The 144,179-nt window shown below is 46.6% G+C and overlaps 1 protein-coding gene and 1 long non-coding RNA gene across 2 annotated transcripts; one reads left to right on the forward strand and one right to left on the reverse strand.

Annotated features, from left to right (window-relative positions):
- Nucleotides 1–572: 572 nt before the first annotated feature.
- Nucleotides 573–69,913, reverse strand: ABCF3 (ATP binding cassette subfamily F member 3). Its single transcript, XM_073589259.1, has 21 exons — nt 69,781–69,913; nt 66,167–66,314; nt 64,089–64,162; nt 60,249–60,301; nt 52,997–53,094; nt 52,329–52,451; nt 32,903–33,169; nt 31,887–31,967; nt 31,749–31,808; nt 31,341–31,397; nt 30,971–30,993; nt 30,831–30,886; nt 30,551–30,751; nt 30,370–30,446; nt 30,244–30,288; nt 30,024–30,156; nt 27,384–27,472; nt 27,021–27,112; nt 2,183–2,315; nt 1,998–2,085; nt 573–1,561 (listed from the first exon to the last, which is right to left on the reverse strand). The coding sequence occupies exons 1-21, from the start codon at nt 69,851–69,853 to the stop codon at nt 1,403–1,405; spliced, it is 2,130 nt and encodes a 709-aa protein (XP_073445360.1). The 5' UTR covers nt 69,854–69,913; the 3' UTR covers nt 573–1,402.
- An 8-nt stretch (nt 69,914–69,921) lies between these two features.
- LOC141100647 (uncharacterized) lies at nt 69,922–74,466 on the forward strand. The gene is made up of 2 exons (XR_012234731.1): nt 69,922–70,044; nt 73,799–74,466. It is a non-coding gene; the product is annotated as an uncharacterized lncRNA (long non-coding RNA).
- Nucleotides 74,467–144,179: the final 69,713 nt, after the last annotated feature.

The following is a 144,179-nucleotide window of genomic DNA, read 5'->3' on the forward strand; positions in this document are numbered from 1 at the left end:
ATGATGTAGGGACAGAGACTCTGATTCCAGCAATCTGTCATGCACTGCTGTCATTTTGATGCAATCAGCTCACACCACTGATTGGCAGTTTTCTATGTATACTGTACATTGCTAGAAATCAGATTATCAGTGGTGGCAGGTTACACAAAGCAGTTGACTAGGAGGCACGACATTCCTAGTCCTGCAGTGATAGCATCCAGCTTATAAACTGATTTTATTGACACCCGCAGCCCAATAAGTGACACATTGCTGGAATCAGGCTCTCTGCCCTACATCATGCTGCTTTCAGATTACATTGCAAAGTCCTGCTGTCATATTCTCTTTAAAATGGTTGTGCAGCATATCTGCATTGGGCCTTGACAAACAATGCTCCATGCTGGACAGGAAAGTCATCAAGGCACCTGTCAGGTATTAAGCATGAGACCAATTCTTCCTAAGGAGGAAATGTGAGGTGAGGCACAGTGCTAATAATAATTAGAGTAATAAATGCAATTTATTAATCTTTGGGACTATTCTCTGGTGGAAAGTAAGTAACTCCAAGCAATAAAAGTTAGATAAGAAGACATGAGAAGTAGGATTCTGCTCTTTATTTACATCCGGTTAGTCTCCATCTCTTGGCACCGCTAATAACTTAACAGGAAGCAAGAGATGGTGGTTTACATTGAGCAACATGCCGACTGCACACTACTATGGAGCAAGAGCTGCCCATCAACTGCATCATGACCTCCCGGATAAAACAGGGCTACTGCAGAAGGGGAGAAGAATAAAAACCTGTGGAAAGGAGATCATTCTGCCAATACAGAGGACAGGCAATATCGGTACATAACTGACTCACAGGAAGATAATCCTTGGCTGCCGTCTTAAGATCAGCATATTGTGTGATGAAGACGTTACTATAACTTATCAAGCACTAGAGAGTCTTATACATCATATACTTCCACCATTATATTACACCATATATCGATCCATGACTAATGGGGGGTGATCGCGTACTGCAGGAACAAGACATTGTGACGTTAAAATACAAACATTTCTGCAATACAATAAAAATCATTGGCTGTCTGCAGTGTTACATGAGCATCAAATCTGATATACACTTGAAATAAATAATGGCAGAGAATCGTATGTGAGCTTGGACCTACTGTAGGACAAGGGGATAGTAGAAAAATGTTATGCACAGGAATTACACAGCAATGTGCAGCAGAGCATGCAACAACATAAACTGCCATCTCTGCCCAGTCTTTACTGGTGGAGTAATAAATATCTTCCCATGGCTAGAACAGTCTCATTGGCTGTAGTGTCCTAGGGCCCATCTTTGTAGAACATCTGGAACTTTGCTCCAATGTGAGACTATCAGTATGTACAGGACACCAAGAGCATCGGCAAACTCTGGTAGAGTTCGCTATAGGAAGCCCTCCTTGCGGAACTGCTCGTGCAAGATATCCCGGTATTCATCAAAACCTCCCTCGATTCGAGTCACGCCACCATTCTCACAGACCCATAGCTCGTGACAAACAAGGCGGATGAATCGCTCATCGTGGGAAACCAGGATTACGCCTCCCTAGAGAAAGGATATAACAAATGGAACCTGAATACTAGGCTAAACACACTAAGAAATGAAACAGAAAAGAAAATGTACTTACAACGCCTGGGCTATACTGGGACTTTCTGCAGCACCTCTGATAGATTATTAACTATTTTGCTAGAGCTGCAATCCAAAGCAATACATTAAGTAGTATGCAGTTGGATTGACTGTAACTGCCACTTAATAGTTAAAATCAATCAGTAATGCTACAATAAGTCACAGTGTAGCCCAGGCCTAGGAGAAAGCTTTATACTTTGTTTTAATGGAATTCTTTTTTTAACAGCTACACGGTAAGGCTCAACAGCTCTCATCAAGTAGAGCAGAACTAGGGTTAGGGACAACAAAATATATACATACACATAATTGACTGGTGTATATGCAGAAAGTAGGAGGAAAGGGTTAAAGAACTAACCCGGAATTTGTTCAGCGCTCTTCCCAAAGCTTCAATCGTCTCCATATCAAGGTGATTGGTCGGCTCATCCAGAATGTAAAAGTTTGGACTGACGAGAAAAAAAGTTCATATGTAATAACCATTTTCCCTTCTAAAGAAAGATTGAATGTCCACTATAAAAAGAAGCAGAAGTCACGGTAACTTACTAAAGCATTGTCATTTGTGCAAATGCTACACGACTCTTTTGGCCGCCAGACAAACTAGCTACAGGCCGTACTGCAAGTTCACCAGATATCCCATAACTGCCAAGCTGATGGCGATATTCCTCCTCTACTTTACCTGGAAAAAGATGGAAACAATGCAGCAGATTAAGGAACATAATCTGTTGTTCATATACTGACTCTAGTACATCAGGGTGGTACCTGGAAATTCAGAATTGGGTGCAACACAAATGCTAAAAAATTCTGAACTACTTCATTCTGCAGGTGTGAGACATATTCCCATGCCCTATTGTGCTTAACCAGTTCAAGATCAGATAATTTTCCCTCCATTCATTATCAGACACATTTTTAATTTTTTGTACAAGTGAGTAACTAAGTAAAATTTCACAGTGCTTGTAAAAACCACCACCTTTGTAATTTACCTTTTATTGAAAATTCTCTTGGTTCAAAAGAATGGAGGGATTTTTAATTCTTTAGTTTACTGCCCACCTCTGCAGTCTATTATTCGTTTTCCAGGCATGTAGCATGCACTTACAAGCTCTTTGCTATAGAACTTCCAAGTGCTGCACTGAAGTGCTGAACAAAGCACTGGAGTGTTGGCTTTCAATTTGCCAGCTTCATTATCCCCGAGTGCTCCTCCGATGCTTCAGAGGCAAAGCGGTCTCTGCTTGTAGCATGGGAAATGTACAGTTCCGACCAGAGGAGCAACCTAACACTGGACTGTCAATCTTCAGGAGCACACTGCCTAGAGTGGCAAGAGGCAAATTAGCGGTATGCCACTGAAGAAAGAAGAGGGAAAAACTCCTTTAATAGTATGAAGTGCCAAATTATTTTGAATAAATTTTCCCTTCCCATTACATTTATTTTACCATATGGGATAGTTATAATTGGGGTGAGGCTAAAAACTACAGTGGATATGGGAAAGTATTCAGACCCCTTTAAATTTTTCACTCTTTGTTTGATTGCAGCCATTTCGTAAATTCAAAAAAGTTCATTTTTTCCTCATTAATGTACACTCTGCACCCCATCTTGACTGAAAAAAACAGAAATGTAGAAATTTTTGCTAATTTATTAAAAATTAAAAACTGAAAAATCACATGGTCATAAGTATTCAGACCCTTTGCTCAGACACTCATATTTAAGCCACATGCTGTTCATTTCCTTGTAATCCTCTTTGAGATGGTTCTACTCCTTCATTGGAGTCCAGCTGTGTTTAATTGACTTGACTTGATTTGAAAAGGCACACACCTGTCTAGATAAGACCTCACAGCTCACAGTGCATGTCAGGCCAAATGAGAATCATGAGGTCAAAAGGATCTGCCCAAGGAGCTCAGAGACAGAATTGTGGCAAGGCACAGATCTGGCCAAGGTTACAAAAGCATTTCTGCAGTACTCAAGGTTCCTAAGAGCACAGTGGCCTCCATAATCCTTAAATTGAAGAAGTTTGGAACCACCAGAAGTCTTCCTAGACCTGGCCATCCAGCCAAACTGAGCAATCGTGGGACAAGAGCCTTGGTGAGAGAGGTAAAGAAGAACACCCAAGATCACTATGGCTGAGCTCAAGAGATGTGGTAGTGAGATTGGAGAAAGTTCCACAAAGTCAACTATCACTGCAGCCCTCCACCAGTCGTGCCTTTATGGCAGAGTGGCATGACAGAAGCCTCTCCTCAGTGCATGACATATGAAAGCCCAAATAGAGTTTGCTAAAAAACACATGATGGACACCCAGACTACGAGAAATAAGATTCTCTGGTCTGGTGAGACAAAGATAGAACTTTATGGTGATAATTCTAAGCGGTATGTGTGGCGAAAACCAGGCACTGCTCATCACCTGCCCAATACAATCCCAACAGTGAAACATGGTGTTGGCAGCATCATGCTATGGGGGTGTTTTCCAGCTGCAGGGACAGGACAACTGGTTGCAATTGAAGGAAACATGAATGCAGCCACGTACAGAGATATCCTGGATGAAAACCTCTTCCTTAGTGCTCTCCACCTTAGACTTGGCTGAAGGTTCACCCTCCAACAAGACAATGACCCTAAAGACACAGCTAAAATAACTCTGTGACCATTCTTGAGTGTCCCAGCCAGAGCCCTGACCTAAACCCAATTGAGCATCTCTGGAGAGACCTGAAAATGTCTGTCCACCAATGGTCACCATCCAACCTGACGGAACTGGAGAGGATCTGCAAGGAAGAATGGCAGAGGATCCCCAAATCCAGGTGTAAAAAAAAACAAAAAAAAAAAACTTGTTGCATCATTCCCAAGAAGACTTATGGCTGTACTAGCTCAAAAGGGTGCTTCTACTCAATACTGAGCAAAGGGTCTGAATACTTATGACCATGTGATATTTCAGTATCTTTATCGCTTCATTGGGGGACACAGGTTACCATGGGTGTATGCTGCTGTAGCTAGGAGGCTGACACAAGGCAAAAATAGGAAATAGCTCCTCCCCAGTAGTATACACCCACTGCCAGGAATCAAATACCTCAGTTTAAGTTTAGTGTCTGTAGGAAGTGGACTTGGATCTAACCCCAGATCTCTATTTTTTTCCTTTTCAGGTCTTGTTGTGTTTTATTAATCTTTTTCCTTTGTTTTTCAGATTCTTCATCTTCAGGGTAACAGGGTGTAAGTTCTCACCCTGTTTTCCCACACTTATGCGACAGAGTAGTGTGGTGTCACCCACATCGCCCACTCTCAGACCCGCAGGCAGGACCTTATCCCGTCGCCTTTTCGGGTGTTTCAGGGTGATTTCCGGTGGCCGGTCCTTTGCCTATTCCCCACCTCACCCGTCTCCTCGAAGAGGGCTGAGAGGAAGACAGCGGTCACCAGCAGTGGCCTCCCCCATTTTCATAAGGGGTTGATGCAGTCTTCTGCGCCTTCTGGAGTCGATGCGGGAAGGAGGATCCCTGTTCCCAGCGACCCTCTCCCACCAGTGCTCCTAAATGCGATCATCGGTGAAGAGGACCGTGTACACACTGGCAGGTCTGTGTATCACCTCCCATCCCCTCCCGCCCCCCCCTCCCAGATGCGCATGGCACCTTCCCTTAGAGGGGACGGGTTGGCTTGTTCCCCGTACAGCCCCGGCCACTGTCGGTCCCACAGGTTCCCCAGCAGATTAGACTCACCGGTCTCCCCGCCGCGCTTTTCCATTTCGTGCCTTTTTTCCCCGCTCTGTGGTGTATCGGCGGCCATAGCTTCTGATAGTTCTGTATTGCGGCGGCCATTTTCCTCTCCCCATGTATGCCGGGCCAAGCCTCCTCCCGACTTCCTCTGGCCGCTCATTACTGCGTTTTGAATCACGTGCCCTTTTTCTCAGCCAACAGAAGGGCTTCCCTTGGCTGCAGACCAATAGCCACACCCCCAGTTCAGCGTGCGTCTTTCCGGAGCGCTTTTTTGCTCCTATCCTGGAGCTTCCGCTCCCTGCCGGTACACGCCCTGGCGGCGAATCAGAGAGGTTCTTTGGCTTACCTCACCGGCCGGCTTTTGTAGACACGCCCACCGCGTCACTCTTGCCTGGGCTCAGTACAGCCGATGCTCCGTTACAGCATTGCGCTTCTGTGGACAAGATCGCTCGGAGCTCCCTGCCAGTGCACGCCCCTGGTACCCGCTGGCTTTTCAGGCATGCCCTCGGCAGTGCACCGTGTTTGCTGTGGCTCAGCACAGCAGATGCTCTGCTTTATAGCTTGTGTTCTGGCAGATAGTTTTTCCTCAGCTCTACCCATCGGAACTTCTCCATAACTGCTACAGAGGGACAGATGCAGCCGCTGGTCATCCGGATATGGGTAGGATATATTCTCTCTTTTACTTCTGTTGCCCTTCCCAGCAGACCTATGCCCAGCTAAGTTGACTATGATCCAGTACGCCTGTGCCCTCTGCAAAAGAAAGTAATCTTCAGGTCTGCTTTTCCTTTCCTGCGCAGTCCTTCACCACGTCTGCCCCACAGGAGCACTCTATCGCCCGGGATGAGAGCACACCCCTCCCTCCGGAGTGGGCTGTTGCCATGTCACAGTCGGTCTCTGACCTGACAAAATGTATCACAGTCCCTGGTCCTGGAATGTCTTTCACATCTGTCTGCCACCACCAGTGCTTCGAATGCCTCTGGTGGTTCGTGCGCACCTGACCATGACCTTCACAGGGACAGACCGGGCACAAAGCAAAGGAAGCGGGCTCTTTCCAGGTCCCCTTTAGGATGCCCTCCTCTCCCCAGGCCCCCTTCTCGGAGGTGGCCTTTGGGTCGGATGTGGATTCCCAGTCTGAGTCCAATTCAGACCAAGTCTCAAAGACACAGGGTATGGTCAATAGCCCTATCTTCGCAGTTATCAGAACCCTAAGTCTCATGAGAACGAGCCACCTGCTCAGGAGCACTCCTTTTCCCTCAAGTAGGTAAAACGTCCCTCCCGAACTTTATCCTGTGACAGGGAATTTGAAACTATCGTGGCTAAACTCTGGAAACGTCCTGAAGTCTTCAGTTCACCTTAGACACTCTGGCCCGTCTCGGTTAGATCATCAACAGAGAGAAGTTCTCCCTCACCCCAGCCCAGCATCTGGTGTTTCTGGGAATGAGGTTTGACATGGCACAAGTCTTGTCTTCTTTTCAAAGGTGAAGTTCTTATCCCTCTGTCGAGGAATCCGCACTCTAAACGACCAGCTTCTCTCTCCCTACAATACAGTATGAGAGTTCAGGGAAAGATAATTACTGCCATGGAGACATCTCTCTTTGCCCAGTTTCAGACCTGTTCTCTTCAGCTGGCCCCAATGACGGCTTGGGACAAGAGGACCGCTTCTCTGGACTGGCCCATTCTACTGCCTCTTACAGGTGAGGCAGTCCCTGATCTGGCAGACGTTATTAGCGTCAGTCCTTCAAGGGAGTTCCTTCCACCCTCCCTGATGGCAGGTCATCACTACTGACGCCAGTCTCCTCGGTTGGGGAGCATTTTTTTCTTCATCATTCAGCACAGGGTCACTGGAATTCCTAAGTATCCGCTCTCCCCTTCAATCTCCTGGAGATTAGAACAATTTTTTTCTTCTTGCCCTTCGCCTCTGACAGTCCTTACTAACAGGCCAGCAGGTCCGTATAAAATCAGACGACGTCACTGCCATGGCTTAAAACATCAAGGAGGGACTCGCAACAAACAGGTGTTGGCAGAGGTAACTAGGATTCTGCAACGGGCGGAGCGTCTTGTTCCTGTCATATCAGCCGTACCCACTCCTGAGGTGGAAACTTGGGCAGCCTAGTTTTCAGGGTCTCGCACCGGTCTTTCATTTCCGCCATTTTCAATCAAATATGCCAGAGATGGGGCTCACCAGATGTCATCCTCCTGGTGTCGCGGAAGAACCACAAGGTTCATTTGTTCGTAGCCAGGTCCCGGGATCTGCTTGTCATAGGATTTGATATGTACATTGTTGCTTTTTTATTTATTTTTTTTAATAAAACAAGGACTTTTTTTTGGATTGGCAGAATAATAAATGTTGTCAAAACTTTGTGTGATTATTTCATTATAAGAGTTTTTAATTAATGTGTGTGTCTTTTTAACCCTTTACTATTCTAGGGTTAATAATGGATAAGTGTCTTATTGACACCTCTCCATTATTAATCCCTCTCTAGGCTATTAATATCTGCCCTTACTCACTGGCTTTCCCTCTCTGTCGGAGAAAATTGTGCGTGAGCTCACGCAATTTTTTTCCACGATTATAGCCTTAAAATGAACCCCTAGAGTTCCAAATGTTTCCCAACACAAACTAATAAATTGATTAAACACTGAAATATATCATTCACTTTGATATGACATGGTTTACTATATGTAAACCATGTGTCATATCATGCCGGCAATTGATTTAGCGGCTATTATGCTATGTAGAACTCTACGAACTATAAATATACAGGGGTTGGACAAAATAATGGAAACGTTTTGGCATCATAATCTTCGAACATGTAATAAACATGCAAACCGTGACATAAGGTAATGTTTTTTAGTTGATTATTTGTGTTATGTGATATGTGTATGTAAATTAACTGTTTGTTTTGCAGAATTGTAAGAACATTGATGAAAACCTGATACCAATGGCAGACCTCTCGGATTTTCAAAGAGGCCAAATTGTTGGTGCTCGTATGGCAGGCGCTAGTGTAAAAGAAAGTGCCCGAATGCTTGGCCTGTCAAGAGGTACTGTCTCCAAAGTAATGACTGCGTTTGAAAGATAAGGAAAAACGTTTGCAGCAAAGCACAGGTCCGGCCGAAAGTCGAAGTTGACTGAGAGAGACCGTCGGACTCTAAAGCGAATTGTGAGAGAGGATCGCAAGACCACGGCTCCGAAAATCATTGCTGAGCTCAATGAACACCTACAGAACCCAGTTTCCAAGAAAAATGTTCGTCGGGAGCTGCACAAATCTGGATTCCACGGAAGAGCTGCAATTCGAAAACTGCTGCTCTCAATGACAAATGTTTCCAAGCGTTTAGAGTGGTGTAGAAACCTCCAGAATAGGTCCCTCGAGCAGTGGAAACATGTGATATTCTCAGACGAATCATCGTTTACCCTATTTCTGACCTCCGGCCGAGTGTACGTTTGGAGACAGCCGAAAGAAGCATTCCATCCAGACTGCCTTCTCCCAACCGTAAAACATGACGGAGGTTCTGTGATGATCTGGGGTGCTATTTCGTGGAGATCCGCCGGGCCAATGATATCCCTTCATGGAAGAATTAACAGCCGCGATTATTTAGGAATTTTGGGCGACCAAGTGCATCCTATGGTTCAAGCACTGTTCCCGGAGGTGAACGCCATCTTTCAGGATTATAATGCACCAATTCATACAGCTAGAATCATTAAAGCATGGCACGAGGAACATTGTAATGAAGTTGAGCATCTCATCTGGCCCTCACAATCCCCAGACCTTAACATTATTGATCATTTATGGCCGATTTTAGAGATTCAAGTTAGACGTCGGTTTCCGCTGCCATCGTCACTCAAAGAACTGGAGGGTGTTTTAACTGAATAATGGGTTACAATTCCTTTGGAAACAATTCACACCCTGTATGAATCCATACCTCGGATAATTGAGGCTCTAATCGCCGCAAAAGGTGGACCTACACCATATAAAATATATTATTTTGTTGATGTTTCCATTATTTTGTCCAACCCCTGTATGTCTCAATTATATATATATATATATATATATATATATATATATATATATATATATATATATATATATATATTCATTCTTTCTTTCTTTCTATGTGTATAGATCTATGCTTTCATTTGTGTTTTAACCTGTCAGGAGCATGCTCAGATTAAAAAAAAAAAAAAAAAAAAAAATGACGGATTGTGACTGATGGCAAAAAAACTGACGTGTGAAAGGGGCCTTAACAGATTGTTAGCAGCGACCTGGTCTTCATTGTACACTTTCACGGCGTTTTATAAGTTTCATACCCTTGTCTCGTCTGATGCAGACCTGGGAAGGAAGGTGTTTCAGGCGGCGGTTATGCATCGGCCGACCTAGGTTTCTCTTTCTTGGAGCCTTCATTGGGGGACACAGGTAACCATGGGTGTATGCTGCTGTCGCTAGGAGGCTGACACTATGCAAAAAAAGAAAAATAGCTCCTCCTCCGCAGTATACACCCACCGACAGGCACAAGGCAACTCAGTTGGTGCTAAAGCAGTAGTAGGAGCAATCCCCTCCTTGATTTCATCTGATCAAGTAGGATTTGTAGCAGGTCGGGAAGCGAAGGATGGAACACGCAGGATGATAAATTTAATCTGGATAGCGGAATTGAGTGGGGTCCCCAGTGTATGCCTGTTCCTAGATGCTGAAAAAGCGTTTGACAGGGCGCACTGGGGGTATCTTAAAAGTGTTCTACGAAAATTTGGTCTGACGGGCCCCATTTACTCTGCGATATGTGCTATGTACTCGAATCCCTCTGCCAAAGTTTTATCATCAGGGTTCCTTTCAGAGTCGTTTTGTATATGAAATGGTACAAGTCAAGGTTACCCATTGTCTCCTATTATTTTTGCTTTGTGCATGGAACCTTTGGCAGAAAAAATAAGGAGTGCCCAGGATACCACCATGGTTACTTACCGGTAGCCGGTTTTTCCGGAACCCATGACAGCACCACATGAGAGAGGGATCCGCCCCGCCAGGACAGGAACCTACTGAAACATAAGGGGCGGCACCTCTCCCCCGCTTCAGTTGGATTACAGAGCATTTGAGAGGACTCCCCGGTTAGTTACATTTTTATCCAACACCACATCACACAAATACACCCGACTATTGTGCACACCCAAACGGTGAAAAAGGGGGGGAATGTACGGGTGCTGTCATGGGTTCCGGAAAAACCGGCTACCGGTAAGTAACCATGGTGGTTTTCCCTTCACCCATGACAGCACCACATGAGAGATTCTGGAGACTTCGAACACCTTAGGGAGGGACCACCGCTTGCAGCACCCTTCTACCAAAGGTCAAGTCAGCAGAGGAGGACAGATTTAGTCTATAGTGTCTAAAGAAAGTTGAGGGTGAGGCCCAGGTAGCGGCCTTACAAATTTGCTCTATTGATACCTCTGCTTTCTCAGCCCAGGAGGTCGCCACGGCTCTGGTGGAATGAGCCTTGATGCCGTCAGGAACCGGGACGCCACTAGCTGAATAGGCTACACTAATGGCCTCCCTAATCCATCGGGCAATAGTCCCCTTTGACACTCCATAAACTTTCCTAGCACCCTGGAAGGCTACAAATAGGGACTGGGACCTCCTCCACTGGCTGGTTATAGACATATACTCTACTAGGGTTCTTTTAACATCTAGGCTATGAAACTTTTCCTCCCCTGGGTTTTTCGGATTCTCGCAAAAGAAAGGGAGGACAATCTCTTGGTTTCGGTGAAAGTTAGTTACTACTTTCGGCAAGTAAGCAGGGTCTGTTCTCATAACCACCCTATCCTGGTATATCTGGGTATATGGTGGGTTGACTGAAAGGGCCTGTAAGTCACTAACTCTACATGCCGACGTTAGAGCTACCAAAATGATGGTTTTTAGAGTGAGATTTTTAGTTGAAATCTGCTGTATGGGTTCAAACGGCTCTTTCGTGAGGGCTTCCAGCACCAGATTTAGATCCCATGGAGCTATTTTTGGTAAGGAAACTGGCCTAGATCTGTGACAAGATTTTATAAGCCTGGCTACCCATCTGTTTGCCGCTTTATTGCAATTGTATAATGCACCCAGCGCTGAAACCTGCACTTTGAGGGTATTAACCGCCAGGCCTAGCTGTAGGCCTGCCTGCAAGAACTCCAAGATGGACTCGATTGGGGGTTCTTGACCTAACGGTTTTCCCAGGAATTGTAGGAATTTTTTCCACGTTCTGCCATATATGTTGGTTGTTATTGGTTTCCTACTTTTCATTAGAGTAGTTACCAACCCCGGGGAAAACCCTTTATCTCTCAAAAGTGACCTCTCAAATTCCACGCCGTTAGATGGAGCCCTTTAACTTGTTTGTGGAATATCGGCCCCTGAGCTAACAAATCTGGAATCTCTGGCAGTACCCACGGGTCCGAGAGAGACATCATTTGTAGAAGAGAAAACCACGGTCTTTTCGGCCAGAACGGGGCTATGAGGATTACTCTGGCTTGCTCGTCTCTTATCTTTTTTACTACTGCCGGGATTAACGCTACTGGGGGAAAGGCATAGCTCAGCTTGAACAGCCACGGGATTTGTAGAGCGTCCACTGCCCACGGGTTTTCCCCTGGGTTTAATGAGCAGAACCTTCTCACTTGCCGGTTGCTTTTGGTGGCAAAGAGGTCGATTACTGGCTGTCCCCATAACTGTACTATCTTCTGGAATATTACACGATTCAAGGCCCACTCTCCCTGTTTTAACTTGTTGCGGCTTAAAAAGTCGGCTTGAACATTTTCTGTCCCTTTGATATGCAGGGCTGTCAGGGAGGCTAGGTGTTGTTCTGCTTTGAGGAAGATTCTTTTGGCTTCGTCCATTAGGGAGTTTGACCTTGTCCCTCCCTGGTGGTTGACATACGCCACTGCCACCCTGTTGTCTGACATAATTCGGACGTTTTGACCCTGTAACCTGGGAATGAATGCCTCTAGGGCCCTGTTTATCGCTCTCAACTCTCTTAAGTTGGAGGAAGCTTTCTGCTCTGTGTGACCCCAGGACCCTTGGGCCATATGTTCTCTCAGGTGTGCCCCCCATCCCGAGGAGCTTGCGTCCGTCAATATTACATCGGACACGGGCCTGTGCCACAAAATTCCCCCCGTTAAATTTGTGTCGTCTAGCCACCAAGTGAGAGAGTCTTTCACCCTTTCGGAAAGTTCCAGCTTCCCTTCTAAACGCCCTTTCAATCGTCTCTGGGCTGACAAGATTTCCGCCTGCAGTTGTCGGGTATGATACTGTGCCCAGTTGACCGCTGGGATACAGGCTGTTAGCGTGCCCAACAGGGACATTGCCCTTCTTAGGGTCATGTGAGGATGCTGTATTGCCGTAAGGGTCATTTCTCTCACCTTCTCTAGTTTTTTCTCTGGCAAGAGACAAACTTGACGGTCGGAGTCCAAGACGAAACCTAGAAACGTTTGTTTCCTTAGGGGTTGAAGTTTTGATTTTTTTAAGTTTACCATCCAACCCAGTCTTTGCAGGGTCTCTGTTATCTTCTCTACCTGATGTGCGCAGTGATGTTCTGAATTGCCAATGACCAGAAAATCGTCCAAGTAAGGCACCATAATCACATTGTGGATTCGAAGGAAAGCTGTCATTTCCGCTATTACTTTTGTAAAAATCTTTGGCGCTATGGAGATGCCAAACGGAAGAGCTGTGAATTGAAAATGCCTGAGGTCGCCCTGGATGTATAGGGCTACCCTCAGGTATTTTTGGTACTCTTGGTGTATCGGGATATGGTAATAGGCATCCTTCAAATCGATTATGGCCATGAAGCAGTTGTGGTGTAACAGCTTCATGGCCGAAGTCACTGATTCCATTTTGAATGTTTGGTTCTTGATCCATTGATTGAGGCGCCTGAGATTTATTATCGTTCTGAAGGAAAGGTCGGGTTTTTTTATTAGGAAGAGGGGAGAATAGAACCCCCTTCTTTCTTGATCTTCCGGGACCTCTACCAGAACTTGTTTCTCCAATAGCCCTAAGATTTCTGTTTCTAAGGCTGATTGCTCTCCTGGTTCCTTCCTGACGGGGGTCACCACAAATGAAGCTCTTGGATACTGGAAGAAGGGGATTTTTAGGCCATTCTTTATAATTTTTAGGATCCAATTGTTGGCCGATATTTTCTCCCATTCTTGGGAAAAGAGCCTCAATCTTCCCCCCACAGAAGGGCTGGTGTCATTGCGGGGATTTTTTGGCGGTTGAGGTATTTCCCCCAAACATAAACCCTGGTTCTTTCTTCCTCTTGTCGTCCCACCTTTTCCGTTCTCCCGGGGGACGGCCTCGATTGAACCTTCCCCTCCGAAAGGGCGGTCTCCTTTGATCACCCATGAACCTGGGGAAGCCCTTCTTTTTGTCACCGGCTTTTTCTAGGATGTCATCCAGGTCTTTTCCAAACAAGAACTGCCCATCACATGGTAATGAGCATAATTTTGCCTTAGATTGAATGTCCCCAGGGCAGCCTTTGAGACATAACGCCCGTCTTGCGGCGTTCGACAGCCCCGCTGCTCTTGCTGTTAACCTCATCGAGTCGGCGGAGGTGTCCGCCAAGAAGGCGGCAGCTCCGTGTAGTAGGTACATTTCACCTAAAATTTTCTCCCTTGGCATTTTGGAGACCAATTTTTCTTCCAGTTGTTGCAACCAGACCATTAATGACCGGGCTGTGCAGGTGCCGGCTATTGCTGGTTTCAGACCCCCTGCCGCTCCCTCCCAAGTGTGCCTTAGGTATGAGTCCGCTTTTTTATCCAAGGGATCTCTCAAAACCCCTGAATCCTCCAGGGGCAGGGCAGACTTCTTGGAAGACCTAGACACTGCGGCGTCAATCTTTGGGACTTTGTCCCAGATGTCCGTGTCCTTAGCCTCAAAGGGGTATCTTCGCTTTGAAGAGGAGGGAAGGCTACCTGACTTCTCCGGTTTCTTCCACTCTCTCTCGATTAGGGCCTGAATTTTGTCATTGACCGGGAAGGTACGCTTTTTCCTTTCTTGTAGGCCGCCAAACATCACATCCTCCAGTGATCTCTCTACTTTCTCCTCCTGTAGGCCCATAGTGGACCTGATGGCTTTAAGGAGGGCGTCCGTATCTTCCACGGGAAAGCAAGGTCTGCCCCCCGTATCACTGTCTGAGGATGAAGATGACCCGCGCTCAACTTGGTACTCCGAAGAGGAGGAGCCTGACGAGGAACTCGGGGAGGCTTTCCTACTCTTACTTTTCTTTTTTAATAATTTTTTAAATGAGCCCTGTACCTCCGACTTAATTATTGATCTGAGGTTTGTTGCCAGGCTCGGTGCCTCTTCAGCCATAGTCCGCTGGATACAGCTGACACAAGTCCTTTTGGTAGTCCTTTGCTAAAGAGCTGTGGCATATGGCACATACTTTATTTTTCTTTTTGCATGTAGCTTTTTTGCCTCCCTAAAAAAGGAAAAGACATAGGAAGCCCTATTACAACATTGTCTACTTTCACGGAGATTACTCACCACCCAGGAAAGACCGATACCGGGCTCTGGGGCTGCGAAGGAGCGTGCGTTCTGCGATCTTTTGACCTCGATGAATCTCTCGATCGGTGACTTGGACGGCTGCTGCTTTTGCCGCTAGAGCGGCTCTTGCGACCCGAAGCTTGTGAAGGGGGCAGAGACAATGGGGACGGTGAGCGATCCTCCTGAGACGCCATTGTCACCCCTGCAGCCGCTTCTGCTCCTTTAAAGTGAGTGCCCCTCATTACCCCTCCCCCCCGCGACCGCCAGCCGCTTCTCCTGGCCGGCGTCGCGCCCGGCGCCATGATCGTCGCGTCCCGATGACGTCAGCGGTCGCGCTCCCAGAATCCTCTGCGCCGCTGACGTCGGACGCCGATCTCCGCCCCCGGCTTCCCCTGCAAGCAGACGAAGGACGGGCGCGCGCGCAGGGGGAGGGCAGCACGTGGAGGAACCTCCGAAGGGAGGACATCAGGACGTGCCCGCACGAACCCGGGGCCCGGATCAGGCAACACCCCGGGGACTGCGCTACCAGCTGCCAACGGCCGGCGTCGCAGGTAAGTAAGCCCTGCAATTTAAACGCCGGGACGGCCCTGGGTCTTTCATCCTGACAGGCGCCGCCGCTGTCAGAGGGATTCCTTTCCAGGACAGGAACCCAACTGAAGCGGGGGAGAGGTGCCGCCCCTTATGTTTCAGTAGGTTCCTGTCCTGGCGGGGCGGATCCCTCTCTCATGTGGTGCTGTCATGGGTGAAGGGAAAATAGCAGGTATTAGAGTTGGACAGGATTATACGCAGACGATGTGATCATCTCTTGTACTAATGTAGAGTCCTCCTTCCGTGCTATTATCCTTGCTTTGGAGGAGTTTGCTAATGTCTCATATTATAAACTAAATGCTGCTAAGTCTTTGGTCTTTCCTGTATTGGTTTCACCCACAATTCAGGACTGTTTGGAGCAGGAGTATCCCTTTAAGTGGGTGAGTGATGAACGCCCATATTTAGGCATATTCCTCACTAATTCTACACAATTGGTGGAAAGGAATTTCTCAAAATTGATACTAGAATCTAGGAGGAGTCTGGACAAATTACGTACAGCTACTATGTCATGGATAGCAAGGATTAACATTTATAAGATGTTGGTACTTCCCAAGGTTTTATATTATTTTCGTTGCATCCCTGTCCAGATTCCTCTTAGGATAATTAAATCCCTTCAAAAAATAGCTAATGACTTCATTTGGGCATATAAAAAAACCAAGAGTGGCTGGTAGGTTACTATATTATCCTTATGAATTTGGGGGGGTGGGTGCCCCTAACTTACATGGTTATCATAAAGCGGCGGTATTAACGGGTATTAGAGACTGGTGGTTATTGGATAAGACACATAAATGGCTTCAGATTGAGTAATTTTATTCTAAATTGAACTCGACGCGGCGTACGCTGGAAATGGAAGCTATTAAATTTAGTAACTACACCCCGTGTCTACCTACCGCATCAACAGCAATACGTTATTGGAGGAAATTTGCTTCAAGCCTTCTAAATATTCTTTTAACAAATATTTCCTTAAAAGCTTTGGAAATGCATATCCCCTTTATTAACTTACGACGCTGGTCCACTGCAGGAGTTGAATCCCTCCAGGACCTGATAGATGGCTCTCTTGTCATCCCATTCGATCAACTGTTCCATATTCCCTAGTATTAGGAGTCTTTTTTTTTACAATACCTACAGATCAGACATCTGCTCCAAACTATGCCAGACTCCCTCTTCCTTAAACCCCCTGTGAATCACAAAGCCATTGGGATTCCTCCTATGACCCGAATCAGGCCCCAAAGGTGTTTCAATCCTCTATAGTGTATTAAATGATCCAGAGGTGGATGCTAAATTATCATATATGCTAAAATGGGAGGAAGAATTGGGAACAACGTGGTATCCAGAACAAGGGAGGGATAGTTTAAGAGAAATACGTAGAGTCACCTAGAACAGTTAAAGAAGATGCATCTTGTGTGTTATAGGTGTTCAAGACAACTGGTACATTATGGGCCAAACCAGACTTCGGCTTGCTGGAGAGGTTGCGGTGGTTTGGGATCGTTGAGCCACATATGGTGGTCCTGTCCGGTGGCGATCGGTTTTTGGAATACTATAAATATGTTGTTAGGGAGGTGACTGGGATTCAGGTAAACTTGACAGCATCAATGGGATTGTTACATATAGGGACAACTGATTTTCCTTTAAATATTAGGGGCATAGTGTCACATATTTTGATTGCGGCTAGGCTCACCTTTGCTGCTAAATGGAAGGGGATGTCTCTTCCCACCATGAGAGAAGTGGTGGACAAAATTAATATACATTGTCAATATGAACAAACTCTGGCGCACTCGTCAGTTACCAAGAAAAAGGTTGCTTGAATATGGGAACCGTGGTTACTTAGTCAGAGGTCTGCTCCTTTGCATTGAAGATATATATCTTTTCATATGATTTTTTTTTTATGCAGTGTCGATATGTTTTCTGTTTTATACATTATGTCAATCTATGAGTATGCGCATTTATGCTTATGCTTCCCTTGTTTAAACCACTACGTTGAGGGTGTTGTTACTTATATGTTTTCTGTTTCGAAAATATGCAATAAAAATTTATTGAAGTAAAGCAGTAGTAGGAGCAAACAAGAAAACTCAAACCTATGTACCAACCAAAAACAACGGAACATCGGCCAACACGGTACAACATTAAGGGAGGGTGCTGTGTCCCCCAATGAAGGCTCCAAGAAAGATTTTATGGTAAGTACCCAAATCCCTCTCTCTTTCTTGCTTCATTGGGGGACACAGGTAACCATGGGACGTCCAAAAGCAGTCCCAAGGGTGGGAAAAGGTATGTAGAGAGAAAAGAACTTAGGTCGGCCGGTGGGAAACCGCCGCCTTCAGTATCTTCCTATCCCAGGCCTGCATCTGCAGAGGCGTGAGTATTCTCCTTGTAGAACCTCACGAAAGTGTGTGGGGACGACCAGGTTGCAGCCTTACAGATTTGCAAGGCCAAAGCCTGGTGACGCATGGCCCAGGAAGCTCCCACAGGCCGGGTAGAGTGAGCCCCCACGGCCCGGGTAGAGTGAGCCCTCACTGTTGGCGGAGGCTGTTTGCCCTGAACGTGGTACGCTTCCAGAATCGCTGAACGAATCCAACGGGCAATGGTGGATTTAGAAGCTGGGAGCCCCTTTCGACGACCTTCATAGATGAAAACAGGAAATCGGAATCGGACTGGCGAAAAGAAGCAGTCCTAGAAAGGTAGACTCGAATAGTCCTGACCAAATCCAACTTGTGGAGGGACCTCTCCAAGGGATGAAATGGAGAAGGATACAGAGAAGGAAGGACGAAGTCCTCGATCTGGAAGGCAGAAACTACCTTGGGCAGAAAAGGAGGAACTGGCCGGAGGACTACCTTATCCTGGTGCTGGATCAGGAAAGGAGAACAGCAGGACAATGCTGCCAACTCGGAGACCCTCCTAACAGAGGTGATGGCGACCAGGAAGGCCACCTTCCATGAAAGGAGAGAGAAGGAAATATCGGCGCCCAGGACAAGATTGAGATCCCATGGATCATCCGGAGGATGGTAAGGAGGCGCTAGGTGAGCGACGTCCTGAAGAAAAGTCTTCACTTGGGAAAGGGAAGCCAGATCCCTCTGGAAGAGGATAGACAGAGCGGACACCTGACCCTTTAGGGTACTGAGCGAAAGGCCCGAGTCGAGGCCCGTTTGTAAAAAACCAAGGAAGGAGGGAAGGGAAGAAGATATCGGAAACAAACTGTTTTCCTCGTACTACCGGAAGAAGGCCTTCCAACATCTGTGGTTGTTGCGTGATGATGCCGGTTTTCTTGCCCTAATCATGGTCTGTATGACCTTGTGAGAAGAACCTGCATCCCTCAGAAATGCAGCCTCAACGGCCATGCTGTTAAACTCAGAGACTGAGAACTCGGATGGAAGAGGGGCCCTTGTAAGAGAAGATCCGGACGGTCTGGAAGCCTCTGGGGGACGTCCGAGAGCATGTTCACTAGCTCCGCATACCAGGCCCGTCTTGGCCAATCTGGAGCTATTAACAGAACGGGGACCTTTTCTGCCTTTTTCTTTTTCACAACTCTCGGGATCAAGGGAAAAGGCGGAAAAAGACAGGGCAGCTGAAACTGGGACCATGGGATCACTAAAGTGTCGCAAACGATGGCCAACGGGTCCCGGGACCTGGCTACCTACCAGGGAACCTTGTGGTTAGTTCGAGAAGCCATTAGGTCGACATCCGGAACGCCCCAACTCTGACAAATTTGGCTCAAGACGGCGGGGTTGAGAGACCACTCGCCTGACGCGAGCCTCTGACGACTCAGAAAATCGGCTTCCCAGTTGTCCACCCCTGGAATGTGAACAGCTGATATGGCGGGGACATGGCGTTCTGCCCAGCGCAGAATCCTTGCTATCTTTACCATAATCTGCTCGCTGCGAGTCCCACCTTGGTGGTTTATGTAAGGAGGGACTGCCAGCAGAGGAGGGCAAGAAGGATTGCCCTGATCTCCAAGAGATTGTTTGGGAGGAGGGCATCCCCTGAACGTTCCAGCGACCCTGTGCTGTGTGATGGAGGAACACCACCCCCCCAACCCTGGAGGCTGGCATCGGTGGTGATGACCTGCCATCAGAGAGGGAGAAATGACCTCCCGCGCAGGACAGAGACGGATAGCGTTCACCAAGTAAGACTGCCTCACATTGAGAGGTAGAAATATTGGACTGGACGATCCAGGGAAACTGTTCTCTTGTCCCTGGTAGACAGGAGGGCCAGCTGGAGGGAGCGAGTGTGGAACTGGGCATAAGGCACAGTTTCCATGGAGGCGATCATCTTCCCTAGGACTCTCATGCAGAACCGAAGGGGAAGAGGGACTGGGCGCTTTAGGGATTTCATTCCCAGGCGGAGAGAAGAGAACTTGTCCATTGGAAGGAAGACTCGAGCTTGGATCGTGTCGGTCAATGCCCAGGAACACCAGATGCTGAGTTGGGATAATAATAATAATCTTTATTTATATAGCGCCAACATATTCCGCAGCACTTTACAGTTTAACAGTTTCAAAACACAATTCATAAGTAACAACGCTAACAATACAATAATTAAAGCAAAATAAGACGACCCTGCTCGTGAGAGCTTACAATGAGGTGAGGGAGATACAAAGTACAGGTGTGTATTTACAATTGTGTATTTACAATGGAGGTCCAGCCATCTTGAGGGAGTGAAGGATGGATGGAGATAGTGAATGGGCTATACACGCACACTTACACATAGAATGACTTTGATTATTGAACGTGAAAGGTCGCTCTGAACAAGTGTGTTTTGAGGGAGCGCCTAAAACTATGCAAATTGTGGTTAGTCCTAATTTCTTGGGGTAGAGCATTCCAGAGGATAGGAGCAGCACGGGAGAAGTCTTGGAGTCGGGAGTGGGAGGTACGGATTAGTGCAGAGGTTAGTCGAAAGTCGTTTGCAGAGCGCAGCAATCGGCTAGGCCGATAGACAGAAATGAGGAAGGAGATGTAGGGGGGTGCCGCACTGTGGAGAGCTTTGTGGGTGAGAACAAGTACTTTGAATTGGATCCTATAATGAATGGGCAGCCAGTGTAATGACTGATGAAGAGCGGACACGTCCGAGTACCGATTAGCCAGATGGATGACCCTGGCTGCTGCATTAAGTATGGACTGGAGAGGGGATAGTCGAGTGACGGGGAGGCCCATTAATAGAGTGTTGCAGTAATCCAGGTGGGAGTGGATCAATGCTACAGTGAGGGTTTTTGTTGTTTCCATGGTAAGAAAAGGGCAGATTCTAGAGATATTCTTTAGGTGTAAGCGGCAAGAGCGGGCAAGAGATTGTATATGGGATGTGAAGGAGAGATTGGTGTCAAACATAACACCCAGGCAGCACGCCTGCTGCCGGGTGTTATTGTGGTACCACCCACGGAGAGGGAAATGTCAGATTTAGGGAGGTTAGTAGACGGTGGGAGCAAAAGTTGTTCAGTTTTGGAGAGGTTGAGTTTCAGATAGAGAGTGGACATGATATTGGAGACTGCGGACAGACAGTCACTGGCGTTCTGTAGTACAGCGGGGGGGGAGACGTATATAGCTGTGCGTCATCAGCATAAAGATGGTACCGGAAGCCAAATCTGCTGATGGTATGTCCAATTGGGGCCGTGTAGAGAGAGAAAAGAAGGGGGCCAAAGACTGAGCCCTGAGGTACCCCGTCAGCAAGAGGAAGAGGAGATGACGTGGAGCCAGAGAACAAAACACTGAAGGAGCGGTCAGAGATAGGAAGAGAACCAGGAGAGAGCAGTGTCCTTAATGCCTAGTGACTGGAGCCTAGGGAGTAGGAGATGGGGGTCAACAGTATCGAAAGCTGCAGATAGGTCAAGAAGAATGAGCAGAGTGGTCACCGTTACGTTTTGCTGTCAGAAGGTCATTGGTCACTTTGATGAGTGCAGTTTCAGTCGAATGTAGGGGGCGGAAGCCGGACTGTGAAGGGTCTCGAAGGAAGTGAGTGGAGAGGTAACGGGTAAGGCAGGAGTAAACTAGGCGCTCCAAAAGTTTAGAGATGAAGGGGAGATTGGAGACTGGTCTGTAGTTGTTTGTGCAGGATGGGTCGAGAGCGGGTTTCTTTAGTAATGGAGTACCAATGGCGTGTTTGAAAGAGGATGGGAAAATGCCCGAGAAGAGGGAGAGATTAATGATTGTAGTTAGGTGGATTGTGACGACTGGAGAGAGAGACTGGAGGAGATGTGAGGGAATGGGGTCGGTAGTGCATGTAGTCGGACGAGAAGAAGAGAGGAGTCTGGAGACTTCTTCTTCTGTGATGGGATCAAATGTGGAAAGTGAGGCATGGGAGATGCAGGAAGGGATGGGAGTCACAGCACTTGGTGGATGGGAGCAGATTTCCTGACGGATATTATCTATTTTTTCTGTAAAGTGGGAGGCCAGGTCATCAGCACAAATGTCTGATAGGGGCTTGTGCTTTTGGCCTGAGGAGGGAGTGAAAAGTGTCAAAAATTTCTTGGGGTTGTTGGCTAGTGAAGAGATCAGGGTGGTGAAGTAGGTCTGTTTGGCGAGGTGAAGGGCAGTGTTATAGGTTCTTAACATAAATTTGAAGTGGATGAAGTCTTCTAGTGTGCGGGTTTTTCTCCATAAGTGTTCAGCACTCCTAGAGCATCGCTGGAGAAGTTGAGTCTGCTATGTGAGCCAGGGCTGTTTTACTCTGTGCTTGGAGGTTCTGAGGGTGAGGGGAGCTACTTGGTCAAGGGTGGTTCTAAGAGTGTCATTGTAGCGATGAACAGCCAGATTAGGACAGGAAAAAGATGAGACTGGGGACAGTGATGAGTGTAGGGAATCTGAAAGTGCCTGAGGGTTAATGGCTTGTAGATTTCCGACTGTGTGGTAGGTAGGAGTGAGCTGGGGTGCGCGAGGATTTGTGAGCGTGAAGGAGAGTGTGTTGTGGTCAGAGAGTGGAAGCGGTGAGTTATTTAGGTTGGAGATTGAACAGAGCCGGCCGAAGACCAGATCAAGGGTGTTACCGTCCTTGTGTGTCTCAGAAGTTGAAAGCTGTGAGAGGCCTAGAGAGGTGGTTAGTGATAGAAGCTGGGACGCAGATGTGGAAGTGGGGCTGTTATTGGGGATGTTGAAGTCTCCCAGGATAAGAGTTGGAAGTTCTGAGGACATGAAGTGCGGCAGCCAGGTTGAACAGTGGTCAAGGAAGTGGGTGAGCCTGGGGGTCGGTATATGACCGCTACTCTGAGGGAGAGGGGGACGGAAGAGCCTGATGGTGTGGGCCTCAAAAGAAGGGAATAAGAGTGATGGAACTGGGGGGATGACCTGGAAAGTGCATTGTGGGGACAGGAGTATGCCGACTCCACCACCATGTCTGTTTGTGGGTCTCGGGGAGTGAGAGAATTGTAAGCCACAGTAGGAAATGGCAGCAGGAGACAATGTCAGAATCCTGAATCCAGGTTTCAGTGAGGGCCAACAGATTAAGAGAGTTGTTCAGAAAGTAATTGTGTAGGAAAGGAAGCTTGTTACAAGCAGACCGTGGATTCCAGAGGGCACAATTAAAAGATGGAGATGAGGGATTGCAAGTAATTAATAAGATTATTATGGTTTCGATATGAGGTAAGGTGGGGTTAAGGTTGGGGGATGGTGGACCAGGGTTGGGGGAGATGTCCCCTGAAATCAGTAGGAGTAGGAAGATAAAGAGCAAATAGTTGTTGGAATTGTAAGTAGTTTTATTCTGCGATGTGTTTGGGCAAGATGGGCTGAGGTTTCTCAGGAAGGTGATCAGGGAAGACTTCTCTTTGTTGATTATCCAGCGTGTCCAGAGTAATCTGAAGGCTCTAATCGCAGTCCCGGCGAGATGGGCCCTTGATCAGTAGATTGTCGAGATAAGGGATTATGAGAATCACCTTGGAAAGATGGATGGCCATGACAGCCGCCATGACCTTCGTGAAGACCCTGGGGGAGGATGCCAGGCCGAACGGCAGTGCCGTGAACTGGTAATGGAGTTCCTGGATCGCGAACCGAAGGAACCTCTGATGCCGCACACAAATAAGATTGTGCAGGTAAGCATCCTGAATGTCTACAGAGCAAAGAAGCTTCCCCAGTTCCATGGAGGCAATCACCGAGCGCAATGACTCCATTCTGAAGTGGCGAATCCGAAGGTGGCGATTCAACTGCTTGAGGTCCAAGATCAGGTGGAACGAACCGTCCTTTTTTGGGACTACGAACAGGTTGAAGTAGAACCCTGAAAACCGTTCGTGCCAAGAAACAGGTACGATTACTCCTGAGTTTAGAAGGAAAGAGACGGCCTGGAGAAGCCCTGGGGCTTGAGAAGTCCATTTTGGTGAGCGAGAAAGGAAGAAACGTCTTCCTGGGGTGAAGAAAATTCTATCTTGTAGCCAGATGTAACGATCTCTCTGACCCAAGCGTTGTCAACCACCGACAACCATGCCTCCCTGAAAAGAAGCCTGCCTCCTACCCTGGAAAGATTTCCAGGTGGGGGTGACCCGTCATTTAGAGGAGAATCTGCGACTGCAGGACCCAGAGGGCTTTGAGGTGCGGCCCTTAGGCCTACAGTGAGGGGTAGGTTTGAAGGAAGGTTTTCCTTCTTTCCCCTTGAGTGGAAGAACGGTCCTGCTGGGAGGAGCCGCCCAAGGAAGAGAAAGGTCGAAAGGAGCGAAAAGGCAGGGGTCCTATTTATTGAAGGGACGTCTTGGTCTGGATTGGGGCACAGAGGTGCTTTTCCCACTGGTGGCATCCAAAATGATCTGGTCCAGTTTGGCCCCAAAGAGCCTGGAGCCCTGGAACGGCAGGCTAGTGAGATTTTTTAGAGGCTGGGTCTGCGTTTAACGCCTTTAACCAAAGGACGTGGCGAATATCAATAATGTTGTTGTTTGCTCTTGCCAAACAGGCGGCAGCATATAAGGAGGCATTCAAAAGATATTTTCCACCATGAGCAATCTGGTCTGCTAAATCTGCTAGCTCTTCTGTAGAAGCCGCCACCATGATGCCCCGGCAAAGTATTTTGGCCCAGGCAGATATGGGTTTCGCCACCCAAGTGGAGGCAAAATTAGGGCAGAGAGAAGCGCCAGCCGCCTCAAAGGCAGATTTGGTTAAAGCCTCAATCTGTCTGTCCGTAGCATCCTTGAGAGACGCCACATCAGGAAAGGACAGGACTGTTTTTGAAGATAATCGTGAGACAGGCAGATCCACCTTAGGGGATTCGGACCATTTGCTGACAAGGTCTGGACTAAATGGGTATAGATTGTCCAGTTGCTTTCTTCGCGGAAAACGTTTACCGGGATGTTTCCAATGTCTAGAGGTAGTAGCCTCAAACTCCTTGTGATTGGGAAAGGTTCTGGAGGGACGTTTAACCCGTTTGAATGAAATGGAGTCATCCTGAACAGCCGCTTCTTCCTCTTTTAGTTCTCGAGGGTCTGAATAATAGCCGAGATAAAGCCATCTACCATGTCCTGCGTCCCAGAAACCTAATCTACATCCGAGTCAGACTTGGACTGAGAAGCCACATCCGACTCCTCCGCCGAGGAGGGGGAACGGATAGAGGGGGGCATTCTCACGGCTGCAGAGGGGCCCGGTGAACTAGATGAGGAGCTAGACAGAGTCCGCTTTCTGGATTTTCTTCCCGATCTGTCCCTGTGAAGGTCGTGGTCAGGTGCGTGCAAATCACCGTGGGAGGCGTTCGGAGCACTGGTGGCGGTAGATAGATGCGGCAGACGATTCATGACCGGTACCAGGGACTGGGATATTTTAGTCAGGTTTGAGACCGACTGAGACATGGCAACAGCCCACTCCGGAGGGGGGGGGGGTGTGCTCTCATCCCGGGCGCTAGAGTTCTCCTGAGGTGCAGACATGGTGGAAAGACTGCAGGACGGACAGAAGGGAGACGGCTGAACTGAAAGCCACTTTCTCTTACAGTGGGCGCAAGCGTAATGAATCACCGTAGGTTTGTAACCAGAGGCCCTTGCGGGGGGGGTTGGGCATAGGTAGAGAGCCTGTGCGAAACTGCTGCAGGATGCTATGAAGGCGATACTGCTGAGGGGTGCTATATACTAGTAAGGCGGCCAGGGAATTGGGAGAGGGCAGAGCGTACCAGATACCAGCGATTAAGCAGCCGCAGAGCGCAGGTTAGCTGTGTCCCCCGTGTTGTAGGCTGCAGAGAGGTGAGCACGCAGGTTCACTGAGGGCGCTGCAGGAGCTTGGCTTCCAAGATGGATGCTGTGTCCCCCGTGGCCACGCAACGCACTGATGCGAGCGTTGGGCGGGGATAAAGTGCAGGGCAGCCAGGGCTTTGTAAAAGGATCCCTGTGATAGGACGGTCGACCAGCACGCACAGAGAATGGGGCGTACTGGTTGAGTAAAATGAAAGCTGCTGCCTGATAGGCCCACACGCCGGAGGGGGCGTGTCCAACCCGAGAACAGCCCAAACACCGGGACTAAACGCACCAAATGCACATGTCGTGAGTAAACGCACCAAACGGGGGCGTGTCTGGCAGATGAGAGATGCGGGCTGATAGGAGACATGCCGGGGAAGGGGCGTGCCCCTGATGGGGAATGGCCAAAGGACAAGAAGAAAGCCTGCAAAATGTCGGGGACTGCGCGCTAGAGGAAAAAGGGCGCAAAATTTAAAAGCGAGTCCTATGAGGAAGGGGGAAGCTACAAGGGCCTTAATGGAGGGCGCACTGCAGGGAGACGGATGGGGGACATATATACCTGCTATGTGTGTCGGGCTCCTCTTCAGAGATGAGGATCGCATCAGGAGCCCTTAGGAGAGAGAGGGTCCTGGGAATGAAGATCCTCCTTCTCGCACCGTCTCCGGAAGGTGCAGAAGACGGCATCAACCCCTTACCAGAAGAGGGGAGGCCACCACAGGTGACCACAGTCTTCCTCTCAGCCCTCTATGAGGAGAGGGGTGAGGAGGGGAAAAGGCAAGGACTGGCCACCAAGAGTCACCCTGAAACACCCATAAGGGTGACAGGGGACAACGTTCTGCCTGCGGGTCAGAGAGTGGGCGATGTGGGTGACACCACATTGTTCTCTCGGTCGCATAATGTGGGAAAACAGGGTGAGAAGTTGCACCCTGTTACCCTAAGCGATGAACCTGAAAAACCTGTAAAAGAAAATAATGCGGATCTGGTGGTTAGATCCAGGTCCGCCTCTTACAGACACTAAGCAAAAACCGAGTTGCCTTGTGCCTGTCAGTGGGTGTATACTGCGGAGGAGAAGCCATTTTTTCCTTTTTTGAATAATGTCAGCCTTCTAGCGACAGCAGCATACACCCATTGTTACCTTTGTCCCCCAATGAAGCGAGAAAGAAGATTCCTTAGTGTCTGTATGCATACAAGTCCAGTGGGTGGTCCTATTCAATGACTTCTATGTATGACTACATGCAAAAATAGCTGTCATTCACAGTAGGACCACCCACTGGACTCATTCATACAAACAATAGGGATTTTAATGAATACAATACAAGTTTTATGGTTTAGCACAAAAAGTATGTTAAACTGATCAGCTCCTCCTGCTCTATAACATCCTTCCATTTAAAATGCTATGAGGATTTTAGGTGTTAATGTGCTAAAAATGTTTCCTATTCACTGGAGAAGAACTTATAAGGATCAGTTGACTGTTGATGCATCTTAGAAGTGAATGTCTGGTTTACCTGGGAACCGTTTTGCAAGTAGCTCCACTGAGTTGACGTTCAGATCCAGCTGATCCACGTGATGCTGACTGAAGTAACCGATCTTAAGATTCCTGGTGGTTTGGAAAATGAAAAGACATTTACTGTAGTAGAGTCCAGATTGTATGAAAGATAAATCTTTATGAACAACGGACTGATAATATCAAAATGGTGTGAAAAGAAGTAATGAAGAGAGCCTTTATTTTCTAACAAAATTAAAATGAAACTCTATACACAACACAAGATGGTGAATGTCTAGCCACAATTAATAACCTTCTAATACCCCTTACTACTCATTTTATTTTTGCACATACCCGACTACAGTTTGCGTCGATTTTCACTAACCTGTGTGCGTGTCGAATCCCCTGCACTGGAGACAATTCTCCCAGTAACAACTTCAACATTGTGGATTTTCCTGCTCCATTCTCTCCCACCTATAAAATGAAGCACGTTCCAACTGAAAACCAGCGCTATTTAGCAGACCAGTAAACAGCTGCATTCCTTACCGGCTCGGTCCACAGCACTTATTAGGCAACAGTTTTATCAGCGACTACAGTTCTCGCATGTCTCTTTCATGCCACTTGTACATATACACACACACACATTATATATATATATATATATATATATATATATATATATATATATATATATATATATATAGCCCCTCCTCCCGACTTCCCAGCCCTCCACCTCCAAAACCAACTTCTCCACCATTACAGGAGATCAACTCTCCACTCTACTCTCAAGATCACATCTCACCACTTGTGCACTTGACCCGATCCCTTCCCACTTCATCCCAAACCTCACCACAGTCTTCATCCCAACCCTAACCCATCTCTTCAACCTATCACTAACAACTGGTGTTTTACCCTCAAGCTTTAAACATGCCTCTATCACACCTATCCTCAAAAAGCCCTCTCTTGACTCATCCTCTGTATCTAGCTATCGCCCTATATCACTTCTCCCCTATGCCTCCAAGCTACTGGAACAACACGTCTACCTTGAACTGTCCTCCCATCTCTCTTCTTGCTCCCTCTTCGACCGCTTACAATCTGGCTTCCGGTCACACCACTCCACTGAAACTGCCCTTACTAAGGTCACCAATGACCTCTTAACCGCCAAGAGCAAGCGACACTACTCTGTCCTCCTCCTCCTGGACCTGTCGGCTGCCTTTGACACAGTGGACCATTCCCTATTATTACAGATCCTCTTATCCCTTGGCATCACAGACTTGGCCCTATCCTGGATCTCATCATACCTAACAGACCGGACATTCAGCGTCTCCCACTCACACACCACCTCCTCACCTCTCCCCCTATCTGTCGGAGTCCCACAAGGTTCAGTCCTAGGACCCCTGCTCTTCTCCATTTACACCTTTGGCCTGGGACAGCTCATAGAATCTCATGGCTTTCGGTATCATCTCTATGCTGTTGACACACAGATCTACATCTCTGGACCAGATATCACCTCCCTACTAACCAGAATCCCTCAATGTCTGTCCACTATTTCATCCTTCTTCTCTGCTAGATTTCTGAAACTTAACATGGACAAAACAGGATTCATCATCTTTCCCCCATCTCACGTGACCCCCCCCAACGAACCTATCCATTACAGTAAATGGCTGCCCACTCTCCCCAGTCCCACAAGCTCGCTGTCTCGGGGTAATCCTTGACGCTGATCTCTCCTTCAAACCACATATCCAAGCCCTTTCCACTTCCTGCCGACTTCAACTCAAAAATATTTCACGAATCCGTTCATTCCTCAACCAAAAATCTGCAAAAACCCTAGTCCATGCCCTCATAATCTCTCACCTTGACTACTGCAACCTCCTGCTCTGTGGCCTCCCCTCGAACACTCTCGCACCCCTCCAATCTATTCTAAACTCTGCTGCCCGACTAATCCACCTGTCCCCCGCTATTCCCCAGCTTCTCCCCTCTGCCAATCCCATCACTGGCTCCCCATTGCCCAGAGACTCCAGTACAAAACCCTAACCATGACATACAAAGCCATCCACAACCTGTCTCCTTCATACATCTGTGACCTCGTCTCCCGATACTTTCCTGCACGCAACCCCCGATCCTCACAAGATCTCCTTCTCTACTCCCCTCTTATCTCCTCTTCCCACAATCGCATACAAGATTTCTCTTGCGCATCACCCCTACTCTGGAACTCCCTACCACAACATATCAGACTCTCACCTACCATCGAAACCGTCAAAAAGAGCCTGAAGACCCACCTCTTCCGACAAGCCTATAACCTGCAGTAACCACCGATCGACCAAACCGCTGCATGACCAGCTCTACCCTCGTCTACTGTATTTTCACCCATCCCTTGTAGATTGTGAGCCTTCGCGGGCAGGGTCCTCTCTCCTCCTGTACCAGTTATGACTTGTATTGTTTAACATTATTGTACTTGTTTTTATTATGTATACCCCTCCTTACATGTAAAGCGCCATGGAATAAATGGCGCTATAACAATAAATAATAATAATAATAATAATAAATAATAATAATAATAATCATCATCATCAAGGCAGAAGAGTCCAGCAAGAGGAAACTTCAGTTAGTATAATAAAATCCAAGAATTTTTATTGCAACAACTGCCGCCTTCTTCATGGTCTGAGTTTTTTTGAGATCGTGAAGAAGGCGACAGTTGTTACCGCCGAAACTCGTAGTCTGTTCAGCATTATGTCTGCATCTTGTTACTGAACTCTGGATTTTTTTAAATTTTCTGCAATAAAAATTCTTGGATTTTATTATACCTCCTGAAGTTTCCGTTTGCTGGACTTTTCTGCCTTGATTCCTACTTTGTTGGACTTGTTCCCAGTCTTGGTCTGTGCAACACAGAGGAAACGGGTATTTACTATCCAGAGCTCGGAGGTTAGCTGGTCTATGTGTTGTTTTGAGAGAGAGAGAGAGATATATATATATATATATATATATATATATATATATATATATATAATAGTAGATGAGCTCTTACCACGCAGATTCGAGACTCCAGATCTGCAGAGACAGACAGATTCTTGAAGACTGGCTGACTTGAAGAGTACCAAAAGTCAACCTCATCCAACTGCAAAATTGGCGGAGAAAACTTTTCAAAGCCATCAGGAAACCTGTCAGTAGTAAAGAGGAATTATTTTATCCAGCAGCCGCTAAAACCTAATTTGAAGAGAAAGGTAATGGACAGATGCCGCGCCAACCTTAATATCACTTCAGAATCCTTGTCTACTGGCTTCAGTTCTGGCCTACAAGAGGTAACAAAGGACATAAATTGGTAACTGTGGCCTCCCATCGGATCCCCACCCTACCAAAAGACAAAAACTTACAGTTTTTCCAGAAGTTTAATCTTACTCTGCACTTGAGAAGCCCGGTTGGCATTATATCGAAATCGATCAATAAACACCTAGAAAGTAAAATGTGTAAATGCACAATAAATACATGGAAAGATTACACACATTCTATGCATTTCTTTTCATTGATTTCCTCAGAAAGGATTCATGTAATCACCTGTATATGTTCCCGATACTGCTGCTGTGCTTCATACTCTCTCTGTTGGTTCTTTAGCCGCTCTTCCTTGGTCTTCAAAAAGCTCTCAAAGTTGCCACGGTAGGCCTCCAAACGTTGACTATGCAGGTGCAAAATATCAGTCGCAACTGTATTCAGGAAATTTCGGTCATGGGAGACAACTAGAATTGTGGAAGGCCAGGTCTGCAAGAAAAACATCACATTACGTCCATTCTGTTCTCTAGATCTGAAGACTAACGGAAAACACATGATTATTATTAACCTGCAGATAGTTTTCCAGCCACAGGATAGCGCGAACATCTAACATGTTGGTAGGTTCTGGAGAAAAGTAACACAAAAGTCAAAAGATTATAACAAATAAATAAAACATTTAAAACTAAATTAATCTAGCAGAATATTTACCATCAAGCAGAAGCAGGTCAGGCCTAGATAAATAGAAAAAGATCATTTACACAAAGGCATTGCTAATAACATTCCCCTTTAAATTTTTCATTGCACACATAATAGGGATTTAATGGCTAAGCAGTGATCTGTATACAAATCTAGTCTCATGTCATCGTCTATCACCATCTAGTCACTGCAATGTCAATAGTTTTTTCTACAATGGCCTAAATACAGCAAAGAAACTGGAATTTGCAATTGAATCCCAATAATAAAACATGGTGAGTGTTTGTAGTGACTGAGCTGATCAGAGGTGAGAAAGGGTTAAACAATAATACAAGTGCAGAAAAGATACTAACTTTCTTTCGTAATTACGTCATACATATCGTACCTGGCAAACAGAGCCCGGGCCAATGCCAATCTCATACGCCATCCACCAGAAAACTCCCTGAAAGAGAAAAACATAGGTACAAGCTCCAATGAGGACTATAAAATCACTTTAAAATATATGATATTCAATTATCGTTAAGATACCGTATATTATGAGAAATAAAAAGAAATCTAATTTGTATATATGAATGCATATGAATGGACATATATTCATTCTGGTTTATATATATATATATATAAAATGAGTTACTGTATGGTAGAGAAGCCAATTAACTCTGCTTTACCCCCCGCCCCAAAAAAAAAAAAAAAAAAAGTGACCACCAGGGAAGAATGAAAAAAAACTTTCTTGCTAGCGAAAACAAAATATTCCAGACCAAGTATTAGGTATTAGAGGGTTAGTGGCACTCACTTGGTCATCTGCTGTTGCATATTGTGCTTAAATCCCAATCCAGCTAGGATCACAGAAGCTCTGAGGAAGGGGAAAAATGGTAAACATCAAGGGAACAAAACTTTGGAGGGAAAAAATGTAACAACTATGACGACGTACTTAGCAGGTGCTTTGTCTGCCTCTATTTCTTCCAGTTTGCCGTAGATCTCGGAGAGGCGAACGCTCTCTGAACCGTCTCCCCTGTGGACAACAAATAATAATATCCAGACATTACATTTACATTATACATATCTACATATTTCACTACAGATGGCTTTGATTGTCGCCTTCCAAAAAGAGTCAGACATTGTTTTAGTTTTGTGTATCCAAACTGTTGTAGGAAGGGACTTGGCAACTCAAGGCAAAATTCTGACACAAATAGGAGCAAATAAGGATTTCTGCAAAAAAAAAAAAAAAAAAAAAAAAAACTGCTGGTGTGGCTTCAGAAAAAGAGAACTGGAAAGAGAAAGCTTAAAAAGGGGATTTCTAATGTGGTCTCTGTAATTCTTCCAACTGTTCACTAAGGAAACAACAAACTTCTTTGTACGCTTCATTTTCTGTCCACATGGGCAATTATTTCCATAATGGCAAGACAAGGGGCGGACAACATTTATTAAAGCAAGAACACCAAAATCTTTTGCAATGACCCAAGTGCTTTTGTGTGATCTGCTATTAGTATTCTTCATCTAGCTATATTGCTATGATGCATGTTACAATGTATTAGAATTGGCTCTAGCCCTATTCATATAGCTCCTCGGTACTATTGTCGCGTGATTTTCTATGTCTCTGTTGTGTCATTTATTGCATCAGACGACGAACGTGTATAAAAAGATGGGACGATGTCCAAAAACAAATAAAGTGTAAAACGGCCGTCACTTTCCTATACCTCATGCGAGACTACTACTCATTATTATAATTGTCAAGTATTTTAAAAAGCCGCTGTTCGGGTGAGCGCCACTTTAGTCCATTTCTTTGAAAATTAATAAATAAAAAAAAAAAAAAAAAAAAAGGTATATCACAAGCAAACTGGAACCACAAATGAACACCACTCTGGTCAGTACACGAAGCAGAAGTTTTGGGACTCAAAGCCAAAGGATACTTTAGAGCTGCCCTCGCTAACCTTGATATTCACTTACTTTCCAGCACTGATTCGGGCATTAAGTTCTTTCTCCTCTTTCAGAAGATTCTCCCGTAATGTGTCACACTCTAGGACGCTTTGTAAGGCTTGGGTATCATCTCCTGCTACCTCTTGCTCCACGTGTAGAATGCTGATGTGTGAGGGAACTCGAAGACTGCGGCTTGCAAGCATCTTCAGCAACGTTGTCTTCCCCAAACCATTTCTGCCTACTAAACCATATCGCCGGCCAGCTGCCAAATGCAACTCAGCGCCTGTCAATAAGACCCTGATATAAAGGGAGAGAATGAATAAGGATACAATATACTGTACAAGCTTATGAGATCCAATAACTGTCCAATGTACCATGCGCTATAGGAACAGAATACTGCAAATAAAGTGATCAATCCATTTGCAATTCTTAAATGCTCGTATGCAGTCATTTAACTCTTTCACAGCCAGGGGGTTTCTCCCCATTTTGCTGCTCTGGTATTCAGGACAATTTTCACACTTTTGATATATACAAATAAAGTTGAAATTGCTAAATAACAAATTTACCAGCAATAGCTATATAATTCTGAAAGTAGATACCTGGCAGATTGCCAAAATGCTCTTTAGCACTTCATACACACAGGCGCACCTTCAAGAAATTTTGCATCAAACATTATTGCAAAATAAATGCCTAAAAATTGATCTTTGAGGATAAAAAGTGTGACCTAAAAAGAAAGTTGGATACACCATACTTCCTTCAAATAGACATTTAACATGTGCAGAATCCATGCATACCACTTAGGCCTCGGTCTACGTTTTATATACCGTATATCTTTCTAAAATCTTCAGAAATGGAGAGACCAAAATGAAGTTTTATGTTAGAAGATGGAGGGAGATGGAAGAGCACAGGCAGAATTGCAACTCACTGCCTGACGATTACGGAAGACAGTTGGACATCTGCTGCCCAGGTCATCGGCACAGAGAGCTGCCTGCTGATCATGGTAATAGATTGTGCCTTCCCAGCAGATGCAGAGCAGGATCGCTGGGTTATTGCTGACTCGTATCACAAATCGTTACCATTGTATTAGAGCAGCCCAGCGATCCTGCTCTGCATCTATATCTTACTTTACCTTTGTACAATGCAACATGAGAAAATGATGTAAGCAGAGCAGGGGAGCTTGGGAATTCCCCTGGAGGAGATTTCAGCTGAAGTTGGCTCATTTAAGTGATAGGCTCCTGCCACGACGAGAAGTTTTTCTCCATTTTGTTACATTCTACGTAAAAAATTTTTTTTCAAATCTTTAATGTTGTTTCACCTGCTTTTAAATTAAAGTTATAACATTTTTAGTGAAAAATTCTCTTTAGGGATGAGAGAACCTGAACTGAAAAGTGTATGGTACTGAACCCAGAAAACAAACTTCTTAATGGACATCTGTGTTACAGTTCGGGCTCTGCAGCCTAATAAAACTTATTGAACGGCTGTAGCGCAGCCAATCAACAAGCTTTAAGGCTGTGGGCACTTCCAGCCCCATTACAGCTATGTCAAGTAATGGCATGGCTGTGATTGGCCGGTATACCACGTGACCAGGCTTGACAGTGTAAAATAAATAAAAAAAAATACAAAAAAAAAAAAACAAAAAAAAAAAACACACGACATGATGCGCCCCCTTTTTTTTTTAATATAAATCAGCCAAGGGAAATCAGACAGCTGTGAGCTCGTCTTATTATGCAGGGAAGGGGCCAATATCCATGATCTTCCCAGCCTATTAGTATCAGCTCCTAGCTGTCTGCTTTGCCTTATCTGTTTTTTAAAAATAGGGGGAACCACACGTCTTTTTTTTTTTTTTCATTTTTTTAACAAGTACAGTAAAATATACATACAAGGCACTGTGCCACTCCTCCACTTGGACCTCCGCATCCTCGTTCAAGATTATTTTTTTTTATTCTAAGTAATTTTTCTATCCACATTTCATTGTAGCACAATTGCATTATCCTGTGTTATGAATGGGTCACCGAGGAGAAAAAAGCAAAACAAGCTAAGTCACAGAAAACCAGAGAGGTTGGTAACTATGCAGATTGCAGATCCCTGATCCTACCACACAATTAGCAGCAGCCGTGGAGCGTACCTACGATGTTCCTAGACGCTTCGTCACAGCCGGAGGACTAAATAAGCCTGAAGCATGAAAAGGGGAAAACTAACTGCCCCACAGCAGACCCCAAAGGAATAGATAGACCCCACACATGTACTGACGGTGAAACAAGATGAAGGCACAAACACAGGCAGGAAAAATGGCTGAGCAAACGATGGGGCTCAAACTAACTAGAAAGGAAAGGAAAGACACTGTCTGCAACCTGCAAAAAACCCTACAAAAATAATGTCCAACACTTCTGATAGCAAAATTAACCCTGAAGTCACTAGACTTCTCCCACTATATCAGCACTCTGAAATATTCTGAGGCAGAGCAAAAAGAGACCAAACTAGTAAGGGACAAAAAGCAAATTGGCTAAATACTGATAAATAAGAGTGGAAATTCAGCACAGTCCCCAGCCGGGGCTGGCTGAACCAACAAAAAACTGAATAGACCAACAAAATCAAGTGTGAACATTAGCAGAAAAACTTAGCTTTAGATGACTGGAACAGAGCTGAAAACCAAGAGCTGACAAGCCAGAAGGAATCACCAGCAACTGAAAAGGGCGTCGGCTGTCTTAAATCCAATTTGAGACTCCTGAGGTCCAATCGTCATCCTCATTCTCAGTTGGCAGATCTCCACCGATCAAATCCGCCTCACTACCTCCTGTTACCACCAGAGGGAGTCTGGAAGGAGAACTCTCACAACTGGAGAACCAGATAATGAACTCACACCAGTACCCCCCCCCCCTTGAGGAGGGGCCACCGAACCCTCATCCACGCCACCAGGCCGATCAGGATGGGCCCGATGAAAAGCACGAACCAATCTATTGGCATGAATATCGGAGGCAGAGACCCAAGAATTATCCTTCTGACCATAACCCTTCCATTTGACCAAATACTGGAGTCTCCGTCTAACCAAACGAGAAACCAATATTTTCTCTACCTCATATTCCACATTGCCTTCAACCAACACAGGGTCAGGAGGTGCTGCCATAGGAACCACTGGCTCAACAAACCTCTTCAACAGAGATTTGTGAAATACGTTATGGATCTTGAACATAACTGGAAGAGCCAATCGAAACGAAACAGGATTAAGAATTTCCAAAATCTTATAAGGACCAATAAATCTTGGCTTAAATTTAGAAGATGCAACCTTCATAGGAATATTCTTAGACGACAACCAAACCATATCACCCACTTTAAACCAGGGCTGTGGAGTCGGTAAGCCACAGTTGCGACTCGGACTCCTGGATTTTATCAGGCTCCGGCTCAGACTCCGGCTCCTTCATAAATGGCCAATTCATAACAACAAATTTACTGTTGTAAAATATTAAACATCGTGCTTATTCAGTTTCTCACCATTATATAAGTAATCAGACCACTTAGAGCAAAAACTACATTTATTAGAATACAATTAGAATATAGCAAATAACTTTTATAAACTTTTCTAAACTGTAAGTAAATATGCAATAAACACTTTAATGCAGTTAATAAGAAGAAATCTATAAATTTGTCCTCAGAAAAAGTATTGCCTCGGTCAGATCCTCCTTCATGGATGCCATCAAATCTGATCTAATTATTTTGAGAGCAGAGAACAACCTCTCTACACTAACTTGTGTTGGTGGCAAAGCAGTAACCACTCGGGCAACATCTCTGACAATGTCAGGATACAGAGGAATCGCTTGTTGCACTGTTATTTTTGATGAACGGTCAAATTTCTCAATTTCTTTTAGTGCACATGAAAAATTCTGCTGAAATGTACTGGCTGTGTTCCTTGATGGGGATGACTCTTCTTCTATGCGGGAACGCTTTGCACGGTCCTTGTGATCCAAATATTGTTTTAAATTAAATTCTTCATCAGTTGATGATGAGGGTGAAGATGTGGCAGGACGACCAAATTCTTCTTGTTCCTCCTGGCTGTTCTGCAACCCTTTCATCCTTACTGCTATTTCAAACAGAGCTTCTTTTCCTTTACTTAGCTGTTGATCATCTAGAAGAATCCGATGCATTGGGTCTACATAAACAGCTGCCAAAAGAATGTTATTTTGTAATAGTAGCTCCTCTCTCCGTTTCATTGATGTAGCAATGCCACTTGCAATTAACCCTCCTCTTTGGGACAGGTGAAACATCAGGTTCTTCCACTCCTTTAAGAAAATACCTGGAGTTAAGTCCTCTGCTTGTAATTTTTTAGTCACTGCAATTTTTCCAGCTCAGTCACCTGATTCCACTGACTTTCATTTAGCGTCAGTTGAGGGTTAGCCATGTCTACAAGAAAGGTTTTCAGTTCAACCAAGCGCTGAATCATTAAGTAAGTACTGCCCCATCGTGTGGCTTGATCAATAATTGCCCCTTTTCCAGCACGTCTCTTCAAAATTGAGTCAACTTTAGGGGTTCTGGAAACAGTAGCCAATTTTTTCACCTTGCCAATCAGTGCAGCAGCATGTTCTTCTTGCAGACTGTCTCTTATAGCCAGCTGTAGCGTATGCACAACACAGCGCATGTGATGAAAGAAAGAACATATTGACACAGTTTCAACAAGATCATCTAAACTATCATGTTGCTGTTCATCTGAAGCAACTTCAGTTTGCTCCTCAGTTACAATACTGTGTTCCTCTATTTCAAACATTTCTGTGTCTGTGGACCCAGAATGTTCTTCTAGCTGCTGGTCACCATCATTACTCTCATTCATTAGCTTAATAGTACTTATCATATTTGAAGCATTGTCAGTTACGACAGAAAGAACTTGCTCTTTTTTAAAGTTCATAGTCTTGCAGAACCTTTTCCACCAAGACCTGGAGAAACTCACTGGTGTGATGAGCTTTGGTGTCTTTTACTGCCAATGTCTTGGTAACTATTTCATTTTTGTCACAAACAAATCGGACATTGATGGCAAAATAGTTCACTCTGTGACGTGTGCAGGCATCCATTTTAAGAAACAGAAAGCGTCCCTTGAGAGTTTTTTTAAGTTCTTCCTTTTGTTTAAAAGCTTCTTCGATTACTAATTTTCTAATACTCTCTCCAGAGAAACACCAAGCTTGTGGGCCAATTCCCCATTCAGACACATAAAAGCTGGTCGTGAAAATAATGAAATAGGCACACTATCCTTTACAACAAGCTCTATGATCTGTTTTTTAAATGTATCTACTGTCATTGTCACAGTAACTTTGTCACTGACAAAATATCTTGCAACTGATGGCTGCAAAGTTCTCTGCTCCTTTGTTTGGCTGGAAGAGCTGGGCACTGGTTCATTGGTTTGGATGCAGTCTTTCTCATCCACTGCTTTCAGTACTTCTGGATGAAAGCGCTGTAAATGTCTCTTTAGATTAGAAGCTCTGGTAGGAGCATTTTTATCTTTGCCTGAATATGCACTCATCTTGGCTTCACAGCATTTGTTTTCGTCTGGATCATTTGTCATACACTGACAGACATAATGTTTTCTATCTTGAGTGATGGTGAAATGTTCAAATACAGCTGATTTAATGTGATGCTTCTTTGACACTCTCAGGTTTTTAATTCTGCATTCACAATCCAAATGACAATTGTTTTTCCTAAAAACAATTGTACAAAATTATTGCCAGGTCGAACAACTGATATAGTGGTCAGTAATACTGTTATTATTCCTCATGTACTCACAGTTAACTGATGCAAAGTTTGTTGAAAGGATAATACTTCTTACAGTCTTCCTCTTCTGAGTAGCAGGCAGCTGTGAGATGCTTGGAAGACGCACACCTAGTATGATCTAGTCTAGAGGAGGAGCTTTACTACTAAGAATTTGCAACACATTTTCACTTTCAGTTTCATACATTGTAAGTAGGGGGGTTGGGGCAGCATGAGGTTAACCAAGTATAAGATTAGATAAGGGCAGTGGAGAACAGTGACACACAAGAAGTAAGAAATGTCTCTATCTCCAGCAGAACTGCTTATCACTGTTGTTCATAGTTTGATAGAACATATATATTTGAGTAACATTTAGAAAATTCATATGAAAGTTCAATTATGAAATATTAATACATTTTTTTTAAAGCTGGAGTCGGAGTCGGTACATTTCTACCGACTCCAACCAAAACTAACTCCGACTCCGACTCCACAGCCCTGCTTTAAAGCGGGGACCAATGGTCCTATGCTGGTTGGAAAATCGCTGGGCCTTTTCCTGAGTGACAACTTATCCACCACTTGGACCCATATCTGCTGCATTCTCTTAACCACAGTTTCCACACCTGGGCAGGACGAAGATTCCACTTGCCCTGAAGAGAATCGAGGATGAAACCCAAAAGTACAGAAAAAGGGTGACATCAAAGTGGCAGAACTAGCTCTATTGTTCAGTGCGAATTCGGCCAAGGGCAAAAATGAGACCCAATCATCCTGATCAGCAGATATAAAACATCTCAAATAAGACTTCAAGGTCTGGTTTGTTCTCTCAGTCTGTCCATTGGTCTGGGGATGAAACGCGGCGGAGAAGGATAACTGAATTCCCAGATTGGAACAAAAGGCTTTCCAGAATCTGGAAACAAACTGGACTCCTCTGTCGGACACAATGTTCTCAGGAATCCCATGTAACCGAATCCTGGGGATCGCCGCGCAGCAAGGAGATGACAATTTTAACCTGCTGCACAGAGCTCCCCAATGAGTTAGGCTTCAAGGCCAGAAATAATTTACAATTATTCTTAAAATTCAGAAATTTAGACCGATCCCCAGAAAACACATCAGGAGTAGGGATCTTAGGTTCAGCAGCATGTGACTGAATGAGGTAGGTGGAAATTCCCTGCACTTCAGCAGCCAGCTGCTCCACACGATAAGACAATTGCTTAATCTCCATTAGGAAAAAGAAAAAAAAAAAAAAATCCTCCTACGGCCCCAGAGAAAAAAAGAGGAAAAAAATGTAAAAAAATAAAATTCTGACACTTTTTTTTTTTTTTTTAACTTTTTCCTGCTTTTGAGTGTCCTAGAATCTGCGGTATGGCTGGTGATTCTGTTATGAATGGGTCACTGAGGAGAAAAAAGCAAAACAAGCTAAGTCACAGAAAACCAGAGAGGTTGGTAACTATGCAGATTGCAGATCCCTGATCCTACCACACAATTAGCAGCAGCCGTGGAGCGTACCTACGATGTTCCTAGACGCTTCGTCACAGCCGGAGAACTAAATAAGCCTGAAGCATGAAAAGGGGAAAACTAACTGCCCCAGAGCATACCCCAAAGGAATAGATAGCCCCCACACATGTATTGACGGTGAAACAAGATGAAGGCACAAACAGGGAGGAAAATAGGCTGAGCAAACGATGGGGCCCAAACTAACCAGAAAGGAAAGGAAAGACACTGTCTGCAACCTGCAAAAAACCCTACAAAAATAATGTCCAACACTTCTGATAGCAAAATTAACCCTGAAGTCACTAGACTTCTCCCACTATATCAGCACTCTGAAATATTCTGAGACAGAGCAAAAAGAGACCAAACTAGTAAGGGACAAAAAGCAAATTGGCTACATACTGATAAATAAGAGTGGAAATTCAGCACAGCTGGGGCTGGCTGACCACACAAAAAACTTAATAGACCAACAAAATCAAATCAAGTGTGAACATTAGCAGAAAAACTTAGCTTTAGACGACTGGAACAGAGCTGAAAACCAAGAGCTGACAAGCCAGAAGGAATCACCAGCAACTGAATAGGGCGTCGGCTGTCTTAAATCCAATCAGAATCCTGAGGTCCAATCGTCATCCTCATTCTCAGGTGGCAGATCTCCACCGATCAAATCCGCCTCACTACCTCCTGTTACCACCAGAGGGAGTCTGGAAGGAGAACTCTCACAACTGGAGAACCAGAGAATGAACTCACAACAGTCCTGCTCTTGCCCCCATTTTGCAGCCCCCTAGCCCTTATTACAGCACCAACGTTCAGGTCCCTATTAACTTATATATGGTTCGAGTCCGGGGACAAGTTTGGGTAATCGAACGTTGGACTCAAGTTCGAACAAACCCTCCTAACAAGAACTTCCACAGGCCCGCTCAGCCCTTGTTCTCTTGTAGGCTACATTCACACATCCATGGTACTTGTCTACATGCTTTCCTTCTTTATTTTTTTAAACAGAAAGAACACTGACCCATAGAGTTTCACTAGTTTATATTCACAACAGTTTAAAAAAAATCAGAGGCCAATCCGTGAAACTCAAAACAAGTCTTATTCTCATCCTTTTTGCGTATCAGAGTCTGCCAATACAATCTATGGGAATCCATTACAAACAGAGGAATCAGTGAAGACATCCATTTTAGTCTTTTTTTACTATTCTTTCACTGGTCTATAGTTAAAGTGTAACCGTTTAAATTTTTATTTTCTAAACCAATAGCCCTCATGAAATTAGGTAACTTTGTAAATATATCTTCAATATTATATCTTAATATTCATTTTCAAAAGTCTAAATTCACAGGTAAAAGCTATATTAAATAAAGATTACCACACTACTGAGATAGGTGGTAACAGTTGGTACTGATAAGATTCTATGTAGAGCAGAGAGATGGGGAGGAGCATGGCCGGACATACCGCCGGTTCAACCTGTGCGACTGCACTGGGGCCCAGAGCCTCCAGGGGGCCCTGCAAGGTGGCTAATGATGAGGGCAACCTGGCCGTTTTATCCGGGCCCGAGGATCCGGGGCCCCTGGCCACATTGCCCTCTTGTGCAGCAGCAGGCAGGGAGCGATCCAAGCAGCTCTGCTGCCTGCGAGAAAATTGCAGGAGCAGAGCTGCAAGGATCCATCCTGCTTCCTGCCCGCCGCCTGCGCTTCCTGTCTCTGACACAGAGAGGAGCCGGACCGCTGAATGACATAATTCAGCGGCCGCTGCTGTGCCAGAGCGAGGAAGCTTGGGCGATGCTGCGGACAGGTGAGAGGAGAGAGGTGGTGTCTGTGTGTGTGTAGGTGGAGCCTGGCCCTGGAGGAGAAGGTCAATGATATGATGGGGACATGAGGAGAAGGCAGTAATGGGGGGAGAAGGCCATGATGCCTGGGGTGATGGGAGAAGGCCATGATGGGGGTGATATAGACAAGGCATTAATGGGATCATGGGAGTGATTTGGAGAAGGCAATGATGGGAGTGATTTGGAGAAGGCAATGATGAGAGTGATTTGGAGAAGGCAATGATGGGAGTGATTTGAAGAAGGCAATGATGGGAGTGATGGGGAGAAGGCAATGATGGGAGTGATGGGGAGAAGGCAATGATGGGAGTGATGGGGAGAAGGCAATGATGGGAGTGATGGGGAGAAGGCAATGATGGGAGTGATTTGAAGAAGGCAATGATGGGAGTGATTTGAAGAAGGCAATGATGGGAGTGATGGGGAGAAGGCAATGATGGGAGTGATGGGGAGAAGGCAATGATGGGAGTGATGGGGAGAAGGCAATGATGGGAGTGATGGGGAGAAGGCAATGATGGGAGTGATTTGAAGAAGGCAATGATGGGAGTGATTTGAAGAAGGCAATGATGGGAGTGATTTGAAGAAGGCAATGATGGGAGTGATTTGAAGAAGGCAATGATGGGAGTGATTTGAAGAAGGCAATGATGGGAGTGATGGGGAGAAGGCAATGATGGGGGTGATATAGACAAGGCATTAATGGGATCATGGGAGTGATTTGGAGAAGGCAATGATGGGAGTGATTTGGAGAAGGCAATGATGGGAGTGATGGGGAGAAGGCCATGATGGGGGTGATATAGACAAGGCATTAATGGGATCATGGGAGTGATTTGGAGAAGGCAATGATGGGAGTGATTTAGAGAAGGCAACGATGAGAGTGATTTGGAGAAGGCAATGATGAGAGTGATTTGAAGAAGGCAATGATGGGAGTGATGGGGAGAAGGCAATGATGGGAGTGATTTGAAGAAGGCAATGATGGGAGTGATTTGAAGAAGGCAATGATGGGAGTGATTTGAAGAAGGCAATGATGGGAGTGATGGGGAGAAGGCAATGATGGGAGTGATTTGAAGAAGGCAATGATGGGAGTGATTTGAAGAAGGCAATGATGGGAGTGATTTGAAGAAGGCAATGATGGGAGTGATGGGGAGAAGGCAATGATGGGGGTGATATAGACAAGGCATTAATGGGATCATGGGAGTGATTTGGAGAAGGCAATGATGGGAGTGATTTGGAGAAGGCAATGATGGGAGTGATTTGGAGAAGGCAATGATGGGAGTGATTTGGAGAAGGCAATGATGGGAGTGATTTGGAGAAGGCAATGATGGGAGTGATTTGAAGAAGGCAATGATGGGAGTGATCTGGAGAATGCAATGATGGGAGTGATGGGGAGAAGGCAATGATGGGGGTGATATAGACAAGGCATTAATGGGATCATGGGAGTGATTTGGAGAAGGCAATGATGGGAGTGATTTGGAGAAGGCAATGATGGGAGTGATCTGGAGAATGCAATGATGGGAGTGATGGGGAGAAGGCAATGATGGGAGTGATTTGAAGAAGGCAATGATGGGAGTGATTTGAAGAAGGCAATGATGGGAGTGATTTGAAGAAGGCAATGATGGGAGTGATTTGAAGAAGGCAATGATGGGAGTGATCTGGAGAATGCAATGATGGGAGTGATCTGGAGAATGCAATGATGGGAGTGATCTGGAGAATGCAATGATGGGAGTGATCTGGAGAATGCAATGATGGGAGTGATCTGGAGAATGCAATGATGGGAGTGATCTGGAGAAGGCCATGATGGGGGTGATTTGGAGAAGGCAATGATGGGAGTGATTTGGAGAAGGCAATGATGGGAGTGATTTGGAGAAGGCAATGATGGGAGTGATTTGGAGAAGGCAATGATGGGAGTGATTTGGAGAAGGCAATGATGGGAGTGATTTGAAGAAGGCAATGATGGGAGTGATCTGGAGAATGCAATGATGGGAGTGATGGGGAGAAGGCAATGATGGGGGTGATATAGACAAGGCATTAATGGGATCATGGGAGTGATTTGGAGAAGGCAATGATGGGAGTGATTTGGAGAAGGCAATGATGGGAGTGATCTGGAGAATGCAATGATGGGAGTGATGGGGAGAAGGCAATGATGGGAGTGATTTGAAGAAGGCAATGATGGGAGTGATTTGAAGAAGGCAATGATGGGAGTGATTTGAAGAAGGCAATGATGGGAGTGATTTGAAGAAGGCAATGATGGGAGTGATCTGAAGAAGGCAATGATGGGAGTGATCTGGAGAAGGCAATGATGGGAGTGATCTGGAGAATGCAATGATGGGAGTGATCTGGAGAATGCAATGATGGGAGTGATCTGGAGAATGCAATGATGGGAGTGATCTGGAGAAGGCCATGATGGGGGTGATATAGACAAGGCATTAATGGGATCATGGGAGTGATTTGGAGAAGGCAATGATGGGAGTGATCTGGAGAAGGCAATGATGGGAGTGATCTGGAGAATGCAATGATGGGAGTGATCTGGAGAATGCAATGATGGGAGTGATCTGGAGAATGCAATGATGGGAGTGATATAGACAAGGCATTAATGGGATCATGGGAGTGATTTGGAGAAGGCAGTGATTGGAGCGATTTGGAGAAGGCAGTGATGGGAGCGATGGGGAGAAAGCAGTGATGGGAGCGATGGGGAGAAAGCAGTGATGGGAGCGATGGGGAGAAGGCAACGATGGGGGTGATGGAGAGGGCAATGATAGGGTGGTGGGGGGAAAAGAAGTGATGAAGGGGTGGTGGGGGAGAATGCAATGATGGTGGTGGTGGAAAGGGCAATAATGGGGGTGGAGGAGGAGGAAATGACGGAGGAGGTGGAATGGGCAGTGATGAGAGTGGTGGGGGAGAAGAAAATGATGGAGGTAGCGAAGAGGGCAATGATGGGGTGGGGGAGAGGACAATAATGGGATGCGAGGAAGGGGGACTTATAATGGCCTTAGGAACAGGGGGAGGAAGACATTATTATCACTTATTATGTCTAACACAGTCCCTTAGCATATAGTGTACTCACTATTTCTGTATAACACCATCCTTAGTTACATAGTTTCCTCTTTTATTATGTATAACACAGTCCCTTATTACGTACCATCCTCTCTAGTTATATATGGTGCCGTCACTTATTATATAGCTTCCTCTGCTGTTATGTATAGTGCTGTCTCTTACATAGTGTATTCTTGTTAATTTTGTTATTCACAGAGCCCTCTTATTACATAGTCCCCTCTATTTATAGATATAAAATGACTGCTGATGGAGGAGCCGGTGACCAAACTACCAGTCCATCAGCTCCTCCATTAGAAAGGAAGCCTTCCCATGCTCCATCAGCCATCAATGCATTATACAGCTAACAAGACAGGACGGTATGTAATAAAAAACAGGGCACTATATAATTCAATATGTAAGGGACGGTACTGTACATACAGTTGTGGCCAAAAGTATTGACACCCCTGCAATTCTGTCAGATAATACTCAGTTTCTTCCTGAAAATGATTGCAAACACAAATTCTTTGGTATTATCTTCATTTAATTTGTCTTAAATGAAAAAAACCACAAAAGAGAATGAAGCAAAAAGCAAAACATTGATCATTTCACACAAAACTGCAAAAATGGGCCAGACAAAAGTATTGGCACCCTCAGCCTAATACTTGGTTGCATAACTGCGACCAACCGCTTCCGGTAACCATCAATGAGTTTCTTACAATGCCCTGCAGGACTTTTAGACCATTCTTTTTTGGCAAACTGCTCCAGGTCCCTGATATTTAAAGGGTGCATTCTCCAAACTGCCACTTTTAGATCTCTTCACAGGTGTTCTATGGGTTTCAGGTCTGGACTCATTGCTGGCCACCTTAGAAGTTTCCAGTGCTTTCTCTCAAACCATTTTCTAGTGCTTTTTGAAGTGTGTTTTGGGTCATTGTCCTGCTGGAAGACCCATGACCTCTGAGGGAGACCCAGCTTTCTCACACTGGGCCCTACATTATGCTGCAAAATTTGTTGGTAGTCTTCAGACTTCATAATGCCATGCACACGGTCAAGCAGTCCAGTGCCAGAGGCAGCAAAGCAACCCCAAAACATCAGGGAACCTCTGCCATGTTTGACTGTAGGGACCGTGTTCTTTTCTTTGACTGCCTCTTTTTTTCTCCTGTAAACTCTATGTTGATGCCTTTGCCCAAAAAGCTCTACTTTTGCCTCATCTGACCAGAGAACATTCTTCCAAAACGTTTTAGGCTTTTTCAGGTAAGTTTTGGCAAACTCCAGCCTGGCTTTTTTATGTCTCGGGGTAAGAAGTGGGGTCTTCCTGGGTCTCCTACCATACAGTCCCTTTTCATTCAGATGCCGATGGATAGTACGGGTTGACACTGTTGTACCCTCGGACTGCAGGGCAGCTTGATCTTGTTTGGATGTTAGTCGAGGTTCTTTATCCAACATCCGCACAATCTTGCGTTGAAATCTCTTGTCAATTTTTCTTTTCCGTCCATATCTAGGGAGGTTAGCCACAGTTCCACGGGCTTTAAACTTCTTGATGACACTGCGCACGGTAGACACAGGAACATTCAGGTCTTTGGAGATGGACTTGTAGCCTTGAGATTGCTCATGCTTCCTCACAATTTGGTTTCTCAAGTCCTCAGACAGTTCTTTGGTCTTCTTTCTTTTCTCCATGCTCAATGTGGTACACACAAGGACACAGGACAGAGGTTGAGTCAACTTCAATCCATGTCAACTGGCTGCAAGTGTGATTTAGTTATTGCCAACACCTGTTAGGTGCCACAGGTAAGTTACAGGTGCTGTTAATTACACAAATTAGAGAAGCATCACATGATTTTTCGAACAGTGCCAATACTTGTCCACCCTCTTTTTTATGTTTGGTGTGAAATTATATCCAATTTGGCTTTAGGACAATTCTTTTTGTGTTTTTTCATTTAAGACAAATTAAAAGAAGATAATAATACCAAAGAATTTGTGTTTGCAATCATTTCCAGGAAGAAACTGAGTATTATCTGACAGAATTGCTAGGGGTGTCAATACTTTTGGCCACAACTGTAACAAGACAGGGCATTGTGTAAGGGACAGCAATATACATAATAACGGAGACTATGTAATATATATATATACATGTATGTATGTGTGTGTGGCTATAATACCTGGATTGAATAAGTGGAGGGGGAACTACCAGTCCTATCCATGCTGATCACTAAGGAACCAGGACTGGATAACAGTGAAATAAACTGGCTTCATCATCAGTACAGGGAGACATATGAAACGAAACGGGGAGAAATATACCTGTTTTCTAGTACCTCTCCCCTTGGCACCTCAAAATATATCTATATATATCTATCTATATTTTTTTTTTTTGGTTTCCTGACTGGTCCAGCTGATATAATCAGGAGGAGCTGGGATCTCTGACTCTCTCTCGTCTGCTGAGCTGGGAGCTGACACAGTAAGATTACATGGACTTCTTTGCTGTTATATAGGTTTATTTTGTAGTTAGCCTGCTATTGTTAGTTAGTGGACAGACGGCCTTAGATGTTTTATTTCATGTTTGGCATGTGTAACTTTGAATAACAAGTGTGCACAATAAATATGCCATGTCCATATTCATGTGGAACTTGCTAGTCTGCTGAAGTGACTTCATAGCCACACGCTTGTGCCAAAGCAAAAATCCCAGCTGAGCTATCTATTCCCCACAAATGGTGTTTCGAATGCGGGCACTTGTGGCTGCTGGACTGTGACTGCAGAGAAAACGCTGTGTATGTCCTGGCTGAAAGCTTCTGCGCTTTTGAAGAGCCAAGAGTCCAGTAATATGGAGGAACTAGTGAAGCAGTTATTGCAAGCAAATGTGCAACAATAGCAGACTAATACTTGCTTCCAGAAGGCTCTGGAGCAGCAACACCAGATGCAGCAAGAGCAGTTGGAGGCAATAAAACAGGCCTTGGTTCGGCCACTCCGAGATGAGGGAGACCGTGCACAAAGCGCTGCTAGTGCGCAGAAAGCCGTACAGAAGACTTTGCTTAAAATGACCGCAGACGATGATGTGGAAGCATACCTCACCGTGTTCGAACGTATTGCAGAACGTGAGCACTTACCGCTGGACAGATGGGCTGAGGTAGTTGCTCCATTTCTGAGCGGAGATCCACAAAAGGCCTATTACGATCTGAGTGGAGCGGATGCTATGGACTATATCAAACTCAAAGGCGAAATCCTGGCAAGGCTGGGAGTAAACACGTATGTACGCGCACAGAGGGTGCATTTATGGAATTTTGTGGAGCATCAGCCAGCCCGCTCACAAATGCATGATCTCATCCATCTAGTAAAAAAATGGCTGCAACCAGAGGCTTTGACGTCCGCACAGATGGTGGAGCTTGTTGTTCTAGACAAGTACCTGCGGTCCTTACCCGCTAAGATCCAGAGGTGGGTTGGACAGGGTGACCCAACTACCGCTGACCAGTTGGTGAATATGGTCGAACGCTACAATGCTTCTGAAAGCCTACTCCAAGGGACGTTAGCACCCCACTGGCTCCCCAAGAAATCGCTGGAGAGTCCTGCGAAACCTACTTCATCTTCAAAAGAAGAGAACGTCACAATGAAGGGTAGCAGACCTACAAAGCACTATGGAGGTGGTACGGGCTCACATCAAGCCAGCAGACCTCGTCTGGGATCTCCATCGAGGAGACAAGGGCCTATACAGTGTTGGCGATGTCGCGGGCTTGGCCATGTAGCAGCTAACTGCCCAATGACTACAGAGCCAATGGACTGTAACGCAATGAGGCGTCTTTCGTTATATGTGCAGTCAGTCTGTGTGGCGGAGACCCTCACGGGAAATGAACAACACGTGTGCCACGTCGAGGTTGACGGTTATAGTGTGAATGCCGTCTTGGATTCCGGCAGTCAATTAACTTTGGTACATGCCAGTTTGGTGGACTCTAGCGCCCTAACGAACTTAACCGTGGGCATTAGTTGCATCCATGGGGATACTAAGAACTACCCCACTGCCTGGGTTACTCTTGCCACACCAGTAGGGACCAAAAGACATCAGGCGGCAGTCATAAATTCTATGGGACACAGTGTAATCCTGGGGAGAGACTTTCCCTTATTTTGGGACTTGTGGAACTTCAAAAGTGGCATGAACCCTCTAGTTGAAGACGGTACTCCGGAGCTAGCCCCTGAACCATTGCAGCAAGATGACAGAGAACCCATCTCAGAGGAAGTACTAGAATCGGCGGACTCTCCTCTGGCTGTGTATGCAGGCGTGGCAGACCAGCTAGAGGATGTTTTAGAAATGCCTGATCTTGAGGTGGCCCGTGGTAAGTTCGGGACCGCTCAGCACCAGGATCCTACTCTAGCAATGGCGTGGGAAAACATAAAGGTCTCCGAGGGAAGACCATTGTACCCAGGGGCTCAAAACGAGTTCCCACACGTGGCGGTACAGCAGGATATGTTGTATCACATAGACAAGGTGCGAGGGGTGGTTGTAGAACAACTAGGGGTACCCAAGTCCTTTCGCCAGGTAGTTTTGGAGTTGGCATATAAACATCCCTTGGGAGGACACCTGGCGGTAGAAAAGACAAAACACCGTATTCTGCAACGTTTCTTTTGGCCGGGTCTAGTGGAAGACGTGACCCAGTACTGTCGGTCATGTCCTACGTGTCAATTGACCGCACCTATGTCACATTTTAGAAGCCCCTTAGTGCCCTTACCAATAATAGAGGTGCCCTTCGAGAGGATAGCAATGGATATAGTCGGTCCATTAGTTAAATCTGCCAGGGGTCATCAGTACATTTTGGTAGTATTGGATTACGCCACGCGTTATCCCGAAGCAGTGCCCTTGCGGAATGCCAATGCGCAATCAATTTCAAAGGAGCTGGTTAATATGTTTTCCCGCACCGGCATTCCGAAAGAGATACTTACGGATCAAGGGACCCCCTTTATGTCTCGTATACTTAAGGATTTATGTAAACTACTAAAAATCTCCCATTTGCGTACCTCAGTATATTACCCTCAGACTGACGGTTTGGTGGAGCGCTTTAACAAAACCTTAAAGGGAATGTTGAAAAGGGTGGTGGATAAGGACGGGAGAGATTGGGATGCCCTACTACCATACCTCCTGTTCGCTATACGTGAGGTACCCCAATCCTCCACAGGCTTTTCACCTTTTGAGTTGGTTTATGGGCGGTGTCCTTGAGGCCTGTTAGATATTGCCAAGGAGACTTGGGAACAAGAGGTGACTCCTTATCGCAGTGTAACTGAACACAACACTTATGCAGGACCGAATTGCAGCAGTTATGCCAATAGTTAAAGAGTGTTTAGAGCGCGCACAACATGCCCAAAGCACGGTATACAACCGAGCGGCAAAAACACGAGTCTTTCAACCCGGAGACAGGGTGTTGGTATTGGTGCCTACCGTAGAGAATAAATTTCTTGCGAAATGGCAGGGACCATACAAAGTGCTGGAACGAATAGGCGAAGTAAATTATAAGATACACCAACCAGACAAGAGAAAGCCAGAACAAATATACCACATAAACTTGCTTAAGGCCTGGCGGGACAGGGAGAGTCTGGTGGCAGGAGCTGCCCTGGAGGATGGGCCTCGAGGGGCACCACCTTCTAAGGTAAAGGACCCCCAGGTAGCTCCGCCAGAAGTGGGTATTGCAGACACGCTATCCGAAAGCCAAAAACGAGAGACCAGGGAGTTCATGCAGAGGAACGCAGATATTTTCTCAGAACTTCCTGGCCGGACTCACCTAATTAAACATGACATTGTTACTGATCCACAGGCGCAGGTACGGCTAAAACCATATCGAATTCCGGAGGCTCGGAGACAAGCCATTGCCCGGGAAGTGAAGAAGATGTTAGAGCTCGGGGTCATTGAGGAGTCCCAGAGTGATTGGGCTAGCCCTATCGTACTGGTGCCCAAACCCGATGGGACTATCCGATTTTGTAACGATTTTCGGAAAGTAAATGAGGTATCGAAATTCGATGCTTACCCTATGCAAAGAGTCGATGAACTGATAGAGACTGGGTTCGGCCAGGTACATATCCACTATTGACTTAACAAAAGGTTATTGGCAGATTCCCCTCACGGAATCAGCCAAAGAGAAAACTGCCTTTGTTACGCCCCAGGGATTATTCCAGTACCGAGATATGCCATTTGGGTTGCATGGTGCCGCAGCTACCTTCCAACGTCTAATGGATATTGTCCTAAAACCCCATGGCCAGTATGCGTCCACGTACTTGGACGACATCATTATCTTTAGCGATGACTGGGACACGCATTTGTCAAAAGTACAAGCCGTCTTAGACTCCCTAAAAACAGCTGGGTTGACTGCCAATCCCAAGAAATGTACGTTGGGATTGGAAGAGGCTCGCTATCTGGGATATAGCATAGGGAGAGGCGTCGTGAAGCCTCAAGCCAATAAAGTGGACGCTATTCAAAATTGGCCACGACCTGTAACCAAAAAACAGGTTGGAGCTTTTTTAGGGATCGTTGGTTATTATAGGCGGTTCATCAAACATTTTGCGACCATCGCAGCTCTTCTCACAGATCTTACTAAGGGGTCGAAATCTGTCACAATAAAGTGGAACGCAGAAGCAGAGGAGGCCTTTCAGCGATTGAAAACAGTCCTCTGTGACCAACCAGTGTTGGTTGCACCAGACTTTAAGCGGGAGTTTATTGTCCAAACGGACGCCTCTGGTGTGGGCCTCGGCGCGGTTTTGTCTCAAGAAGTAAATGGCGAGGAACACCCAGTGGCCTATCTAAGCAGAAAGCTTACGAGAGCAGAAAAGAACTACAGTGTAGTTGAGCGGGAAGCCCTGGCTGTGAAATGGGCCCTGTGCACCTTGCGCTATTATTTACTAGGTCGCCAGTTTAGACTAGTGACGGACCATTCGCCCCTAACGTGGATGTCACGGGCAAAAGAAGGCAATGCGCGGGTGACACGCTGGTTGTTAGCATTACAAGGGTTTAAATTTTCCGTTGAGCACAGGGCGGGCACAGCGCACAGAAATGCAGATGCGTTGTCTAGAACGCACTGCTTGGTGACTCGTCGTGTCCGACCCCATGGGCTCGAACAGAGGAGGGGGGTGTGTGAGGTGCCAAGGGGAGAGGTACTAGAAAACAGGTATATTTCTCCCCGTTTCATTTCATATGTCTCCCTGTACTGATGATGAAGCCAGTTTATTTCACTGTAATCCAGTCCTGGTTCCTTAGTGATCAGCATGGAAAGGACTGGTAGTTCCCCCTACACTTATTCAATCCAGGTTTTGGTTTCCTGACTGGTCCAGGTGATATAATCAGGAGGATTAATAAGTATGATGAGTGCTATGGAAACCATGGAGTTGCATACTATCCCAGAGCAATCAGAAACACAAGAATTTTTGCAGACTTACCTCTCTCCAAATGACACGTCAAAGTTGTCAATCCTGATGTCATATGACTTGTTCTTGCCACTGGATTCTATTCTATTCTCCTTCTTGCTGGCAGCTTGACTTGCGGAAGCTTCTTCCATTACACTGCATATATTAAGACAAAAAACCCCCAAAACATATCGCTTGTATCAAGGATGTTTTCCCCTTTAAGAAAACTTTTTATAACCACAGGAGTGATCAACCCCCACCCCCCCCAAAAAAAAATAAAAAAATAAAAAAAACAGTAGCCTTCTGTGGTCCAGCACTTCTTCTACGTTCCTGCCCCGGTCTCTGTCTGCAACGCTAACGTCTGACTGACAAGGCTGATTACTGAGCTCCGCTACTCTGCCAGTGTAAATGTCATGAGCCACTGAGCTAAATGATTGGCTGCAGCGCTGTAAACACAATGTCACCATTGGAAACAAAGACTGCTGCAGCAGTGCAGAGCTGGCACTGGACCGGGGGAAAAAAAAAAAAAAAAAATGAAATAATCTGTGTATTTTTTTTTCACACTACCGAAACTTATAGCAGAAAGTATTCTGAAAGAAGAAAACCCCTTTAAGTTGCATTTCTAAATGCAGCTTTTTAATATCTACAACATTTGTGCTGCACATGAATATAACGCTCACAGGAGCCAATCACACACTTACACATTGCCACCGGTTTTCTGCGTCTCCCGCTCGGACCGCTTTTCCTGTTTCGCTTTTAATTTGGCTTCTGCTTTTTCCAACTTCCTTACATCAACAGTCTGGGGACAAAATCACTTATAAGGGAAAAAGGACAAACTTTGGGATACATAAATCATATGCAGGCTCTGAAGCAAAAACAGGATTTTTGGGTTGCTTACCGTAAAATCTGTTTCTCGGAGCCTTCATTGGGGGACACAGAGACCATGGGTGTATGCTGCTGCCACTAGGAGGCTGACACTATGCACAAAAAAAGGTTAGCTCCTCCTCCGCAGTGTACACCCCACCGACCGGCAGGAAGTTCCTCAGTTAGTGAGAAAGCAGTAGGAGAAGTAACAGAATAGATTGAAAACAGAACAGACAACTCAAACCAACCAACATAATAACAAGAGTTGTAGAACATGGGAGGGTGCTGTGTCCCCCAATGAAGGCTCCGAGAAACAGATTTTACGGTAAGCAACCCAAAAATCCTGTTTTCTCGTTCGCCTTATTGGGGGACACAGAGACCATGGGACGTCCCAAAGCAGTCCCTGGGGTGGGAAAAACAAACTTCCATCAGGCCAGCGGACTCACTACCGCAGCCTGCAGGATCCTTCTACCTAGGCTGGCATCTGCCGAAGCGTAGGTATGGACCTTGTAGAATTTTACAAACGTGTGAACCGATGACCAGGTTGCAGCTTCGTAAAGCTGCAGCGCGGAAGCTCTGTGACGTACCACCTAGGAGGCACCCACTGCCCGGGTAGAGTGCCCTCTAATTCCCGGAGGGACCACTCGTTGTTTGGCCCGGTAGGCCTCCAAAATTGCCGATCTGATCCAGCGAGCAATAGTAGCTTTGGAGGCCGGGTGACCTTTCCGCGCCCCATCTGGAATGATGAAGAAAGAATCTGTCTTCCGCAAGAAGTCATCCTAGTTAGGTAGACATTCATCGCCCTGACCAAGTCCAGCTTGTTCAAGGACCGCTCCCGAGGGTGAGCTGGACCCGGACAAAAGGACGGGAGAACAATGTCCTCATTCAGGTGGAAAGTGGACACAATCTTAGGAAGGAAAGAGGGCGGAGGCCGCAGAACTACCTTGTCCTGGTAGAATACCAAGAGAGCGGCAAGAGAGGGCCGCCAATTCCGACGCGCGCCGGATGGAGGTGATGGCTGCCAGAAAGGCTACTTTCCACGAAAGGAGAGAAAGGGAAACATCCCAGAGAGGTTTAAAGGAAGGACCTTGCAGAACCTCGAGAACCAGATTAAGATCCCATGGATCTACGGGCGCTCGGTACGGAGGAACCATGTGAGCCACACCTTGACGGAAGGTTTTAACCTGAGGACGGGAGCCGTCTTCCGAAATAAAATGGACAGCGCCGACACTTGACCCTTTAAAGAGCTGAGGGCAAGACCCGCATCCAGCCCCGCTTGAAGGAACGCCAGGACAGAAGGGAGCGAAAAAACACATGGGCAGAATGTCATTTATCTCGCACCAAGTGAAATAGTTCTTCCAAGAACGGCAATAAATCTTGGAAGACTATGGCTTCCTGGCTCAGATCATGGTATGAATAACTCGATCGGAAAATCCTGATCGTTGCAAAACCTCGGCCTCAACAGCCACGCCGTTAAATTGAGCAGCCGAGAATTGGGGTGGCAAATCGGACCTTGAGACAGCAGATCTGCTCAGTCTGGAAGCTTACAGAGGGCGTCCGCGAGAAGGTTGGCGATGTCCGCGAACCAATCCCTACTGGGCCAATTCGGGACGAAGAGGAGGACTGAAATTCCTTCCGCCTTGATTTTCTTCAGCCGCCTGGGAAGAAGAGGCAGGGGAGGAAACCGGTAGGGGAGCTCGAACTGTGACCAAGGAATGGCCAGAGCATTGGCGCCCACCGCGAGAGGATCTCGAGCCCTGGATACAAACTGTGGAACTTTTCTGTTGAGGCGAGAAGCTAGCAGATCTACGTCCGGGGTTCCCCACGACGGCAAGTTGAAGAAATACTTCCGGATGTAGGGACCACTCTCCCGCCGCGAGATCCTCGCGGCTGAGAAATCGGCGGCCCAATTGTCCACGCCGGGAATGTGTACCGCGGATATTGCCGGGACTGAAGCCTCCGCCCAATGAAGAATCTTGGACATTTCTGCCAGGGCTGAGACACTCCGCGTCCCTCCCTGGCGTGTGACATATGCCACCACCATGGCATTGTCTGTCTGAATCCGGATAGGCAGTCCCCTGAGAAGTCTCTCCCAGTGAACGAGAGACAGATAAATCGCTTGTATCTCGAGGACGTTGAATGGCAGGGCTGACTCCTGGGTTGACCAACGACCCTGAACAGTGTGATTGCGGAACACTGCCCCCCCAGCCGAGGAGGGTGGCATCCGTTGTCACAATCTGCCAGTGAAAGGGGAGGAATGACCGTCCTAGGGAGATGAGAGGAGACGTCAGCCACCAATTGAGGGACTGCTTGACATGGTTTGAAAGGCGAAATGGGCGATCCAGGGAAAGGACAGACCTGTTCCACCGGGATAGGATGGCGAGTTGGAGAGGTCTGGAGTGAAATTGGGCAAAGGGGACCGCCTCTGTTGCCGCCACCATCTTTCCCAGGACTTTGATGGTCGTCCGGAGAGATGGAAGTCTCATGAGCGGCCGCGATCGTACATCCCGTTGCAGGGAGCCAATTTTCTCTTGAGGGAGAAAAACCCTCGATCGACGAGTGTCGAACAATAGACCCAGAAACACAAGACGTTGTGTCGGGACAAGACAAGACTTCTTTTCGTTGATGAGCCACCCGAAATTGGTCAGGTAAGACTTTGGCGAGCTTGACGAAAGGATGGAGCTTTGATCAGAATGTCGTCGAGGTACGGAAAAAGAACGAGACCTCTGATTCTCCACCAGGCCATCAACGCCGCCATGATCTCTGTAAATGCTCTGGGTGCGGTGGCAAGACCGAACGGCAGTGCACAAAATTGATAATGTTCCTGGCGAATCGCAAGAATTTCTGATGCCCGGAGAATATGGGAACATGTAGATAGGCATCTTGAATGTCTATTGAACACATGAACTCCTGCGTCTCCATGGAAGCGATTAACCGAAGAAACTCCATTCGGAAATGACGCAGTCGGGCTCTCCTGTTGAGAAATTTGAGGTCGAAGATGGGGCGAACTGTCCCGCCTTTGTTCGGCACCACGAACAGGTTTGAAGAAAACCCTGTGAAACGTTCTGATTCGGGAACGGGCACAATCACCCCGGAACTGAGGAGAGAGGCGATGGATGCAAGAACCCCGGAACTAAGGCTGGATCTTTTGGAGGACGGGACTCGAAGAAGCGATCCCGTGGACGAGAAATGAACTCTATCTTGTACCCTGAAGATACAAGCTCCCTGACCCAAGCGTCCTCTACTGAGGCCAGCCAGGTATCCCTGAAGAAACGGAGTCGACCTCCCAATTGGGAGGGACCCTCGGGAGTTCGTTGACAGTCATGCTGACGTGGACCGTCCAGATCTGGACCTGGAGGGTCTGCCCTGGGAGGAGTGAGATCGCCAGGAGGGAGTGGGTCTGAAGGACACCGTCTTTCCATCCTCGCGTACCTGTGGTCTTTGTTGGTTAGAGAAGTTCTCTGCCGTATTGAAGCGGCGGTAAGCCCGAAAGGGCCGAAACTGACGCCTTGGCGGGGGTCTGCGAGGTTTGGACTGAGGGAGGAGAGAACTCGTGCCTCCAGTGGCGTCCTTAATAATCTGGTCCAGCTGGGACCCAAAGAGACGCGCTCCATGAATAGGCAGATTGTTAAGAGACTTTTTAGAAGACAAGTCCGCCTGCCAAGCCTTGAGCAAAATTGTAGGTCGGATTGCCACAACGTTGCTTGACGCCTGAACAGCGCGAGACGCGGCATCCAAGGAAGCAGAAAGCAGATAATCCCCTGCATGGGAAATCTGGTTGGCCAGATCGGTCAATTGCTCTGGTTGGGCCTTATCTAGGATGCCCTTACGGAGATCCTCTGCCCAAGTGGCTATGGCCTTTGCCACCCAAGATGAGGCAAAGACTGGACATAGCGCCGCTGCAGCCGCCGCGAATGCTGACTTTGCCAAGGATTCTATAATTCTATCATTAGAATCCTTTAGTGACGCTACACCTGAAAGCGGGAGAACCGTGTTATTAGAAAGTCTGGACACGGGTGCGTCCACCGACAGGGAAGCAGACCAGTTGTCAGAGAGCTCTTTAGAAAACGGATACAGCACGCCGAGACGCTTCCCTCTTTGAAATCGCCTGGACGGATTTTCTCTTTCCCTGGCAAGGATCTTGCCAAACTTAGAGTGGAAGGCGAATACCCTGGATGGTGTTTGTGCCCGTCTGAACGAAACCTCCTGATCTGAGGATTTCGCAGGGGAGTCAGATATTTCGAAGGTGTGGTTAATCGCAGCAATGAGGTTCTGTACCGTAACCTTCATGTCCGCGTCCTGGTCAGAATCCAGCTCTAAAATCCCTTCAGAGGACATATCCGAGAACGCTTCACCTGACTCGGGTGAGGAGGCACGGGAGGGCGACTGCTGGGAAGGACTAGGTGCCGATGAGAGACCAGGAGAGGATTCCAGCCGTGGATCCTGCCTGGGCCTTTCGCGGCATCTGCTAGCTGGCTCAGATGGAACGTCTTGCGACCTGCTGGACCCTGCAGAAGTGTCCAGGGGCAACTTATCAAGAACGGCCAACTAGGGACTGAGACACCCTGGTGAGGTCTGCCACAGATTGTGAAAGGGACGAGGCCCAGCCAGGAATGGGGGGTTCGATTTCACGTGGCGCAGTAGATGGCTCCTGGACGGCATCCTGCTGAACGGGATTGCTGCAGTCCCGGCAGAGGGGAATTTGCGATTGCAAGAGGAGCATGCGAAAAAAATCTGCGGAAGTGCTGGAGGGTTGGGGAACAGCAAGGCAGGGTAGGGTGTCAGTCTGCAGTTGCAGAACTACTCACGGTCCGGTGTCCCCGAAAGATGGCATCTGCTGTAGTCTCCGGCTGTCAGGCTGCAAAGATGGCGGCAGCCTGATGTGAGGAATCAAAAAGCGCGGTCTCTGTGTAAGAAGAAAGGCGGAGCTAGCCGCCTGCACCAGAGGGAAGAACCGCCTCCTCCCCCTTCCCAGCCACAAGACTAGAGAGGCGGTGGGAGGGCTTAGGAACGGGCGGGAGTGCAGCCGGCCTATGATAATGAACGGGGGGGCGTGGCCGCGACGGGTGCAAAGGCCCAAACTGAAGCCGGGGACTAAATTTGAAACGGCAGCCGCCTGTCAGCACAGGGCGGCGCGGAAGAATTGCGACGCAGCTGCGTCCGCCCCTAAAGGAGACGCCGCCATAGCCCTGCTCCCAGACGCAGCCCTCACAAGAATACCGGCGGTGGGGTGAAGAAGGCCCGCACCGCCGCCGGGGCCAAAAAGGGATGCGACGACCGTCGGACGGCGCGAGCAGTGCGAGAATCTGCGGCGCTACTTTGGCGCCGCTCCCGGGTCATCTTGTGGCTTTATGTTCCGGTGCTCCAATAAAGGTACCTTCTGTATCCCACGCTGTCTGCTCATCTTCTACATATTCGCGCCTCGTCCAACCGACAGGCTCTGGTGGGCAAGTGGGTGGGAGGCGGGGGGCAAGGACCATCTGTTTTCGCTGGCACGACACCTGTGCTCAGCCTGTGGTCCGCCCGGAGAACTAAGAGGATACGGGGTGGCAGTACACGCCGTACTCATAGCCTCTTTGTGGGAGTACAGTTGTGACTCTTCACACTGTATCCCTCCTGGAACCTGAAAAGGAACGACGCACATCGAGGTAGATATGGGTCTAATGAAAGACCCGTGTCCACCTCCTACTGACACTAAGCTAAACTGAGGAACTTCCTGCCGGTCGGTGGGGTGTGCACTGCGGAGGAGGAGCTAACCTTTTTTTGTGCATAGTGTCAGCCTCCTAGTGGCAGCAGCATACACCCATGGTCTCTGTGTCCCCCAATAAGGCGAACGAGAAATATCAACTTTCCAACAATTCTTTACTGTGCTCCAATGGTAAATCACTACGGGAAAGCTAGAGACCTCATGAAGAGTAACAGAAGCGCATCTGTGAAACCGAGTTCAAAGAGAAAACCTTCACATGTGGTTCTAAAAGACGGACGCTTTCATATAGGACACAGATGACTCACATTGCTGCCAATGGGAAGTCTGATGACGAACGCACATGCCTACAAATCCAGAGGACTCAAGTTTGTCTTTTTTTTTTAAAGCATTAAAGTTTTTACTGATTTTAGAAATGAACATACAGATGTGCATGTAACTGCAAACCTCAATAAATGGTCAAGTAAAAAAAAATAGATAACATGGACTTTCTTAATACTAATTTATTCCTTAGAGACTTGTTTCAAATCCATGTCTTATGTAGACAACCCCTTCTCTAAAAACAGCCACATGGTAAAAGTCTTAGCATCTGTTTCTCCATGGGATGTTATGCTCTGTCATACTTTTTTCCTGCCGGAAGGACTGATCATGTATCATATGAATTGGTCAATTGTGTCGGAATGGGAGCCATTTTTACTTATATATGGATAGGGGCTTTCTTCATTCACTTCCGCATCAGGACAGGAGTATGATATCTACTGCTCGGACAAGTAATCCAACAAATATACTTAGAAAAATAAATAAATCAAGATAGCTGCGTAACAACTTATAATAGACCATCTATACTAGAAATTTATTTTAAAAAAATGAATCAAAAGAAGTGGCATGAAGGGCACTTTAACAATCACGGGCTTTGGTCATTAAATGCTTGATTGATGAGGATATGATCACTAGAACTCCTGCCAATTAGCACAATGAGTGTGCCGCAGAGCTGCTCGGAGGGTTATTGCCATCCACAACATTTATGGTATGTACACAAAAGCTATAAATGGCCATCAGATGCAGACCTCACAGTGCTGTCACAGGAGAGGTGGCTTCGTGTGCACAAAAACTGCACAATTTTCAGAAAAACAAAGCCAATTCCTGATGCATCCCAGTTATCAATGTACAGTAGATGCTGGTCCAAGTGGTAGGAACTGCATCTACCACACATTTATGGCACATCCTATGGATATGCCAAACAGGTCTTAGATGGTCCTGGAGAGCCTCTGAGACATAGTGACATAGATGATATGATACTGATTCGGTCTTACAACTCTACAACTGCACCCTTAACAGACATTCATTTTGAGAGTATAAAAAAAAAATATATATATATATCTTACTGAAGATTGGTCCTTTTTCATTAACAAGACACTCAAGACCTGAGGGTCAACTTCTGATAGGAGGGAGAAAAAAAAGCAAAAAAAAGCAGTGTTAATGTGAATCCATATGTGATATAAAACATGAGAGTTACCAGTGAAAGCTGTGTCTTTATTGCAGTTTACCATTATTCCAAGGAGGCGATGTTACGTTGCCATAGGACAGTCTTGTTAGTACAAATATTTATTTTACCAATTCATAATCAATTTTAGAGTATTCTGGATTATCGGACAGTCTAAGAACAATAAGTAAAAGAGAACAGAACCTTCTGAAACAAAACCTCTCTGATCAGAGATCCGCTTCCCATGCGGGGGAAAAAAAAAAATCAAATTGCAGGTACTGAATAATCAAGTGTCCAATTAAAGGGGTTATCCAGGACTATATTATTTTTTTTTTTGCTATGGGCCTCAGAACTATCAGGCAGGGCTGTGGAGTCGGTAAGCCAAACCTTCGACTCCGACTCAATTTCCCTTACACCAACTTCACGATTCCGACTCCCACACATATTGCTTATATTTAAGTGAAAAATGTATTGTAGTACAATGTGAACATCAGACATTTAATCATTTTTATGATACAATAATCAAGATATTTAGATAGAACATTATATATATATATATATATATATATATATATATATATATATATATATATATATATATATATATAGATATATATATAGATATATATATATTTTTTTTTTATTGGAATACAACTTTAGAACACAAAAAACTAATGAATTGTAAATATCTAATACACGATGTAATATCGATTACATATATATGTATTGTGTGTATATATATTATATATATATATATATATATATATATATATATATATATATATATATATATACACACACACACACAATGTAATAAACTATGTAAGTGACAAACAAAAAGTCTTCAACAAAAACATACTAAATAACATTTGTGCAGTCTATGAATTTGTTCTAAGAAATAGAATTGTCTCCATCAGATCCTCCTTCATAGATGACCTCAAATCTGACCTAATAATTTTAAGGCAAGAGAACAACCTCTCTACAGTAACTTGGGTTGGAGGCAAAGCTGTAACCACATGGGCAACATCTCTAACAATATCCAGGTATAAAGGAATTGCCTCATGCACAGTCAGTTTTGATAAACGGTTGAATTTTTCTATTTCTTTGAGAGCAAGTGAAACATTTTGCTGAAATATGGTCAATCTGCTTGCTATAGGAGACGGAGTGAAATCTTTTTCCTTGCGGCAACGCTTTGCCTGCTCCATGTCATCCAAATACTTGTCAAAGTCAAACGCCTCATCTGATGAGGATGAAGATATGGCAGGAGTACCACTGTCAGGACTCAAGTCCTCTTGCGCCTGGCAGTCCTCCTGTAGGCCACTCATCCTAACTGCTACCTCAGTCAGAGCTTCTTTTCCTTTAGTAAGCTGTTGATCATCAAGCAGTATACGATGACTTGGGTCCACATAAACAGCTGCCAGAAAAAATTTATTTTCCAATAGCTGTGTCTCTCTCCGTTTCATTGAAGCAGAAATGCCATCTGCGATTAAACATCCTCTTTGTGACAGGCAAAATAGCAAGTTCTTCCACTCCCTTATGAAAATGCCAGAAGTTAAATCCTCAGCTTGTAATTTTTTAGTCACCGGTAAATGGGTGATTAAGCAATTCCTTCAATTCAGCCACCTGTGTCGATTGACCTTTATTTAGGGTTACCTGAGGGTCTGCCATTTTTATAAGAAACGGTTTTAGTTCAAGTAATCGCTCAATCATTAAATAAGTGCTGCCCCACCGAGTGGCTTGATCGACAATTGCCCCTTTCCCAGCACATCTCTCCAAGATGGAATCAATTTTAGGGGTTCTAGCAGCAATAACCAATTTCCTCACTTTTCCAATCAGATTTCCAGCATGTCCCTCTTGGAGACCATCTCTTATTGCCTGCTGCAGCGTGTGCACAACACAGCGCATGTGATGAATATGAAAGTGTTTTGAAGCAGCTTCAACAAGATCATGTATTTCTACAGTATAATTTTGCTGTTCTTCTGTAGTAATATCTGTTTGTTCCTCAGTTACATGAACAGCACTGTGGCCTTCCATCTCAAACATAGTGAATCCTAAATTTTCTTCTAGCTGTTGTTCATTACTCTCATTCATCAGTGTAATTGTACTTATGTTTGAAGAATTGTCCGTTACAATAGCAAGAACCTGTTCTTTTTTGAGTTTGTAATCTTGCAGAACTTTTTCCACTAAGGCCTGGAGAAACTAGCTGCTGTGATGAGCTTTAGTATCTTTTACTGCCAGCGTGTTGGTAACAATTTCTTTGTTGTCACAAACATATCGAACAATGATGGCAAAATAGTTCACTCCGTGACGTGTGCAGGCATCCATTTTAAGAAACATGAAGCATCTTTTGAGAGTCTTTTTAAGATCTTCCTTTTGTTTAAGGGCTTCTTCAATCACTAATTTTCTAATACTTTCTCTTTCCAGAGAAACACGAATGGATAGATAGAGCAGATTTCTAATCTGCTTTTGCTATTGAAAACATTATCTATGAGCTCAAAAACCTTTCAGGTGATGCGGTTTTTTAAAAAGCTGATCTGCTTTTGCAGCTGAAAACCGTATCCTGAAAAAACGCAGCAAAAACGCTGTGTGTGAATGTAGCCTTAGATCAGGAATAGAAGAGCCATTTATAGGACATTTCATAACTTTCCCAAATTCCTATGAAAAAAATATTCAGCACATTCTGCATTGCACAACTGTACCCAATTTATTATATATTTTAGGAGTCGGAGTTGGTCCATTTGATACCGACTCCACCAAAATGAGCACCAACTCCGACTTCACAGCTCTGCTAACAGGCAAGTAGTTGCTAACTACCTGCCTATTCTGCCCAGCACAGATCTTTGTTGGCACAGAACAGTCACTTTCTACGTTTTCCACTGATGTCACGTCGACAGAGCAGCGGCTTCTTTTCTGGGCTGCTCTGTTGACAGCGCGTGACTGACAATGTTATGAAGAGAGACAGCTGGCTCCTCGATGCCTAACTGCGGGAAGCCGGCTGTCAGTGAGCATGACATTGCTCTGAGCCGGTGCTGGGTAGAACAGGCGGGTAGTTGGCAACTACCTTTCTTAAGTTTTTACTATGATCCAAAGAATTAATATATTCCTCAATAACCCCTTTAAGCCTGGTCCACATTATTACTATCTTGTATATTTTTCTTGATCACAAGGTGCAAAAAAAGCTGAGAAAAATTAGCGCAAGGATAGAGTCTTATCTGGTTGATAACGAACAGAAATTGTATTAATATATGCTGACCTGATGCAAAGTTGAAAGGCTGCTGAAGATCCACGGATGATTTCACCAGAAGAGCAAATAAAACAAGGAAAGTTTACATGGAAACACGGAATATATCTGCGGATATGGATCACAAGCTTTCCATGTTTTATTTGCTCTTGATCAGAAGGATCAGATCTGCATATCTCCTTGGGGCTCATGCAAGCATCCGTGGATCTCGGTCCAATCACTGACAGCAATACAGACTGTACATAGAAATATATGAAGCGGTCATGCTCCATGTATTGTGATCCAACATCCACGGATGTCTGCATGAGCCCTTATAAGATATGAGGTTTTACTTCTGCGGAGAACCAATTCTTTTGATTAAAAAGATCCATGCAAAAACCAGATCTTCTGTCTGTAATAAGCAATGGCACACACAGTAATTGGAGCCAGGCATAAAGACATATATGACATGCAATTAAACATATGTTACAGAGGGTAAACCCACAGCTCTTGAATTCTTACCATAATCTGTAATTTGGGAAAGCTGGATAGGAGCATCCAATAGAACCTGTGCTTGTGACGGGACCTGGTGATTCCTAGAGTATACGGGAGCAATGCAATACTGTTAGACAAAAAAGAAAACTGTGCAGGACTTCACTTCAGTCCTATATCTAAGGCATATTCACACAAATGTACACAGGACTGCACTGTACACTGGCTCATTAAAGTCAATCGTCCGATTCCCACATATGATTTTCTCTACAGACTGGTAGTCCGTTCAGATAAAGTCACAACATGCAATACTTTAGTGCGAGTTTGGAGGAGTCTTCTCCAGGGCCTATGAAAATCAACAGCTCTAAGACACAGAACTGATACAACTCAGAAGTAAAATTTGTCTATTTTTCATTTCGGAGTCTTGTGTTGCCTTTGCATGTATGGAAAACCACAGGTATTCGTATGTTAAAGAAGCTGTCCACTATTTGGACAACCCCTTCTCATATCCCACACTTGGTCCCAATAAAATAATAAAGCTTATACACTCACCTCCCGTGCCGGTGCTGTTCCCGCGGTGTCTGCACTCACTCTCCTGGGGCGCCAGTGCTGCTGTTGTGACACATGACCTCTGCCACCCAATCAGCGCTGGGGTCACTGTCCCCAACTTCATACAAATTGAACATGAAGAGGAAGTCAGATCAGCTGCAGCCCGGATTTCCTCATCAGGTTCAATTTGTCTGAACACTGGGGGGAAAGTGACGCCAATGCTGACTGGATGCCAGGGGCACATGTCACAACAACCGCATGGAAGCCCCGGGGAGAGCGAGTGTTGGCACCGCAGGAACGGCGCCGGCATGGGAGGAGAGTATAGGCTTTTGGCCGGGATCACACTTGCGAGAAATTCGGACGAGTCTCGCATCTTAATAACCGGCACTGCCGCCAGCACTCGGGAGCGGAGCGTGCAGCTGTATAGAAATATATGCAGCTGCACTCCCGAGTGTCGGCGGCAGTGTGATCCCGGCCTTTATATTATATTGGGGGGTAAACATTTAGATCAAGAAAAGTTTGCCACTACTAGGACTTTATTATAAGCATTTGGAAGACCCCACAAAAGCAGGCATCTTATTTTCTTGCGCTAAAGTGCAGCCCTGTCCTGAGTAAATTACCACAATAATCAGAAGTTGAATAGGATTTTTCGAAATCTTTTACACAGCATTGTCCCAGTAAACAATGTGTCACACGACTGTATTGCAGCTATATTTTCATGTCTGTATTACAGTCACCATCTAGGCTTCATCACAGATCTCATGAGCCGAATTTACAGCATCATAGGCAAAAATAATATTGTAGATTTGGGTCACTAAGACCCGTGATGGTGCCTACAATTCCAGCCATAGTACAAGAAAATACAGTGATAGAATTAGCTGTTTGTTGTGCGTTTTCCCAAAGACTAAAGCCACTTGCACACGTTCAGTATTTGGTGTGTTTTCCGCCTCAGCTGATAATTCTCTTGGAGAAAGTATATATTGTAATTTCTTTAACTTTCATGCTTTTGGATTGTTCTTTTTTTTCTTGTTGTAATACTTTATGAAAGCGCAATAAAAATTCAGTTATATATATATAAAAAAAAATACCCTGAAATGCCCCAGGCAATGTGCAATTAAAGGAACCAAGCGGCCTCACGTGTCAGCTCTACTGATGAGAGAATGTGCTCGGATAAGGTATTATCCGAGCATGCTTGGGTGCTAACGGCGTGCTCAAATAATCGAGTCCCTGCGGCTGCATATGTCGTGACTGTTCAACAGTCGCAACACATGAATGGATTGCCTGTTTGTTAGAAAGTCCCTGCATGTGTTGTGGCTGTTGAACAGTCGCGAAACATGCAGCTGCGGGGACTTGGACATATTATCTGAGCACGCAGAAGACACTCGGTTAGCACCGGAGGATGCTTGGACAACACCTTATCCGAGTACGCTCGATCATCACTAGTGAGCTCCTACTTGGCTCAGATTTGTTCCACCTCTCCTTGGGGTACAGAACACACGCCTACATTAATGCTGGAACAAGGATCACTGGTGTGAGTCTTGCTGGCAGGACATACTCACATGCGCATCGATCTGTACATCCTCTGACAGATGTCGCGGATGTCGTCGTCACCTTTGGTATCTCCGGACACATCCTGCAGAAGCTCCCCCACTGCCTCAAACAAGTCATTCTCTGATTCAAAGTCAGATTGCCCGCTGTCCAGGACATCTAGTGGGGTGAAGAAACGCTGCATATTAGTACAGGGCTGTCAATGGCAGCATTCACTGGAATCAGTCCTCACATGAAGTAGGAGATGCTAATGTTTTGGCTCGGCGGCGGCTTTTCCTCAACCTCAAACCCACAGGAGGAATTCCGTGAAGTGTACACTGGAGGTGATTCAATGCATAGACGTGGGCTGCACTACTTGTGAGACACTGCACATATTAGACTGTGGATATTTATTAAGACATTAGGCCTCATTCAGACATCTAGTTTCCATGTACTTGTTCTATCAGTGGTTTTCATACATAGAAACATGGAGCCATGATAATCCTTGATACTGTTCAGATGTCTGTTTTTTCTTGGACCGAAAGTCTGCAAAAAAAAATAACCGCAACATGACCATTTTTATTCTGAGTCATGGATAAAAATCAGACATAAATGTCCGAGTCCGTGAACGGATGGCATCCATTTGCTGTCTGTTTTTTAACATAAAGGGTAGGTGAAACTTGGAAATTATTTTATTTTATGTGCACACGGTGTGGATTCTGCTGCGGATCCGCAGCGTTTCTAGCCCTGCGGGTCCGCAGCAGTTTCTGCTGCGTTGTACAGCAGCATTGTTTTCAATGGTAAAACAAAAAACGCTGTGCACATGCTGCGGATTTGCTGCGGGTTAGAATCCGCAGCATGTCAATTCTTTGTGTGGAATCCGCTGTGGTTTCACACCTTCACCATTATGAGGTGTGAAACCGCAGGGCTAAACCGCAGGACTTTTTACCTGCGGTTTTTTACAAATCCACGGGGACAAATCCGCAGCTCTCAAAAGTACGTGTGCCTTATATTTATGCATACGATTAAAATCACTTATGGTTAAAATGTCCAAATTCACAAATGCTGAAAGTTTTTTCGCTTTTTTCCCCCCCAAATGCGAAAAAAAAACCCCACATCTGAATGGGGCCTCAAGGTACCAGAGAAAAAGCCTGATTACAAAGCTTCTGACTTACTTGGAGATGTGTTCTTAGGGGTCTATTAGATGGGGGCACAAGATTGTCCTTTTGGCCTCCTGGACAGTCTACGCTCACATCTTCCGCTTTGAGTCTCTGTTGCACTAATTTTATGGTAAAATGACAGGCACTGTGCGAGTTTTTAAAACCTCTGCATGGATGTAATCTTGTATATATTTCATAGATTTGGACTGACCTGTTCAATCTGCTTATTTCTATATTGTTGTAAAAGGTGATCAAACTATAAAAGTGACCAAAAGAGTCAACCACAACAGTACAGCATCATTTATTTGCATTTATTGTTTTACTCAAAGAACAAAAAAAGGACATTGGCAGAAGTCTAGTGGGCCCCATTACAGACAACTGGGTTAGTAGGTTGTATATTATATGATAGTTCTACTAATACAATAAGGCAAATATGAATAGGTACTGACCGGAGTGACAATATACAAATCAAGCATAACAACAATGAAGCGGTGCAATGATCCCTCTATGGTGTATGAGAATATGAACTACACGACTGCTATATGGATTATACTTCAAGCACAGGTTGGCCAATAAGGGGACTGCCTCCAAATCTGGCTGAGCACTCCTCAAGTACATGGTCCATTTTTAGACTGCAAGGCCTAGACAGTCCGCAGGTGTGTCAAGGTCGTAAGTTTGGGTTTGGAGAGCTTCGGTCATCCTTGTCCGTATATAGACGGTGAAATATGTCCATCTGAACTACGCCTATGGCTGATTTTAGGGCAAAATCTTACGTGCCTTTTAAAATTTGTAGTCCTTAGCCCAGGATAGGTAGTTTTGATATGGTAGGTTCGCATCTACAATGAGGTCAGTCTTGTCGTGGCTGGTGGGCACATAAATTAGCGTGCCAAGAACCTATATTCTGAAGTATATTCTATCTAGCAGTGATAAAGTTGTGAATTCATATACACAGTGTTCACATGGCACACTCCGTGCGCTACTGCACTTGTCTGATCAGATGATGAACCTGGCACCCTGACTGGTATTTGGTAATCATATACTGTACATCGCAAGCCTTCCATGATGTACCCATTTGTGGTAGATGATGAGCAGTGGTGCCCATAGGTTCTAGCTGCATCTGTTTAATAAGTCAGAAAATACACAGAAAAAGTACAGAAACTGAAAATGTAATGTATAGCCCTGAACGTCATGGCTCACAGCTGCATGGAGCATTCAAAGGAGACAATGTTCAGAGATTGGCAATGAGCAGATTGACACCATGAGTCCCTTCACGCGTACGTCACCTCGTCCACAGCAAAAGAATACCCCAGAAGAAGAAGACATCTTCCATACATCCCTGCCCCACAATGTCACATACTAGCATTGATAGCAGACCCCTGTGTACTGCTTACTCAACAGCGGGAATCTAACATCTGCAGCGTACAGGCTGCTGTAAGTAGTGATCTATGGTCTGCAGATGGATGACAGTGACTGGAGGACATAGGAGGAGGTGTCCCCCTTCCCCTCTGCAGCGGCCCCCTTCCCCTCTGTAGCGGCCCCCTTCCCCTCTGCAGCGGCCCCCTTCCCCTCTGCAGCGGCCCCCTTCCCCTCTGCAGCGGCCCCCTTCCCCTCTGCAGCGGCCCCCTTCCCCTCTGCAGCGGCCCCCTTCCCCTCTGCAGCGGCCCCCTTCCCCTCTGCAGCGGCCCCCTTCCCCTCTGTAGTGGCCCCCTTCCCCTCTGTAGTGACCCCCTTCCCCTCTGTAGTGGCCCCCATCCCCTCTGTAGTGGCCCCCATCCCCTCTGTAGTGGCCCCCATCCCCTCTGTAGTGACCCCCTTCCCCTCTGTAGTGACCCCCATCCCTGCCCCACAATGTCACATACTAGCATTGATAGCAGACCCCTGTGTACTGCTTACTCAACAGCGGGAATCTGACATCTGCAGCGTACAGGCTGCTGTAAGTAGTGATCTATGGTCTGCAGATGGATGACAGTGACTGGAGGACATAGGAGGTGTCCCCCTTCCCCTCTGCAGTGGCCCCCTTCCCTCGGTAGTGACCCCCTTCCCCTCTGTAGCGCCCCCTTCCCCTCTGCAGTGACCCCCTTCCCCTCTGTAGTGGCCCCCTTCCCCTCTGTAGTGACCCCCTTCCCCTCTGTAGTGACCCCCTTCCCCTCTGTAGTGACCCCCTTCCCCTCTGTAGTGACCCCCTTCCCCTCTGTAGTGACCCCCTTCCCCTCTGCAGCGCCCCCTTCCCCTCTGCAGCGCCCCCTTCCCCTCTGCAGCGGCCCCTTCCCCTCTGCAGCGGCCCCCATCCCCTATGCACGTGATCAGTACTACAGGAGCTATTGGCACGATGCCATCTTATCACAGTGTCTCATACAGAGGAGCCAGATCATCCACAGCAGGCACATGTGTGGCCCCTTCATTCCCAGCCGGGCAACTGAGGTATCACACAGCGTCTGCCCGGCGCCTCCTCTTCCGAGGTCTCCGGCACAGCCCGCCCCACTTACCGGTCACATATTGCAAGAGCTCGGCATCCAGCTGTGGAAACTCGCTCCTCAGAATCTCCACGAAGGTCGCCATGTTGGCCGGCAAGTACAGCGCAGGCGTAAAAAAGGGGGTAGAAGCTAAATCTAAACTGCCAGAAGGACCTTTGCTGACGTCATGCCATGTGACCTGAAGGGGCGGCGCCTCTTCCTCCATAGAGCAGAGCAGATACGAGGAAGCTGTGGATGTCATGGCCGCATTTGGAGTGTTTTGGGGTCACAGATCAGGTAAGTGGATATTCATGCACGAGTTGGGAGCCTGCCTGGGTAGAAGGGGATGATGCTTGCATGGGACTGCTTGCTGGAGGGGGGTCTGGCTGGGGAGAAGGGGTGATGTTGCTTGCATGGGGCTGCATGTGCATGCCGGAGAGGGTCTGCCTCGGGAGAAGGGGGAGATGTTGCTTGCATGGGGCTGCATGTGCATGCCGGAGGGGGGTCTGCTTCGGGAGAAGGGGGTGATGTTGCTTGCATGGGGCTGCGTGTGCATGCCGGGGGGGGTCTGCCTGGGGAGAAAGGGGTGGTGTTGCTTGCATGGGGCTGCATGCGCATGCCTGAGGGGGGGTCTGCCTGGAGAGAAGGAGGTGATGGGGCTGCATGTGCATGCCGGAGGGGGGGGTCTGCCTGGGGAGAAAGGGGTGATGAGGCTGCATGTGCATGCTGGAGGGGGGGTCTGCCTGGGGAGAAGGGGGTGTTGGGGCTGCATGTGCATGCTGGAGGGGGGGTCTGCCTGGAGAGAAGGAGGTGATGGGGCTGCATGTGCATGCTGGAGGGGGGGTCTGTCTGGGGAGAAGGAGGTGTTGGGGCTGCATGTGCATGCTGGAGGGGGGGTCTGCCTGGGGAGAAGGGGGTGTTGGGGCTGCATGTGCATGCTGGAGGGGGGGTCTGCCTGGAGAGAAGGAGGTGATGGGGCTGCATGTGCATGCTGGAGGGGGGGTCTGCCTGGAGAGAAGGAGGTGATGGGGCTGCATGTGCATGCTGGAGGGGGGGTCTGCCTGGGGAGAAGGAGGTGATGGGGCTGCATGTGCATGCTGGAGGGGGGGTCTGCCTGGAGAGAAGGAGGTGATGGGGCTGCATGTGCATGCTGGAGGGGGGGGCTGTCTGGGGAGAAGGGGGTGTTGGGGCTGCATGTGCATGCTGGAGGGGGGGGGCTGTCTGGGGAGAAGGGGGTGTTGGGGCTGCATGTGCATGCTGGAGGGGGGCGGTCTGTCTTGGGATAAGGGGGTGTTGGGGCTGCATGTGCATGCTGGAGGGGGGCGGTCTGTCTTGGGATAAGGGGGTGTTGGGGCTGCATGTGCATGCTGGAGGGGGGGGTCTGTCTGGGGAGAAGGAGGTGTTGGGGCTGCATGTGCATGCTGGAGGGGGGGTCTGCCTGGGGAGAAGGGGGTGTTGGGGCTGCATGTGCATGCTGGAGGGGGGGTCTGCCTGGAGAGAAGGAGGTGATGGGGCTGCATGTGCATGCTGGAGGGGGGGTCTGCCTGGAGAGAAGGAGGTGATGGGGCTGCATGTGCATGCTGGAGGGGGGGTCTGCCTGGGGAGAAGGAGGTGATGGGGCTGCATGTGCATGCTGGAGGGGGGGTCTGCCTGGAGAGAAGGAGGTGATGGGGCTGCATGTGCATGCTGGAGGGGGGGGCTGTCTGGGGAGAAGGGGGTGTTGGGGCTGCATGTGCATGCTGGAGGGGGGGGGCTGTCTGGGGAGAAGGGGGTGTTGGGGCTGCATGTGCATGCTGGAGGGGGGCGGTCTGTCTGGGGATAAGGGGGTGTTGGGGCTGCATGTGCATGCTGGAGGGGGGCGGTCTGTCTTGGGATAAGGGGGTGTTGGGGCTGCATGTGCATGCTGGAGGGGGGCGGTCTGTCTTGGGATAAGGGGGTGTTGGGGCTGCATGTGCATGCTGGAGGGGGGGGTCTGTCTGGGGAGAAGGAGGTGTTGGGGCTGCATGCGCATGCTGGAGGGGGGGCTGTCTGGGGAGAAGGGGGTGTTGGGGCTGCATGCGCATGCTGGAGGGGGGGCTGTCTGGGGAGAAGGGGGTGTTGGGGCTGCATGCGCATGCTGGAGGGGGGGGCTGTCTGGGGAGAAGTAGGTGTTGGGGCTGCATGTGCATGCTGGAGGGGGGCGGTCTGTCTGGGGATAAGGGGGTGTTGGGGCTGCATGTGCATGCTGGAGGGGGGGTCTGCCTGGGGAGAAGGAGGTGTTGGGGCTGCATGTGCATGCTGGAGGGGGGGGCTGTCTGGGGAGAAGGGGGTGTTGGGGCTGCATGTGCATGCTGGAGGGGGGGGGCTGTCTGGGGAGAAGTAGGTGTTGGGGCTGCATGTGCATGCTGGAGGGGGGCGGTCTGTCTGGGGATAAGGGGGTGTTGGGGCTGCATGCGCATGCTGGAGGGGGGCGGTCTGTCTGGGGATAAGGGGGTGTTGGGGCTGCATGTGCATGCTGGAGGGGGGGTCTGCCTGGGGAGAAGGAGGTGTTGGGGCTGCATGTGCATGCTGGAGGGGGGGGTCTGCCTGGGGAGAAGGAGGTGTTGGGGCTGCATGCGCATGCTGGAGGGGGGCGGTCTGTCTGGGGATAAGGGGGTGTTGGGGCTGCATGTGCATGCTGGAGGGGGGGTCTGCCTGGGGAGAAGGAGGTGTTGGGGCTGCATGTGCATGCTGGAGGGGGGGTCTGCCTGGGGAGAAGGAGGTGTTGGGGCTGCATGTGCATGCTGGAGGGGGGGTCTGCCTGGGGAGAAGGGAGTGATGTTGCTTGCATGGGACTGCGTGCTCTGGGTCTGCGTAGGGAAGGGGGTGCGCATCCGCTCACCCTGTTGGGTGTGTTGCCGAGTGCGCTGCTGCTCGCACCAATGTTTTTCCTTTCGCCGCACCTTTAAAGGGAATCTGTCAGCCCATTTTAGCCCTATCAGCTGCCGGCACCATTCTGTAATGCTGTAGATAAGCCCCCGATGTATCCTGAAAAATAAGAAAAGTTAGATTATACTCAGCGTCGCGGTCTGGTGCCTCCCATCTTCGTACGATGACGTCCTTCTTATTTCTGCGGCGCTCCTGCGCAGGCGTACTTTATCTGTCCTGTTGAGGGCTGAGTAAAGTACTGCAGTGCGCAGGCGTTGGGAAAGGTCAGAGTGGTCCGGCGTCTGCACACTGCAGTACTCTGCTCTGCCCTCAACAGGACAGATAAAGTACGCCTGCGCAGGAGCCGCGGCAGAAGTAAGAAGGAGGACGGCATCTCTAGAAGATGGGAGGCACCGGACGCCCGGGTGAGTATAATCTAACTCGTTTTTCTTATCTTTCAGGTTAGCTGTAGATAAGCCTCTGATGGCGGTGCCGGCAGCTGATAGGGCTAAAAATAGGTGACAGATTCCCTTTAAGGCTTGGCACCCACTGTTTTGTTCACTGTGACATGGCAGTGGGCTTCATACAGTCTGATCAGAATGTAAAGTAATAACCTCATGTTTAGTTTGTAAATTTTTGCTGATGAGCATTAGATCATGGTGTGAATATTGGGAGGTATGGCCATGTCTTTTTGTACAACATAGACTAGTTTCACACTAGAGTATGGAGGAGCTGCGGAGGCATGCGGACTTCCTCCATGAAGCTTCGCCCACGGCCGCACCTCCTCCGGTCAGCTTCACCTCCGGCATGTGGCCTGCGTACCCTATCTTTAGCATTGGGTATGCAGGCCGTGCCAATGTATACGGATGCCTCCCTATGCGTTGTTTTAGCGGTGCGGCGACCGAACCAAAATGCAAAACGTTGCGTTCGGCGCAGGTCACCGCACTGTTCTACGCATACATCAGCATGGCCTGCGTACCCAGTGGTAAAGATAGGGTATGCAGGCTGCATGCCGATGGAGGCGGAGCTGACTGGAGGAGGTGTGGCAATGGGCGGAGCTTTACGGAGGAAGGCCGCATCCCTCCGCAGCTCCTCCCATACACTAGTGTGAATCTAGCCTTAGGCAGGATTTTTCTTTACAAAAAAAAAGTCTCTTTTATTCTAGGTGTTGTGGATTTCTTCCATCTCTTTTCACCGTACCCTCCACAGTAGTGACCTCTTTGGATGTCAATTCATCATTTGTCATCTCTCCACCAAGTGGAGTGCTGCTGCCTCCACCATCTGTGTTCTGCCAAAATAGGTGTGACCCAGCGCACCTCCGATGTCAGATGAGTCTAAGATCTCTGAAATTCCCCTCCCCTCTTTCCACTTCTCATGGCTTGCTAGGGGTGGTCCTGTGGGGGTCTACCACCTTTTCATTTCCTTTGTCCAGTATTTAATTCTCACCTTTACCGTATTTGCTTTACATACTCTCTGTACTGTCATGCTTCTCTATGTCTTTAATTCGGGGCTATGTTTTTTTTTTTTTTTTGGTCATCCTAGGATGTGTTATCTATGGCACAGAGCCCACCTAGGTCCCCTTCCCTTTACCCAGGCTCATGTCCTATAGTGTATTCAATGAGAGAGGAATTTTGTGTTAAGTACTGTAATACAATTTTTGCAGCTGAAGCACAGGGGACTTTGGTTCAAAATGTGTGTTGTTGTTTTTTTTTGTCATTAATCTCTAATGTGCCTTAGTTGTTTTGATTTCTAAAACTCATTATCATTCATTTGTATGTATGCATATATTTTAGTTCTAACGATTTGACTTGTAATAAAATAGTTTGACAGCTATGAGTTGTTTTCATTTCTAGAATGATAAAGCTCGGTATGACATTAGTGGAGTACCATATTTTTCGCTTTGTAAGGTAAACTTTTTCCCCCCGAAGTTGGGGGGAAATTTGGGGGTGCGTCTTACAAAGCATACGTGCCTTACCGATACTGTGGGTGTAGGCCGCAGGCTGGGATGAGGGGGGGTGTCCTGGTGCCCGGCGGTTGCTGGCCGCTGCTGCGGGTGCCGCCAGTGCGTAGTGGTGCTGCGTGGGTGTCCGGCGCTGCCTTGGGCTCTGCCAACATTTTGCGACATGCCAGAACCCCAGTACTTCCACGGGGGGCGGCGCATGCCCAGACAGTAATCTCAGGACCAAGATCTGGAGAGATGAGATCTCGGCGCTGTGTTTTTGTTTTTTTGTCCATAATTGTTTTTTTTTCCCTTCCCCATGAGAGATGGTATCCACCCCCAGGAACAGGAAACCTGTAGCAGAGATAAAAGAAGGGGGCGGCGCCTCCTCAGTTTGGTTTCCTGTTCCTGCAGGTGCCTGTGGCAGGTCTCATACCTCCAGGGGGATCCCCCTCTGATGAAGTCCGATCTGGAGACCGAGGTCCGTATGGGGGGAAAGGCAGCTGGGCGCGGTGGCACGCGCCTGTAATCCCAGCCAAGGGGGGGACTGTCAGTGCCGCACGCATTACCCCCGCTGGACTCCCGGGTGGCCGCTCCTGTCTGGAGGCTGGGCCGGGAGGAGGCGTGCCCATCACGACGCTGGCGCCGACTGAATAGGGGACGGCTTCCGGTCGCACTGGAAGTGACGTCACACGCCGCGGGTAGCCGGTGTACTGGACACTTCCGGGAGGGAGTTGATCCAGGAGCGCGCACACCGCTCCCCCATTATAATGAAACAAGGCGCAGGCGGCAGCAGCAGCTGGTAAAGCATGGCGGACCCTGCAACTGAAGTGCGAACAACAGAGGAAGACCCGGAGGCTACCGTAGTACCAGGGGGTATGGGTGAGTGCCTTTGTAAAGCAAAAATGTGTGAGCAATGATGACCTCTGTCATGTGTTCCCTAGCATTAATGCTCTCATCAGGTGACAGCTGCTAAGCAGCTTAAAGCTGGAGAATATAAAAACTATTATCCGGGACGGGGAAAAAACAAAGCAGCACGCTGCGCTCTGCCAAACCTACTTCAACCCCACCCCCTACAGAGATTCAAACGGGAGGACTCAGAGGAACAGTTGGGAGAGTAGCCCTCTGATGATTCAGACCTGAACTCCTCAGACGAGGAAGAAGGTCACCTTTATTTCTGTCCAAAGATATCGGAATGCTGTCAGGTTTACCATGGGGATTGAAACGCCTAGGGAGCTGCAGACAGTACAGGATTTCATGTTTAGTAATTTAGAAAGGAAGGGACGCAAGGTTCCCTTCCCACGGTCAGGATGGCCGAGCGTTCTAAGGCGCTGCATTCAGGTCGCAGTCTCCCCTGGAGGCGCGGGTTCAGATCCCACTTCTGCCACAAACACTTAAAAGTAAATACCCGTTTGATAAAGAAGTATGTTAAAATTTGGGGAAAAAAAAAGCTCCTACACTGGATGCTGCCATCGCCTGTACCTCCAGAGGGATAGCCCTGCCATTTGAAGACATGGGCGCCATAAAAGATCCCTGAAGAAAAAAAAAAAAAAAAAGCTGATGCTTTTCTAAAAATCTGCTTGAGGCTGCGTGCCCACGATGCGATTTTTTTAAGCGTTTTGCCGCGATTTTCGGCGCGAAAACGTTTAAAAATCGTGTACAGAACGCCCCCCATGCATTCCTATGGCATTCCGCACATGCTGTGCTAATGCTGCGCTTTTTTCCGTGGCGGAATCGCATCGTGGAAAAAATCGCAGCATGGTCATTCTTTTGTGCGGAATCGCAAAGAATTGCCGCGATTCCGCACCCATAGGAATGCATGAGAATCGCTTACTTCCCGCATGAGGCTATGCCCAACTTGCGGGAAGTTAAGCGTCTCATGTGCGGTTCGTACCCACGGTGTGGAGGAGAGGAGACTGTCCTCCAGGCCCTGGGCACCATACCCCTGTAAAAAAAAAAAAAAAAATCGGGGTATATTTACCTTCCGGCGTCCCGCGCTGCATTCCCTGCCTAAGCGTTCCCAGTAATGCCTTGCGGCAAGGTCCTGTGATGACGTAGTCTCGCGTGACCGCTATAGTGACACGAGACCAACGTCATCACAGGTTACGCAAGGCATTACTGGGAACGCTGAGGCCCGGGATGGCAGCGCGGGACGTCGGAAGGTAAATATACCCCGATTTTTTTATTTTTTTTAACATTTTATCTTTTACTATTGATGCCGCATAGGCGGCCTCAATAGTAAAAAGCTGGTCACACTTGTCAAACACTATGTTTGACGAGTGTGACCAACCTGTCAATCACTTTCCAAGCGATGCTTCAAATCAAAGTGCTTGAGAAAATCGCGGCAAAATCGCAAACAGAATCGCGGTGAAATCGCGTGGAAAAAAACGCGCATTGGACTCCGTCCAATGTGCATGCGCCCCTTCAAATTCGGATTGCACAGCACTATGGAAAAAAATTAGGCCGCAGATTTCCAGTCGAAGGTCAAGTGCCGTGCAGTCCCGTGTGAGGGACAATACCTCTTCAGGAAGGTGTCAGACAAATTTTTGGGAAAAGCGGGGGAAAAAAAAAAAAAGATTCCCACCACTCACCTTCTCTAGGCTCCAAATTTCAGTGGGGGGGAAAGACTTCGACACCAGGGGCGGCATTACCTGCCTCAAATTGAATAACCAAGCCATTATCGGGAGGTCTGCGCAGCCCCCCACTGTAGTGAATAAAAATGACACGTGACAAAAAGAACCAGGCCATGATAGAGGAGGTTTAGCTCCTCATACAAAAGTAAGCACTGATAAAAGTACCACCTCACCAAATAGGAAATGGATTCTACTGCACCCTGTTCCTCACGCCAAAGCCAGACAGTCCATTGAGAACAATATTCAACATGAGAGCATTGATCCGTTATCCGTGCGGATAGCTTCAAAATGGAAACTTTAAAATCGGCGAGCACCCTAAAAGTGGTGGTTACTTGGCCTGGGCTGCTACAGGGCAGTAGTGGATCTAACCAATGCTTACTACCATGTGCCAATATGGGCCACCGGCCATTCTAGACTGAGCGTGAGTGCATTTGTCAGGTCACAGCCGCTAAGCAGCTTGAGCCTGGGCTGGGACCCGAATTGGAGACCAGCCAGCGCTCACAGGTCATGCATTTAAAGGAGAACGTCTGCAATACCTAAGGGGGAGTGGAGATTGCTCAGGTCCCCACTCGCCTTTGATATCAATGCCTTCCCTTCGGGGTGTCATGGGCCCCTCGCATACTCACAAAGATCATCTCAGAGATGACGTTCCGTGTGAGAAAAGAAAACATACTGCTAGTATCCTATATGGACGATATCCTTGTCGTGGGGAACAGCAAGAGAATTGTGGAGAGGCAGTCACAAAAGTATTGGAGATATTAACCAGGTTAGGCTGGATGGTAAACATAAAAAAAAAAAAAAAAATCCAGGTTGGTCCGGACTAGACAAGAATTCCTCTGAATTCAGTTAGATTCAGTCAAACAACAATGTGTCCTCCCAGAGAGGAAGAGTCGGACTGTTCATCAAAAGTACAACAAATACAACCTGGTCAGGCCATATCGGTAAGAGGGGCGATGTCACTTCTAGGTCCCTTAAACAGCGATAATCCCGGCGGTCCGGTGAGCTCAAAACCACACACAAAAAAAAAAAATTACAGTGGCAGATCTTGACCGAGCAGGGAAAATACCCTTGCAATTTGAACTGGGAGATAGTCTTGTCGCCAGAAGTTCACAACTCGTTAAAATGGTGGCTGAGCGCCAAAAACTTAAGCAGGGCAGTACCCTGGTCTGTTCAGAATCCGGTGGTGCTAACCGCGGACACAAGTCCGATAGGTTAGGGAGCACACCTAGCGGATCGGATTCTATAGGGCCAATGGGAACCCTCAATAAGAACAGCATCCTCCAGTTTAAAATAACTGGCAGCTGTAGAGTGGGCATTTCTTCAGGTAAAAGAAGAAATCCAAGGCAAACATGTTGCAATTTTATCAGACAATAGTACAGCCATAGCCTACATAATAATCTTATATAGATTACATAAACCAGCAAGGGGGTACATGGCCAACATTTTTGGCAGAAGCAAAAAAACAAAAAAATTTTTATTCATGTTGGCAGAAAACAATCTTCTGTCCCTGACGGGTACACATTTGAAAGGGACAGTCAATCATCTGGCCGACTTCTTAGGCCGGCATGTGTTACACCAGGGGGAGTGGGCCCTAAATCTGGAGACATTTGGGAGAGTCCATGCCGTATGTGGCACACCAGAAGTGAGTCTATTTTCCACAAGAAAGAATCGGAAAATAAACAGGTTCTACTCTCTAAACCCAAGAGAACACCCAGAAGGGGTGGATGCACTGCTACACCGCTGAGAATTTCGCCTAGCTTGTGCATTTCCCCCTATTCCGTTAATTCCAATATACCTGGAAAAGATTCAAGAAGAGAAGGCACGAGTAATTCTTATCGCGCCTTCTGGCCAAAAAGAGCATAGTTCACATGACTCAGACGCATGTCTATCTCAAACCCATGGATCCTCCTGGATATCCCGAATCTAGTCACCAGGGCCCAGTACTACATCCTCAATTGCACAGACTCCATCTCACCGCATGGAACTTGAGAGGGGACTTCTTTTAGCAGAGAGATTCTCAGGCCCTTGGTGACCACCTGGCTTGTTAGCATGAAAAACGTAACCTCAGTCAAGTACCAAAAAATTTGGGAAAGGTTCCTGGAGTTCTCAGGCTGACAGTTATCCAAACGAGCCAGGAAGTTCCAATAAAATAAATCCTGGAATTCCTCCAAAACGGGCTAGAAAGAGGGTTGTCCATGAGCACCCTAAAAGTATCTGCCCTGGGTGCCTTGTTGGAAAAAAAAACTTGCCAATCACCCTAGGGTCTATAGGTTCATTCGAACCTCCTTCACAATCAGACCCTCAAAATTACTAAGGTAGCTCCCTGGGATCTAAATTTAGTATTAAATGCCCCATCATCTCCTTTCGAGCCTATTACTTCCACTTCGGTAAAGGCATTAACGTTAAAAACGGTACTCCTGGTGCCCTGACTTCAGCTCGACGTATCTGCAAGCTATCTCTGTAAATTCCCCATACGCTACTTTCGGGATGACAGAGTAATCATAAAAACTGACCCAGCCTTCCTCCCGAAGGTCAACTCCGAAATTCCACATGGACCAGGAAATAATTTTGCCCTCGTTTTATGCCTACCCAAAATCCCAGGGAGAGCAAACTTTTCATTTCTTGGATGTCAGGCATTGCCAACTCCAATATATAGAGGTCGCAAAATTATGGCGACAGTCTTCGGCCCTTTTTGTCTCCTTCCAGGAGACAAACTGGGAAAGAAGGAGAAGGGGAGAAGAAAAGAAAAAAAAAAAAAGCTTCAAAATCAACCATTGCACGATGGCTACGTATGGCTATTTCACTGTCTTACTCTTCCTCAGGTCAGACTTCCCCACTTTGTGTAACAGCTCACTCCACAAGAGCCATAGCCACATCCTGGGCTGAAAGGGCAAATGCATCTGTAGAACAGATTTGTAAAGCAGCAGTATGGTCTTCACCATCCACTTTCTTCCATCACTATAGGCTAGACCTAGGGCTCTCAAATCTTGCCTTTGGGGAGAAGTGTTATCTGCTGTTCTCCCACCCTAGGAGTCTCTGCTATCTTTCCTCTCATGTGCGGTGCTGTCATGGGGAAGGGAAAATATGATAATTACTTACCGGTAAGGCCTGTTTCACACTTCAGGTTTTTTTTAAATCAATCAAAATCCGCCAAAAGATGAAAATGGCGGATCCGCTAAAAATGTGTAAAAATGGATGCCAGCTGATAGTACGGATCCATTTTTTTACGGATCCGCTATTCTGATTTTTGTGCGGATCCGTAGGCATCCTTTTTTCACATCCATTGGATCTGTTTTCTTGCGAATCTGTTTTTCCACACCTCCAAAATGGGATGCTCCCAAAATGTGATTGGATACTGGAAACTAGGGAAAACTATATCTAGGATGTTGTGATACAATTTCTTTGAAAGGTTTTAGAGCTAGTGGCAGCGATGGAAGGAGTTAGTGCGAGTATGGAAGGAGTTATTGCGAGTATTGACAGCTTCTGTGTGGAATTTGATCTTCACTGCAATCGGTTGGCAATTATTGCTCTCCAGAGGGAGAAAAGAAGACTGCGACTCCTGCGTCTGAGGAGACGGCGCCAGTGGATTCATCCCATTAATGTGCAGAGGTTTACCCGTGGCGTTTTTTCCACACTATACCTGGAATTGAAGGATAATCCTGAAAAGTTCTTCAACTATGTGCGCATGAGGCAGGAATTGTTCCAGATATTGGTGGAGCGTGTTGGAGAACAAATCCGGAGAAGGGACACACAAATGCGGTTTTCTGTATCACCGGCGGAGCGTTTGATGGTGACCCTTCGGTAAGTTATCTACTTTTTAAAATGTTTCAGATTCTGCATGCTTTTATTGTTATGTTATGGCTTGTAGTTTGTATTAATTTTACTTTTTTCCCTTTTTTAACAGATTCCTGGCAACTGGAGAATCATTCACCTCCCTCCATTTCCAGTTCCGGATTGGGATTTCAACTATTTCTGGAATTATCCAACAGACCTGCCAGGCATTGTGGGATTGTCTACAGGAGGAATACATCCCACAGCCAACACAGGAGAGGTGGCTGGAGATTGCCGAAAAGTTTCAACAAATCTGCCAGTTTCCAAATTGCGTTGGTGCTGTAGATGGGAAGCATATTCGGATTGTGAAACCCATTGGATCTGGTTCACAGTTTTACAACTATAAGAAATACTTTTCTATTGTCCTTATGGCCATTTCGGACGCAAACTGCAAATTCATTGCTGTGGACATTGGTGCATACGGTCGTTCAAATGACTCTCAGGTCTTCAAGATGTCCACCATGGGCCGTCGTTTGTATGGAGACAATTTTGAGTTCCCACCTCCAAGACAACTCCCTGGAACAACAGGCCCACCAATGCCTTTTGTGTGCATTGGTGACGACGCTTTTCAGCTTTCTAAACACCTACTCAAGCCATATGGTAGTCGTGGACTGACACACCGGAAAAAAATATATAACTATCGATTTGACCAGAGCGCGCAGAGTGGTGGAGTGCGCGTTTGGAATTTTAACTGCCAAATGGAGAGTCCTGTTAACGGCCATTAAAATGAAAACAGAGACTGTGGATGAGGTGGTGAAGGTGTGTGTCATCCTGCACAACTTTGTCCTTTCAAAGGAACCTGTTTCCATACAAGAAAATCTGTCTGAAACCACCTTGTGGGATTATCACCAGCAAACTTCGGAGTACTGGGTCAGTGGCAAGAATGAGGGACACCTTTGCAGACTATTTTCTGACACCAGAGGGACAACTGGACTGGCAAGATGACATGGTATACTTTTTTTTTTTTTAATATACCAATTGTGGGTACTAAGTGTTGTGTTACCAAGTGTGGTTTTTTTTTTTTTTTTTTTTATAAAGTTTTACACTTTGAAATGGTACCAAGCGTTGTTACCAAGTGTTGTGTTTCCAATTTTTTTTTTTAAAAACTTTAACACTGTGAAATGATACCAAGTGTTGTGGTACCAAGTGTTCGTTTTTTTTTTACCTTGTACACCACCGGTGTACTGTGAAATGTTACCAAGTGTTGTATTACCTTTTACACTACCGGTATACTTTTTTTTTTCAATAAATGTATTTATTACAATTTTTAAACAGTAAGAGTAGTGAAAAGAATCATTACAGAGTCATTACAATGTCTAAAGCTATACATTACACCTCTGTAAAAGCAGCACACGTGTAGCCAAACAAAGGCTCTGGCATATGAGGGTATATGCTTGCTATCTTGAGAATCACCTACGGACATAAGCTTTACAGACATAGCAGATAACCTGCAAAAAGGTAATTATAGAAATAGGAGAGAAAGAAGGAAAGAAAAACATAGCAAAGGAAGGAGGAGAAAGAGGGAGATGGGGAAAAGGGAAGTAAGGAGGGAGAGAAGGGAAAGAGTTAAAGGAGACCCGTCAGTGGAAATGCCCACTTATTGAGGATTATGAATATGTGCGCAGCCATGTCAGGAACCTGGTGCTCTCCTTAAAGGATTGCCATAGGAACCAGGTGCGTTCCTGTTCATACGTAGCATCACTGTCACCCGCCGCCAATGACTCCAGGCGCTGTAGCCTCTCCATCTCAGCTATCCATTCCTCCGTGGAGGGGACCACAGTGGACCTCCAATGCCGGGGAATAACTGCTCTGGCAGCTGTTAGAATCTTAGGATCCCCTTCTTGACGGAGGCTATTGAACTGGGAATCATGGACAGTAGGGCCATTTGAGGGGAGGGCTCATGGCGAACCCCAGTCATCAGATGGAAGGCATTGAAAACTGAACTCCAGAAGGCCTGTAGGGGACCACAGGACCACCAAATATGAAGCATAGAGCCCGTGGCGGATCCGCATCTCCCACAAGCATCCGGGGTCTCCGGGTTAATCCTGTGAAGAGTAGGACACCTATACCAACGCGTCAGCAATTTATAATTCCTCTCCTGCGCCTGACTAGACATTGTCATCTTATGCGCAAGAGTGAAAATTTTTAAACTATCCGCCTCAGAAAAGGTGAGCCCTAGGTCCCTCTCCCAAACCTCCATAAATCCCAGCGTAGTAGAGGGAAGTGAATTCAAGACCAGGCCATAGAGGACCGAAAGCACGTGGGAGGGGCCCTCGGAAGGGAGCATCAGGGACTCAAATGGTGTCAGCACCCCCATCGGCACACTGAGAAGAAAGTTCCGCAATTGTAGGAACTCCAGCCAAGACAGCGGCGTCGCACGGCCAGGGTCTCGCAACCCCCTGTAAATCGGAGAGCCCCGCAAACCTATCCCTCACCTGACCCAGTCCCACCCCGTCAAGTCGTGTCCAACATAAATACGTGGTTCTATTCATTGCTGGGGGGAAAGCCGGATTGTCAAAAAGAGGACTCAATCTGCTCAGTTGGGAGGCCAGGCGTAATTTCACGTATGATCTGTCCCAGAACTTCAGAACAATCTGTGTGAGTGGAGCATAACTCGACACAGGTGGGCGTCCAATCCCCCCAAGCCAAGGCAACCAGTACAAAGAAGAGGGCGATAAAAGTTTCTCCAAGAGCACCCACTGTTTATGAGCATCACCGAACCTCCAGTCGACAATCCTAGAGAGCAAGACTGCCTGGTAATAACATTTAAAATCAGGGAGGCCTACCCCCCCTTTAGTCTTAGGTCTCACCCGAACCGAAAACCGAATCCGCGGTTTCCTAGTTCCCCAAATAAAGCTATTGATAGCAGATTGCAGACGCCTGAAAAAGCAATCCGGAACCTGCACTGGAGCCGTCTGAAAAAGATAGAGGAATTGGGGCAAAATTTCTATCTTGATCATTCCCACCCGTCCGAACCAAGATAGTTGAGGTCTGCTATATCGTTTAAGGTCCGAGAGAGTTTTCCTTAGGAGCGGGACATAGTTCAGAGCATATGTTGCGCCAACGTCAGCAGGTATAAGGACTCCTAAATATTTCAAGGCGGCAGTCTTCCATTTAAAAGAAAAGGACGCCTGGAGCTGAGAGACCAGATCATCAGGCAAGGAGATATTAAGCGCCTCCGTCTTGGAATAGTTGACTTTAAAGTTTGAAACCTCCCCAAACCTACGGAACTCTCGAAGAAACACAGGAAAGGCCACAGTCGGGTTGGTAATGTATAATAATAGGTCATCCGCGTACAGGGATATCTTAAACTCATTTTGGCCAATCCGCAGACCCTCAATATCAGGTGTCTTCCTTAATGCCACTGCCAGGTGTTCCATTGCAAGGATATAAAGTAAGGGGGGAAAGGGGGCAACCTTGACAGATCCCGTTCCTTATATCAATGGGCGATGAAAGGGTGCCATTCACTCTGAGACGGGCCGTAGGTCTATGATATAAAGCAAAAATCCTCTCTAACATGTTAGGACCCACACCCAGTTGCTTCAGGGAAGCGCGAAGAAAGGGCCAGCCTAGGCGATCAAACGCCTTCTCAGCATCGATAATAAGCATGCTGGAACCCTTCCTGTGCACATGTACGAAGTCAGAAGCAACGTCTTTACCGTGTTATCCCTGGCCTCCCTATGTGGCACAAAGCCTGTCTGATCATAATGGATGGATCCAGGGAGAACAGGGTTCAGCCTACCAGCCAACACTTTCGCAAACATCTTCACATCCACATTAATAAGGGATATGGGCCTATAGCTTGCACACAATAGGGGGTCCTTCCCTGGTTTAGGAATCACGGTGATTGTGGCCATCAGCGTTTGGGGAGCAAAGGGACAGCTAGCCGAGATGGCGTTAAACAGTTTGGTCATGAAGGGGACCAGGGAATTCGCATATAACTTATAAAAGGCGGCAGAGAATCCATCCGATCCAGGGCTTTTACCATTAGCAAAGGATTTTATTGTGCCGAAGACCTCCTGTTCCGAAAGAGGTCTCTCCAGGGCCTCCGCCTCCTCCACCGACATAGGCGGGAGCTCAGTGTCCCGGATGTACTCGTCCTCGTCCACCCGCATTTGAAATTCGGGAGGGGACATATCAGACAGCGGGCCATTTAAATTATAAACAGAGTCGTAATATGCTCTGAATGAGTCCACAATCTCCTCAGGAAAATGGACCAGTTCACCTGCAGCAGACCTCATGGTAGGAATATAAGTGGTGGGGGCACAGGGGTGCAAAAACCTCGCCAGGGCTCTCCCAGGTTTGTCAGAAAACTTGTACAGAAATTTAGGAAAACGGTCCCTCTGTCGTGCCAACGTCGTGTCCAACAAGGTACTCAACTCAGAGCTTGCCCTGAGGAGATCAGTCAGCACCCCGGTATCTCTAGTCCGTTTGTGATCCAACTCCAGAGCTTGGACACGAGTCAACAAACTCACTGTTAGTCTCCCTCTCTCTTTTCAGCCAGGCCCCCTGTTGTATAAATACTCCCCGTATCACTCCTTTCAAAGCTTCCCATTGATACGGAATAGCCGTGGGGTCATGTTTGAAAATCTAGAAAGTCCGAGATTGCTGTCCGCACAGCCGCCTGACACGTTAGATCACCAAGGAGGCCAGGGTGTAAGGACCAAGTCCATTCTCTCAGAGCGAGACTCGGCAGCTGTATGGAGAGACCAGGGCATGGTCCGACCACAACATCGTGTTGATGTCAGACTTTGGGTGAAAAGACAGAAGTCCGTGGCTAATTAAAAAATAATCCAATCTACTGTAAGAGTTATGTACTGTGGAGAAGTAGGTATAGTCCCGAGCAGTGGGGTGTAGCAACCTCCAAACATCTACCAACCTTGAGTCCGACAGGGCCCGACGTAGGCTCTCCAACTGTGAGGGGGACACCGCCGACCTGCCCGAGGAAGAATCCACCGCGTGGTCCAACACCATATTGAAGTCCCCTCCTACAATCACATATCCCTCTGCAAAGGCCGAAAGGTACTTTCTGCACGCTCGGACCTGGTCTTGATTGGGGAGATAAATCGTGGCAATTTTAAGCTTCAGAAACACATATCGACAGTCAGAATCCGTCCTAGAGGCAACCACCTGAGCCTGTAGAGACTTATGCAATGCAATATTAACTCCCTTAGACTTGGAGCCAGAATTACTTCCATGGAACCACTGTGTGTAGTATTTATGGTTAAGCGTAGGGATTCTGTCTGATCGAAAATGCGTCTCCTGCAGCAGAAGTATGTCAACTCGTTGCCTATGCATACCATATAAAACCATCGATCGCTTTTCGGGGACATTAAACCCCCTGACGTTAAGTGAGCAGAGTTGCAGAGATGCCACATGAACCATCGGGTTTACGGGTGGTATAATCGGGTCGAAAAGAAGTAGGGAGGGTAGAGAGTGGAAAGGGATAGAAACAGAAAGTAAAGCACCAAGCGGGAGAGAAGTTCAGCCGGGAGACAGGATTCCGGCCAAAAAAGAAGGGAGAAACCAAAGGCCACTAGGCCTCAGGTGTAGAGAACAATATCAGAGAAAACTCTGGAAAGTAGTGTCAAAGACACACCCTAGAGGGGATGTGATTGGGCAAAGAGCAAGCAGCCTAACCCCCGCAGCAAACAGAAAAAAGAAAAAAAGAGAAATCCAAACTCCACTCTCGGTCCGTAAACCTGTCAACAAAACATTATTAACAAACATAATAGACAAACATAATAGGACGGGCTATGGATCAGATACATTTGCAAAAGTGAACAAAGTCGGAACAAGCCTCCGAAGGGGTATCACCAGGAGCTAGGTTTAGGAGAGAGAGTAGTGTTAGTCAACCTAAGATCATAATAGCGGAATCATGCAGTCACATAACAGTTGAGCACAGCCCGTGAGGTGCCCGTCGGAATAGGAAAACATGTATAAACAGTGCAAAATCAACTAAACTAAGCTGAAAGCTCCTCTCAGGAGACCCAGGTAAAGTCAGATAGTAATGGCATCGCTACCAGACATACGGCTCAAGTCACCCTGTAATCAAAATTTAACAAAATTACGACCAGACTCTCAAAGGGAGCCCGGCAACATGTATGCACAATGTAGGCGGTAAAATATAAAGAAGAGGCGATTGAAAACATATGCTCTGGGGTAGATGATCAAGTGTCGATAGCCTGAGTTGCGGAGCCACGTCCACGACGGGGGCCCCGTTTCCTCTTTCTCATAGACCCGGAGGGAGGGCCTCCATCACGGCGCAGTCCCCATAAGTCAGACGCAGTGAGGCGAGGCCAATCACCCAGTTCAACCATGGGTAAACTCAGTGCAGCGGTAAAGTTCTGGAGATCTGACGGGGATCTCAGGAGTGTCAGACCTTCACCACCACGTACTTGCAATTGAAATGGGTAGTCCCAGCTGTAGGGGATCCCATTTTCCCGCAGTACTTCCAGAAGGGGACGCAGAGCCCTCCGTTTGGCCAAGGTAAAGCGTGAGAGATCAGCCAGGAGGAGGATATCAGAACCATTAAAGTCTATGGCATCATGGTCTCTCGCCTTGCGCATGATGTCACTTAGTTTGGAAGTAGTGAATCCTGCAAATGACGTCCCTTGGCTTAGATGTGTCAGGGTTTCTTGGACCTAGCGAGCGGTGGGCTCTATCTATTTCAATGTGTTCAGAGGATGATCTCCCCAAGAGCGAATTGAAAATGCTATGGAGGGCCAAAGAAAGGTCACATGGGGCCACAGACTCAGGGATCCCACGAAGCCTGATATTATTCCTCCGGTTCCTGTTCTCAGAGTCCTCTAGCATATCTAGGACAACATTGAAAGATTCCGAGTGTAGGTCCAGGAGTTGCTGCTGACTCTGCAATTGTGAGGAAAGCGACGCCACCCTAGCCTCCAATGCAGAGACGTTGGTAGTGAGGTGGGACACGTCCTCCTTAAGGGACCCCATTTCACCCCTGCACACCGCCTCCAGACGCTGTATATAGCCCTCCATATCAGCCTTGGTGGGGATGGCGCTCAACTGCGCTCTCAGCTCTGCGGCATTTATAGGATCATCACGGCCCACAGATCCAAAAGGAGCCGGTGCAGGGGGGCCCTGCGATACAGTAGTAGCTGGAGCACCGTCTTGAGGCACTAGGCAGGTAGAAGCCCCTCTCTCGTGTCTCCCTGGCGGTGATGGGGGGTCCTCTCCTGTCCCCTGGGTCTGATAGGGGTGTAGTACAGGGGGAGACATGTCCTGCTCAGCCTGCAATATGGTTTGACCGGGGGGTGAGGAGCACGGTGCAGCTCTCACCTCTCCCGTGCTCTGTGCCTGGCTCCCTCCTGTCGGACTACCCGGTGAGCGGCCAGTCCCTGGTGTAGCGGTCACCTGTCCCCCGTTCAGCGCCTTCTCCACTGTGGCCACCTTCCCCTGTGCGTCCGTGATCCCAGGCGATGAGCGCCTGTATGTGTGCGGCTGCATGGAGGAGGCACCTCCCCCCATCGCCATTGCTGAGGATGCAGCTCTCCTTCCCGCGCTGCCAGGGGCCAACATATACCTGGCGATTCCAGCACCCCCGGGACCCGCAGTGTGCTCTCTGGATGTCTGGGAGCGGAGCCCGACCTTGCCTTTCATACCGGAGGGTAAGTGGAGCTGGAGATAGCTAATAAATCGCTGCAGGGGCCTCTGGCACACCGGAGCTCAGAAGAGATGCGGCCTCACAGCTCCATGTCCAAGCCACGCCCCTACCGGTGTACTTTGAACCTTTCCCAAGAAATAAATAACAAAAAAGAAACAACACAATAAAGTTCTTTGAAAAGAAAAAACATTGTTTATTTGTGATTTCTTTATTTTTTTAATATATGTATATTTAACTTTTTTTTGTTAAATTTTGATAAACTTTTTTTTTTGGTAAAGTTTTTTTTGTGGTATATATTTTACCTTTTTTTAAAAAAACTTTTTTTTTGGTTAAGTTTTGAAAAACGTTTTTTTTTGGGTATATTATATTTTACTTGTTTATTTCTTTAAAAAAAAAAAAAGTTATAAATGATGATACTGTTGGGTGGAGATAGTATCGCAGGGGTTAACAGGGTTGACCACATCGAGGGGGGGGGGGGAGAGGACTGGGAAGGGAGTTGGTGAGGATTAGAAGTGGAAGGGGGGTTCAAAACATGTGGTTGGGACGGGAGTGGATGGACAGACGAGGTCTGTGGGTACATTGAAGGTGTATGTGGGGGTCGGTATGGTGAGGGCATTGGGGTATAATGCAATGGGGAAGGAAGGTACTGGGAAGAATGGAATGGGGAACTAGAGAAAGGAGAGGGAGTGGTAGGAGGAGGGACGGTTGTATGATGGATGGTGGTGGAAGGATGGACAGAGGGAGGATGGGATGCTTCTGCTAGTACCTCCACTAGAGCATTCTGACAGGCTTGCATTACACGCATCTGCTGGTGAGTACTTAAACCTTCCATTTGCCGGACAACGGATTGAAAAAGATATGTCTCGGCGTCTGGTTTGATTCTAAATTCATCTGTTCCATGTATCTTCTGAGTTCCATGATATTTTGATTGATCATGGTCAACCCAGAAGATAAACGTTGTCCATAATTCTGGAAACCATGCTGGACAGATGAGTTTAGACTCAAACAGTCAGACAAGGTCATCCTTTCCTGACTCCTCAGATGCTGCCGGCCAGAACCAAAAGTTGGTCGAGATGTTGTGGTAGTGTCTGAGGGGTGGGGAACAGGGAACAAGTCGTCACCAGCAGCTTCATGTGATGAAGGCTGCCCTGCTGCTCCAGTGCTGGTGGAGGGGATAGAGGGACGAGACAAGAGGGTAGGTAGAAAGGGGTCGGATACCTCGATGTGGTCACCAGGGGCGGTCTCACAAGGGATCACTCAAGAGGGAGGCAACTCTGATGCAGGCTCCCGAGTGCTGCAGATGGTGCTAAAAAAAAGAAAAATAAATATATTAAAGATATTGATATTTAATTTAACTCTGCTGAAAAAAAAAATTGGTTAAACATGTAAACATTTCTACTACAGAAATGGTTTGTGGAATATTTACCTTCTGGACACCATAGTTGATCGGAGGAACCCCAGGGCTCTGTAGTTCTTGTACTGGGCTCCCCGGCGTCCTCCCGATCCACTCGGGGCCTGCATCTCCTTGTTGAAGTTCCTCTTGAAGTGATCCCTGAGCGACCGCCACTGTGTGATAACCCTGTCACCTGTGAAGAAAAAAAAAAAAGGGGTTTAGTATTCAACACTTCACATGCTGGAATGTAAGTAACTGAAGTTGTAATACTTACGCACTAAATCCCTGGCCCTCGCATTGAGCTCCTCCCAGTTCTCTATAACTGCAGAACACACCTCATCCCAGAGCCGTCGGGTGGTTGGTTGGTCGGCGTGTAAACGGTTTCCCATGTTCCACAGCGGCTCCCGGATTTCAACCTCATGGATGAGGTCATCGGTGTCTATTATAACACCCTCCTCGAGTGGTCTCCGGGGAGCACGCTGTGAAACCTGTGAAGGAAAAAAAAAAAAAATTACATTCTATTCAAACACATGATGTTCATTTACTCAATTATCCAAATAGGGTTACTTACTGTTTGCCGACCACCAGAGGCATCACCTCGACGACACTGGGATGTCCTGGGAGTCGCTCTAGTGCGGGCACCGGATTCTGAAGACTGTAAAATAAAAAAAAAAATTTTGGTTTGGATGGATGCGTAGTTATTGTGTGTGCGCTGTGATGAATATTTGTGTTGGGTGTAGCATTATGTATGTATGTGTTTGTCCTAAACTTACACTCTGTGCGCCCCCTCCTTGTGTTTCTCCACCCTGCACGTCTCCTCCTGGAAGCTCCTCTGAATCAGCTTCCTGTGAAAACATAATACATGGATATAGGGTTTATAAAAAAAAAAAAAAAAAAAAGTTAAAAAGAAAATATTTACCTCAGTTCGCTGATGATGTGAGGGGGGAGCTTTCAGGAGAAGACATTCCTTTGGCCTTTCTTGAGGGTCTGCTGAGACCTTCCTGGCTGGATCTTCAAGTATAAAGACACTTGTTAAGCTACTATACAAAGGATATCCCAAGCTTTCAGGCCTTTATACTTACTTGTAAAATTTCACACTATGGTGTGGGTCTCCTGCGGCCTTACTGGTTGGCTCGCCTGCTGCGACCTTCCTGGCTGGATCTCCAAGTATAAATACACTTGTTAAGCTACTATACAAAGGATATCCCAAGCTTTCAGGCCTTTATACTTACTGGGAAAATTGCACACTATGGTGTGGTCTGGATGCAGCGTGCTGTATCCTGCGGACTGGCAGTTGTGCGTCACTTACTGAAATGATATCAAAGTGAAAACAAAATTTAAATAGCATAAAAAAATAAATCTTCATTGGTATTTAAAATGTGTGTAATTCCCTGAAACTGAGTATACGCACAGTTTTAAGTGTTTGCATGTGTTTGAATTCCCTGAAAAACTCACCGAGACTGTAACCACAGTGATGTAAAGTGTGTAATTGCTGTGTATCCCCACACTTGTGTTTGCATGTGTTTGAATTCCCTGAAAAACTCTCACCGAGAGTGTAACTACAGTGATGTACGGTGTGTAATTGCTGTGTATCCCCACACTTGTGTTTGCATGTGTTTGAATTCCCTTAAAATCTCTCACCGAGAGTAAACACAAGTGTTTGAATGTGTAAATTGCAATCTCTCAGTTGAGAGTATAACCAAAACACAAAAATTAAAGTACCTTTATGGTACATAACAATACTTAATTTTACCTGGTTTTAAATTGATACTACAGAGATTTTTTCAAAAAAGTTTTTTTTATTTTTTTTAGTTTAGAATTTTTTTTTTTATTTACACAAATAGGAGCTACTCCGCTCTTTATTTTAAATACCACAATAAATGGAAAAAAAATAAAAAAAATATATATATACAACAGATACACCACATACATTAAAGAACACAATCACACCACAATGGCAAATATGAAAATAAAATCCAATACACATGCAGCAGAAAAGAAATTAAAGTATGAAAAAAAAAAAAAAAAAACACACATGCCACACACACACACACGCTCCAGGGGGTCTTGCAGGTGGAAGATTTGCAGCTGGGCAGGCAGGTTTTATACAGTCATATGTTAAAGTTTGGGCACCCCTATTAATGTTAACCTTTTTTCTTTATAACAATTTTGGTTTTTGCAACAGCTATTTCAGTTTCATATATCTAATAACTGATGGACTCAGTTATATTTCTGGATTCAAATGAGGTTTATTGTACTAACAGAAAATGTGTAATCTGCATTTAAACAAAATTTGTCCGGTGCAAAAGTATGGCCACCTCAACATAAAAGTGACACTAATATTTCGTAGATCCTCCTTTTGCAAAAATAACAGCCTCTAGTCGCTTCCTGTAGCTATTAATGAGTTCCTGGATGAAGGTATTTGTGACCATTCCTGTTTACAAAACAATTCCAGTTCAGTTAAGTTTGATGGTCGCCGAGCATGGACAGCCCGCTTCAAATCATCCCACAGATGTTCAATGATATTCAGGTCTGGGGACTGGGATGGCCATTCCAGAACATTGTAATTGTTCCTCTCCATGAATGCCTGAGTAGATTTGGAGCGGTGTTTTGGATCATTGTCTTGCTGAAATATCCATCCCCTGCGTAACTTCAACTTCGTCACTGATTCTTGCACATTATTGTCAAGAATCTGCTGATACTGAGTTGAATCCATGCGACCCTCAACGTTAACAAGATTCCCGATGCCGGCATTGGCCACACAGCCCCAAAGCATGATGGAACCTCCACCAAATTTTACTGTGGGTAGCAAGTGTTTTTCTTGGAATGCTGTGTTTCTTAGCCTCCATGCTTAACGCCTTTTTGTATGACCAAACAACTCAATCTTTGTTTCACCAGTCCACAGGACCTTCTTCCAAAATGTAACTGGCTTGTCCAAATGTGCTTTTGCATACCTCAGGCGACTCTGTGGCGTGCTTGCAGAAACGGCTTCTTTCGCATCACTCTCCTATACAGCTTCTCCTTGTGCAAAGTGCGCTGTATTGTTGACCGATGTACAGTGACACCATCTGCAGCAAGATGATGCTGCAGGTCTTTGTAGGTGGTCTGTGGATTGTCCTTGACTGTTCTCACCATTCTTCTTCTCTGCCTTTCTGATATTTTTCTTGGCCTGCCACTTCTGGGCTTAACAAGAACTGTACCTGTGTTCTTCCATTTCCTTACTATGTTCCTCACAGTGGAAACTGACAGGTTAAATCTCTGAGACAACCTTTTGTATCCTTACCTGGCTATGAAGTTCAAAGCTCAATGAGGTTACAAAACCAATTTAGTGCTTCAGGAAGTCAGTAAAAAGTAGTTAGGAGTGTTCAAATCAAGAAAATGATAAGGGTACCCATACTTTTGCACCGGTCAAATTTTGTTTAAATGCAGATTGCACATTTTCTGTTAGTACAATAAACCTCATTTGAATCCAGAAATATAACTGAGACCATCAGTTATTAGATATATGAAACTGAAATAGCTGTTGCAAAAACCAAAATTGTTATAAAGAAAAAAGGTTAAAGTTTGGGCACCCCTATTAATGTTAACATATGACTGTAGCTCTAGATTGGTCTTCTATCAGTCTGGCTGTTGAAGGACGTGTGGCTCTGTATCTTCAGTGTGGCTGGTGCCGGATGTCTGGGCCCAATTACACCACATACAATACCAGTTACACCACATACAATACACACAGAACACAATCACAGCATACTTACAAATAATACAATAAAATTACAGTAGTATGAAAATAAAATGCAGTACACATGCAACAGAAAAAAAAATTAAAGTATGAAAAAAAAAAACACGCATGACACACAGACAGGCCACACACACACACACACACACATGCTCCAGGGGTTTTGCAGGTGGAAGACTTGCAGCTGGGCAGGCAGGTTTTATAGCTCTAGATTGGTCTTCTATCAGTCTGGCTGTTGAAGGACGTGTGGCTCTGTATCTTCAGTGTGGCTGGTGCCGGATGTCTGGGCCCAATTACACCACATACAATACCAGTTACACCACACAATCACAGCATACTTACAAATACAATAAAATTACAGTTGTATGAAAATAAAATGCAGTACACATGCAACAGAAAAAAAAAAAGTATGAAAAAAAAAAATACACACAGACATGCAACACTCGCAGACCACACACACACAGGCAGGCTACACACAAGCAGGCCATACACACACACAGAAATGTCACACACAAATAGTTTATACTCACACTTTCAGGCGTCTTGGCTGTTGATGCTGGTGCTGTCACTGGCAGGCCTCTCTGTCCTGGCTCAGTGATGGCAGGCCTCTTGACTTGCTGATGGCAGGTGCTGGCTTCTGGTGGCAGGCCTCTTGATGTTGGCTGGCTGGCTGGTATGCTCTATCTTGTGTCTTGGTGCTGCTGCTACTGCATGTCTGAGCCCAATTAGCCCACCTTATATAGTTTTGGGACTGTCTGGAAAAGTATCTTTTTTTCTGAGCATGCTCAGTGCGATTTAGCGGATTCCGCAAAATAGCGGATCCCGGTGGATCCGCCGCCCATAGGCACCCATTCTACCGCTTGGCGGACGACGGCGGATCCGCCGTTGTCCGCTATTTTGATGGCGCCAAAAAACGTAGCAAACTCCGTCCACCTCAGACAGAATCCGCCAGGAATATGGCGGATCCGCCGAATAAGGGACGACCATCCGCTACAATCCGCCACTAATGTATTTCAATGGGAAAAAATGGCGGATCCGCTACAAGAAAAGCGGATCCGCCATTTTCAAATTTTGGCGGATTTTGACTGATTGCAAAAAACTGAAGTGTGAAACAGGCCTAACTTGATTTTCCAGAGCCATGACAGCACCGCATTGTTCCCGCCCTATCTTGGTGATGGTTGTGTGGTGCACAAATATATGTACAGTTGTGGCCAAAAGTATTGACACCCCTCCAATTCTGTCAGATAATACTCAGTTTCTTCCTGAAAATGATTGCAAACACATTCTTTGGTATTATCTTCATTTAATTTGTCTTAAATGAAAAAACACAAAAGAGAATGAAGCAAAAAGCAAAACATTGATCATTTCACACAAAACTCCAAAAATGGGCCAGACGAAAGTATTGGCACCCTCAGCCTAACACTTGGTTGCACAACCTTTAGCCAAAATAACTGCGACTAACCGCTTCCGGTAACCATCAATAAGTTTCTTACAATGCTCTGCAGGAATTTTAGACCATTCTTCTTTGGCAAACTGCTCCAGGTCCCTGATATTTGAAGGGTGCCTTCTCCAAACTGCCATTTTTAGATCTCTCCACAGGTGTTCTATGGGATTCAGGTCTGGACTCATTGCTGGCCACCTTTAGAATTCTCCAGTGCTTTCTCTCAAACCATTTTCTAGTGCTTTTTGAAGTGTGTTTTGGGTCATTGCCCATCCGGAAGACCCATGTCCTCTCAGGGAGACCCAGCTTTCTCACACTGGGCCCTACATTATGCTGCGAAATTTGTTGGTAGTCTTCAGACTTAATAATGCCATGCACACGGTCAAGCAGTCCAGTGCCAGAGGCAGCAAAGCAACCCCAAAACATCAGGGAACCTCCGCCATGTTTGACTGTAGGGACCGTGTTCTTTTCTTTGAATGCTTCTTTTTTTCTCCTGTAAACTCTATGTTGATGCCTTTGCCCAAAAGCTCTACTTTTGTCTCATCTGACCAGAGAACATTCTTCCAAAACGTTTCAGACTTTTTCAGGTAAGTTTTGGCAAACTCCAGCCTGGCTTTTTTATGTCTCGGGGTAAGAAGTGGTGTCTTCCTGGGTCTCCTACCATACAGTCCCTTTTCATTCAGACACCGACGGATAGTACGGGTTGACACTGTTGTACCCTCGGACTGCAGGGCAGCTTGAACTTGTTTGGATGTTAGTCGAGGTTCTTTATCCAACATCCGCACAATCTTGCATTGAAATCTCTTGTCAATTTTTCTTTTCCGTCCACATCTAGGGAGGTTAGCCACAGTGCCATGGGCTTTAAACTTCTTGATGATACTGCGCACGGTAGACAAAGGAACATTCAGGTCTTTGGAGATGGACTTGTAGCTTTGAGATTGCTCATGCTTCCTCACAATTTGGTTTCTCAAGTCCTCAGACAGTTCTTTGGTCTTCTTTCTTTTTTCCATGCTCAATGTGGTACACACAAGGACACAGGACAGAGTTTGAGTCAACTTTAATCCATGTCAACTGGCTGCAAGTGTGATTTAGTTATTACCAACACCTGTTAGGTGCCACAGGTAAGTTACAGGTGCTGTTAATTACACAAATTAGAGAAGCATCACATGATTTTTCGAACAGTGCCAATACTTTTGTCCACCCTCTTTTTTTATGTTTGGTGTGGAATTATATCCAATTTGGCTTTAGGACAATTCTTTTTGTGTTTTTTCATTTAAGACAAATTAAATGAAGATAATAATATCAAAGAATTTGTGTTTGCAATCATTTTCAGGAAGAAACTGAGTATTATCTGACAGAATTGCAGGGGTGTCAATACTTTTGGCCACAACTGTATATATGGGGAAAATATATATAATAGATAATATATCAAAAGAAGGTGGTAAGAGTGACGTTAACAAAACATGTCAACTAATAAGGCCTGTTTCACACATCAGTTTTTTTGTGTCAGTTCAAATCCGCCAAAATGGCGGAAAGCAGATCCGTTGCTAACTGATGTGAACGGATGCCAGCGTACCGGTTTTTTTTACGGATCCGCCGAATGAAGAATTTTAAGGGAACCGCTGCACGGGAAGGAGAGAGAGAGAATTTTTTTTTTCTGGCCACCAGAAATGATTTCGGGGTTAAATTTGCGCCTGACTTCATTCCTCTGGGCATGCGCCCTATGAAAATACGGATCCTGCAGCACAAAAAACGTTGCATGGTCCGTCCAGGCATCTCGGCGGACGCAAAAAAATTGACAGATCTGCAAAAAACGTATCCAACGGATGGTCAACCGTCAAGATCCGCCGGTAATGCAAATCAATGGGGAAAAAAATGGATCCGCTCACCTTCTCTCCAGTCCCACCGCGCGGATCATGCAGTGCTGGAAGCAGTATGAAGGTGAAGCAGAAGTCCAGCGAGGGTGATAGCCATAAAAAAACAAATGATATTTGAGAGGGGAGCAAGATCGCACTAAATATCAAAAAAGAAGCAAGAAAGATCAGCTGACCTCTCCAGTCCCACTGTGTGGATCATGCAGTGCTGGAAGCAGCATAAAGGTGAAGCAGAATTCCAGCGAGGGTGATATCCATAAAAAAACAAATGATATTTGAGAGGGGAGCAAGATCGCACTAAATATCAAAAAAGAAGCAACAAAGATAAGCTCACCTCCTTTCCAGTCCCACAGCGTGGATCATCCAGTGCTGCAGGTAGTATGAAGGTGAAGCAGAAGTCCAGCAAGGGTGATATCCATAAAAAAAACTTGATATTTGAGAGGGGAGCAAGATTGCACTAAATATCAAAAAAGAAGCAACAAAGATCAGCTCACCTTCTCTCCAGTCCCACCGCGCGGATCATGCAGTGGTGCAAGTAGTATGAAGGTGAAGCAGAACTCCAGCGAGGGTGATTTCCATAAAAAATCAAATGATATTTGAGAGGGGAGCAAGATCGCACTAAATATCAAAAAAGAAGCAACAAAGATCAGCTCACCTCTCCAGTCCCACCGCGCGGATCATGCAGTGCTGCAAGTAGTATGAAGATGAAGTAGAAGTCCACCGAGGGTGATATCCATAAAAAAACAAATGATATTTGAGAGGGGAGCAAGATCGCACTAAATATCAAAAAAGAAGCAACAAAGATAAGCTCACCTCCTCTCCAGTCCCACCGCACGGATCATGCAGTGGTGCAAGTAGTATGAAGGTGAAGCAGAAGTCCAGCGAGGGTGATAGCCATAAAAAAACAGGATTTTTGGGTTGCTTACCTTAAAATCTGTTTCTCTGAGCCTTCATTGGGGGACACAGAAACCATGGGTGTATGCTGCTGCCACTAGGAGGCTGACACTATGCAAATAAAAAGGTTAGCTCCTCCTCTGCAGTATACACCTCACCGACAGGAAGATATCCAGTTAGTGAGAAAGCAGTAGGAGAAACAACAGAATAGAGAATAAACAGACAACTCAACTGTAATCATAAGACACATAGCAAATAACAGGAGTTGCAGAACATGGGAGGGTGCTGTGTCCCCCAATGAAGGCTCCGAGAAACAGATTTTACGGTAAGCAACCCAAAAATCCTGTTTTCTCTATCGCTTCATTGGGGGACACAGAAACCATGGTACGTCCCAAAGCAGTCCCTGGGGAGGGAAATCAAACTTCCATCAGGTCAGCGGACTCACCATCGCTGCCTGCAGGATCCTTCTACCTAGGCTGGCATCCGCCGAAGCGTAGGTGTGGCCCCTGTAGAATTTCACAAACATGTGAACAGAAGACCAGGTTGCAGCTTTGCAAAGCTGCCACTCGGAAGCTCTGTGGTGCACCGCCAAGGAGGCACCCACTGCCCGGGTAGAGTGAGCTCTAATTCCAGGAGGGACCACTCGATGCTTGACCCGGTAGGCTTCCAAATTTGCCGATCTGATCCAGCAAGCAATAGTAGCATTGGAGGCCGGCTGACCTTTCCATGCACCATCTGGAATGACGAAGAGTCTGTCTTCCACAAGGGAGTCGTCCTAGCGAGGTAGACTTTCATCGCCCTGACCAGGTCTAGCTTATTCAAGGAGCATTGAAGAGGATGAGTTGGACCCGGACAAAAGGACGGGAGATCAACATCCTCATACAGATGGAAAGTGGACACCATCTTAGGAAGGAAAGAGGGTGGAGGCTGCAGGACCACCTTATCCTGGTGAAGTACCAAGAAAGGGGAGCGACAAGAAAGGGCCGCCAATTCCGACACGCGCCGGATGGAGGTGATGGCCACCAAGAACGCTACTTACCAGGAGAGAAGGGATAGGAAAAACTTCCCTGAAAGGTTGGAAGGGTGGACCTTGCAGAACCTCGAGAACCAGATTAAGATCCCATGGATCCACAGTCGCGCGGTACGGAGGTGCCGCATGAGCCACTCCCTGAAGAAAGGTCTTGACCTGTGGACGGGAGGCCAACGTCTTCTGGAACAGAATGGAAAGCGCCGAGACTTGACCTTTTAAAGAGCTGAGGGCAAGACCCATATCAAGGCCTGTCTGGGGAACGCCAGGACAGAAGGGAGTGAAAAGGACATGGGTGGAATGTCATTGGCCTCGCACCAAGTGAAATAGGCCTTCCACGTAAGATAATAAATTTTGGAAGACGAAGGCTTTCTAGCCCGGACCGTTTCAGAACCGAGGTCTGTTATGAATGAGTCACCGTAGGAGGCAAAAACAGAAATACTAGCTAAGTCCAGAAAACCAGAGAAGTTGGCAGCTATCGGATTGCAGACCCCTGAACCTATCAACAACAACTAGCAATAGCCGTGGGGGGTTCCTACGGTGCCCTAGACCCCTCGATCACAGCCGGAGAACTACATAGCCTAAAGACAGAAAGGGAAATCTAAACTGCCCCAGAGCAGACCCCAAAGCAATAGGCAGCCCCCAACATATAATGATGGTGAAGCAAGATGAAAAAACACACAGATAGAAAGATAGGCTGAGCAAATGATGGGGCCCAAGCTAACTAGATAGGACAGGATAGAAAAGCTGCTGTCTGTAATCCGCCAAAACCCTATCAAAACAAGAGCCAACAGCTGATAGGGAAAAAGCCCTGAAGACGCTAGGCTTCAAAAAAGACTATATCAGTACTCAGGTATTTTCTGAAGACAGAGCAAAAAGGAATTCAGCGCACCCCAGCAGGGAATGGCAGAAATCAAGGAAAACAATGCAAAACAAAACCAAAACACAAATGCAAAAAGTAGAGCAGAAAACTTAGCTTTTGAGGAGCAGGAATCAGACTGGTCTCCTAGAATCCCTCAGAGAGATCACCAGCAAAGCAGAAGGGCGTCGGCTGCCTTATATACAGTCAGTAATTCCCGTCAACCAGTCATCATCATCCTGCCCAGGTGCGTGGTAATCGGCCTCACTACCTTCACCAGAAGAGGGAATTCATCAGACCTCAATGGTGAAGGGGAAAATGAACTCACAACAGCGGTCTCAATAGCCACGCCGTTAAATTGAGCAGCCGAAAATTAGGGTGGCAAATCGAACCCTGAGACAGCAGATCTGCTCTGTCTGGAAGCTTCCAGGGGACGTCCGCGAGCAGGTTGACGATGTCCGCGAACCAAAATCTTCTGGGCCAATCCGGAGCGATGAGGATGACTGGGACCCCTACCGCCTTGATTGTCTTCAACAGCTTGGGAAGAAGAGGAAGGGGAGGGAACAGGTAGGGGAGCTTGAACTGAGACCAGGGAGTGGTCAGAGCATCGGCGCCCACTGCGAGAGGATCTCGGGCCCTGGATACGAACTGTGGGACTTTCCCGTTCGGGTGAGACGCCAGCAGATGTACGTCCGGAGTCCCCAAACGACGGCAAAACTGATGATAGATGCCCGGATGTAAGGACCACTCTCCCGCTGCAAGACCCTCGCGGCTGAGAAAATCGGCGTCCCAGTTGTCCACACCAGGAATGTGCACTGCAGAAATCGCTGGGACTGATACCTGCGCCCAGTGAAGAATCTTGGACACTAGCACTAGCTGAGGAACTTCGTGTCCCCCCTTGGTGATAGACATATGCCACCACTGTGGCATTGTCTGTCTGAATTCGGATTGCCAACCGCTGAGGAGCCTTTCCCAGTGAATGGGAGATGGATAAATCGCCCTTATCTCGAGGACGTTGATGGGCAGGGTTGTCTTTTGAGTCGATCACCGACCCTGAACAGTGTGATTGCGAAACACTGCAACCCAGCCAAAAGGCCTGGCATCCGTTGTCACAAACTGCTAGTGAATCGGGAGGAATGACCTGCCCAGAGAAATGAGAGGTGACGTCAGCCCCCAATTGAGGGATTGTTTGACCCGCGGCGAAAGGAGAATTGGCCGATCTAGGGAAAGGACAGACCTGTTCCACCGAGACAGGATGGTCTCTTGAAGCGGTGTTGAGTGAAATTCAGCAAAGGGAACCGCTTCGGCCGTCGCCACCATCTTTCCTAAGACTTTCATGGCTGACTGGAGAGATGGAGGCCGTGTGCTCTGCAGTGATCGTACATCTCGTCGCAGAGATATCATCTTTTCTTGAGCAAGAAAAATTCTCGATCGACGGGTGTCGAACGATAGGCCTAGAAACACAAGACGTGTCGGAACAAGGCAGGACTTTTTTGTTGACAAGCCACCCGAATTTGGACAAGGTGTCGGAAACGATGGTATGACTTTGGCGAGACTGGTGAAAAGACGGCTTTGATCAGAATGTCGTCGAGGTACGGAAAGAGGACGAGACCTTTGATCTTTAACAAGACCCATCAACGTCGCCATGATCTTTGTAAATACTCTGGGTACAGTCGTGAGACCGAACAGCAGGGCGACAAACTGGTAGTGGTCCAGGTGAATCGCGAAACGCAGGGATCTCTGATGCCCGGAAAAGATGGGAACATGCAGAAGGGCATCTTGAATGTCTATTGAGCACATGAATTACTGCGCTTCCATGAACGAAGAGACTCTATCCTGAAATATCGTAGGCGGACTCTGTTGTTCAGTAACTTGAGGTCCAGGATGGCTGGACCGCGCCGCCATTTTTTCAGTACTACAAACAGGTTTGAATAAAACCATGTGAAACATTCTGACTCGGGAATGGGCACGATCAGCCCGGAACTAAGGAGGGAGGCGATGGATGAAAAGAAAACCCGGAACTAAGGTAGGGTCCGGGGCCAAGAAGCGAACTTTATCTTGTATCCTGAGGATACAACCTCCCTGACCCAAGAGTCTTCTACTGAGGCAAGCCAGAAGTCTGGGAAGAAAAGGGAGTCGACCGCCCAGTTGGGAAGGCGCCTCGGGTTTCGTTGATAGTCATGCTGATGTGGACCCTCCAGTTCTGGACCTGGAGGATCTGCCTTGGGTGAGATCGCCAGGAGGGAGTGGGCCTAAAGGATACCTTGTTCCTATCCTGGTGTACTTGCGGCCTTTGTTGGTTGGAAGAGTATTCTGCTGTCGCGAAGCGGCGGGAAGACCGAAAGGGCCGAAACTGACGCCTTGAGGGGGTCTATGAGGCTTGGACTGAGGGAGAAGAGAGCTTGTGTCTCCAGTGGCGTCTTAATAGTCTGATCCAGCTGGGATCCGAAAAGACGCATTCCCTGAAAAGGCAGATTGGTAAGGGACTTTTTGAAGACCAATCCGCCTGCCAAGCTTTGAGCGAAATTGTACTCCGGATTACAACCACGTTGCTGGACGCTTGAGCAGCAAAGGATGCGGCATCCAAGGAGGCCGAGACCAGATAAACCCCCGCGTGGGAGATCCGGTTGGCTAGCTCAGCCAATTGCTCTGGTTGGGCTCTAACCAGAATGCCCTGGTGGAGATCCTCCGCCCAAGTAGCTATGGCCTTTGCTACCCAAGTGGAAGTGAAGGCCGGGCTTAGCACCGTCACAGCCGCTTCGAATGCTGACTTTGCTAAAGATTCTATGATCCTGTCGTTAGAATCCTTTAGAGACGCCACACCTGAAATCTGAAAGACCATGCTGTTAGATAGTCTGGACATGGGAGCGGTAACAGAGGGGGAAGCCGACCAGTTGTCGGTGAGCTCTTGAGAAAATGAATACAGCACGCCGAGGCGCTTCCCTCTTTGAAAGCGCCTGGTCAGATTTTCTCTTTCCCTGGTAGGGTGCTTGCCCAACTCAGGGTGCGAAGTGAAGACTCTGGAAGGTGTTTCTGCCCGTCTGAACGAAACCTCCTGATCTGAGGATTTCACAGGGGAGTCTATGATTTCGAAGGTTTGGTTAATCGCTGCAATGAGGTTCTGTACCGTAACCTTCATGTCCGCGTCATGGTCCGAATGGCGCGTCTGAAAACGCCTCGCCTGACTAGACTACTGGGAAGGACTATGCGGTGAGATGGGGCGAGTGGAGGATTCCGGCAGGAGATCCTGCCTGGGCCTTTTGCGGCTTATGCTGGCTTAGATTGGGCCTCTTGTAACCTGCTGGATCCTGCAGAAGTGTCCAGGGGCACCTTATCAAGAACGGCCACTAGGGACTGAGACACCCTGGTGAGTTCTGCCGCTGATTGTGATAGAGAAGAAGCCCAGCCAGGAATGGGGGGTTCACTCCCAAGTGACGCAATAGATAGCTCCCGGGCGGCGACGGACTGAATGGGATTGCTGCAGTCTAGGCAGAGTACAATTGCACGTTAAGAACTTGACTAAAGTGCAAGTGGGAGCCGGAGGATGAGCACGAACAGACTTAGGGATAGATATAATGAAGTAAGGTCCCTGAAGCAGTGCCGGAAGGTTGGGGGACAGAATGGCAGAAGTGTCATCCTGCAGATGCAGAGCTACTCACAGTCCGGTGATACCCCCAGTAAGCGATGCTACACGGCTCGTCCGGCTTGCAGGCCCCAGCAGAGGAGAAAGGAGTCTGCTGACAGGCTGAAGAAAAAAATGGCGGCAGCCTGAGGGGAGAAGAAAAGGAGCGCGCTCCCAGGGAAGATGGGCGGAGCTAATCACCTAGAGAGAAGATGGCACCGCCCGCTGTAATAGAAGAGGCTAGTCAGGGAAGAGCCGGTGGGCGGGCCTAAAACAGGCAGGAAAGAAGCCTGTCTATGACTGAAGGCGGGGGACGTGGCCGCGACGTTGGACAAGGCCGCAGCTAAAGCCGGGGCCTAAATCAACCGCGGCAGGCCGACTCAACGCGGGTCGGCATGGAGGCCTCGGACCCCTGCCGCGGCGACTGCTCCTGAGGACCGCCGTTGGCCGGGCGGGAGGGAAGGTCGCCTAAAGATGAGAGGGATGAGCTGTGAAGCCGGGTCCTGGCGTAAACGCGGCGGCCGCCGGGAGGCGCGGAGGTCCAGCAGCCGTGCCACAGCGACCGCTCTGTGGTGCACCGCCTCCGTATGAAGCTGCTGAGGATGCGACTCTGGGGCCCATCTGTGATCCGTTTGCTGAGTACCATTAAAATCCAACGCTGTCTGATCCGTCAGAATGATATCCGCGCCTCATCCAACCGACAGGCTCTGGTAGGTGAGTGGGTGGGAGACGGGGAGCGAGGACCATATGTGCTGAGCGCCCATGCTAGGCTCTTGGTCCTGCCGTGGAGCGCTATGAGGATACGGGGTGGCAGTACACGCCGTACTCATAGTCTCTTTGTGGGACTCCAGATGTGACTATTTACTCTGTATCCCTCCGGAATCTGAAAAATGACGCACACTGAGGTAGATATGGGTCTAATGAAAGACCCGTGTCCACCTCCTACTGACACTAAGCTAAACTGGATATCTTCCTGTCGGTGAGGTGTACACTGCGGAGGAGGAGCTAACCTTTTTATTTGCATAGTGGCAGCAGCATACACCCATGGTTTCTGTGTCCCCCAATGAAGCGATAGAGAAACAAATGATATTTGAGAGGGGAGCAAGATCGCACTAAATATAAAAAAAAAGAAGCAACAAAAATCAGCTCACCTCCTCTCCAGTCCCACCACGCGGATAATGCAGTGCTGGAAGCAGTATGAAGGTGAAGCATAAGTCCAGCAAGAGTGATAGCCATAAAAAAATCAAATGATATTTGAGAAAGGTGCAAGATTGCACTAAATATCAAAAAAGCAAGAAAGATCAGCTCACTTTCTCTCCAGTCCAACCGCACGGCTCATGCAGTGGTGCAAGTAGTATGAAGGTGAAGCAGAACTCCAGCGAGGGTGATATCCATAAAAAAATAAAATTATATTTGAGAGGGGAGCAAGATCGAACTAAATATCAAAAAAGGAGCAACAAAGATCAGCTCACCTCCTTTCCAGTCCCACCGCACGGATCATGCAGTGCTGCAAGTAGTATGAAGATGAAGCAGGAGTCCAGCGAGGGTGATATCCATAAAAAACAAATGATATTTGAAATGGGAACAAGATCGCACTAAATATAAAAAAAGAAGCAACAAAGGTCAACTCACCGCCTCTTCAGTCCAACCGCACGGATCATGCAGTGGTGCAAGTAGTATGAAGGTGAAGCAGAACTCCAGCGAGGGTGATTTCCATAAAAAAATCAAATCGTATTTGAGAGGGGAGCAAGATCGCACTCAATATCAAAAAAGAAGCAACAAATATCAGCTGTGGTGTAATGACCACTGTGTCCACGAGGGGGCGCTGTGTGGATGTCCCAAGAGTGTGAGTGGTTGAAGAGCCATTATGTATCTCAAGGTGGGTGACCTTGAGATAGAGACATATGTATGTTTATGAATGCTATTGTAAAGTATATGTCTGTGTGAAGGACCTGTGGTGAGGTCATAGTCATGTGACCCGGTGGGCGTGGCTATGGACCATATAATGTGGCCAGGTTAGGTCACATGGAGTGAATGCTGGGACCTGATTGGTCCAGTTTGGAAGGTCCCGTGAGGAGAAGGATCTCCTCACTAACAGCAGCCTGTGGAGCGGCTGTGTGTGTAATGGCGTCCAGTATCTGAGAGTCCCTGAGGAGTGAGTGGACTTCTGCGGCCTGGAGAAACAGCCATATGGGAACCCTGACGTGGGTGAGATAACCCTGGGGCTAAATAGCCTGTATAATGGACGCTCTCCTGTAATGCTGTGTATATTGCTGCTGGAGGTTTATGAAGGATGAATAAACCTCATAGACTATGATTTGTTGGAAAATCCTGTGCCGGATGTGTTTTTCGATCGCTGCAAGCGAGAACCCCTTACTTACATGACAGCGCTACCTCACAAATGGTGGAGAAAGCAAAGGGCAATATTGTAGCCTTGTTGCTAGGGGCAACGGAAAAGGACTGCAGATTCGGTTGCTGGGGGCAACGCTGAGCCAGGAGGGCTGACGGTCTTAAAGCCATGTGATGTGCTGACAGGAGTCAGTGGCAAAGACTTATAGGATACCTCTGCGGTAGAGAGGTCCGAGAACCTGCGCGGCCAGCAGGTGCCGGTCGGGAAAGAAGGAAAAAAAAAAAAAAAGTGTTTTACTGACCTGGGTCAGTGGTAAAGACTGTGTTCCTGGAGGGTTCAGTGAGCAAGGTCCTGGAGGGTCAGTGTTGGGAAGAGCCCTGGAGCACATGGTAGGACCTTGGACCTGGTGAGGCTTAAGTGTTGGGCAGTCTCAGGCCGAGACGGATGTCCTGAATAGCACCCGCTGAGCCCCTGGACCTGGTGAGGCCGGTGTGTGGGGGGACCCTGGGAGGAGGGTCGCTCCCTGAATCTCACCCGGTGCGCCCTGTGTGTTGGACGGTCTCAGGTGGAGACAGGAGCGTCCTGAATAGCGCACAGTCAGGACACGTGAGTTTTTTTTGTGGTGTGTTTTTTTTCTTTTTTCTCGACTCAGCCTGTGGTGGCTCAGTGGGAGTCAAGAAGGTGACAAGCGGCTTGATGTGGCTCAGTGGGGTCACGAAGGTGACAAGCGGCTTCCGGTGGATCGGCGGGTCCATGAAGACGGCGCAGCAGGAGCTGCAGTGACTCCAGCCGCTGTGTGTGTGAACAGCAGCCGGTGGTGCCAGTGATCGGTGACAGCAGGAGCTGTGGTGGTGCCAACAAGGACTTGTCTGGTATCGTGAGAGACATAAACTGTGTGGTGTGAACTGTGGTCTGAGAAGACCGGTATAACAGACATGGGGAGATCCCGAAAGGGGGTGGAGTCCCAAAAGGATCTTGAGGAGATCATTTGCATATTCCGAGTCTCCGCGAGCTCAACGATCACTGGGTTTTGGCCGTTGCAGCTGAAAAGAGGAAATCGGAAAACCAGGGGAAGAGTCTTGAGGAGACCATTTGCATATTCCCAGTGCCTTCTGGGATAAGTGAAGAGTCTCCGCGAGCTCAACGATCACTGGGTTTTGGCCGTTGCAGCTGAAAAGAGGAAATCGGAAAACCAGGGGAAGAGTCTTGAGGAGACCATTTGCATATTCCCAGTGCCTTCTGGGATAAGTGAAGAGTCTCCGCGAGCTCAACGATCACTGGGTTTTGGCCGTTGCAGCTGAAAAGAGGAAATCGGAAAACCAGGGGAAGAGTCTTGAGGAGACCATTTGCATATTCCCAGTGCCTTCTGGGATAAGTGAAGAGTCTCCGCGAGCTCAACGATCACTGGGTTTTGGCCGTTGCAGCTGAAAAGAGGAAATCGGAAAACCAGGGGAAGAGTCTTGAGGAGACCATTTGCATATTCCCAGTGCCTTCTGGGATAAGTGAAGAGTCTCCGCGAGCTCAACGATCACTGGGTTTTGGCCGTTGCAGCTGAAAAGAGGAAATCGGAAAACCAGGGGAAGAGTCTTGAGGAGACCATTTGCATATTCCCAGTGCCTTCTGGGATAAGTGAAGAGTCTCCGCGAGCTCAACGATCACTGGGTTTTGGCCGTTGCAGCTGAAAAGAGGAAATCGGAAAACCAGGGGAAGAGTCTTGAGGAGACCATTTGCATATTCCCAGTGCCTTCTGGGATAAGTGAAGAGTCTCCGCGAGCTCAACGATCACTGGGTTTTGGCCGTTGCAGCTGAAAAGAGGAAATCGGAAAACCAGGGGAAGAGTCTTGAGGAGACCATTTGCATATTCCCAGTGCCTTCTGGGATAAGTGAAGAGTCTCCGCGAGCTCAACGATCACTGGGTTTTGGCCGTTGCAGCTGAAAAGAGGAAATCGGAAAACCAGGGGAAGAGTCTTGAGGAGACCATTTGCATATTCCCAGTGCCTTCTGGGATAAGTGAAGAGTCTCCGCGAGCTCAACGATCACTGGGTTTTGGCCGTTGCAGCTGAAAAGAGGAAATCGGAAAACCAGGGGAAGAGTCTTGAGGAGACCATTTGCATATTCCCAGTGCCTTCTGGGATAAGTGAAGAGTCTCCGCGAGCTCAACGATCACTGGGTTTTGGCCGTTGCAGCTGAAAAGAGGAAATCGGAAAACCAGGGGAAGAGTCTTGAGGAGACCATTTGCATATTCCCAGTGCCTTCTGGGATAAGTGAAGAGTCTCCGCGAGCTCAACGATCACTGGGTTTTGGCCGTTGCAGCTGAAAAGAGGAAATCGGAAAACCAGGGGAAGAGTCTTGAGGAGACCATTTGCATATTCCCAGTGCCTTCTGGGATAAGTGAAGAGTCTCCGCGAGCTCAACGATCACTGGGTTTTGGCCGTTGCAGCTGAAAAGAGGAAATCGGAAAACCAGGGGAAGAGTCTTGAGGAGACCATTTGCATATTCCCAGTGCCTTCTGGGATAAGTGAAGAGTCTCCGCGATCGGCGCGCGAATTTTGGCTCATCTTTCATCGTTTTTAAGAAATCTCAAGATGGAAGAGGCCAGGAGCCATTTGGTGAGCTGCATTTCTTGCTACATGTTCACAGACTTACCAGTGGAAAAGCCAAACTTCACATGCCACAAATGCAAGCTTGTGTCCCTGTTGGAGGAAAAGTTGCAAAATCTCGAAGAGAGGTTGGCTACGTTGAAGATCATTAAGGAAGGTGAAGAGTTCTTGGACAGAGCAGAATTATCTCTTCATGTTACAGAAAGAGAAGAAATTCGAAGTGCACCTGAAGAAACAGAGGAATGGAGACGTGACCCAGAGAAGCAGGAGGATCAGGAGGCAGTCAGCACCCATACTGCTCAGAAACCAGTACCAGGCTCTCACGCAGGAAAATGATGAAGAAATACATCAGGATAAGACTTTGCCAACAAACAGCAACCTTGTACGCCTTCAGAGTCCTCCTGGATGGAGAAAGAAAAATGTTGTGAAGAAGAAACGGAGAGTGGTGGTCATGGGGGATTCCCTGTTGAGAGGAACAGAGGCCGCTATCTGCAGACCGGATATAACTTCAAGAGAAATGTGCTGTCTTCCAGGTGCAAAAATTAAAGATGTGTCTGACAGGATATCAGGACTCTTCAGACCTACAGATGACTACACATTCCTGCTACTACATGTGGGGACAAATGACACCGCAAGAAACGACCTGGAAACCATCTGCAGAGACTTTGAAGACTTAGGCAAGAAAGTGAAAGAACTGGGAGCGCAGGTGGTCTTCTCTTCCATCCTCCCAGTGGATGGCCATGGAACAAGGAGGTGGAATAAGATTCTGCAGGTGAACAACTGGCTACGTCGATGGTGCCGTCAGCAACGATTTGGATTTCTGGATCACGGAGTGAACTACTTATACGATGGACTACTTGCTAGAGATGGGGTGCACCTTACGAAGACTGGAAAGCATGTATTTGGAAGTCGCCTTGCTACACTTGTAAGGAGAGCTTTAAACTAGAACAACATGGGAAGGGAAGCAAAAGACCAGAAAAAGCCATACACCTGACAAATGCTATTGAGAACTCTGCTAATAGAAGTGGAAAGGAAGAACAAAGACGAAAGAATCTAATTAATAAAAATATTGGAGAAAGAGAAACCAATCACAAACTAAAATGTTTCTATACTAATGCACAAAGCATGGGCAACAAACAAGGAGAATTGGAACTACTAACACAGGAAAAGAAATATGATGTCATTGGAATCACTGAAACTTGGTGGGACAATACACATGATTGGAATACAAGACTAGAAGGATACAACTTATTTGCAAGAAACAGACTTGATAAACGAGGAGGGGGTGTTGCATTGTATGTTAGAAACGCATATATCTGCACAGAGATTGAAGCTTCAGAGACTGGGAGTTCTGTGGAAACTGTTTGGGTAAGAATACAAGGACAGAACAATGGAAAGGACACCATTGTAGGCATTTACTACAGGCCGCCTGTGCAAGCTGAAGATATGGATGAACTCTTTATGCATCAAATGGCCAAGTTCTCCAAAAAATATGACATAGTTGTCATGGGAGATTTCAACTATCCAGACATTTGTTGGGAATCTCTCTCAGGCAAAACTAACAGGTCAAGGAAATTTTTATCCTCTCTTGCTGACAACTTTATCTTCCAAAAGGTAGGGGAGAAAACAAGGGGAACTGCTACCTTGGATCTAATCCTTATAAACAGGGAGGAAATGGTTGAGGAGGTAAAAGTGGCTGGAACCCTAGGAGGTAGCGACCATGCTATTTTAGAATTTTGGATAACTAGAGGCGGAAGACCTGTGAAGACTCAGACGTCAAGGTTAGATTTCAGAAAGGCAGATTTTAAGGGATTCAGAAAGAGAATTGGAGGGATCCAATGGCTGGATATCCTTAAAGACAAAAATGTCCAGGAAGGATGGGAAATCTTGAAAAATGAAATTCTCAAAGCACAGTTGTTAACAATTCCGAAAAGAGGGAAGAATAGGAAGCATTTAAGGAAACCAGGATGGGTGAACACAGAACTTAAGCACATGCTAAAAAGGAAGAAAAAAATGTTTATAAAATGGAAAGAGGGAGGCATATCTAAAGAAGAATATAATGCTGTCTGCAGAATCTGCAGGGCACAAATCAGATTAGCTAAAGCTGAAAATGAATTGAGGCTTGCAAGAGATGTCAAAAGCAATAATAAAGGATTTTGGGGATATGTCAAAAGTAAAAGAAAAGTCAAAGATGCTATAGGATTTTTACAGGATGAAAATGATGAAATGGTAAGGCAGGATGTTGAGAAGGCTGAACTTTTAAATTCCTATTTTGCATCTGTTTTCTCTCAGAAAGGAAATGTAACACCAACTGTTATTCACTGTCCTATTAAGGGAATAGAAGAATCCAGGATATCTATAAACAGAAAGATAGTGAGGAAACACTTAGCTAACCTAAATGAATTCAAGTCTCCAGGTCCAGATGAATTACACCCCAGAGTACTGAAGGAGATAGCAGAAGAAATTTCTGAACCACTCTCCATAATCTTTGAAAATTCTTGGAGAACAGGAGAAGTGCCAGAAGACTGGAGAAGAGCAAATGTTGTTCCTATCTTCAAAAAGGGGAAGAAGGTGGACCCAGGCAACTATAGGCCGGTGAGTCTGACTTCTATACCAGGAAAGATCTTTGAACAAATTATTAAACAACATGTAAGTCAATACCTGGATAAGAATGAAGTGATCAAACAGAGTCAGCATGGGTTTGTAACTAATAAGTCATGTCAGACTAACTTAATTTCCTTCTATGACGGTATCACTGATTGGGTGGATCAAGGAAATGCTGTAGATATAGTATATCTTGACTTCAGCAAAGCATTTGACAAAGTCTCTCATACAATCCTTATTGAAAAAATGACTAAGTATGGAATGGACAAGGCAACTGTTAGGTGGATTCATAGCTGGCTTAGTGATCGGACCCAAAGAGTGGTCGTAAATGGCTGCACATCCAGTTGGAAGAATGTCTCAAGTGGGGTACCACAGGGCTCTGTCCTGGGCCCTGTATTGTTCAACATCTTTATCAACGATTTAGATGAAGGAATTGAGGGTAAACTGATTAAATTTGCTGATGACACAAAGTTAGGAGGGATAGCTAATACTAGAGAAGAGAGAGAGAGGATTCAAAAAGATTTAAATAAACTGGAGAAGTGGGCAGTAACTAACAGAATGGTTTTTAACAGGGAGAAATGCAAAGTACTACATCTGGGCAATAAAAATGAAAAAAGCATATATAGAATGGGAGGAATAGGGCTAAGTGACAGCACATGTGAAAAAGACTTGGGTATACTAATAGATCACAGACTGAATATGAGTCAACAGTGTGATGCAGCAGCAAAAAAGGCAAATGCAGTTCTAGGATGTATTAACAGAAGCATACAGTCTAGATCACGTGAAGTCATTATTTCCCTCTACTCCTCTTTGGTCAGACCTCATCTGGAATATTGTGTCCAGTTTTGGGCACCACATTTTAAAAAAGACATCAACAAACTGGAGCAAGTTCAGAAAAGAGCGACCAGAATGGTGACCGGTCTGCAAACCCTGTCTTATGAGGAAAGGTTGCAGGATTTGGGAATGTTTAGTTTGCAAAAGAGAAGACTGAGAGGAGACTTAATTGCTGTCTACAAATATCTAAAGGGCTGTCACATTGTAGAAGGATCAACTTTATTCTCATTTGCACAAGGAAAGACTAGAAGCAATGGGATGAAACTGAATGGGAGGAGACACAGATTAGATATTAGAAAAAACTTTTTGACAGTTAGAGTGATCAATGAGTGGAACAGGCTGCCACGAGAAGTGGTGAGTTCTCCTTCAATGGAAGTCTTCAAACAGAGGCTGGACAGACATCTGACTGGGATGATTTAGCGAATCCTGCTTTGAGCAGGGGGTTGGACCAGATGGCCCAGGAGGTCCCTTCCAACTCTACGATTCTATGATTCTATGATCCGCGCGGTGGGACTCGAGAGGAGGTGAGCTGATCTTTGTTGCTTCTTTTTTGTTATTTAGTGCGATCTTGCTCCCCTCTCAAATGTCATTTGTTTTTTTATGGATATCACCCTCGCTGGACTTCTGCTTCACCTTCATACTACTTGCAGCGCTGCATGATCCGTGCGGTGGGACTGGAGAGGAGGTGAGCTGATCTTTGTTGCTTCTTTTTTGATATTTAGTGCGATCTTGCTCCCTGCTCCCCTCTGAAACATCATTTGATTTTTTTATGGATGTCACCCTCGATGGACTTGTGCTTTACCTTCATACTACTTGCAGCACTGCATGATCCAGGTGGTGGGACTGGAGAGAAGGTGAACTGATCTTTCTTGCTTCTTTTTTGATATTTAGTGCGATCTTGCACCCCTCTCAAATATCATTTGTTTTTTATGGCTATCACCCTCGCTGGACTTGTGCTTCACCTTCATACTGCTTCCAGCACTGCATGATCTGCGTGGTGGAACTGGAGAGGGGGTGAGCTGATCTTTGTTGCTTCTTTTTTGATATTTAGCGAGATCTTGCTCCCCTCTCAAATATCATTTGTTTTTTATGGATTTCACCCTCACTGGACTTCTGCTTCACCTTCATACTACTTGCAGCGCTGCATGATCCGTGCGGTGGGACTGGAGAGGAGGTGAGTTGATCTTTGTTGCTTCTTTTTTGATATTTAGTGCGATCTTGCTCCCTGCTCCCCTCTGAAACATCATTTGATTCTTTTATGGATGTCACCCTCGATGGACTTGTGCTTTACCTTCATACTACTTGCAGCACTGCATGATCCACGCGGTGGGACTGGAGAGAAGGTGAACTGATCTTTCTTGCTTCTTTTTTGATATTTAGTGCGATCTTGCACCCCTCTCAAACATCATTTGTTTTTTATGGCTATCAGCCTTGCTGGACTTGTGCTTCACCTTCATACTGCTTCCAGCACTGCATGATCTGCGTGGTGGAACTGGAGAGGGGGTGAGCTGATCTTTGTTGCTTCTTTTTTGATATTTAGCGAGATCTTGCTCTCCTCTCAAATATCATTTGTTTTTTATGGATTTCACCCTCACTGGACTTCTGCTTCATCTTGTTACTACTTGCATCACTGCATGCTCCGCGCGGTGGGACTGGAGAGGAGGAGAGCTGATCTTTGTTGCTTCTTTTTTGATATTTAGTGCTATCTTGCTCCCCTCTCAAATATCTTTTTTTTTATGGCTATCATCCTCACTGGACTTCTGGTTCACCTTCATACTGCTTCCAGCACTGCATGATCCGTGCGGTGGGACTGGAGAGGAGGTGAGCTGATCTTTGTTGCTTCTTTTTTGATATTTAGTGCGATCTTGCTCCCTGCTCCCCTCTGAAACATCATTTGATTTTTTTATGGATGTCACCCTCGATGGACTTGTGCTTTACCTTCATACTACTTGCAGCACTGCATGATCCACGCGGTGGGACTGGAGAGAAGGTGAACTGATCTTTCTTGCTTCTTTTTTGATATTTAGTGCGATCTTGCACCCCTCTCAAACATCATTTGTTTTTTATGGCTATCAGCCTTGCTGGACTTGTGCTTCACCTTCATACTTCAAAAGTGTATAGGATCTCCTTTTATATTATTGACCACATAACTCCTTTCTGGTGTATGAAATAGATATTGTACTTATCTCAGATATGGTTTTTCATAGCGATACCTGAATTCTGCTCACAACGAGGGGGCTCCACACGTCAGCAAATCAAGAATCGCTGGGTAGCTCGATTCCCTCTGTATATCTCCCAACGCGTTTCATCTACCACAAATTCATCAGGGGAGTAGTGGCATTTAGTCAGGTGGCATTGCGCCAATGTGAGCAGAATTCGGGTATCGCTATGAAAAACAACGATATCTGAGATAAGTACAATATCTATTTCATACACCAGAAAGGAGTTATGTGGTCAATAATATAAAAGGAGATCCTATACACTTTTCTCTGAGGGTGTTTGATATTTGTACAGTGACTCACTCATTGGTTTTTTAATGTTCTTTATGGACATATATAGAGCATAGGGAACAGTCTTACCCTAAAAGGACAGTTTCTATGTGGAACTATAGGCTGTCTTTGTGATATCTGGGTCTAGGGACTGGGGCCTAATACGCATGCTACACTCAGAGGTGTGGCTGCTGAAATTAAGGTACAACATGATATAACGATTGCTTTATTGTCCTATATGGGCTATTTCAGGCTGCATTGAATAATCTGTCATTTTATATGCACTTTAGCACGAGCACTTTGTATGGCACTTTTTGTTGACATTATGTTGTTTTTATAAAGGTTGATTAAAAGTTAAGTTTTAACAAACTAGTCCGTACCAATCTGCTATAAATAACACATCTCGCCATTGGTAGATATACCGCTGCTATTATTTTTTCACCTTCAAACTACTTGCAGCACTGCTTGATCCGTGCGGTGGGACTGAAGAGGAGGTGAGCTGATCTTTGTTGATTCTTTTTTGATATTTAGTGCGATCTTGCTCCTCTCTAAAACATCTTTTTTTTTTTTATGGATATCACCCTCGCTGGACTTCTGCTTCATCTTCATACTACTTGCAACACTGCATGATCCGTGCGGTGGGACTGGAGAGGTGGTGAGCTGATCTTTGTTCCTTCTTTTTTAATATTTAGTACGATCCTGCTCCCCTCTGAAATATCATTTGTTTTTTTTCATGGATATCACTCTCGCTGGACTTCTGCTTCACCTTCATACTACTTGCACCACTGCATGATCCGTGCGGTGGGACTGGAGAGGAGGTGAGCTGATCTTTGTTGCTTCTTTTTTATATTTAGTGCGATCTTGATCCCATCTCAAATATCTTTTGTTTTTTTATGGATATCACCCTCGCTGGACTTCTGCTTCATCTTCATACTACTTGCATTACTGCATGATCCGCGCGGTGGGACCGGAGAGGAGGTGATAAGCTGATCTTTGTTGCTTCTTTTTGATATTTAGTGCGATCTTGCTCGTCTCACAAATATTTTTTTTATGGATATCACCCTCGCTAGACTTCTGCTTTACCTTCATACTACTTGCACCACTGCATGATCCGTGTGCTGGGACTGGGGAGAGGAGGTGAGCCGATCTTTGTTGCTTTTTTTTCATATTTAGTGCGATCTTGCTCCCCTCTCAAATATCTTTTTTTTATGGATATCACCCTCGCTGGACTTCTGCTTCACCTTCATACTACTTGCATTACTGCATGATCCGTGCACTGGGACTGGGGAGAGGAGGTGAGCTGGTCTTTGCTGCTTCTTTTTTTTATATTTAGTGCGATTTTGCTCCCCTCTCAAATATCTTTTTTTTATGGATATCACCCTTGCTGGACTTCTGCTTCATCTTCATACTAGTTGCATCACTGCATGATCCGCGCGGTGGGACTGGAGAGGAGGTGAGCTGATCTTTGTTGCTTCTTTTTTGATTTTTCGTGCGATCTTGCTCCCTTCTCAAATATGATTTGTTTTTTTATGGATATCACCCTCGCTGGACTTCTGCTTCACCTTTATATTACTTGCAGACCTGCATGATCCTCGCGGTGGGACTGGAGAGGAGGTGAGCTGATCTTTGTTGTTTCATTTTCGAAATTTTGTGTGATTTTGCTCCCCTCTCAAATATGATTTGTTTTTTTATGGATATCTCCCTCGCTGGACTTCTGCTTTACCTTCATACTATTTGCAGCACGGCATGATCCGCGCAGTGGAACTGGAGAGAAGGTGAGCTGATCTTTGTTGCTTCTTTTTTGATATTTAGGGCGACCTTGCTCCCCTCTCAAATATCATTTTTTTTTTATGAATATCACCCTCACTGGACTTCTGCTTCACCTTCATTACTTGCACCACTGCATGATCCGTGTGGTGGGACTGGAGAGGAGGTGAGCTTGTTGCTTCTTTTTTTATATTTAGTGCGATCTTGCTCCCCTCTCAAATATCATTTGTTTTTTTATGGATATCACCCTCTCTGGACTTCTGCTTCATCTTCATACTACCTGAAGCACTGCATGATCTGCACGGTGGGACTGGGGAGAGGAGGTGAGCTGATCTTTGTTGCTACTTCTTTGTATATTTAGTGCAATCTTGCTCCACTCTCAAATATAATTTGTTTATTTTTAAGGATATCACCCTCGCTGGACTTCTGCTTCACCTTCATAATACTTGCAGCACTGCTTTATCCGTGCGGTGAGATTGGAGAGGAGGTGAGCTGATCTTTGTTGCTTTTTTGATATTTAGTACGATCTTGCTCCCCTTTCTAATATCATTTGTTTATTTATAGATATCACCCTCGTTCGACTACTGCTTTACCTTCATTCTACCTGCTGCACTGGATGATCCACGCGGTGGGACTGGAGAGGAGGTGAGCTGATCTTTGTTGCTTCTTTTTTTATATTTAGTGCGATCTTGCTCCCCTCTCAAATATCGTTTGTTTTTTTTTATGGATATCACCCTTGCTGGACTTCTGCTTCACCTTCATACTACTTGCACCACTGCATGATCCGTGCGGTTGGACTGGAGAGGAGGTGAGCTGATCTTTGTTGCTTCTTTTTTGATATTTAGTGCGATCTTGCTCCCATCTCAAATATCTTTTTTTTTATAGATATCACCTTCGCTGGACTTCTGCTTCACCTTCATACTACTTGCACTACTGCATGATCCGTGCACTGGGACTGGGGAGAGGAAGTGAGCTGATCTTTGTTGCTTCTTTTTTGATATTTAACTTGATCTTACTCCCCTCTCAAATATCAGTTGTTTTTTTTATGGATATCACCCTGGCTGGACTTCTGCTTCAACTTCATACTACCTGAAGCACTGCATGATCTGCGCGGTGAGACTGCAGAGGAGGTGAGCTGATCTTTGTTGCTACTGTTTTGATATTTAGTGCTAGCTTGCTCCCCTCTCAAATATAATTTGTTTATTTATGGATATCACCCTCGCTGTACTTCTGCTTCACCTTTATATTACTTGCAGACCTACATGATCTGCGCGGTGGGACTGCAGAGTAGGTGAGCTGATCTTTGTTGCTTCTTTTTTGATATTTAGTACGATCTTGCTCCCCTCTCAAATATCATGTTTTTTTTATGGGTATCACCCTCGCTGGACTTCTGCTTCATCTTCATACTATTTGCATCACTGCATGATCCGCGCGGTAGGCCTGGAGAGGAGGTGAGCTGATCTTTGTTGCTTCTTTTTGATATTTAGTGTGATCTTGCTCCTCTCACAAATATTTTTTTATGGATATCACCCTCGCTGGACTTCTGCTTTACCTTCATACTACTTGCACTACTGCATGATCCGTGCGCTGGGACTGGGGAGAGGAGGTGAGCTGATCTTTGTTGCTTCTTTTTTGATATTTAATGTGATCTTGCTACCCTCTCAAATATCATTTGATTTTTTTATGGATATCACCCTCGCTGGACTTCTGCTTCACTTTCATACTACTTGCAGCATTGCTTGATCCGCACTGTGGGACTGGAGAGGAGGTGAGCTGATCTTTGTTGCTTCTTTTTTGATATTTAGTGCGATCTTGCTCCCCTCACAAATATCATTTTTTTCATGGATATCACTCTCGCTGGACTTCTGCTTCACCTTCATACTACTTGCACAACTGCTTGATCCGTGCGGTGGTATTGGAGAGGAGGTGAGCTGGTCTTTGCTGCTTCTTTTTTGATATTTAGTGCGATCTTGCTCCCCTCAAAGATTATTTGTTTTTTTATGGATATCACCCTCGTTGGACTTCTGCTTTACCTTCAAACTACTTGCACCACTGCATTATCCGTGCGGTGGGACTGGAGAGGAGGTGAGCTGATCTTTGTTGCTTCTTTTTTTATATTTAGTGCGATTTTGCTCCCCTCTCAAATATCATTTGTTTTTTTATGGATATCACCCTCGCTGGGCTTCTGCTTCACTTTCATACTACTTGCAGCATTGCATGATCCTTGCGGTGAGACTGGAGAAGAGGCGAGCTGATCTTTGTTGCTTCTTTTTAGATATTTAGTGTGATCTTGCTCCCCTTTCAAATATCTTTTGCTTTTTTTATGGATATCATCCTCGCTGGACTTCTGCTTCATCTTTATACTACATGCATCACTGCATGATCCGCGCGGTGGGACTGGAGAGGAGGTGAGCCGATCTTTGTTGCTTTTTTTCATATTTAGTGCGATCTTGCTCCCCTCTCAAATATCATTTGCTTTTTTTATGGATATCACCCTGGCCGGACTTCTGCTTCACCTTCATACTACCTGAAGCACTGCATGATCTGCGCGGTGGGACTGCAGAGGTGAGCTGATCTTTGTTGCTTCTTTTTTGATATTTAGTGCGATCTTGCTCCCCTCACAAATATCATTTTTTTCATGGATATCACTCTCGCTGGACTTCTGCTTCACCTTCATACTACTTGCACCACTGCATGATCAGTGAGGTAAGACTGGAGAGGAGGTGTGCTGATCTTTGTTGTTTCTTTTTTGATATTTAGTGCGATCTTGCTCCCCTCTGAAATATCATTTGTTTATTTTCATGGATATCACCCTCGCTGGACTTCTGCTTCACCTTCATACAAATTACAGCAATGCATGGACCACTCGGTGGGACAGGAAAGGAGGTGAGCTGATCTTTTTTGCTCCTTTTTTGATATTTGGAGCGTTCTTGCTCCCCTCTCAAATATAATTTTTTTTTTTTATGGATATCACTCGCTGGAGTTCTGCTTCACCTTCATACTACTTGCACCACTGCTTGATCCGTGCGGTGGGACTGGAGAGGTGAGCTGGTCTTTGCTGCTTCTTTTTTGATATTTAGTGCGATCTTGCTCCCCTCTCAAATATCATTAGCTTTTTTTATGGATATCACCCTGGCTGGACTTCTGCTTCACCTTCATACTACCTGAAGCACTGCATGATCTGCGCGGTGGGACTGCAGAGGAGGTGAGCTGATCTTTGTTGCTACTTTTTTGATATTTAGTGCTAGCTTGCTCCCCTCTCAAATATAATTTGTTTATTTATGGATATCACCCTCGCTGTACTTCTGCTTCACCTTTATATTACTTGCAGACCTGCATGATCCTCGCGTTGGGACTTGAGAGTAGGTGAGCTGATCTTTGTTGCTTCATTTTCGAAATTTAGTGTGATTTTGCTCCCCTCTCAAATATGTTTTGTTTTTTTATGGATATCACCCTCGCTGGACTTCTGCTTTACCGTCATACTATTTGCAGCACTGCATGATCCGCGCAGTGGAACTGGAGAGAAGGTGAGCTGATCTTTGTTGCTTCTTTTTTGATATTTAGGGCGATCTTGCTCCCCTCTCAAATATCATTTTTTTTTTATGAATATCACCCTCACTGGACTTCTGCTTCACCTTCATTACTTGCACCACTGCATGATCCGTGTGGTGGGACTGCAGAGGAGGTGAGCTTGTTCCTTCTTTTTTTATATTTAGTGCGATCTTGCTCCCCTCTCAAATATCATTTGTTTTTTTATGGATATCACCCTCACTGGACTTCTGCTTCATCTTCATACTATTTGCATCACTGCATGATCCGCACGGTGGGCCTGGAGAGGAGGTGAGCTGATCTTTGTTGCTTCTTTTTTGATATTTAGTGCGATAGTGCTCCCCTCAAATATCATTTTTTTTTTTTATGGATATCACCCTCTCTGGACTTCTGCTTCACCTTCATATTACCTGAAGCACTGCATGATTTGCACGGTGGGACTGCAGAGGAGGTGAGCTGATCTTTGTTGCTACTTTTTTGTATATTTAGTGCAATCTTGCTCCCCTCTCAAATATAAATTTGTTTATTCATGGATATCACCCTCCCTGGACTTCTGCTTCACCTTCATAATACTTGCAGCATTGCTTTATCTGTGCGGTGAGATTGGAGAGGTGAGCTGATCTTTGTTGCTTTTTTGATATTTAGTACGATCTTGCTCCCCTTTCTAATATCATTTGTTTATTTATAGATATCACCCTCGTTCGACTACTGCTTTACCTTCATTCTACCTGCAGCACTGGATGATCCACGCGGTGGGACTGGAGAGGAGGTGAGCTGTTCTTTGGTGCTTCTTTTTTTATATTTAGTGCGATCTTGTTCCTCTCAAATATCTTTTGCTTTTTTTATGGATATCACCCTCGCTGGACTTCTGCTTCACCTTCATACTACTTGCATCATTGCATGATCCGCGCGGTGGGACTGGAGAAGAGGCGAGATGATCTTTATTGCTTCTTTCTTGATATTTAGTGCGATCTTACTCCGCTCGTAAATATCATGTTTTTTTATGGATATCACCCTCGCTGGAGTTTTGCTTCACCTTCATACTACTTGCACCACTGCATGATCCGTGCGGTGGGACTGGAGAGGAGGTGAGCTGATCTTTGTTGCTTCTTTTTTGATATTTAGTGCGATCTTGCACCCTGCTCCCCTCTGAAAGATCATTTGATTTTTTTATGGATGTCACCCTCGCTGGACTTCTGCTTCACGTTCATACTACTTGCAGCATTGCTTGATCCGCACTGTGGGACTGGAGAGGAGGTGAGCTGATCTTTGTTGCTTCTTTTTTGATATTTAGTGCGATCTTGCTCCCCTCACAAATATCATTTTTTTCATGGATATCACTCTCGCTGGACTTCTGCTTCACCTTCATACTACTTGCACCACTGCATGATCCATGAGGTGGGACTGGAGAGGAGGTGTGCTGATCTTTGTTGCTTCTTTTTTGATATTTAGTGCGATCTTGCTCCCCTCTCAAATATAATTTTATTTTTTTATGGATATCACCCTCGCTGGAGTTCTGCTTCACCTTCATACTACTTGCACAACTGCTTGATCCGTGCGGTGGTATTGGAGAGGAGGTGAGCTGGTCTTTGCTGCTTCTTTTTTGATATTTAGTGCGATCTTGCTCCCCTCAAAGATTATTTGTTTTTTTATGGATATCACCCTCGTTGGACTTCTGCTTTACCTTCAAACTACTTGCACCACTGCATTATCCGTGCGGTGGGACTGGAGAGGAGGTGAGCTGATCTTTGTTGCTTCTTTTTTTATATTTAGTGTGATTTTGCTCCCCTCTCAAATATCATTTGTTTTTTTATGGATATCACCCTCGCTGGGCTTCTGCTTCACTTTCATACTACTTGCAGCATTGCATGATCCTTGAGGTGAGACTGGAGAAGAGGCGAGCTGATCTTTGTTGCTTCTTTTTAGATATTTAGTGTGATCTTGCTCCCCTTTCAAATATCTTTTGCTTTTTTTATGGATATCACCCTCGCTGGACTTCTGCTTCATCTTTATACTACATGCATCACTGCATGATCCACGCGGTGGGACTGGAGAGGAGGTGAGCCGATCTTTGTTGCTTTTTTTCATATTTAGTGCGATCTTGCTCCCCTCTCAAATATCATTTGCTTTTTTTATGGATATCACCCTGGCCGGACTTCTGCTTCACCTTCATACTACCTGAAGCACTGCATGATCTGCGCGGTGGGACTGCAGAGGTGAGCTGATCTTTGTTGCTTCTTTTTTGATATTTAGTGCGATCTTGCTCCCCTCACAAATATCATTTTTTTCATGGATATCACTCTCGCTGGACTTCTGCTTCACCTTCATACTACTTGCACCACTGCATGATCCATGAGGTGGGACTGGAGAGGACGTGAGCTGATCTTTGTTGTTTCTTTTTTGATATTTAGTGCGATCTTGCTCCCCTCTGAAATATCATTTGTTTATTTTCATTGATATCACCCTCGCTGGACTTCTGCTTCACCTTCATACAAATTACAGCAATGCATGGACCACTCGGTGGGACAGGAAAGGAGGTGAGCTGATCTTTGTTGCTTCCTTTTTGATATTTAGTGCGATCTTGCACCCTTCTCCCCTCTGAAAGATCATTTGATTTTTTTATGGATGTCACCCTCGATGGACTTGTGCTTTACCTTCCTACTACTTGCAGCACTGCATGATCCGCGCGGTGGAACTCGAGAGAAGGTGAACTGATCTTTCTTGCTTCTTTTTTGATATTAAGTGCGATCTTGCTCCCCTCTCAAATATCATTTGTTTTTTTATGGATATCACCCTCGCTGGACTTCTGCTTCACCTTCATACTACTTGCACCACTGCATGATCCGTACGGTGGGACTGGAGAGGAGGTGAGCTGATCTTTGTTGCTTCTTTTTTTATATTTAGTGTGATCTTGCTCCCCTCTCAAATATCATTTGTTTTTTTATGAATATCACCCTCACTGGACTCCTGCTTCACCTTCATACTACTTGCACCACTGCATGATCCGTTTGGTGGGACTGGAGAGGTGGTGAGCTGATCTTTGTTGCTTCTTTTTTGATATTTAGGGCAATCTTGCTCCCTCTCTCAAATATCATTTGTTTTTTTATGGCTATCACCCTCTCTGGAATTCTGCTTCATCTTCATACTATTTGCATCACTGCATGATCCGCGCGGTAGGCCTGGAGAGGAGGTGAGCTGATCTTTGTTGCTTCTTTTTTGATATTTAGTGCAATCTTGCTCCCCTCTCAAATATAATTTGTTTATTTATGGATATCACCCTCGCTGGACTTCTGCTTCACCTTCATACTACTTGCAGCACTGCTTTATCCGTGCGGTGAGATTGGAGAGGAGGTGAGCTGATCTTTGTTGCTTTTTTGATATTTAGTACGATCTTGCTCCCCTTTCTAATATCATTTATTTATGGATATCACCCTCGTTGGACTACTGCTTTACCTTCATTCTACCTGCAGCACTGGATGATCTGCCCGGTGTGACTGGAGAGGTGAGCTGTTCTTTGTTGCTTCTTTTTTTATATTTAGTGCGATCTTGTTCCTCTCAAATATCTTTTGCTTTTTTTATGGATATCACCCTCGCTGGACTTCTGCTTTACCTTCATACTTGCATCATTGCATGATCCGCGCGCTGGGACTGGAGAGGAGGTGAGCTGATCTTTGTTGCTTCTTTCTTGATATTTAGTGCGATCTTACTCCCCTCGTAAATATCATTTGTTTTTTTATGGATATCACCCTCGCTGGAGTTTTGCTTCACCTTCATACTACTTGCACCACTCCATGATCCGTGCGGTGGGACTGGAGAGGAGGTGAGCTGATCTTTGTTGCTTCTTTTTTTATATTTAGTGCAATCTTGCTCCCATTTCAAATGTCATTTGTTTTTTTTATGGATATCACCCTCGCTGGACTTCTGCTTCATCTTCATACTACTTGCATCATTGCATGATCCGTGCGGTGGGACTGGAGAGGTGAGCTGATCTTTGTTGCTTCTTTTTTTATATTTAGTGCGATCTTGCTCCCTTCTCAAATATCATTTGTTTTTTTTATAGCTATCACCCTCGCTGGACTTCTGCTTCATCTTCATACTACTTGCATCACTGCATGATTCGCGTGGTGGGACTGGAGTGGAGGTGAGCTGATTTTTGTTGCTTCTTTTTTGATATTTAGTGCGATCTTGCTCCCCTTTCAAATATCTTTTGCTTCTTTTATGGATATCACCCTCGCTGGACTTCTGCTTCATCTTTATACTACATGCATCACTGCATGATCCGCACAGTGGGACTGGAGAGGAGGTGAGCCGATCTTTGTTGCTTCTTTTTTTATATTTAGTGCGATCTTGCTCCCCTCTCAAATATTATTTGTTTTTTTATGGATATCACACTCGTTGGACTTCTGCTTCACCTTCATACTACTTGCACTACAGCATGATCCATGCACTGGGACTGGGGAGAGGAGGTGAGCTGATCTTTGTTGCTTCTTTTTTGATATTTAGTGCGATCTTGCTCCCCTTTCAAATATCTTTTGCTTCTTTTATGGATATCACCCTCGCTGGACTTCTGCTTCATCTTTATACTACATGCATCACTGCATGATCCGCACAGTGGGACTGGAGAGGAGGTGAGCCGATCTTTGTTGCTTCTTTTTTTATATTTAGTGCGATCTTGCTCCCCTCTCAAATATAATTTGTTTTTTTATGGATATCACCCTCTCTGGACTTCTGCTTCATCTTCATACTATTTGCATCACTGCATGATCTGCGCGGTAGGCCTGGAGAGGAGGTGAGCTGATCTTTGTTGCTTTTTTGATATTTAGTGCGATCTTGCTCCCCTCTCAAATATAATTTGCTTATTTATGGATATCACCCTGGCTGGACTTCTGCTTCACCTTCATACTACCTGAAGCACTGCATGATCTGCGCGGTGGGACTGCAGAGGAGGTGAGCTGATCTTTGTTGCTACTTTTTTGATATTTAGTGCTAGCTTGCTCCCCTCTCAAATATAATTTTATTTATGGATATCACCCTCGCTGTACTTCTGCTTCACCTTTATATTACTTGCAGACCTGCATGATCCTCGCGGTGGGACTTGAGAGTAGGCGAGCTGATCTTTGTTGCTTCTTTTTTGATATTTAGTGTGATCTTGCTCCCCTCTCAAATATCATTTGTTTTTTTTATGGGTATCACCCTCGCTGGACTTCTGCTTCTCCTTCATACTACTTGCACCACTGCATGATCCGTTTGGTGGGACTGGAGAGGTGGTGAGCTGATCTTTGTTGCTTCTTTTTTTAAATTTAGTGCGATCTTGCTCCCCTCTCAAATATCCTTTGTTTTTTTATGGATATCACCCTCTCTGGACTTCTGCTTCTCCTTCATACTACTTGCACCACTGCATGATCCGTTTGGTGGGACTGGAGAGGTGGTGAGCTGATCTTTGTTGCTTCTTTTTTTAAATTTAGTGCGATCTTGCTCCCCTCTCAAATATCCTTTGTTTTTTTATGGATATCACCCTCTCTGGACTTCTGCTTCATCTTCATACTATTTGCATCACTGCATGATCCGCGCGGTAGGCCTGGAGAGGAGGTGAGCTGATCTTTGTTGCTTCTTTTTTGATATTTAGTGCAATCTTGCTCCCCTCTCAAATATCATTTGTTTTTTTATGGATATCACCCTCTCTGGACTTCTGCTTCACCTTGATACTACCTGAAGCACTGCATGATCTGCACGGTGGGAATGGAGAGGAGGTGAGCTGATGTTTGTTGCTACTTTTTTGATATTTAGTGCAATCTTGCTCCCCTCTCAAATATAATTTGTTTATTTATGGATATCAGCCTCGTTGGACTACTGCTTTTACCTTCATTCTACCTGCAGCACTGGATGATCTGCCCGGTGTGACTGGAGAGGTGAGCTGTTCTTTGTTGCTTCTTTTTTTATATTTAGTGCGATCTTGTTCCTCTCAAATATCTTTTGCTTTTTTTATGGATATCACCCTCGCTGGACTTCTGCTTTACCTTCATACTTGCATCATTGCATGTTCCGCGCGCTGGGACTGGAGAGGAGGTGAGCTGATCTTTGTTGCTTCTTTCTTGATATTTAGTGCGATCTTACTCCCCTCGTAAATATCATTTGTTTTTTTATGGATATCACCCTCGCTGGAGTTTTGCTTCACCTTCATACTACTTGCACCACTCCATGATCCGTGCGGTGGGACTGGAGAGGAGGTGAGCTGATCTTTGTTGCTTCTTTTTTTATATTTAGTGCAATCTTGCTCCCATTTCAAATGTCATTTGTTTTTTTTATGGATATCACCCTCGCTGGACTTCTGCTTCATCTTCATACTACTTGCATCATTGCATGATCCGTGCGGTGGGACTGGAGAGGAGGTGAGCTGATCTTTGTTGCTTCTTTTTTTTATATTTAGTGCGATCTTGCTCCCCTCTCAAATATCATTTGTTTTTTTTATGGCTATCACCCTCGCTGGACTTCTGCTTCATCTTCATACTACTTGCATCATTGCATGATCCGTGCGGTGGGACTGGAGAGGAGGTGAGCTGATCTTTGTTGCTTCTTTTTTTTATATTTAGTGCGATCTTGCTCCCCTCTCAAATATCTTTTTTTTTATGGATATCACACTCGCTGGACTTCTGCTTCACCTTCATACTACTTGCACTACAGCATGATCCGTGCACTGGGACTGGGGAGAGGAGGTGAGCTGATCTTTGTTGCTTCTTTTTTGATATTTAGTGCTATCTTGCTCCCCTCTCAAATATCTTTTTTTTATGGATATCACCCTCGCTGTACTTCTGCTTCACCTTCATACTACTTGCAGCACTGCATGATCCTCACGGTGGGACTGGAGAGAAGGTGAGCTGTGTGAGTTAGCGCTGTCATGTAAGTAAGGGGTTCTCGCTTGCAGCGATCGAAAAACACATCCGGCACAGGATTTTCCAACAAATCATAGTCTATGAGGTTTATTCATCCTTCATAAACCTCCAGCAGCAATATACACAGCATTACAGGAGAGCGTCCATTATACAGGCTATTTAGCCCCAGGGTTATCTCACCCACGTCAGGGTTCCCATATGGCTGTTTCTCCAGGCCGCGGAAGTCCACTCACTCCTCAGGGACTCTCAGATACTGGACGCCATTACACACACAGCCGCTCCACAGGCTGCTGTTAGTGAGGAGATCCTTCTCCTCACGGGACCTTCCAAACTGGACCAATCAGGTCCCAGCATTCACTCCATGTGACCTAACCTGGCCACATTATATGGTCCATAGCCACGCCCACCGGGTCACATGACTATGACCTCACCACAGGTCCTTCACACAGACATATATACTTTACAATAGCATTCATAAACATACATATGTCTCTATCTCAAGGTCACCCACCTTGAGATACATAATGGCTCTTCAACCACTCACACTCTTGGGACATCCACACAGCGCCCCCTCGTGGACACAGTGGTCATTACACCACATACCTCCCCCCTATGTTCAAACTTGTGGGGTTGAACACACATCACACCAGGGTCTCGAGACCGGGCACGTATTGCACCTTGCCCCACAGGTCGAGAGAACTGTCTCCATTTGTCATACGGCCTCATCTCTACATTAGGCCTCCCCCGCCCCCAGCGGTCATAATACCGGTCATTGTCTTTGACTCTCCAGTCACGGTCTGTCTGCATCATCAGACACTGTTTAGTCACCACACTGTTACAGTGCCCCTTGTCACCTGATCTTTCTCTCATTGACCGTCTCTCTCGGTTGGTGCGGTCATAAGTCTTAGTCGATCCTGCTGTCTGGCACGAGTCTGACTCAGTCAACGTCTCACAGGAACTACAGCCCTTCAACCTCGTACGGTCTGTCGAATTGCCACTCGCTGACATTCTTCGGCCATCTGCCATGTCACTTCTTGGCGGTACCCCTGGGGTCCTTACATCTTGGTATGAAGGCGGCCGCCACCTGGTATTCCGCACTTCTTTATTAATCCGCTGGCGGTCCAGCTTCAACTGTTCAATCTCTTGCAGGTACCCCACTCTATACTCCAAGAGCAATTGAAAGTTCCTCAGGCTTTCCATGGAGCCAACCACCATCAAGGGAATCCTTCCCACTTCACCAGACACCTGGTCTTCGTCATCAGGAGGGATCCTCACCCTCACCACACCGGAGACATTCACAAGGTCCTGCATCACCTTCCCGGACCTTCCAATGATTCTCCCAATCAGAGCTTTGGGTACCGGAACCACATCTTTCCTCAAACCCAACCGATCCATAGCCTCTCTTGCTATCTCTAGGCGTCAAGCAGCCTTCATATTACTCCGCCTAACCAATTGTTTGACACGTAGACACTGCAAATGCATCTCTTTCAGGACAGCTACTCGGTTTGATGTGTTTTCCCTAGCTGATACTATCACCAACTGCCGAGTCTCAGGTGCCCAGTGCACCTTACACGCTTTGACCGCCTCTTTGAAAGCCTCATGCACACCTTCCTCAGCACAGGCTTCTTGCATGTCTTCTGGTACATCAATTACAACCTTGAAGGTCGTGGACTTGCTCTCATCCTGGACAGATGGCTCTGGGTTCCCCACGGACACTTCCCTCAAGATATCTGTCATGACCGGATGACTGTCTTGTGCAGCTCTTGGCTCACCATCTTCCTGAAATTTACAGTCTTCAGGACCCTTTTCCAAGATGGGCTTTGTCAGTTCTGCCTTGCTATCAGTCGGGGACGGCCGCTGTACGTCTTCGCCCATCCACTTCTTCTCCCACAGAAGACCTTTTACTACTCCACTGAGTTCTTGCAGAACTTTATCTCGCTCCTCTGCCAGGTAGCGACGCTCATCCTCTCTCCTGAGAATCTCCTGTTGATGCTTCTCTTGGGCCTCTCTGAGCACCTCCATATCCTTCACTATAGCTTTGTTCATAGTTTGACACGCTGACAGGTGACCCCTGAGCTCAGAGACTTCCTTCTCCAGCTCATCCACTCTGTGCTCAGCTGTTTGTCTCAGGCCTCTTTGTTTGACACATTCATCCACCTCCTCTCTGAGGGCCTTATTCAGTCCTTGCCACGTTACCATGTGGCCTTTGAGCTCAGAGACTTCTTTCTCTAGCCCTTCTATTCTGTGCTCCCTTTCTTTCTCAGAGCCACAGTCACCCCCAGAGATTAAGTCATCCCTCCAGTTACTCACTAACCGTGTGACTACTTCCGCCGTCTTACCCACCAGGTCAGCGTCAGTTTTGTCACGAGATGTCAGGTCCGTCCGTTGGGCTGACATACCCCTTTTCCCAGTCACTTCCACCTCTGACCTCTCCCCGTCAGGAACCGTCACCGTCTTAATATCTGTTAGCCCAACTATAGGAACGTCTCCCTCCTCGTACCATAGGACATCCAACATGACAAAGTCCCGGCCGCCCTCCAAGGTATACACCAAGTCTGGTGGTATCCCGCCACCTTGGAACTCACTGCCTCCAGGCCCCTCAAACACCACTCTGTCTAGCATAAAGTTCACCGTGACCCCATGTTTACAGCGAACCTGGGCCATTTTCTCGGTCAGACAGAAAGTGAGAGGAGTTCCTATCAGAGTCACCTGACTCTTGGAGTCCAACCATCCCGAGATTCCTTCCCGGTGCAGCATCACTGTACACACTTGCGGCCCGTCATGCTCCGGAAAGTATATCCCACATTCTGGAAACGACATACACGTACACTGCAGTTTCCCAGACATACCCACTGAGTCACCCAGTGCTGTCACTTCTTCAAACTTGGCCCCTTTCTGGACCACCACCCCACTTTGGGTTGCCGCCCCCTCCCGGGACTCTACCCCTTTTTGGGTTACCACGCCAATTTGGGTCACCGCCCCCTTCTGGGACTCCACCTCTTTTTTGGTTACCACCCCCATTTGGGACTCCACCCCCTTTTGGGCTACCACCCCTGGTTTTCCGATTTCCTCTTTTCAGCTGCAACGGCCAAAACCCAGTGATCGTTGAGCTCGCGGAGACTCTTCACTTATCCCAGAAGGCACTGGGAATATGCAAATGATCTCCTCAAGACTCTTCCCCTGGTTTTCCGATTTCCTCTTTTCAGCTGCAACGGCCAAAACCCAGTGATCGTTGAGCTCGCAGAGACTCTTCACTTATCCCAGAAGGCACTGGGAATATGCAAATGATCTCCTCAAGACTCTTCCCCTGGTTTTCCGATTTCCTCTTTTCAGCTGCAACGGCCAAAACCCAGTGATCGTTGAGCTCGCGGAGACTCTTCACTTATCCCAGAAGGCACTGGGAATATGCAAATGATCTCCTCAAGACTCTTCCCCTGGTTTTCCGATTTCCTCTTTTCAGCTGCAACGGCCAAAACCCAGTGATCGTTGAGCTCGCGGAGACTCTTCACTTATCCCAGAAGGCACTGGGAATATGCAAATGATCTCCTCAAGACTCTTCCCCTGGTTTTCCGATTTCCTCTTTTCAGCTGCAACAGCCAAAACCCAGTGATCGTTGAGCTCGCGGAGACTCTTCACTTATCCCAGAAGGCACTGGGAATATGCAAATGATCTCCTCAAGACTCTTCCCCTGGTTTTCCGATTTCCTCTTTTCAGCTGCAACGGCCAAAACCCAGTGATCGTTGAGCTCGCGGAGACTCTTCACTTATCCCAGAAGGCACTGGGAATATGCAAATGATCTCAAGACTCTTACCCTGGTTTTCCGATTTCCTCTTTTCAGCTGCAACGGCCAAAACCCAGTGATCGTTGAGCTCGCGGAGACTCTTCACTTATCCCAGAAGGCACTGGGAATATGCAAATGATCTCCTCAAGACTCTTCCCCTGGATCATGCAGTGCTGCAAGTAGTAGGAAGGTAAAGCACAAGTCCATCGAGGGTGACATCCATAAAAAAATCAAATGATGTTTCAGAGGGGAGCAGGGAGCAAGATCGCACTAAATATCAAAAAAGAAGCAACAAAGATCAGCTCACCTCCTCTCCAGTCCCACCGCGCGGATCATGCAGTGCTGGAAGTAGTATGAAGGTGAAGCAGAACTCCAGCGAGGGTGATTACCTTAAAAAAACCAAATATTTGAGAGGGGAGCAAGATCGCACTAAATATCAAAAAGAAGCAACAAAGATCAGCTCGCCTCTTCTCCAGTCTCACTGCACAGATCATGCAGTGCTGCAAGTAGTATGAAAGTGAAGCAGAAGCCCAGCGAGGGTGATATCCATAAAAAAAACAAATGATATTTGAGAGGGGAGCAAGCTAGCACTAAATATCAAAAAAGTAGCAACAAAGATCAGCTCACCTTCTCTCCAGTCCCACTGCGCGGATCATGCAGTGCTGGAAGTAGCATAAAGGTGAAGCAGAATTCCAGCGAGGGTGATATCCATAAAAAAACAAACTATATTTTAGAGGGGAGCAAGATCGCACTAAATATCAAAAAAGAAACAACAAAGATCAGCTCACCTCCTTTCCAGTCCCACCGCGCAGATCATGCAGTGATGCACGTATTATGAAGGTGAAGCAGAAGTCCAGCGAGGGTGAAATCCATAAAAAAACAAATAATATTTGAGAGGGGAGCAAGAGCTCACTAAATATGAAAAAAAAGCAACAAAGATCGGCTCACCTCCTCTCCAGTCCCACCGCGCGGATCATGCAGTGATGCAAGTAGTATGAAGATGAAGCAGAAGTCCAGCGAGGGTGATGGCCATAAAAAATTCAAATGATATTTGAGAGGGGAGCAAGATTGCACTAAAAATCTCCTCTCCAGTCCCACTGTGAGGATCATGTAGGTCTGCAAGTACTATGAAGGTGAAGCAGAAGTCCAGCGAGGGTGATATCCATAAAAAACAAATGATATTTGAGAGGGGAGCAAGATCGCACTAAATATCAAAAAAGAAGCAACAAAGATCAGCTCTCCTCCTCTCCAGTTCCACCACGTGGACCATGCACGGCTGGAAGCAGTATGAAGGTGAAGCAGAAGTCCAGCGAGGGTGATATCCATAAATAAACAAATTATATTTGAGAGGGGAGCAATATCGCACTAAATATGAAAAAAAGCAACAAAGATCGGCTCACCTCCACTCCAGTCCCACTGCGCGGATCATGCAGTGATGCAAGTAGTATGAAGATGAAGTAGAAGTCCAGCGAGGGTGATATCCATAAAAAAAAAATGATATTTGAGAGGGGAGCAAGATCGCACTAAATATCAAAAAAGAAGCAACAAAGATCAGCTCGCCTCTTCTCCAGTCTCACCGCACGGATCATGCAATGCTGCAAGTAGTATGATAGTGAAGCAGAAGTCCAGCGAGGGCGATAGCCATAAAAAAAAAAGATATTTGAGAGGGGAGCAAGATCGCACTAAATATCAAAAAAGAAGCAACAAAGATCAGCTCACCTCCTCTCCAGTCCCACCGCGCGGATCATGCAGTGAAGCAAGTAGTATGAAGATGAAGCAGAAATCCAGTGAGGGTGAAATCCATAAAAAAACAAATGATATTTGAGAGGGGAGCAAGATCGCACAGAATATCAAAAAAGAAGCAACAAAGATCAGCTCACCTCCTCCCCAGTCCCAGCGCACGGATCATGCAGTGGTGCAAGTAGTATGAAGATGAAGCAGAAGTCCAGCAAGGGTGATATCCTTAAAAAACAAATAATATTTCAGAGGGGAGAAAGATCGCACTAAATATCAAAAAAGAAGCAACAAAGATCAGCTCACCTTCTCTCCAGTCCTACCGCGCGTATCATGCAGTGCTGGAAGTATTATGAAGGTAATGCACAAGTCCATCGAGGGTGACATCCATAAAAAAAAATGATGTTTCAGAGGGGAGCAGGGAGCAAGATCGCACTAAATATCAAAAAAGAAGCAACAAAGATCAGCTCACCTCCTCTCCAATCCCACCGCACGGATCATGCAGCGCTGCAAGTAGTATGAAGGTGAAGCAGAAGTCCAGCGAGGGTGATATCCATAAAAAAAACAAATGATATTTGAGAGGGGAGCAAGATCGCTCTAAATATCAAAAAAGAAGCAACAAAGATCAGCTCACCTCCACTCCAGTCCCACCGCACGGATCATGCAGTGCTGCAAGTAGTATGAAGGTGAAACAGAAGTCCAGTGAGGGTGAAATCCATAAAAAAAAATGATATTTGAGAGGGGAGCAAGATCTCACTAAATATCAAAAAAGAAGCAACAAAGATCAGCTCACCTCCTCTCCAGTTCAACCACGCGGATCATGGAGTGCTGGAAGCAGTATGAAGGTGTAGCACAAGTCAAGTGAGGGTGATAGCCATAAAAAAAAAAATGATATTTGAGAGGGGTGCAAGATCGCACTAAATATAAAAAAAGCAACAAAGATCATCTCACCTCCTCTCCAGTCCCAGCGCACGGATCATGCAGTGGTGCAAGTAGTATGAAGATGAAGCAGAAGTCCAGCGAGGGTGATATCCATAAAAAAAACAAATAATATTTGAGAGGGGAGCAAGATTGCACTAAATATAAAAGAAGCAACAAAGATCAGCTCACCTCCTCTCCAGTCCCACCGCGCGGATCATGCAGTGCTGCAAGTATTACGAAGGTAAAGCACAAGTCCATCGAGGGTGACATCCATAGAAAAAACAAATGATGTTTCAGAGGGGAGCAGGGAGCAAGGTCGCACTACATATCAAAAAAAAAGCAACAAAGATCAGCTCACCTCCTCCCCAGTCCCAGCGCACGGATCATGCAGTGGTGCAAGTAGTATGAAGATGAAGTAGAAGTCCAGCAAGGGTGATATCCATAAAAAAACAAATAATATTTGAGAGGGGAGCAAGATCGCACTAAATATCAAAAAAGAAGCAACAAAGATCAGCTCACCTTCTCTCCAGTTCCAACGCGCAGATCATGCAGTGATGAAAGCAGTATGAAGGTGAAGCAGAAGTCCAGTGAGGGTGAAATCCATAAAGAAACAAATGATATTTGAGAGGGGAGCAAGATCGCACTAAATATAAAAAAAGAAGCAACAAAAATCAGATCACTTCCTCTCCAGTCCCACCGCATGGATCATGCAGTGATGCAAGTAGTATGAAGGTGAAACAGAAGTCCAGTGAGGGTGAAATCCATGAAAAACAAATGATATTTGAGAAGGGAGCAAGATCTCACTAAATATCAAAAAAGAAGCAACAAAGATCAGCTCACCTCCTCTCCAGTTCCACCACGCAGATCATGCTGTGCTGTAAGCATTATGAAGGTGAAGCACAAGTCCAGCAAGGGTGATAGCCATAAAAAAACAATTGATATTTGAGAGGGGTGCAAGATCGCACTAAATATCAAAAAAGAAGCAAAAAAGATCAGCTCACCTTCTCCCCAGTCCAACTGCGTGGATCATGCAGTACTGGAAGTAGCATAAAGGTGAAGCAGAATTCCAGCGAGGGTGATATCCATAAAAAAACAACCGATATTTGAGAGGGGAGCAAGATCGCACTAAATATAAAAAAAAAGCAACAAAGATCAGCTCACCTCCTCTCCAGTCACACGGCGCGGATCAAGCAGTGATGCAAGTAGAATGAAGGTGAAGCAGAAGTCCAACGAGGGTGATATCCATAAAAAAACAAATATTTGAAAGGGGAGCAAGATCGCACTAAGTATCAAAAAAGAAGCAACAAAGATCAGCTCACCTCCTCTCCAGTCCCACTGCGCGGATCAACAGTGGTGCACGTAGTATGAAGGTGAAACTAAAGTCCAGTGAGGGTGAAATCCATTAAAAAACTATTGAAATTTGAGAGGGGAGCAAGATCTCACTAAATATCAAAAAAGAAGCAACAAAGATTAGCTCACCTCCTCTCCAGTTCCACCACGTGGACCATGCAGGGCTGGAAGCAGTATGAAGGTGAAGCACAAGTCTAGGGAGGGTGATATCCATAAAGAAAACAAATGATATTTGAGAGGGGAGTAAGATCGCACTAAATATCAAGAAAGAAGCAACAAAGATCAGCTCACCTCTCCAGTCCCACCTCGCGGATCATCCAGTGCAGCAGGTAGAATGAAGGTAAAGCAGAAGTCCAACGAGGGTGATATACATAAAAAAACAAATGATATTAGAAAGGGGAGCAAGATCGTACTAAATATCAAAAAAGCAACAAAGATCAGCTCACCTCCTCTTCAATCTCACCGCACGGATAATGCAGTGCTGCAAGTAGTATGAAGGTGAAGCAGAAGTCCAGCGAGGGTGATATCCATAAACAAATTATATTTGAGAGGGGAGCAAGTTTGCACTATATATCAAAAAAGTAGCAACAAAGATCAGCTCACCTCCTCTCCAGTCCCACCGCGCAGATCATGCAGTGCTTCAGGTAGTATGAAGGTGAAGCAGAAGTCCAGCCAGGGTGATATTGATATCCATAAAAAAACAACTGATATTTGAGAGGGGAGCAAGATCACATTAAATATCAAAAAAGAAGCAACAAAGATCAGCTCACCTCCTCTCCCCAGTCCCAGTGCACGGATCATGCATTAGTGCAAGTAGTATGAAGGTGAAGCAGAAGTCCATCGAGGGTGACATCCATAGAAAAAACAAATGATGTTTCAGAGGGGAGCAGGGAGCAAGATCGCACTAAATATCAAAATAGAAGCAACAAAGATCAGCTCACCTCCTCTCCAGTCCCACCGCACGGATCATGCGGTGCTGCAAGTAGTATGAAGGTGAAGCAGAAGTCCAGTGAGGGTGATATCCATAAAAAAACAAATATTTGAGAGGGGAGCAAGATCGCACTAAATTTCAAAAAGAAGCAACAAAGATCAGCTCACCTTCTCTCCAGTCCCACCGCGCGGATCATGCAGTGCTGTAAGCAGTATGAAGGTGAAGCAGAAGTCCAACGAGGGTGATGGCCATAAAAAAACTAAAGATATTTGAGAGGGGAGCAAGATCGCAATAAATATAAAAAAAGAAGCAACAAAAATCAGCTCACCTCCTCTCCAGTCCCACCGAGTGGATCATACAGTGCTGCAAGTAGTATGAAGTTGAAACAGAAGTCCAGTGAAGGTGAAATCTATGAAAAAACAAATGATATTTGAGAGGGGAGCAAGATCGCACTAAATATCAAAAAAAAGCAACAAAGATCAGCTCACCTCTCCAGTCCCACCGCGCGGATCATGCAGTGCTGTAAGCAGTATGAAGGTGAAGCACAAGTCCAGCGAGGGTGGTAACCATAAAAAAACAAATGACATCTGAGAGGGGTGCAAGATCGCACTAAATATCAAAAAAGAAGCAAGAAAGATCAGCTCACCTCTCCAGTCCCACTGTGCGGATCATGCAGTGCTGGAAGTAGCATAAAGGTGAAGCAGAATTCCAGCGAGGGTGATATCCATAAAAAAAACAAACGATATTTTAGAGGGGAGCAAGATCGCACTAAATATCAAAAAAGAAGCAACAAAGATCAGCTCACCTCCTTTCCAGTCACACGGCGCGAATCAGGCAGTGATACAAGTAGTATGAAGGTGAAGGAGAAGTCCAGCGAGGGTGATATCCATAAAAAAACAAATGATATTTGAGAGGGGACCAAGATCGCACTAAATATCAAAAAAGAAGCAACAAAGATCAGCTCACCTCCTCTCCAGTCCCACCGCGCGGATCATACAGTGGTGCAGGTAGAATGAAGGTAAAGCAGAAGTCCAACGAGGGTGATATCCATAAAGAAAACAAATGACATTTGAGAGGGGAGTAAGATCGCACTAAATATCAAGAAAGAAGCAACAAAGATCAGCTCACCTCCTCTCCAGTCCCACCACGCGGATCATGCAATGATGCAAGTAGTATGAAGGTGATGCAGAAGTCCAGCGAGGGTGATATCCATAAAAAAATAAATGATATTTCAGAGGGGAGCAAGATAGAACTAAATGTAAAAAAAGAAGCAACAAAGATCAGCTCACCTCCTCTCCAGTCCCACCGCACAGATCATGCAGTGGTGCAGGTAGTATGAAGGTAAAGCAGAAGTCCAGCGAGGGTGAAATCCTTAAAAAAGCAAAAGATATTTTAGAGGAACAAGATCGCACTAAATATAAAAAAGAAGCAACAAAGATCAGCTCACCTCCTCTCCAGTCCCACCGCGAGGATCATCCAGTGCTGCAGGTAGAATGAAAGTAAAGCAGAAGTCCAACGAGGGTGATATACAGTGGGGAAAAAAAGTATTTAGTCAGTCAGCAATAGTGCAAGTTCCACCACTTAAAAAGATGAGAGGCGTCTGTAATTTACATCATAGGTAGACCTCAACTATGGGAGACAAACTGAGAAAAAAAAATCCAGAAAATCACATTGTCTGTTTTTTTTTTCATTTTATTTGCATATTATGGTGGAAAATAAGTATTTGGTCAGAAACAAGCAATCAAGATTTCTGGCTCTCACAGACCTGTAACTTCTTCTTTAAGAGTCTCCTCTTTCCTCCACTCATTACCTGTAGTAATGGCACCTGTTTAAACTTGTTATCAGTATAAAAAGACACCTGTGCACACCCTCAAACAGTCTGACTCCAAACTCCACTATGGTGAAGACCAAAGAGCTGTCAAAGGACACCAGAAACAAAATTGTAGCCCTGCACCAGGCTGGGAAAACTGAATCTGCAATAGCCAACCAGCTTGGAGTGAAGAAATAAACTGTGGGAGCAATAATTAGAAAATGGAAGACATACAAGACCACTGATAATCTCCCTCGATCTGGTGCTCCACGCAAAATCCCACCCCGTGGGGTCAGAATGATCACAAGAACGGTGAGCAAAAATCCCAGAACCACGCGGGGGGACCTAGTGAATGAACTGCAGAGAGCTGGGACCAATGTAACAAGGCCTACCATAAGTAACACACTACGCCACCATGGACTCAGATCCTGCAGTGCCAGACGTGTCCCACTGCTTAAGCCTGTACATGTCCGGGCCCGTCTGAAGTTTGCTAGAGAGCATTTGGATGATCCAGAGGAGTTTTGGGAGAATGTCCTATGGTCTGATGAAACCAAACTGGAACTGTTTGGTAGAAACACAACTTGTTGTCTTTGGAGGAAAAAGAATACTGAGTTGCATCCATCAAACACCATACCTACTGTAAAGCATGGTGGTGGAAACATCATGCTTTGGGGCTGTTTCTCTGCAAAGGGGCCAGGACGACTGATCCGGGTACATGAAAGAATGAATGGGGCCATGTATCATGAGATTTTGAGTGCAAACCTCCTTCCATCAGCAAGGGCATTGAAGATGAAACGTGGCTGGGCCTTTCAACATGACAATGATCCAAAGCACACCGCCAGGGCAACGAAGGAGTGGCTTCGTAAGAAGCATTTCAAGGTCCTGGAGTGGCCTAGCCAGTCTCCAGATCTCAACCCTATAGAAAACCTTTGGAGGGAGTTGAAAGTCCGTGTTGCCAAGCGAAAAGCCAAAAACATCACTGCTCTAGAGGAGATCTGCATGGAGGAATGGGCCAACATACCAACAACAGTGTGTGGCAACCTTGTGAAGACTTACAGAAAACGTTTGACCTCTGTCATTGCCAACAAAGGATATATCACAAAGTATTGAGATTAAATTTTGTTTCTGACCAAATACTTATTTTCCACCATAATATGCAAATAAAATGAAAAAAAAAACAGACAATGTGATTTTCTGGATTTTTTTTTCTCAGTTTGTCTCCCATAGTTGAGGTCTACCTATGATGTAAATTACAGACGCCTCTCATCTTTTTAAGTGGTGGAACTTGCACTATTGCTGACTGACTAAATACTTTTTTTCCCCACTGTACATGAAAAAAACAAATGATATTAGAAAGGGGAGCAAGATCGTACAAAATATAAAAATAGCAACAAAGATCAGCTCACCTCCTCTTTAATCTCACCGCACGGATAATGCAGTGCTGCAAGTAGTATGAAGGTGAAGCAGAAGTCCAGCGAGGGTGATATCCATAAATAAACAAATTATATTTGAGAGGGGAGCAAGATTGCACTATAAAATAAAAAAAGTAGCAACAAAGATCAGCTCACCTCCTCTCCAGTCCCACCGCGCAGATCATGCAGTGCTTCAGGTAATATGAAGGTGAAGCAGAAGTCCAGAGAGGGTGATATCCATAAAAAAACCAAATGATATTTGAGGGGAGCAAGATCGCCCTAAATATCAAAAAAGAAGCAACAAAGATCAGCTCACCTCCTCTACAGTCGCACCGCACGGATCGTGCAGTGGTGCAAGTAGAATGAAGGTGAAGCAGAAGTCCAGCGAGGGTGATATCCATAAAAAAAAAGATATTTGAGAGGGGAGCAAGATCACACTAAATATCAAAAAAGAAGCAAGAAAGATCAGCTCACCTCCTCTCCAGTTCCACCACGCAGATCATGCAGTGCTAGAAGCAGTATGAAGGTGAAGCACAAGTCCAGCGAGGGTGATAGCCATAAAAAATAAGTGATATTTGGGAGGGGTGCAAGATCGCACTATATATCAAAAAAGAAGCAACAAGGATCAGGTCACCTCCTCTCTAGACCCATCGAGCAGATCATGCAGTGCTGCAAGATGTATGAAGGTGAAGCAGAATTCAAGCGAGGGTAATATCCATAAAAAAAACAAATGATATTTGAGAGGGGAGCAAGATCGCAATAAATATCAAAAAAGAAACAACAAAGATCAGCTCACCTCCTCTCCAGTCCCACCTCACGGATCATGCAGTGGTGCAAGTATTATGAAGGTGAGGCAGAAGTCCAGCGAGAGTGATATCCATGAAACATGGATTTTTGTGAGTACTCACCGTAAAATCCTTTTCTCCGAGACGCTCATTGGGGGACACAGAGACTGTGGGTGTGTGCTTCTGCCGTCTGGAGGCTGACACTAAGTATACAAAAAAAGAGTTAGCTCCTCCTCCGCCGCATACACCCTCGCCCCCAGACCGGGCGTAACTCAGTTTAGTGCATAAGCAGTAGGAGAACGCGCCTTAAACTCAGGCAAGAAATTATATGTCTGAAAAAGGGGCCACCCTAAACCCTAAACAAGGATTTGTATAACTCAAAAATAAGTAAATGCCAACTGGCTAATAGGGTGGGTGCTGTGTCCCCCAATGAGCGTCTCGGAGAAAAGGATTTTACGGTGAGTACTCACAAAAATCCATGTTTCTCCTTCGTCTCATTGGGGGACACAGAGACTGTGGGACGTTCTAAAGCAGTCCTCTGGGCGGGATCTTAGCTCACCCAATCCAAGCTAATTTGCGCCCCTGATTAGAGGTGCGCAACTGCTGCCTGGAGAATCTTTCTTCCCAGGCTTGCATCCGAGGATGCCTGGGTATGTACGTTATAATGTTTGACAAACGTATGCAAGCTGGACCAGGTAGCTGCTTTGCACACCTGTTCCGCTGAAGCTTGGTGTCGTAGTGCCCATGAGGCACCCACTGCTCGAGCCGAGTGTGCCTTGATCCCTGCCGGAACCGGCGTGCCACTGATTTCATAAGATTCTTGGATCGTCAGGCGAACCCATCTGGCCAAAGTCGCTTTGGACGCAGCGAGCCCCTTCCGCCGCCCTTCTGGGATCACGAATAGAGAGTCTGTCTGGCGGAAAGGTGCTGTCCTTGTCACATACCTCCTAAGAGCTCTTACCAGATCCAGGGTGTGCAATGCCTTTTCTACCCTGTGCACCGGTGCCGGGCAAAACGAGGGTAAGACAATGTCTTCGTTGATATGGAACGCAGACACAACCTTCGGCAAGAAGGGAGGAGCTGGCCTTAAAACTACCTTATCTTTATAAAAGGTTAGGAACGGCGGTTTACAAGATAAGGCCGCCAATTCCGAAACCCGCCTAATAGACGTTATAGCAACCAGAAAAATGACCTTTCTGGACAGGTAAGGTAAGGAGACTTCTTGCAATGGTTCGAAAGGAGCCTCCTGAAGGGCTCTGAGCACCAAGTTCAGGTCCCATGATTCCGTCGGCGCCTTATAGGGGGGTACTAAATGTGCGACCCCCTGCATAAACGTCCTAACCTGCCAGACGGAAGCGACCTTTCGTTGGAAAAGCACCGACAGGGCCGAGATTTGCGTTCTGAGCGAACTCGGAGCCAATCCTGCGTCCAGCCCTGCCTGCAGAAAAGCCAGTACGTTGGGGATCGAAAAAACCAGAGGAGCCACTCCGCGATCCCTACACCAACGGAAAAAAACTTCCCAAGTCCGGTGATATACTTTCGCCGAGGAAGGCTTCCGGGCACTCGCCATCGTGGCCGCCACATCGCGCCTGAATCCTGCCTGTGTTAACAGCCAAGATTCAATGGCCACACCGTCAAACACAGGGCCCCTAAGTTCGGATGGCAGATCGGACCCTGGGACAGTAAGACCGGCCGATCTGGGAGACGCCAAGGTACGTCCACCACTAGTTGAACCAGATCTGCATACCAGGCCCGCCGGGGCCAGTCTGGGGCCACCAGAATTGCTGGAACCTTCTCTCTCCTTATTTTTCTGATGACTCTTGGAAGCAGAGGCAGCGGGGGAAACAAGTACGGGAGACGAAACTGGCTCCACGGAAGCACCAGAGCGTCTGCTGCGATTGCCTGCGGGTCGAGGGATCGAGCGACAAACCTTTGTACTTTGGCGTTCTCTCTGGATGCCATAAGGTCCACGTCTGGTGTCCCCCACCGTTGGCAGATCTGTTGAAAGACCTCGGGATGCAGGGACCATTCCCCTGCCGTGACCCCCTGTCGGCTGAGAAAATCTGCCGCCCAGTTTTCGACTCCCGGAATGTGCACCGCTGAAATTACCACGTGGTTCTTCTCTGCCCAACGCAGTACCAGCCCAACCTCGCGCATGGCTGCCTGGCTGCGCGTGCCCCCTTGATGGTTGACATATGCTACTGCTGTAGCATTGTCCGACTGAATGCGCACCGGCCGGTGTCTCAGCAACCGCTGAAAGTGTTGCAGGGCCAATCGTATTGCCCGTATCTCCAGAATGTTGATCGGGAGATTTACCTCCCGAATGGACCACCGCCCCTGGGCTGTGTGACTCTGGAAAACTGCTCCCCAACCATGCAGGCTTGCATCGGTCGACACCACCAACCACTGTTCCGGGGGAAAAGGTTTCCCCTGGACCAGAGACGAGTCGCGAGTCCACCATCGGAGTGATCGCCGGACCGGCGGAAGCAACTTGCACTGATTGAGAGACAGCAGCCCCCGGTCCCATGCTGACAAGAGCGCATGCTGAAGGGGACGGAGATGGAACTGGGCAAAAGGGATTGCCTCCATCGCCGCCACCATTCTGCCCAACACACTCATGCCATACCTGATGGATCTGGTGCCTGGCTGTAGAAGGTTCCGTACCCCCTGCTTGATCCTTCGCGCCTTGTCCTGAGGGAGGATCACCAGCCCCTGGGAGGTGCCGAAAACCATGCCCAGGAATACGATTCTCTGGACTGGAACCAAGGACAACTTGTTTCGATTGATCAACCAGCCTAGACGGGCCAGGGTATCCAGAGTGATACTGACATTCCTCTGGCACGCTAGAAACGACGGACCCTTTACCAAAAGGTCGTCCATGTACGGTAGTACCGTTATGCCCCGTGCATGCAGGATGGCCATAACCACCGCCATTATCTTCGTAAAGACTCTGGGGGCAGTGGCCAAACCGAAGGGCAGAGCCACAAATTGAAAATGTCGCCCTCCGATCGCAAAACGCAGGAACCTCTGGTGTGGAGGAAATATCGGAATGTGTAGATATGCATCCTGCACATCGATCGAGGCCAGGAATTCCCCCGGATCCATGGCTGCAATGACCGAGCGGAGGGACTCCATCCGGAACCGCCTGACCCTGATGAATCTGTTCAGGATCTTTAAATCCAGTACCGGCCTCACAGTCCCGTCTTTTTTGGGGACCGAAAACAGGTTGGAGTAAAAACCCTGCGTCTCTTCGCCTTGCGGCACTGGGACAATGACCCCTTTGCGCTGAAGCGTCATTATGGCCTGTAACAACCCTTACGCCTGCGATTCTGTCCCGGAAAGTCGGGAACGGAAGAATCGCTGTGGTGGGAGTCCGACAAACTCTATCTTGTACCCGGACGATATCAATTCCGCCACCCAAGCGTCGCGTGCCACTGCGACCCAAACGTGGCTGAACCCTAGTAGGCGTCCGCCCACTCTGTCGTCCGTAGGTACGAAGCGCCTCGAGTCATTTTGCCGGAGGCTTTTGGGATCTGGCCCCCCTCGCCCTGGAGGGATTGGCTCTGTAAGAGGTTTGCCTTTCCCTACTCTGGCCATTGTTTGCGGAGGAGGATGCCCTGGCCGAAGTCTCCCCCCAGGGGCTACGAAAAGGCCGAAAACGCCTCTGCGTTTGCCTGAATGCCGGGCAACTCCTCTGCTGCGGGAGGAAACTACTTCTCCCCCCTGTGGCTTCTGAGATAAGCTTATCAAGCTTCTCACCGAACAACCGATTTCCCTGGAAAGGCAATGAGGTTAAGGATTTTTTAGAGATAGAATCCGCTTTCCACAACCTCAGCCATAATGCTCGCCTAATGGCGATCGCATTTGCTGCTGCCACAGCCGAACACTCGGCCGCGTCCAGTGAGGCGCTGATGAGATACTCACTCGCTCCTGATATCTGATTTGCAACTTCCAAGACCTCCGCTGGCAGATCCCTGTCTTGGAGGCCCTTATGCAGAGCGTCTGCCCATGAAACCATGGCCTTAGCCACCCAAGTTGCCGCAAAGGAGGGGGCCAGAGCCGACCCTGCTGCCTCATACACTGAGCGGGCAAGCCCCTCTAGGAGGCGATCAGTTGGGTCCTTGATGGAAGAAACACTGGGTATCGACAATAGCGACCTTGATGCTAAATGTGATACCAGTGGGTCCACTACTGGCGACTCCACCCATCCTTTATGGAGCTCAGGAGGAAACGGATACTTTGCTTGCAGCGCTTTTTGCATTGTAAAACGCTTATCCGGGTGTTCTCTATGTCTTTGGACTAAATCCTCAAACTCCGGATGCGTGGCAAACCTTCTATGTGGTCGCCTGGTTTTCTTGAAGGAGACCTTGTGACCTGAGACCGTGGACACATCGTCCTCGATCTCTAACGTCTGATTGACTGCCTCAATGAGGCTGTCCACCGAGTCTTGGTACCCCAGACTTTCTAGATTCCAGGCCTCCTCCTCCTCACCCTCATCCTGATCGCTCCCTGAGCTCAGCGACGGGGAACGAGATGCCCTAATACTCGCCGCCGAAGCCCCGGAGGGCCCGGCCGACGGGGAACGAGCTCTTTTACCATGAGCTTGTCTGGAACTGGAGCGGCCTCTAACGATCGGAGGGTCCTGAGACGTGGACGAGCTGTCGTCCGCTGGCAGACCACCATCCTTGTCCCTGCCCGGGCCTCGAAGGGATTCAATTGCCCTTGTAAGGGACAACATAGAATCTGATAAAGATATCGCCCATTCCGGGGGGTCCTGACCTCTGGGCTCTGAAACAGTGGGAGGCTCCTGGGCGCGCTCCGACTCGCAGGCTTCACAAAATTTACCCGCCTGCGCCTTTG

Source organism: Dendrobates tinctorius, unplaced genomic scaffold, assembly GCF_039654945.1.
Source record: "Dendrobates tinctorius isolate UK_male_01 unplaced genomic scaffold, ASM3965494v1 ptg000107l, whole genome shotgun sequence".
NCBI classification, from domain to species: domain Eukaryota; kingdom Metazoa; phylum Chordata; class Amphibia; order Anura; family Dendrobatidae; genus Dendrobates; species Dendrobates tinctorius.

Excerpts from the sequence above, each read along its gene's own strand:
- ABCF3 (XM_073589259.1), bottom strand. The coding sequence starts at position 69,853 with ATGGCGACCTTCGTGGAGATTCTGAGGAGCGAGTTTCCACAGCTGGAT. Across the intron at positions 31,809-31,886 it reads GCAGACAAAGCACCTGCTAA|AGCTTCTGTGATCCTAGCTG; the intron begins GTACGTCGTCAT and ends CCCCTTCCTCAG. Across the intron at positions 30,887-30,970 it reads TGACCTGCTTCTGCTTGATG|AACCTACCAACATGTTAGAT; the intron begins GTAAATATTCTG and ends ACTTTTCTCCAG.